The sequence below is a fragment of the Cottoperca gobio genome, chromosome 9 (genome assembly GCF_900634415.1).
Source record: "Cottoperca gobio chromosome 9, fCotGob3.1, whole genome shotgun sequence".
Lineage (NCBI taxonomy): Eukaryota > Metazoa > Chordata > Actinopteri > Perciformes > Bovichtidae > Cottoperca > Cottoperca gobio.
Window position 1 is genome coordinate 17,883,316 of NC_041363.1, and position 121,896 is coordinate 18,005,211.

At 40.2% G+C, this 121,896-nt stretch overlaps 5 protein-coding genes across 10 annotated transcripts in view; 2 read left to right on the top strand and 3 right to left on the bottom strand.

Annotated features, from left to right (window-relative positions):
• arl15a (ADP-ribosylation factor-like 15a) overlaps positions 1-35,777 on the bottom strand; it is a 94,503-nt gene extending 58,726 nt beyond the window's left edge. The window contains exons 1-2 of one of the 3 annotated variants that reach the window (XM_029439453.1): positions 35,411-35,777; positions 1,213-1,357 (exon numbers count right to left, since the gene is read on the bottom strand). In XM_029439453.1, the coding sequence (XP_029295313.1) occupies positions 1,213-1,357; positions 35,411-35,422 (157 nt within the window). In that variant the 5' untranslated portion in view covers positions 35,423-35,777. Of the gene's footprint in view, positions 1-1,212; positions 1,358-30,391; positions 30,477-34,995; positions 35,047-35,410 lie in introns of those variants that run through there. The other 2 variants (XM_029439452.1, XM_029439451.1) reach the window with 2 other exon arrangements.
• A 5,196-nt stretch (positions 35,778-40,973) lies between these two features.
• On the top strand, positions 40,974-53,109 carry snx18a (sorting nexin 18a). The gene is made up of 2 exons (XM_029439450.1): positions 40,974-42,890; positions 50,695-53,109. The coding sequence occupies exons 1-2, from the start codon at positions 41,372-41,374 to the stop codon at positions 50,946-50,948; spliced, it is 1,773 nt and encodes a 590-aa protein (XP_029295310.1). The 5' UTR covers positions 40,974-41,371; the 3' UTR covers positions 50,949-53,109.
• A 9,202-nt stretch (positions 53,110-62,311) lies between these two features.
• On the bottom strand, positions 62,312-87,708 carry cspg4ba (chondroitin sulfate proteoglycan 4ba). Its single transcript, XM_029440308.1, is given in 11 exon segments — positions 62,312-65,955; positions 66,451-66,634; positions 67,137-67,309; positions 69,898-70,029; positions 71,250-71,448; positions 75,202-75,378; positions 76,056-76,529; positions 77,030-79,240; positions 79,242-80,603; positions 83,196-83,359; positions 87,434-87,708. Coding segments are annotated over 11 exon segments (7,248 nt in total). The 5' UTR covers positions 87,561-87,708; the 3' UTR covers positions 62,312-63,910.
• Positions 87,709-89,622: 1,914 nt separating this feature from the next.
• Positions 89,623-113,859, bottom strand: LOC115013973 (probable isoprenylcysteine alpha-carbonyl methylesterase ICME). Of its 3 annotated transcripts, XM_029440565.1 has the most exons (10): positions 113,806-113,859; positions 93,969-94,038; positions 92,295-92,318; positions 92,053-92,202; positions 91,836-91,956; positions 91,449-91,661; positions 91,201-91,284; positions 90,765-90,906; positions 90,491-90,653; positions 89,623-90,395 (listed from the first exon to the last, which is right to left on the bottom strand). In XM_029440565.1, coding segments are annotated over exons 3-10 (1,110 nt in total). In that variant the 5' UTR covers positions 92,297-92,318; positions 93,969-94,038; positions 113,806-113,859; the 3' UTR covers positions 89,623-90,160. The 3 variants fall into 3 exon arrangements, with proteins under 3 accessions (XP_029296425.1, XP_029296424.1, XP_029296427.1); XM_029440564.1 differs by lacking the exons at positions 93,969-94,038; positions 113,806-113,859 and adding an exon at positions 93,329-93,493; XM_029440567.1 differs by lacking the exons at positions 93,969-94,038; positions 113,806-113,859 and adding an exon at positions 93,368-93,472.
• LOC115013972 (zinc finger protein 271-like) lies at positions 97,621-101,836 on the top strand. 2 transcript variants are annotated; one of them, XM_029440562.1, is made up of 3 exons: positions 97,621-97,905; positions 98,123-98,206; positions 100,558-101,836. In XM_029440562.1, the coding sequence occupies exons 1-3, from the start codon at positions 97,734-97,736 to the stop codon at positions 101,523-101,525; spliced, it is 1,224 nt and encodes a 407-aa protein (XP_029296422.1). In that variant the 5' UTR covers positions 97,621-97,733; the 3' UTR covers positions 101,526-101,836. The 2 variants fall into 2 exon arrangements, with proteins under 2 accessions (XP_029296422.1, XP_029296423.1); XM_029440563.1 differs by lacking the exon at positions 98,123-98,206.
• Positions 113,860-121,896: the final 8,037 nt, after the last annotated feature.

Below are 121,896 nucleotides of genomic sequence, written 5' to 3' on the forward strand. Positions count from 1 at the left end.
GAACACACAGACAACTGACAACATATTTGTGTTGCAAAAACAAAAGAAAATAACACTTTGTGTGGTCCGGGTTAGCAAAACAGAAAAACAAAAAAAGCTAAACAGAGAAGTGTTTTGTTCTATATTGGAGTTAGAGGAAGAGCTAATGTCTAAAGTGCTACCACAGTTTGTTTCTGCGGTTGCATACAGTGGGAATTAGTAAAGAAACTCGATGAAGGAAGAGATTTGCTCAACTTATGCTAAATTGTCTTGGTGGGAATTCCTTTCCTGGAAACATTCACAAACAGGAGGAGAGATGGGACAGACAAGCCATTATGACTTTCTAAACATCTGAATTAACTGCTAAATGTGGTTTTTAAGCACATTACGACAGTTCAAAACCATGAAGTAAGAAGTGGGGGGAACCGCAGGAGACTTCCCCCTCATTGTTCATCATAATCTTCCCTCTGAAGATGTTGGCAGATACAGACAGTGCTGACAGCTAAATCTCATTTCAGAGAAGTGCGCTAAAACAATTCTCTGCTAAGGTAAGTAATCGACATATTTGATCTATTAAGGCGTACTCCGCAGCAGACAAGTGTTCCCTCCCTTGGACAACCCCTGCCACAGAGACAAACAGACTAACGGTTACAGGTAGCACATTTGGGAATTACTTTATATTTAGCTTCTACTGGTAAAAGTGCACAATGACTAAATCTAAAATGGAACTTCTGCAACAGCTCAAACCTGACTGCTGACAAAGCCGGGGGAGAAAAAAAGGAATGTCGGTCTCCTTGAGGGATTGCATTGCGTATATGGAACGCAGAGAATTGACTACCAAAAGAATGATGTACTAACCCTAAAGCCTTTTCTTCTGGACATACTTAACACCAGCCTCCCACTTGACTAGAAGAAAGAAGCTGAGTATTGGCAGGTGAGATACAGCAGAGCATTTCTGGCATGAACGCTGGGACTTTGGAAGGCATGATGAAGACATGCTTCCCCCTATTGGAGAGCTGTAATACCTGGATAGTATTATCTATCTGTGATTCTAATCCTGAGGACAACATGTTCTTGAAACGTGAAAGCACTTCAGAAGCTTGGAAAGCTTTAAAGAACACATGTGAGTTAAGGATGGCGGGTATATATGTGGAGAGTGCCTGCTTCTATTTGAGTACACACATTTTGCATTTACTCTCTTTCCCAACTGATCCATATGCTATGTGCACATACCTGTTGTAGGAACGATGCCGTCGCTGCCCTCACTACAGAGGCGTGAGAGCAGGCTGGTCTTTCCAGCACCTGTCAGGCCAATGCACACCACATCATACTCTGGTCTTGGCGGCGGGGGTCCTTTACAGCACAGTGCCCGGAAACACTACAACACAACAAACAAAGCAATGAAATAATTGAAAAAGAGAACAAACACACCTGCCTTCAATGGGGTAGTGATTAAGAGTCTGCATTTGTAACAAGTTCTAGCCTTAAAGTGAATATTAGTGAATAAACTCTTGTGCCTCTCTAGCTTTGCAAGAAGACTGTCATGTGCATTACAGCTGTCTTCATGTGCTGAAGCAGGAAACCCTACTACATGGGAAAAAACAGGTTTGGTCTATGAAACACGTTTAGATCCTTAATAGATATAAGAGGAGCAAAATGGTCATCAATATTTCAGCAGAATGTTTTTAAGGGCCGATAAAGAATACAACCACGTAATATTTTACTTTTATGGTTTAATGTAAGCATGTCACATGTCACAGTAGAGTTGGATGCATGCATCTAAGCACTGGTGCAACATGTTTTTATCTGCAGTGTGGACCACGTCTGACTGGACCCTTGTGGCGGCCAGAGGCAGACCTGTCACTCCATGAATCACGGCCTGGGACTGAGGGCCTGCTGTGAGACATTCAGGGGCAAATGCAGTGTGAACCGTGAATGAGATCTTTAAACTTGTGTGGAGAGATCAGTATCCGAAACTAAAAAGAGATCTCTTTTATTAGCAGGACGGGAACCAGTCAGGACAAGGCAGGGCAGAGACAAACACACACTCTCTCCCATCTACCATATCACATTTCTGGTGGAAGAACATCAACACAAGATTGCTTACTGCACTTGTCAGGGGACGACCCTGATCAACACACTGCTACTCTGCTCAATCAAAGACTGACAGGACGCACAAGTGTACACAAACTGCCGCATATCTGTGCGCACGTTCTCCAGGTGTGCTTGGGCATGCCATTAAAACTTGGAGAGAAGCAGATATAAACAAATGAGAGGATAAACAAATATTCTGTATCAATGTTAAATTATCTTTGTCAAATGTTCAAGATTTAGGTTTACTACAAGGCTACAAACATTTCTATTGGAAATTTGGTTTCAACTGCAGCTCACTTCTTGCCTTGAGATTAAGGAAGCAAAAAGAGTTTTTCCTCGGCCGAGCAGTGATTGGTACGAGATCCAACCAGGGCTTCTCTGAAATTGGAGGGAAACAAGAGAGCAGCAAAGAGTGTTGCAGCCAGAATTCTTCCGCATACCCCCAGACATCAGTGACCACCAGGGTCAGTTTTCAGAGCCGTGCCAAAACAGAGCTGCTGTTTGATGGAGATGTGGGGAATCTGCTTCAACAGAACCAGACGTCGGCTGAGCAACCCGACCCCCCCGACTCCTAGGTGAACCCGCCAGTCTACTCAAACAGGAAACATTCTCCTCTTCCAGAAAAACGGTAAGATCAGAAACATACGTGCGTCAGATGGGGGAACACATGTAAAAACTTGGTCTGATGAGGTCATTATATTCTCCCTTTTGCTCTCTTCCCCCCACCACCCCTAGAGCTACACGTAAAGATTTCTGCAGAGGGCAAACTGACAGTTGATCTTTCAGAGGAAGCAAGGGGTTGAGATGAAGACATGGAATAACTGAAATAACTATAACGTTGCTATGAGTTATATACGAGTTAAAAATGATCAGAAGAAGGTTCATTCAGCCTCATTGGCTGTGTGGGAGCAGACAAACAGGACAACTCACACCACCTCTTCCTTCACATACAGTGTGGATTTCACAACAGCTACCAAAGGGGCATCCGCGGTCTAACCCTGGGGTCCCTATGTACACAGTGGCCCCTGTGAGAGAGGGAAAGAAGGGAGCGCCCACCTCTGGCCCTCCTTGACAGCACAAGATTGACGAGGAGAGCTTGGTCAAAAGGCTCACAGGAGAAAAATAAATATGTCCAAAGGCCTTTCCTTGCCTCGAGACATGTCAACCACACACTCAATGATCTGAGAGTTAGTTTGTTGTGTCACTGAGACAGAGCTGAAATGAGACTGTCCTGTGATGACTACCTCCATAAATCTCTAAGGCATCCAGACAAACAGCTGAGATTAAAACTGGAAGTTGAATTTAACATTCACAGTCAACAGTTCCCTAAATGTGGTTACAGTATGTTCACACAAGCTGGAAGTGACTGAGTTATAAAAATATTTGTACATGTGCTGTTGCCTAGAACAACATGTGCCCATGGAAGCTTATCAGCCTTACTTCCTTGTTTATTAAGGCTACTATTTAATTACTGTGAGACCACCTGTGCCTTAAGAGAGAGAGCGATCTTTAAGAAAAATAAATAAAACCTTACAGCTTCTTGCCAAAACACTTTCCATAAAAAGTCTGCCATTCCTGGACTTTATTGATTGGTTGCCTCTTATAGGATTGTAGATGTTTTAATTGTGCTTTCCTGAAAGACCTGCCGAGACGTTACCTCACTGTTGTTGCGAAAGCTGATTAGCTAGGCTTTATGTAAATGAGAAACACTGCGAATATAAATATCACTGAAGACATAGCCAGACTGCATTTTTTCAGATGAATGTCTCCTTAAAAGATGCATGACAGAAAGAAGGACAAAACAGCCCCCAGGCATCCAGTTTGAAAAAGACATCAAGACATTTAATGGGTGACATAACTGGGCCTCCTGGCAGCTGATCAGAGCTCAAGCACACAAGAACAGAAGCTGCTGGTCTTCCAGTACTTGTGTAAGGATTGGTCAGGGCAGCTACATAACTCTACAGACGCTGGACCTAATAGCATTTAGCGTTGTGTAAGTGATGGTGGAGTTAAAAAGGATATAAGTGGTATGAAAGGAAAATAATTGCTGCAGTTTCTTTTTCTCCAGTGTTTTCCTTTAAACAATGCTCAAAGTCATACCACATGCAGCCTAACAAACACCACCATGGAGCCTGCTGACCTCAAGTGACTGTCTGTTGATTTGCATATGGTTAACCTATGACATGGATATTTTAACAAAACATAAATGGGAAAAAAGAACAAGGTACAGGGTTTAGCCACTACAAACGGAGGGGTTCAGTTGGAGTTGACCATTTTCAAGGAAAATGAGTCAGAACCCATCGTGTTGCAAATTCACCTGACGTAGTTGGACAGAACAGGAGCCAGGCTCTTTTTAGAAAACCACTTTGTATTTTTAGAGGTAATAAATGTGGGTTAGAGGGAAGCCACTACCACCACAGCAAACTAGTTCGTGTTTCACTCTTGTACTCTCTGGCTACTGTTGAGACACCACAGGATAGGAAAATGGGCAGTGGCATGACAGCATGTTCCAAATAGAGGTACCCCAACAAGCTTCTAGTTTCTATGGTGTGGTTTTCTTCCCGCTTCAGTTGTAAAATAACTGCTAATCATTGGGGGCGTCAAAGTATATATAATATAGCATACAAATATTCCTTCTGAGTATTTTGATTTTAACTTGCCTAATCTGCAAGAATGATAAACTGCATGCAGGTACATTTTTATTTTAGGAATTTAAATACATTTCTCTACTATGCTAAAACATCTAAAACAGGCTACAGCATCTAGTGCTAATGCTGTAGCGTGAATACTCAGGACAAACCCATGATTAATCCAATGCCTTGCCCAGAAAAAGTTAGCAGTCTTGTGGGATCATTAGGAACATTACATTGTATTGTGTTTATCCCAATGTTTGGCGAACATTATCCAAATGAAACATATTCCACACATATTATAAACTACTTTTAACTATTAATAATGATGAACAAGACATGCAGCTTTCATTTGAACAAATGATGCAGCCATAAAAAAAACAATATAAATACAGAATACATAGTGTGTATGTGGTAGGTCAAAAAGTATGGGAAAAATGTTGACCTGAAGGAAATATTTTTGATTTATAAAAAATAGAGAATATGGTTTATCAGTGATCATAAATGATTGATCTCTCTCATCAGCATCATTACTGCCAATTCAAACTACATCAGATCATCCTCTTTGTTGAAAACAATCTACTCTGCCAGACTTATTGATAATTATAATGATAGTGCTCTGGTTTACAGGGAGTAAGTGCCACCTGAAATGGGCTTAGGCTACATCTTGCCCACATTTTACAGTTTGGAAAAAAGGAGTATTCATGTGGAAACTATGGCTAAAAGAAATCTGTTGCCAAGATGTAGATGTAGACTCGCAGGCTACCCGAAGCAATCTTAATTCTTAAGTACACTTTTTTTAGCAGAAGCCTCAGATACACAAACATGTGCACAATAAAAACCAACACAGCAGGTCGTGTCCTTGCTCAACAAGCCTGTGGTGCGGCACACTTCCTGTTGAAAGGTAGATTACACATCAACTGATATGCTTGAACTGTTTGCACTCGTCTTAGCGATGGTGTTAATGAGTGAAATAATGCCTGTTAAAACGGAAGTATCACATTTACCTTCTGGCATTTCCAATAGCTGGGCACACCAAAAAGCAAACCATGACTTCCTCCTTGGCTGCCAATATACACAAGCTGGGCATCTTGATTTCCCAACGACAGTGGGTCTAGCATAGGAAAGAAGAGAGGAGGAGGAGAAAGGGGAAAGGACATCCGAGACACTTGCCTCTGGGAGTCACGGCCCCCGAAGACAGACAGACACGGGACACGGACGGGCAAGCAGGCCGTTTTTATTTTTCCAGACCAAGTGTCGGGACAACACTTGTGTGCAGGGCTCACTCCTGACCTTTGAAAATGACAGTCCTTTATATGGGCGTCCCGACGGACTAGCGGCGCTAACAGATATGTGTGTAATACACACCGGCCACAGTCATAACACAGGCCTGCAAAACCAGGGGTAGGGCAGAGGGTGGGAGCCTGAGAAGGGCATGCAGGAAGGCAGTCTGTCAGAGATGGAAGGAAGGGTAGAGGGGAGCAGGGAAGGGGGTGTGCGGGCAAAGGGGGATGGAAGAGGCACATACATTCATCCTCATTCATCTTCTCCCCCCTTCAGTTGTTGTTGTTGTTATTTGCCGCTTTGAAGCTGGATGGGGGGTGCACGGTGGGACACAGTGTGGTTCAGTACAGTGAGGGAAGGGGGTGTGTGGGGCGCACTGCATGCCATTCTCGTTAAGGGGTGAGAGAGACATGCTAGACACACAAGGCTGCTCACTGGACTCTTCCCATGGTTGTTACCGCGCCAACCACAGACGGCTTTAGACCTGGGTCCCTGCCACACCTCACCAAACCACCCACCAGCCTTTATTCTGCTTCATAACCCAACACATACTTCAGACCAAGACGTGTGGTTGCTCAAGTCCTCCTGATGTTTTGATAATACATCCTCCACCAGCCTTCTAACCACCACCGCTGCCACCCCTCCCCTCTCGTGGCAGCACATTTTCCTCCCTAAGGGAAGATGATACAAGAGGAACGATGCTTGTCACTACAGGCATGATTGACTGGTTTCTTAAAACCTTAATTGCAAGATAAAGCCAAGAAATTGCAGATTTGGCAGTGAGCACCATGACACGCTTTCAACTGTGGCCGTGGGTGATGAAATACAAGATTTACTGCACTTAAAAAATGATGGCCAACTAAGGACACTAAACAGGTGCCATTCATTACCTCCGCATCATAAATAGATCAGTCTACACAGACACACACACAAACATTTGGGGGATACGTGTCACACCTATTCCATGCCTCAACAATGCACATCCAGTTGTGCGGAATGTTTTTAATGCAGTGAATGTTGAATATGTCTATTGTTGATTTTACCATCTTACAACACGATATCACACAGACCTACTGGACTAAAATGGCAGACATGCAGCAACAATAAGATGACCCTGTCTGCACCAGCTCAACATCCCGCCTGGTGAAGTAGACCGTGTCTTACTTAAGTCGACAAAACAACCCACAATGCCTGCGTGTCTGTGTGTGTACAGGGAGGCCCTGTTTTAAAGCTGATTTGCTTGTCACCGTTTTGCAGGCATATCATCCCCTTATTCTGAAGCAACATCCTCCCTCTCTCTCCCCTATAACCCCCACTACCCAATTCATTCATCCCACTTCTGTCTGTCTGGCTCGAACACTATTGCCCTGACGCTAAGGTGTCTGGACAAGGACACACACACACACACACACACACACACAGTGAAGTTAGAGCGCCCCCAAGCTTCCTGCTTGAACACACTGCATCCAATGCACTGCAAAGGGAGAAGCAATGCATTGCTGTAACTTAGTTACTGTAACGCAATTTGCATATCCTCATCTTATAGAAATAACTAAAAATATATATATTGTTAACATAAGAAACTAAACTTAATGAACAAAATACAATAAGCTAAATAACAGTAACATATGCATATCACGTCTATTTCTTTCTTGAGTGATCATTAACATATCAAACAGAGGAAGGAGGACATCTAGCCTGTCTGAAACACCAGAACATTTCCACAAGAATCAGCTTTGTCACAGTGAAAAACAAACTGAAAAACAGCCGAGAACCGTCTGTTATTTAGGAACAGAGGTGCAAGGTGGAGTTTCATCTGACTGTGATGTGACCAACTGACCGTCTGGAGCGTAAAGTCCACTTTTTAAGAGACAGGTCTAGACCATGGGGCAAGATTTCTGAACAACAGACAAGAACGACCCCCCCGCTCCCCTTCTCTTTCCATTTTCAGTAAGCAGTTCCACTGTTGGCCTTCTCCTATCTGGCCTGACATGGTAGCTTGTGACCCTGCGTGGTTGAGGAGGAGGCCAGATCAAAGGCAGAGGAGCAGCCTTGGAAAAACATTTGGGCTGAGAATGGACGGGATATCTGTCAGGAAGCCTTTCCCACTGGGCTCACTAGTGCTAGGGCCCAGGGATCGGGTTACCACCCAAAAACCGCCGACATGAAAGAGGGGGCGACGCTAATCCGCATACATGGGGCTCTCTGTCTGTCCTCCACTCGCACTCCACCACCAATAATGCATCCCTTCTTCCTCTCTGCACCTCACCCTCTAAACTCTCAACCACTCAGTATCTCTGTGTCACCCCCCCAAGCTTCTATGCACCACCACCTCACCCTCATCCCCAACCCTTCACCCCAAAAACACTCAAGCTTCATCACAGAGGATTAACAGGAAACCCTGACACAACCCATTGTTAGGGAGGCAGAGGGGGCTTGGGTGGTTTTGCCACCCCGAGTGGGTCTTTCTTTCCCTCTGGGGTTGTGACATTTTCAGAGAAGGAGACTGGGATATGGCCTCAGCCATTCTTACAAACCTCACCTCAACCACTTCTCCTCCCAGTTGCAAAGACAAGGCCTGGTTGCGGGCAAGAGTTGTTCAGTAGCAAAGAGCAGGGGCTAAGAAATAAAGGATGGAGAGAGAAAAGAGGATAGAGCAGGGGAGGTTGCATTTGTAGGAGTCGGTGGGATGAAGGGGTGCTCAGGATGACGATGGTGTATATGTGTGTATTTGTGAGGCAGGGGGTGGGGATGGGTGTCAGTGCTGTAAATCATGATGTCACTGGAAGGAAGACTGTTGCGGACCATTACCATAAATCTGACAAACGCTAATTTGATGGGAGGCTGTATCTGTCTGGTCAGGGAACAGTCTAGACGCTCCTATTGAGGGGTCCTACAGGGTAGCCCTGTTTGTTTCCAGCACCATCTGGATGTGGCAATAAGTGCCCGCTGCTATGGTTCACATGCACGCACACAAAAACACAAAGTACACCATTCCTAAGGCAATAGCAAAGGCTTTGACCGTTATATGCCTGAACAGTAACAAAAATGTATGTTTGTAATGCAATGACAGTATAGTCCTTTATCACTGCAGGCAAATCCTAGAACAACAGGTTACCCATAATGTATTTTGGTGCTATGGTCACCTTTCCTGTACAATGAGAACCTCTATTATTGTGTATGTCAATAATTAAATACAATATACAGAAGATTATATTAGAATAGTAGTACAACAGTGTACAGTAGCATATGTTCTGAAATCAGTAGACCAACGATTGAGGATGATGGAAGGTAAAAAGTACTTAATGACCTACTTAGTCCACTAAACATATGTGCATTGGCACTACAATGTGCACTGTAGTGCAACTGCAATTTAGCAGGCCTGATAAGCATTTTGTTGATATATTTGCTGTGCATATGTAAGTGATTGTGTTCCACTTCCTCTATTAACTTAACTATAAGGTGTGCACACAACATAATATACAAAGAATGTGTACTAAAAAATAAATTTTCCGGAACAAACTGCCTGGTTTTAGGTCTACAGTGCACACTCCATCGTCTAAATATTTGCTTTACTTTATTTTAGGACATTTTGTACAAAGTTGCCATTTGTCAGGTCAAAAGAAACCTACACCCTCCGAACTGTGTCTAGGAGGATATACCGATTCATACCGTCAACCTCACTTAGCTACTTAAGAGGCCACAAAAACACTGCATCTTGTAAGTGAAACAATTCGAACCCCGAAAAGAAGCGCAACACCAAACCTTTTTAATGTTTACAGTAACCATAATACCGCTTGTTGCAGCTTTTATTAAAAATGCTGTTGCACAGATTTAAGTGTGTCAGACCTGAGCTAGTTGAAAAAAAAAAAATACATACACCTCATATTTAGCTGAACAAAGATAGATTTTCTTTTGCCCTTTTATTGAAAAGAAGATGTTCCCCCTCTCAATCTCAACAAGCCGGTCCACTAGACGCGCTGAGGAGACTGAGGGGGCCACAGATTTTTCTCGGACACATTTATCTGTCTGGAGCCTACCTTGGAGCTCCTGTGTGTTTCATGACATTTACTGGAAAAGTACATTAGGTAGATAATGAGGGGGACCGCATTAAGGGGCCCACCCACAGGATTGTTTTCATGTTACCCTCTTTTTGTAGAAGAAAGCAAGAGGCTGAGGTGGTGGCAAGGCAGCTGCATTCACAGACAGAAGACACCTTTGCTCCATGGGACATCCAAGGGTAGATAAGGGGGCCACAGAATTGAGTGGTTGCGGGGGTACCACTGAGCGCCATTATGGTATATAAATCTTGTAACTGGGAAGGGTGATTAGCTCGGCTGCATTAGCATACGGCGGCGGCAAAACTTTGGTTTCCTGGGCACAGTGTAGGGCAAAAAGATGTTTTTCTGCACCCATGTAGAGGATCAAAGCTTGAGGGGCCCCCTTTTGAAGGCCCTGAAACCAGTGTGCAAGAACCAAGGGGGGTGGGGGCGCCCCATCTCATAGACATAAAAAGGGTGGGTGGATAGGGAGGGCACTTGTCCCACTTACATCAGTTATGGCACATTTTCATACAGCATCTATCTATCGACGACTAACTCAATTTTTAATAAAAAACTAATCATAGGGCCCCTATTCTCCCTGAAACAAGTGTGGGAAAGTTTCAAGCTTAAGGACATTGTCATTAAATGTGAAAGACCCCTCCTCATCAACCATTTTTAGGCCCCTTTGAGGCAAAAAAAAAACCTGATGGGGACCAACTGAACAATAAATCTGTTTTTATACATTGTGCGGTAGCCGAGAATTAGGTTGATGATTGGGGGGGACAAACTGGAAAAGCCTTTTCAATGCAAATAGAGTAGAAAGATGCAAATCTTTGATTATTTAATAGAGTGAACTATTCCTCACATCACATCATACAAACAAGGCCAGGCCATGCCACAATGATCATTCATAACATCCCCAATGACCTCGGTGAACACGCCAATGTGTGCGGATTAAGAGGGAGAAGAGTAAATCTTCTTTTTTTATGACAGACTATAGGCATGGAGATATAATCCCTCTGTTCTACAAACCCTGAACAGGGATGTTAGATAGCCCTCTAGAGGCTGTTAAGACCAACAAATTGGAAAAACCATTAATACCACAAACGTCAGAAGAGAAGCGTCATGACCCTTGAATATTGTTAGACATTAATGGGTTTCAGCAGCATAAGAAGAAATTAGTCATAACACATCAAAGACAGCTAGACTCTGGAAAAAAGCTGTGACGTTGGTGACAACAGATGGCTTTCGTCTTCTTATTGCAACCCAAAATATGCTGGTGTCTTAACATCTCCCCTTTAAGTAATTGTGACTAAATGTGTGCTATTCTTTTTTAATTGTGCATATCCGTTCTATAATATTTCACAAGCGCTGCAGAGACCTACAGTCATACAGTGAGGTGAAACTCTACATGTGTGCAACTGCTACACTATGTCCTCTCAGGTCAGGAAGACCTTTTTAGTGTATTGCATCCAGATGGACTGTGTCTGTGTACAATTCACACCTGGCTCTAGAATGCATCTCAAATGCAATCAGAGTGACTATTTGTGAGTAGATTTCCTTTTATCTATGGGAAACCATGACAGTTACTAAATAGCAAAAACACTTTTAATGACAATGCAACAAGTTAGGGGCACTGGAGTGACGTTTGGTACCATGCCTTAGCTTAAGACTATAGTCAGCGCAATTCATTGTTGAACTATACCACAAAACGTTGACTAGGCATTTATCAATGTAGTCAGTGACATGTGCATTATACGTAATTACATGCATCCCTGATCACCTCAGAAAGTCTGTGTCCAAGGTAAGCTTATGTGTGAGCAGGTGTGTGACGTCTGAGACATTAAATTGACATATTTTATCTCATGCGTAGGACCTTGTGTTGTTGAATATTTGTAGTTAAATGTAAACAAACAGATCAGTCTTTGTCTCCTCTGAGTTGAGCTAAAATGAGAAATGGACTACATTATATTGTTATATTTACAGTGATGATTATTACCTGTATAACTGCACTTCATAAAAGCTACTACTTTTATAAAACTTCTTAGACTAAGATTTTCATGAAATAGTTTAATTTAAACTCAAGAACTAATCAGTTTATCATCCTTAAAATTAATGAAATGTAGTTTTACTACTTTAGAAAACTAAAAAGAGAATTACAAAGCAGTGAATGAGCCTATTTACAAGGCTATATAAAAGGATCACAGCCATATGCTAAGTAGTCTGTCAGTGTGCGCACGCACGCACGCACGGTTTTCTGGCATTTTAATGGTCAAAAAGTGGCTGGTGCCACCCTTGTCTAATAATAGACTTATACATGCAACCCAAATACAACAACTCCCCACTATCTATACCATTCAAGCGTAATCGCAGAAGTACTGTTTTTTTAATTACATTAAATATTATTTGCCTATATTAAATCTGAAACATGGTAGATAGTTAAAAAATGCACTTTTGGCAAATATTCTCAATAGTCTGGAATATAACAGGTATTTGTTTTACATGCTTGCTATAAAACATAAGACTAAATGATGTGCTGTTATTCCATGCTGTATGCATTTAGTCTTAAAAAAGGACCTACCAAAAAACAACAAGGAGACATTACAGAAGAGAAACATTTTTTACAGACTGTAGAAATCTCAATTGCCATTAATCTTTTTTGATAACCATGTCTACAAAATTGAAAACAATGTGTGTAATGGAAAAGAGTACAGATCTCAAATTACGCTATCTGATACTATTACACAACTTGAAATTTGCTCGCATATTACAGGAAATTATAATAATGAGGGATGAGAGGGATCCCCCAAGCCAAACATCTGTTGGTATTTCAAGTTTGGGAAATCGCAGGTCATTCTGTGCCATAACCTCTTCCATGGAGCATGAATCTTTGAGGCTTTGGGGCGTTTCGCCGCGTTTGTCGGAAGTTAACCAGACACATTGTTTTAACCTTTGCCGGAGGAGCCTCTGTCTCATTCCCAGGGGCTGGCTGTGTAAAAGGGTCAATGACTTCAATAGGCCTTCATTAAGCACAGTTAGTGTCAACAGTTAATTATGCAAATTAGGAGACCCCTCATGTGGTTTGTGGGTCCCCGGCCTCCGCCTTTCATTACAGCCTCACACACAAAAAAGTACCACCCTGCTAACACACTCACACTCCATATAGCACATACATTCACTTACACACACTGTATGCCTTTCATACATTACTTTTCCTACTCACTCATTTCTTGTCAGGAATCAAAAATGGCGTTATGGTGCCGATACATAAATGGAGGCCAATGAGGCCCCTGAGGTCTCCAGTGGCTTTTCTTGCCATCAAAGAACCTCCGGAAGGTTCTTGCTGGGTGAAGCTGAAAGCCCACCAAGTTCTCCTCATCAAGACTGGGGAGTGGGGGGCATCAGTGCCCCCTCAAAAACAAAATGGAGAAAAAAACCTGCATCAAAACAGTCAATTAGGCAAAAATGCATGACAGCCAAATTCGAGCATTGTTTCTGTGATGGTAATGACAGGCCTTTCGCTCCTCTGCCTCTTCCACACATCTGATGTCTGCGGCCCCCTGATTTTCAAAGGCTGGGAAGCCATCAGTAATTAATAATCACACGCTTTGGGCCCCTCAGTTGTGACTGGCGGATTCTTTGTAGGCCCATCCTCAAAAACCTCAAATCCACTTTCACCTACCTCTTCTCACCCCATCGTCTCGAGTTTGTGTTCATCTCCCTGGCAAATGCCTCAAATCCCTGCCTGCTGTTTGGTTCAGGTACATTGTTTATCCACCATTTGAGTGGGTCCTCTCCATTGTAGGGGGACTGTTATGGGAGGCAATTTTAACCAGTGCCCCCTCAACCCTCCATCTAAACCCGTTCACCTCCCACTAATTGTGGAGAGATAAAGTTGTTTGGGGTTTGAGGGCTGGCTAGATAAAACGGTATCCGTTGCGAGTGAAAACCAATCAAACACCACCCCGAGAACTGTATACACACCATATTTGCTTTTGGAACCTCTCTTTTGTTTGTTATTTTATTTTCCTGACCTTTTTTTCCTACAAAGCAAACTTCTCAAAAACAACAGTCTCAATGCTCTTATGTAATGTTAAATCAGAACCAGATTGTGGCATCCTCTGGTCCAAACCCACCCAAGTGAAGCTCTGGGAACAGGACTCTATTCCTTCACCATGGGATACAGGTGTCATATGTTCTTTTGATACAAACAGGAACATCTTGCAGCGACCCTGTAACCCAGCTGCAGTCTATTCCTGAATCATGGAATGGCAGATACTCTAATGAGTGATGATGCCTGCATTACTGGTTTTCATTGAGATTATCCAGTGACATGCTTACAAAGCCAATTCCACAATAACAACGCAAAAAAAAATCTGATCTGATATACAGGTGTTATGTGGTAAATATATGCAACTACTGGGTTACGGACCGAGCATTGGCCAGGAGACAGCTAACCTAACTGGCCTGTATGTCTGCATGTCTGCAGTGTAGTCAGAAAGTATTAGGACCGTGACATGATTGTCATCATTTTAGCTGATGACTCCAGCACATTGGATTTAAAATAGAACAGCAACTTTGAGACTACGGTGCTGACTTTAGCTTTTAGAATGTGTAGTAAAACTTGTAGCCCTTTAAGTCCACCACATTTATGACATCATACAAGATCCCCATATTATCACCAGGGAAGATGCAAAGTGTCTACAAAAGGATCTGTAACCAAATATGACGACTTTATGATTCTGTTAACTGTTAATTATGTTATTTATACACTGATGTGCCCGTAAACAATCTTGAATCAAAGCTGAAAGCTAACTTGATAGTCATAGTTTCATTTAAAATCCAATGTACTGGGGTACAGAGAGCCAACACCACAAAACATGTGTCACTGTTCTAATACTTTCTGAAAGCAGTGTACATGTGTGTGAAAGATGGGGAAGATAGAAAAGGCTATGGGCTGAACCAGAGACACATGTGTGTGTAGGCTACCACTATACAAACTGTACGACTAAATCCCACACAGGGAGCGTTTGACTAAAGCCAATGGACTCCACATGTCTTTCCTACTTCAAAGAGGACAAAAACTTATCACATCATACAAGCCCATCCTCCGTCTTTACAGTGACAGGCATAAAAGGCAATATATGATGCTATAATAATATAATTCAGCTAACCTTTTAAACTGGCTCACACAACAGCTGAGTCTAAACTACCTAGAAATAAAAAGACAGAGATATTGTGAAAATGACCAGGACTAAAAACAATGTCATTCAGAACTTCTGTATGAAATCACATTTTTACTGAATCCATCTTCCCTGTTTGCTCTATCGTGATACCATCTGAATGTCCAAACACTGTCAATGTCTCACTGAGATCATTATTGAAGCAACAACATGAAACCACATTGTAGTAAAACAAGCATTGTTGATTTAAATTGTATTTCTAGTAACATACAGTAGGCAGAGTGGCAAAAATAAATAGCATGAGAGACCTACCATAGTTGAATCAGATTAATATGAATGTTGCACATTACAACATAATTATGCAAATAATCATTGTGGTAAAAGACTAAATAAATTATTAAGACAGTGAGACTGGATGCTGTGATCCAAAAAGAACATGAGTCAATGAGACATACACACACATACACACACACACACACACACACACACACGATGGATAGCTGTGCATATGGCAGTATTGCAGAAAGGAGCTTTCATAAACGACTGAGCACAGAGGGAAACGTTTATTTAGTCAAAGACAGGAAAGAACAGACGGAGGCCAACTGTGCCATGATCAATCACAGGCCTACCTATGATATTGCACAGTGCAACCTGATTCAGAGGTAGCCTATAAGCCCTTCCTGAGGTCTGCCTCCTTTCGAGAGAAAGAGAGAGCATCCAGCCAAATTGTGAATTTGACAAAATATCTACATGCCATGTCAGACAGTAGAGATAACTAGAGAAACTAACTTGAAACCTGCTGTTAACCTGCTATGAAAAGAGGGAGGAGATTACGGAAATTGGAATTAATTTCAGACTGCAGATTGTGGTGCCTTGAAGATGTCATTTGAAAAAATAAAAAGTTATTATCTAGGTCTGGTCTCTCTCTCTAAGTACTTTGAGAGAAGCCTATTTAAAATTGTTCTGGCAAAATAATTTGATTTTATGAAAAGATAAACAAAAATGAAAGGTAGGGCACAATGAAATACCCAGAAGTTAATAGAGTCAAATACTTCCAGTTTCCAGGGTTTCAAAGTATTTTAGATGCATTTGACTCTTTCATTTTGGTATTACAAGAGTGAAAACGATCGCACACAATAAGCTAGCTTCAACAAAATACATTGATCTTTCATCAGTCAAAGACCAGACCAAATGTTGCACTTCTTTGATGTGGCTTTTGCAAGCTATTACATATTGCCTCAAATGCCACAAAATAATCACCACTTTCAGTTTGGCCTCAACTGCCTAGAGTTTTACATTGATCCTTTTAAGACCATGCTTGTTAATGCCTCTTAAAACAAACCACAGTTGAGCTTGTGATGTAAAATATGCATCAAAAGACAAATGGAATTTCCTTTACTGGGTTAAGTAACCTCAGTTGACGATGGCATATGATTTGCTTTACATGGTCCAACTGCCTATACACGTTCATATAATACCAATATATCTGGCAAAAGTGCAATCTCAAAAGGCTTAACTCATGGCTGTGTGTGTACTGTCAATTATAAAAAGGTAGAATAAAGTGTATTAATATCATGACACACTATTAACAGAAACAGTTTGTTTCAGGGGATATTATTCAGACTAACGTCTGCAGCTGAGCTGATCAGTGACTACATGGCTCCATCCAGAGGACGAATGAGTGAATTTTATGGACTGAATCTTGTGCCGCACGAGAAATTAAACAGAATTTTGTTTACTGAAATCTATATTTCCTTATCTGTATTAGTTCTTAAAACCCTATGTATCAGTGTCCCGTTTTGATATACGTGAAAAAACATAGTTTCAGATTCAGAAGCAATGGTTGCTGATTAAAATAATCCCAGTACGTAGCAACTTTCAGGCAAAAGAAGTACGTTGAAATACTATTTTCAGAGCTGTATTCCTTTGTTGCTAATGTATTCATCTCTTAAGCAAGTGTCAGTGGTAACTACAGGTACAACTTATTATTTGATTAATAGAAAACAATTTGATGACACATTTGATAATTAAATTACTGACATTAAGCCATTTATCTAATAAAAGTATTACATTTGCTGTTCCCAGCCTCTATAATGTAATCATTTACATTTAGTTTGTTGTCATTAGAAACTGGATACCTTAGGGTTTTTCTACTGTTGATCAAAAATGATAGATCAATCAATGATTAAACTAATAATTAGTTGTATGGTGGTAGCAATTGACTTATTGGTAACAGTAGCACAAACTTTAGGAAACTGCCAGCATGCTGGACCATGCTCCAGTCTGTGTTGGAATGCTGTCAGTCATGTGCTCCCTGCGTCTGTTGGGATATTAGACTATTCTTCAAGAAGGAAAATCTTGCTTGAGCTCTTTGACAGATGAGGGGGATTTGGAAACCAAATATACACTCTGTGCTAGACAACATCCCAAGAGTTCTGTGAGCAGTAGATCCAGTCCTTTTGGAAGACATGGGAGACAAACTGTCTCATAAAAACACTCCTGAATTTGTCTAGTCACATTTAAAAAGGAGAGGTATCATTCTGGAAAACAGGAAAATGATGAGAGGTCAAGTATTTGCACAGATGATTCCTCAAAGTTGTCTCATATTTCTTGTCCATTACCCGGAGCAATAATGGAGTCAGATGACGGCAAATTAATGTATAGCAGCCAATACAATTATGGATATTATGGAATTAAGACATCTTTGGCTTTCTCCAAACTTGAACTCCAAGTCAACGGGCCAGTAGTTTTCCAACAGTTTGAGGTGCAAGTTTTGTGTTTCTTACATCAGCTTATGTCCCTGAATGTATTAGTTGAGGAGTTAAATAAACTTGAATGTTTTCTAATCTGTTTTATTAGCTGTACTCTACAGTTATAAAGTCCTTAAGTTACTTTCGGAGTGTAAATCAAATTTTTTAACAACCATCTTTTTCTAAGTCTTCAATTTCAGGGAGGTGAGTTGCAGCCACTCTTACTCTGTGGAGAGTAACATCCCTTTTAATCACTTCAAGATAGACTTTTATAGACTTGTTTTTAAGTTAAATGTTTCTGATGTTTTAATGTTGTTTTGTGTTGGTTAGTTTAGTGCCTTGTTTCAATGTCTCTGTAAAACACTGGGTTGACATTGTAAACCACCATCCAACATGTAATAACTTTGGAGCATCGGTCTCAAAAACTGCAGTGATTCGGGGAAAGACTGTGTTCCATCTTGTAACTCTTAATTGCCCTGTGATCTTTTGAGAATTCACACATAAATGTGAAGACTGCTGGGCCGCCACGGTAGCTCAGCTGGTAGAGCAGTTTAAAGGTACAGGCAGCTGGAAGTAAAGTTGTAGTTGGGTGAACTAAGTGGTATTATGCAGTAACAATGTAGAGGGGTGTCTGGAGTAAAGGATACATGACATAGATGACCTCAATAGGTTGTCAACCACAACAGTGTCTGTTCAAGAACAATAGAGGGCGCCATTACCCTTTCGTTAAATCAGCAGCTCACTCAAACATGCCAAGCATGTCCAGACACTATCATCTCCTCACTTCTATAACACTGGCACTTATCTACAGTATGTTAGGGAATCCGTACTGATCTTAGATGGAAGCAGTTTGGGAAGTTTAGATGCCCATGTGGTGTGAGAACTGGTCTTGCAAGCACAAACCGTAAAAAATTTAAGTGTGATGACCTGAGTCAACATATAACAGACCCACCACTTAATTGGCTGTTGTTCTGAAGTAAACATGTTTAAAAAGTTGATTTAAAAAAGGTGTGAAATAAATGTAGTTTTAAAATGTTTATCTTCAAATTGTACCGTCATATGGGAATATTGGGATTGAAAATTACTATAATGGTCATGTAGGCTATTCTACATGTCACCAGTATGGCTGGATATTTACTGTCACTGGTATTGATAAGACTTACATTTTTTAATACCTTGCTTTGTACTAAAAAGTTGTTTTGTATTATTGTCTAAACATAGGCATCCCTACAAGAACTTTGCTTAAATAAATAATTTAAAGGATCACATTCAATGCCAACTTTCTTTTTCCGAAATCAATGCTACAGACAAAACTGGGCACCATCCTTGTAATCATCCATGTAGGATTGAGCCAGCTGGATGTCCGGGCAGGGTTTATTTTTAACTCCAAGTTACATATCAAGAAGGAAGCAAATTATTAAATGTGGGTGTATGCATCTGGGCATGTCCATACAGGCAACAACAACACGGCTGCCTACATCTCTTTTTGTCACACTTCCTCCATATGAATCAAACATATCTGCACTCATTGAATAAATTGGGAAAGGAAACCCCTTTTTATGGGTATGTGTATGGGTTTGGGTCTCTCTCTGTCTCTTTCTTCACTCCTATCAAAGAAGATTACATCTGGGGGCGGGAAAATGCTTCAGTGGAGACGACATTTGTGTGCTCACAAAATGTTGTATAATATTTTCATAATTGAACAAATATGGTTGCTTACTCAACAGTTCTACAAAAACCTTGTTTAAAAAGTTTGTAAGACCTCATTTTGTTCTAGTGGAATAGCAGTGACTGATTTCCTTTCTTGTCCTTAACAAGGAGGGATGACTATTACATTCTGCTGCAAAATAGAGCTGTCAGAAATAGTAATTGGAGCATGATCTGCACCCATTCCATTGTCATAATTAGTAATCCTTCAGAGATTGCATCAACTGTGGCGCTGACATTCACTGTCAAACATAAGGTGGAGAATTATTCCTTTACGACAGTAGCTGAAATCTCCATAACAATGACTCCTATTACGTTAAAATGTGTGGATGTTTATATGCGTTTCTACAAATTGTAGGAATATTTAGGAAGCTTTATGTAGCTTCATCTTTCTGCAACTCCTGTGTGAGTGTGCGAGTTTCCTGAACTACCTACAACACATGTGCACTCCACGCAAAGATTATTTACTAGGTGCATTAAGCAGGAGCTGTTCTCCCAGACCTCGCTCCATAGGGGTTACGCAGATTCATAAAGATAATTATTTTTTAGTTGATTACAAATTAGCATCAATGTGTTGTTTGGAGCTTTGTCAGATATCAGATTTAGCCCAGCCCATGGATCGGCCCTGCTAAAGGACTTCTTCCAAAAGCATCTTATGTCACGTGAGTGGACATGTGCAGAGGTTTAGAGATATTAGAAGTAATGGGAAAGAACGTTTACTGTACATGGCCATCTTTTATCCTGATTCTGGAGGACTCAGAGGAAATAACTGAATTTATTTATGAATAGAACAATTTGAATCACGTTGTTTGCATGAATTTATTGCATGAACCCTCAATGGACTGAAGGTTAGCCAGATCACAAATCAGTGTGAAACAGGCTTTACAAAACTACTATGATCCCTTTTTCTCTTATTTTCTCTATGAGTTAAAGACAGAACTGAAAGAATAGACACAGTAAATGTCCTTGTGATACTTTGATCTCATGCATACATGGTGACAGGTATTACACAATGCATTGAATGTCTAATCCATAGATTGATATTTGTTACCTAAAAGAAGTGCATCATTCGCTTGAACCAAAACAATTGTGAGCTTCTAACCCTAACCTGTAAACTTTCATCTGAATGGATGGAGTACAGATTCTAAGCATAAAAGATTTTGCATAACAGCTGAAAAACAGACTTTTTCTTTTCAAATAGTTAACCAGAAAGAGTTACTCAAGAAAGTAATGTCAGACAAACTAAGCAACTAAGTAATATTTAAGATCATTAAGAGTTACACAACTGAGCGTTGATTTAAAAAAGAAGTCTGAAAGACAGTTTTAATCCAAGCTCACAAAAAGTTAATGAAAACATAACAAACAAAACTAAATTATGTAAACTGACCCCGAGCTCTGGAAAATAATTGTTTCAGTTTCTGTAGATTGTAGATGTAGATGTAGTTTCCAAGATAAAAAATGTGTGGTTAATCAAAGATGCCAAAAAGCTAAAACAACAGCACATGTGTATCATATGTGACAGCTGCAAATGAATAGAGACAATGACAATCAACCGAAAACATATGAAAAACTTATTTTCAAAAATGTAATCATATTCTACTGAAAGCTGCTGCTACCTTGAAGACTGACATTTATCAACAGGATCAGAGAAAAAGATTATTTCTCTTAAAGACTTGTCGAGGCTACAAGAGTGTTCATGGCTGAGAAATATTCAAATAAATGAGGCTGGTTCACGGCAGGGATAAGCACCCACTGTGTTTTTTCTCAAAAAAGATAATTATTTCAACTGGCAGGTCATGCTGTTTTCAGAGGGATAAGGAAAGGCAACCGAAAAACTGCCACGGAAGTAGAAAAATCTGATGAAACACCAACATCCATTCATCGTCTACCGCTTATCCGGGTCGGGTCGCGGGGGCAGCAGCTCCAGTAAGGAACCCCAAACTTCCCTTCTCCTGGGCCACATCCACCAGCTCCGACTGGAGGATCCTGAGGCGTTCCCAGGCCAGTGAGGAGATATAATCTCTCCATCGAGTCCTGGGTCTTCCCCGGGGTCTCCTCCCAGCTGGACGTGCCTGGAACACCTCCCTAGGGAGGCGCCCAGGTGGCATCCCTACTAGATGCCCGAACCACCTCAATGTGCTCCTTTCAACGCAAAGGAGCAGCGGCTCTACTCCGAGTCTCTCACGGATGGCTGAGCTTCTCACCCTATCTCTAAGGGAGACGCCACCCGTCTGAGAAAACCCATTTCGGCCACGATTATAATTATACAAAATGCATTAACATTAAATTACAGTTGAATCATAAAAAGGGATACAGGTCTTTACAAAATGAAAGAGAAAGAGGTCATTAAGAAAAGTCTGACATAATGTGATGGTGGTGTGATGATTGGAGCCGTCACTCAACAGTATTTAGTTTACGTTTTGTAAACTCACCAAATAAAATATGAAGAGTGAAAAGCAAATATTAAATGTTGCCTGAGCTTCCAAAGTTGCAGCTAATGAATACAGGGGAAGATCAGGTATGTTTTCATTAGATATTGAGATGCAACAATTAGGACTGCAACCTACAATTATTTTTATCATCATGTCATTTTTATTATTTGTGATATGAAATCAACGCAGAGGACTGTTGTAATATTTTATAATATCACTAGTATCAACACAGACTGTAAATAAATCCAAACATAAAACATATTGTTAATAATTGTTTCACAAAATAAAACAAAAGAAACTGGAATTCAATAGAAGAATGATTATGAAAAGAGGAAGGCTTGAAAAAAACTTTTTAGAAGTATTCGCAGTAAGTATTGAGAAAGAATTGAATTCACTTTGTTTGGGGACTAACAATGGCAGATAGCTGATAAAAAGAAAGAGTCCGTCTGGCTTGGACTGCTTAAGGAATTTGTAGCCCACTCATGTATCACAATGTCTTGTGGATAAGCATATATTACAATATGTGCTCCAGGCCCAGAGCTGAGCTCGGTGTAAAATAGGGGTCCTTGTTATGTCATGGGGACAAAGACTATTGTATAACAGAAAGACGCTTTAAAGCGTCTCACAACAAAAGCAGAGGTTTTATTGTAGGGAGGCCTCTGAAAATATGGGCCAAAGAGCAGATCAATGAATACGTGTCATAAAGGTGCAACAAATTCAAGTTTTGCATTAAAACTGTAAATGTTAAAGTCGCAATCAAAGTGTGCCTCCACTCAAGATTTGTGTGCCGTGTTTGACAGTAGACTAGTTAGGAGGCCATTTGTGATCCAATATGCAACTTACACATGTGTGGTATGGAAACTTGAAACCTCCAGTGCACAAAGGCTACACTAAGAATTCACTTTTCAGTGAAGTCGGAGAGGTCTTGTATCCAGTAGTTTTAATATTTGCATATTTTTTTAGATCCTGGATTTTCCAAAGGGGGAGGAAGAGTACATATCTTTTTTAGAACCTTTAAAAATCAAGAAATGTATCTTTTGTTTGTGGAAAAACCATATCAGACACAAAGTATTACTCAAAGCATTGTTAGATGTGGTAAAAGATGTATAAGGGGATCTTTAAGCTACAGTTTATCCACTTCTCTGAAGCAGTGATACGATGTTATATAGGCTAGGTATTTTTCCTGTTATTCTTTCAGTCTGGTAAACTTTGATTGTCTCACTGGCATAAAACATCAATTATTTCTAGATATTTCAAGTTAATGTGATGATTCCAAAGGGTCCCGTCTTTTCAAATCATCAGAGTGTTGTAGTTGCCCCAATGCCCTGCTCCTCCTCGCGCCGGGAGTTCACACAAATGAATGAAAAATGTTCATTTGGACTGTCGAATTACAAACAAATCAGAACACATAAAGTAATTGGAGTTATAATTAGTTCATATATGAGTTTCAGCCAAATTAGATTTTGGCAGCCAGTGAGCCTGGGCGGCATTAAATCAAATCAAAAAATAGTTTTTTTCGACTAAAGGGGTTATGTATACACCCAGGTTTACATGCCACCCTGTACACATGCCCAAACAGACAGAACTGAAAAAGATGCTCCCTAATTGTATACGTGCAATAGAAAGGATGTGGTCATGAAGAAAATCTGCTACAAGTTCCTGGTATACACATGGTACACAAAGGCAAAACGTGGTGTCGCCCTGCTCTGTCAGCCAATACATCTCCAACAGGAAGTTATTCTTTGTTGTTTTCTAAACAACCAGAGCCAAATTCCTTCCCAAAATGTCCTTGAAGCAACAAAACAACCCGGTAAGGACTGGCAGACGGGCTTTAGGAAGCAGTGCTCGATAGTGGATGGATGACCCTTGCTGATCTCTAAATCATCATCCCTCCAGGTCCTGTGGTTATTTTGAAGTGTGGGATATTCACAGCCCAGGATGGGGCACTGGCTGCTCCCATCCTGCCTTTCAAAAGGACGGAAGTAGGTTGGAAATGTATGCTTTTCACACGCTGTAAGAAGTAGGATTTATTTACTGTGCACAAACTTTTCTATTACATAATAGGCATCACAAAAACAAAAACTTGTTAGGAATTTATGAGCCCAGTGGTTTGAGAAATATAAAACCTAAACCTATTATTGCATTGAATCTTGAAGTCTATTCTGAGCTCAAGAAAGCTTTATAAAATTCCCCAAAAACATAAAAGAAACTATTCCATGTCAACATTTCTAGCAGAAGTGTTGCTTGTACTGTACATTGTACGAAGTAAACAATGTACGATTCGAACTCCATAGAGTTCTAGGTTCATGTTATGTTCATTGAGATAAAGTCTTAACAAGATGAATGGATTACACCCAACGCCTGAGGTATCTCAAGATAGCTAAAAATAGCTCTTCCTGAAAACAGGATGACATTTATTGTGCAACAATAATAATAACCCAGTTTCAAAAAGTAGGTTAGGGTTTCCTCTTAACACTGCTACTGGGTTTTCTTCTTAAATGTGAACTGAAAAGTATTTTTTTCAAACCAACATTGAAAATGAAAAATGTGGGTTTAAAAGACACATTTTTATCACTACAAAGCAAGATTTTGCTTATTTTTTATAATAGTATAATGGTTCACACAAGAACTTTTGCTGGTACACACATACAGTGTGTTTTGTTCATTGTCTTATTGACAGGGGCATCAACAGGGGTCCTTCAAGATGAGGTGCCATCTCCATAATTAATATGCCCCCCTACAGTCCCTTCTCTAGGAAATGATAGTGACATGGCTGTCGGACAGTGGAGCAACAACAACGTCCTCTATGTAAATAGGTAGAAAATGTGACAACACCTGTTAATATATAAATGTATAATGAATTCTACACATTACATTGATAACTTACTAGAATTTAAAACTAACTTGCCTGGCTGCTACACATCTTTTTGAAATGAGGTAGCACATCAGTACTCTTTCCCATTTAAATAGAAAGTGAAGTGTGCTCTTGTTTTGAAAATGTTGCATACATATTGCATTGCAAATTAAACTGTTCTCACCAGAAATGTAACATCACAGCTCAAAGAGCATCATGGTCAATCATTTGTGTTTCCCACTTTGTACACTCTCCAAGAAGGTCTTTTTGAACTTTGAAGCCATTTGGCAATGTCTAGCAGTTATCTATTCAAAGTCAAGCAGGCATAACAACAGTGGAAAAGGAGCTGTTCTGTTATTAAGTTGCTAGCTGGGTTGAACTGTTTTAACACAACAACAAAAATTAAAATCCTGAAATCAGGCTCGAGATCAAATAGATCCGTGTGATTTAAAAATAAATGTGCTGTGGATAACATAACATTTGTTAACAATTCAACCTTGTTGTGATGCTTCTGCATGAATCACTAACAACAAAAAAACAAATTGCCGCAAAAAATAAAAGACCATGAACCAAACGGAATAATGTACTGACTGCCAAAAAGCAATATTGATTGACAACACAGTGCTCTAGTCTCAACCCTATAGGGGAACATTAAAGGAAAAAAGAGAAAGGAGACTGGGAATGACAACAATGACAACAAACCAATATCATATGGGTGAAAAGGTAACAGGGGGAGGTAGCTGCTCACAGCTGAAACATTTATCAGGCCCGTGGTAAGGTAAAGGTAAGCCCTATGCACTGACACAGCGTGGAAACCCGGGAGACGAAGGATCCAAAAGAAGAAGAAAAAAACATCCTCACAATCCTCTGCCTATTCAGGTGTCAAATACAGCCTTCAGCGAAAGACTTTAGATAGCATATACATTTATAACGCGTATCGTTGAAAACATTTTAAATTCAGTCATCAATGTTAAGATAGTACCATCATCTGCAATATGCATAACCTAAATACACTGCTCAAAACAATTAAAGGAACACTTTTGAATAAGAGTATAGCATCAAGTCAATTACACTTCTGGGATATTGATCTAGTCAGTTAAGTAGCAGAAGGGGTTGTTAATGAGTTCTAGCTGCTTTGATGTTATTAACATTAGGTTAACAATATTAACAACAGGTGCATTAGAGGGGCAACAATGAGACGACCCCCAAAACAGGAATGGTTTTCCAAGTGGAGGCCACTGACATTTTTTCCCTCCTCATCTTTTCTGTTTTTACTAGTTTTGCTGTTTGGCTAGGGTCACTGTCACTACTGGTAGCATGAGGCGATATCTGGACCCTACAGAGGGTGCACAGAAAGTCCAACTCCTACAGGATGGCACATCAATACGTGCCAAGTTTGCTGTCTCCCATCACAGTCTCAAGAGCATGGAGGAGATTCCTGGAGACAGGCCGTTACTCTAGGAGAGCTGGACAAGGCTGTAGAAGGTCCTTAACCCATCAGCAGGACCAGTATCTGCTCCTTTGTGCAATGAGGAACAGGATGAGCACTGCCAGAGCCCTACAAAATGACCTTCAGCAGGCCACTGGTGTGAATGTCTCTGACCAAACAATCAGAAACAGACTTCATGAGGGTGGCCTGAGGGCCCAACATCCTCTATTAGGCCCTGTGCTCACTGCCCAGCACCGTGGAGCTCGATTGGCATTTGCCATAGAACACAAGAATTAGCAGGTCTGCCACTGGAGCCCTGTGCTTTCCACAGATGAGAGCAGGTTCACCTTGAGCACATGTGACAGAAGTGAAATTGTCTGGAGAAGCCGTGGAGAACGTTATGCTGCCTGTAACATCGTTCAGCATGACCGGTTTGGTGGTGGGTCAGTGATGGTCTGGGGAGGCATATCCATGGAGGGATGCACAGACCTCTACAGGCTAGACAACGGCACCCTGACTGCCATTAGGTATTGGGATGAAATCCTTGGACACATTGTCAGACCCTACGCTGGTGCAGTGGGTCCTGAGTTCCTCCTGGTGCACGACAATGCCCGGCCTCATGTGGCAAGAGTATGCAGGCAGTTCCTGGAGGATTAAGGAAATGATTCCATTGACTGGCCCCCACACTCAGCCTGACCTAAATCCAATTGAACACCTCTGAGACATTATGTTTCGGTCCATCCGACGCCGCCAGGTTGCACCTCAGACTGTACTGGAGCTCAGTGATGCCCTGGTCCAGATCTGTGAGGAGATACCCCAGGACACCATCCATCGTCTCATTAGGAGCATGCCCCAACATTTTCAGGCATGCATACAAGCACGTGGGGCAATACACAGTACTGAGTACCATTTTGAGTACCCTAACACATTACCCAGTCCATATCAGTATAAATATCCAGCATCATTTTTTTCCCATTGAGATATGATGTGGTTTCAAAGTGTTCCTTTAATTTTTTGGAGCAGTGTATGTTTTAATTATAACAAAAATGTAATGTAGGCCACGTTACTGAAATAAAACAGCCTTTAGCTCTCAACATTGTCAAAAAAAGTCAAGACAATCTAGTTCCTCTTTGTTCAACCAGTCCTGCTGCAGCATCCATGAAGTTTTAGGTAGCGTGAAACCGTGTTTCTTTCCAAATTAAGCATGAATAAGTCTTACGACTGTTGGCCTGAATGACGTGGCCTGGGCCTGGAGGTCGGAGCCAGCAAATCAGTGGAGCAGCCATTTTCCACACCATTAATAACATAATGAGGTGACCACGAAGTGTCTAATACGATCACTTAGACCCTTAATGGTTAAGGCACCCTGCGAAGACAGGCTCCAAAGAGCAGTAGCTATGGTAACCACAGCACATGGTCACTTAGAGGAATGTCCTATGGCACCTGCTCTTACCAAGAAGTTAACCAAAACCGAACTGTCTCGCACTGAAAAATGAAAAATCACATGGTCTGATTAATGCTGCATTTTGTGTTAGAAATGTATAGGAACTCATCTAGGGAATGTTTAAACTTAAGTGTGCCATGAAACCTACAGTGGCAGCTCTGTCTCTTACCAATTGAATGTTGTGAATGGGGTTGTGCATGTCCGGTTGGGTATAAAACTTGTAGGCTAATAGGCAGGGTATGGTATGGTATGGCACTGACTAAACTATACAGCAAGTTATGCAGGTAAGCACCACTAATGCTTCCCAGTCCTCTGCTACAGTGTTAAAGGCATTACTGACATTATGATCAAACAGACGGATGAATTGAAGTAGTATATATAAAGTATTGCCAAAAGTTTAACATGCCGTCTCTTTTGCTATGTATAGTGTGCACAGTGTGAGAGGGTGACTTTACAGAAAACAATTAGAGGGAACAGGGTCAAAAACAGAGATTATGTCAAGTCATAACAAGTGTTGTTTGTTATTCAGAGACAGTTCAGAGCTAGAGATAATTAGGTTGAACAGCAAAGCAAACTGTATATCTCGTGTGAAATGACTGACGGAGTAAGTTGTCAGGCCAGTGTAAAGAAACAAGAAAAGTTTTTCTTTGAGTTTACCAGCGGCATAGTTATTTCAGAATCACCACCACTGTCAAGATCTAATATCTAAAATCGCTTAATGTTGCAAGTTTTGGACGCGCTGGGAATGGATCACCCCACTGCTCTCCCACAAAATCACACATGTTGGGTTTTGACTTTGCACATCACTGTACAGGATATTGTGGTGACAAGCAAATACAAATAATTACTCCTTTGAACTTCTCCATGGTAGCCTTATACTTATATTGATCCCCAGCACTCAGTAATCTCACAATATATCTTAATGATAGGCTGAAAACTACAACAACAAAAAAAGGTCCAAGGGGGATTTGACCTTCTTTTTACATGCATGTAATTCACAGATGTCAAAGATTGAGATTAAGAAGTTTTTGTTACAGTTTTATATTAGTAACTGTTGCATTCCACATCATTATATGGCACTTAATGCTGTACCTTAATGTTTTGTTCTTGCTTGTTTACCTTACTTAGACCTGAGTAACATAAACTACAACATACAAGTTTATAAATGATAATTGCTATTAGGCTAATTAGGGCTAAAACATTCCTTTTATATATTGCCAGTAAAATAACTTGTCACGCTAGCAGCATGGCTCTAGCAATAGCAATGTCTGTCAGTATTGTACGGACATACATGGCCCATGTATGTCCGTACAAAGGACGAAGCCTTCGGACTGGTGAACCGGCACGAAATGATAGGGCAGAAGAAAACCTCACTTGAGCCTGAGTGAGACGGCCCAAAGTTTAAATGCAACGCAACCATTTCCAGTGGATATTATGGTTAACCGTTCTATTAGGACAACAGCTCCGCAATAGTTTGTCAAGCTGCCACTGGAAGTAGTTATTATCAGCAATGGTTGTTATTATTCTCAGCCTTCAAAATCTTCAACAGCTTGAGAATTGTCTTTCTACAATGACTTAAACAAACTTGTGCTTTTTCAACATATTCAATACAAGTCACGAAGTACTGCTATAGGCTGTGCTCGGTTATAACTATACTGTTATAGTACGCTGCTATAGTATACTATAGTATACTATAGCAGCGTAATATAGCAGCGTACACACTCATGGAAAGTGTTGAATACATCTGCCTACACGATCCACAAAAAGATCGCAGAAGACTTCAACAGAGGAACAGGTTTCTGTAAAGCATCTCTGTTGATGTTCATTGAGAAAGCTTCACCAGCCGGTCAGGGAATAACAGGGGACCTGACAATACGCAACATGAGTCATCAGCTGCGGTTAATATACAACTATTTAAAAACATGGTATAAATAAATCATAAAGACAACAATTTGCCTTAAAGTGAAATTGTAACTAATATGTAATAAGCACACTGATAAATGTTGAGTGTACATTTAAGACAATAATCACAAATACTGCAATATTATTGAACATTCATTTTTAACCACTCACACAAGTGTCACAGCAATAATAAAACAAAAAATAACTTCGACAGTATTTCCACCAGGGCCTCAGTCATTCATAACTGCTCTGTACTTAAGACCGTCTGAACTACAACCATTGACCAAGCCAGTCGCTAGGAGCTGCAGGAAAAAAGGGATCATAATCTTTCTTTGAGTAAAAGGCTGTTTCTGTGAGAATAGAAACAAAGACAGTTGTTCTTTGTAGGTTTAATTTACATCTGACAGTACTGACATCCACCTGTTCCACCTTAATATTATAATGACACCCATTCGAAGGAAACCGAGCGCACTCTCCATTCAGTGACCAAGCAACAGTGGCTGCTGCTTCACTGTTGCTTGGTCAAAATTTGTTTCAGAACACAACAAGGAAAGATTAAACCATAGGGAAACTAGCAGTATTCAATCAGGCACACACAAAACACAGCACATCCCTGCCGTTCTCTAGCGAACAGATAGCAGCATGTATGCATTTTCTTACCGTGTAAAGCCCAATCCTGCACAAGGCAAGGGAGAGCTGCATGTGCTCCGACATTGTGCTCAGCAACAAGCGTAACCCCCGGCAACAAACAAGCCAAGCCTCTGGAGTAAATGAATGGATGGAGGAGGATCAGGAGTAGCTGAGCACAACATTTTCAGGTCAACAACATGAGTCCAGCCCTTCAATGTCTCACTGTCAGCAGCCCATATCCACAAGCCGTTTCTTTTTAAATCTGAGCTTTACAGAGGGGTTTTGTAAGCGTGTAGATGAGCATGATTGAAGGTTGTCTTGTGTTTACTCCCCGGATTCTTTCATAGAAAGATAAAAACACTATTGCCACAAGGATAAGCAGACAGACACAAGCTTGAGAATAGTTTGCGGAGATCTTTCTCTCCACAGAGATTAAGGGCTCAGTGACAACTAGGGATCCAGAATGAGACTACAAATTGGATTAGTCACCATTACCCACCCACACACTTTGCCCATACAGTAGGCAGAGCTTCATGAAGTATGAAAACCATTGCTTTCCATGCATGGAGGAGGATAAAGGGATCGACCAGTGGAGCTTACAGCGGTCTTGGGGATTTCGATAACTGTTGTGGTACGCTTTGTCGGAAGTCATTCTGTTCTGAGAGAACTGTGAGTCATGGTCAAATAGCTTGTTTTGGTCCTCTCGGTCGTCTAGTTATAGCTGCTGCAACCACCCGCTGGCATAGTGGGCTAACTTTATGTCTCATTTGCAGTATCAGATAGAATTCCCGGGTTAAAATCGTGGTTAAAATCCAGCTTGTCACATATCTTTTTCTCGCTCCCTGCCTCTCAATAAAAAAAACTTAGAAGAATACAAAGCTTTTCCAAATCTCATCCAACACAGTGCATGCCATAGGCAGTCCAGGTTGTACAGTACATATCGTCTTTTGTAATGCAACACGGCATGTAACAAGACAGCATATAATAATAGCCTACAGTAGCTTATTCAGTCTGACTGTAGGTCAGCAGCAATTTATGATTTCCTATGGAAGGCTCACTGATAAAGCTCTGATTACCAAACTGCATTATGGCTTTGATGGGCCCAACCCACAACTCTTCAAATAAAATAAGTGCAGAATAATAAACCAATGACAACAAAGCCCCCCACCTATCCATGTCCTTCATGTTTGTTTTTCTAGAGAGCAAAAGCAATCAGAGCGGTTATGGCTCGAGATAAAGTAAAGGAAATGAAAAATGTGTTAAAAGTTCACTAATGTCTCTTTAGATTTGTGTGGATGCCTACTACATAAGATTTACTCAAACTGCCTGTGCTTGAACAGGATTGTAGCATTATGAAACAACGATAACTACTCCCTTATCTCCAACAGCAACACTGATGGTGCTCCAGCTCAAGATGCTGACTCACTAGCACTCTCCACAGACACAAGGGAATCACTGCACTGAGCTACCCAGCAGACACAAAAACCTGGCTGACATGTTGCTGGCAGGTTGAAATCAAGGACGGGGCTTAAGGAATGCTGCTGAGCTCACAAAGGTATTTCACATTACAGCTGGAGGATATGCACTTTAGATAAAAGGGCCAGTTTAAGGAACTGTAGCCAGCTTGACCAAACTGAAAGGTAAAAATCAATTCAAATTCATTCCAACTGAAACCTGGGTAGACCTGTTCTCATCGATGGATTAAGTAAATCATTAACATCAATCCACATATAAAAAGCACGCACAGTGTTGAATTTTTTTGTGAGACTGTTTGTGCTCTAATCTGCATGGAATAGGTCATTTTTGTTTGCCTCTGAGAACGAGCTTGGCGGAGGCATCACCAGCGAGGTGTGGAACACAGTCAGATAGGGGACAAAACTGAGCGGAAAAGTAACACCAGCCTTGTATCCCATAGGCTAACAAGCTGTATTCATATGCTGCCAAAAACCTCCCATCAGCTCTCTTTCCTCTGTGTTATGTTTGGTGAGCTGTCAGTCTGCTATAGCATGCTGTGTGCCCTTGGACAGGAGATCTGCTCTGAAATACAGTTGGTCAGCCAAAAACACATGCAGGCCTATGCCTAGACAATTTATTTTTATGGAGTTGTGATCTCAGTGCTGACTGCAAAGTGAATACCACATAGCAGCTCTGGGTCGGTTCCGGTCCGAGACCTTTGATGCATGTCATGCCCCTCCCTCCCTCCCTCTCTCTCTCTCTCTCTCTCTCTCTCCCTCTTAATGCCAAAACAATTTATTTAAATATTTATTCCATGTGAGGTGATAATTTTCTGTGGAACAACACAGACATCCTCTCAACTGTAAACTTGTTAGCTCTGATAAGTTAGTAGAATCAATGCTAAAATGCTTTCAGCATAAATGATAGCAATCATCAGAGGAGATCTCACATGTCAAACTATGGTTCTTCAATGAAACGCATCATTTTTTAGGTTATTTACTTATCTATGTGATGTGTTTTCTTCACTGCACAACTCAAAACAAAATGATCAATGCAACTGATTGAAATTAAGACCCAATGATACAATTAGATAAATAAACTGTCTTTCTAACAATACTTTACCCTAGCTCCTTTTCCCTAAATGTCCCTCCTGTTTATGAGCTGGATGAGTAGATGTGAGGGCCAGCCTGTTAGCAGATGAGACTCTGTTCAGTTATCTGTCACACCCATCATTGCCATATGGTTTGAGGTCAATGTCTGGTGGTTGAAGTCACTGATTGTTTTCAGAGTTTGTTTTTGCATATCTGGCTTCCTTAGGGCAGAGCTACAAAAATTACCTGAATGTCATTCCACCAAAGAGTTAAGTCACTCATGTGTTGCGGAAATAAAAAGCCAGTAATCTCTTCAAAAAGGCCTGTGTTGTGTTAGATTAAAGAAATGGCCTACAGGCTGTGAATTTACTTCCAGCAATGGTGAACTCAAATAATGCAATGGAATAGCTGCAGTGTAAATATGACAATGAAAGCATACGAGTGTGTTAAGCAATAATGGGCAAAATAAAGAGAGAATAATGCTGTATGTTTGTGCCCTGTCTTTGATGTCACACACGTTCGATGTGTCCTGTCTGGTGAAGTCTGCAACAAGTTAGGGTCAAAGAGTTGGCTACACAGTGCACTTGTAATTTGGTAAGGCTGTGTCATGGCAACAGCTAGCACCAAATTCCTCTGTCAGTGCTGCCGTTTTGTATGGTCTCTTTTAACACTATGCTGTCTATGCATGCAGGAATACAGTCCTTCAACATGATATAGCTCCCAGTTAAAACTGAATTCATAAGCCAGGTATCTGCTACAGTCATAATTCAAACCACAGTTATTAGCCAGCAATGTGCAATAATTCTGTGCCTCCATTCCTGAATATTTCAGATATCCTTTTAGGACTAATCTGATCTAAAACCTTAGCTAAAAACATGAACAGGATTTAAGACTAGCATCATTTATAAAGGGTTTAGTGACAAGTTTCTATTGATTTATAGGGAAGAGAGAGAGACATAGTTTTAGCCTGGGTGTTGTGCCAGGTCTCCAGTGTTGCACAGCAGGAAAGAAGGCCTTGCGCCTATTGAGTGCCTGACCTTAGAGGACAGCCAAGCACTCGGCTTCAACAGTCCACAGAGTTACAGCTGTGCTTTCCACAGAAAACTGTTTGACACAGAAAATCTTTAATCCTTGAGCCAGTAAGCTGGAAAATGCATTTTTCTACTAGGCAATGTTAGCGGTTCTAGTTTTTAACACTTTGCCAAGAGAAAAGATGAGAGCTGAGGGTGAAATCTATTCCTATTATTTCATGTCACAAGAGTGCTCCCTTTGATAACAATGCCTCCTGTGTTTACCTTTGGTACCATAAACTTTCCATTAACATATAACCGAGATTACAGAATAACTCATGTAAACTATAACTACTATTGGATTGGCTTTGTGCCCGTGTCTGACAGATTGTGTCTCTTCTGGTTTTACCTGTATTCTGTAATGTCATATGATTTTATGTTGCCATGTTTAAACTGTTTGTGCGATATATTGTGTAATGTGATTTTATGTGTGTTTTATGTGTTGTTTTAATGCAAAATGTTAACATTAAGCAAAGGGAGACATGTTGGGCCACTTTTGTTCCCTGCCAGGAGGGTTACTCCAAAGTCAGAAGCTGCAGACAAGCTAGACATTAGTCAGTTTGCAATAACTACAGGATAACGGTTCTGATGCGACTTGTCAGATAGGACTTTGTAATTGACTCAAGAAATGTCTCAATGAAGCAGAAGTTCAAAGTTCCTTTTAGGTCCCACATCTTGGGAGGCCCATTATAAACAAGCTGATAACACTGGGTGGGCAAGTTCCTCTGCATTTCACACTGTCCCTCTGTCCCCCTTGTGAGATGACAGCACAATGTCTTGTGTACTCTTGTTTTCCCTGTGGCTTTATAAACTCCCAGGGAAAGCCTTCAGTTACAGCTTCCTCTCCATTGTTGCATTTTTTCAGCAGCACCCATCCCCATCTACTATGTGAGCAAACTAAGGCCCCTAAACTATAATCTCACAGGCTAAAGCTGGCACAGTGGACTGTACTGTAATAATTCAGGTATTACAAATATGCACTAATGTCTTCAATTAGTGCAGTTATAGACTGTCTCACCTTCGATGGCCTCATGACTCCAAGTATCCTAAACCAAAACACAGTGCAGCGTTGTCCTCAGCAGCAACAGTGAGTTGTGTGGAAAATAACAGCTTTATGCCACATACATAACGTTACAGACATATATAACTGAGCTACCACGACATCAGGGGTGTAGCTAGTTATCGTGTTTCACATGTAAACAGACCGGAGTCTGGGTCAACCAGTTAGACCTCGTTCACACACCACAAGCCACAGGCTAGACCTGACACATTAGCCTAAAACAGCAACCTCTACTACACCCATTAGTTGATGCTCACACACCTGAGTGACATCACTGTGTGATTATTGAGCCCAACTGGCAATAAATCAAACGATAGAGCCTGTCTTTGATGGGGAAAACGCAAAACCACAGCATTGAGATTCATTTACTTACCAGATAATCCATGTACTATCGCTGACCAGTCACAGCAGCACGAACTGGCTTTGTAGTAATCCCGTTTTTGCTTCAATGAGTCCAAAATGTAATGGATTTGACCACACGTCGCTTTGTATTCCCCGCCTTACGACAGTCACAGCAAAATAAAAACCAGCCTTTGGTAGCTTTAAAAGCAAATATTTTCGCCGTCTTCTTCGCTAATAAGAAACGTTTCAGCACAAAAACGACTGGGTTTGTTTACAACGACGAGGGCCGCTTTGTTCGTGTGCTTTTTCTGACTGAATAGCCCCCCGTCCACCGGCTAACTTCCAGTTTTTATCACACAATATCAGTTGAGTGTTTGGTTGAGGAAACTAGCGAAGCCTACAACGCGACGTCAAGCACGTCGCTTTGCGCACGTAGCGTGGTCACATGACCAAACACATGGTGGCTATTTTCATTCTGAGGAGGGACCGCTGCTCAAACGGTCTTTGTTGAAATCGACTTTTCTTTATTTTAAATTCCCAAACAGCGGACTGGTGTATTTTTATTTGGATTACAGAAGTATCTAATGTGTTCACTGTCATTATTATTGTTTATAGTAATAATAATGCATAATCTCTCTCACATTGCCCAGTAGAGGAATTGACTTTGTCACGTCCCCTTATCAATGAGGTAACGCCAATGTACAGATCTACAGGGTTAAATCATGAAACATTGCAGAGGTGGCACAGCAGTCTGATGTTCAGGAGGAACATCGAGGCTTTCTGGTAAACTGGCAGCATCTCCAATATATGCAAATATTTTTCTGAATATATACGTTTAATAATAATACATTTAATTTATATAGCGCTTTTCAAGCTACACAAAGACGCTTTACAATTGAGAAACATTTCATACAAGCATTACTCACATACATAATTTGATCACTTATATATTATTATTATTATGCCATACATCATACATACTGTATGATGTATGGCATAATAATAATAATAATAATAATAATAATAATAATAATAATAATAATAATAATAATAATAATAATACACTTAATTTGTATAGGACCTTTCAAACATACAATACAAAGTGTTTTACATTAAATTGTAAAAGTCAGTAAGCACACACTAAAAGTTAGTTATCCCAAAATGTATTGTACCACTAGGTGGCTCTGTATTGAATCACATTTGCTTCTATTTTCCCATTTGAACAAATAAACAAACACTAAACTAAAGACTACACATTAATGCGGTTGCAATTTTCCACAGTATTATCAAGCTTGAAGCAGAACAAAATGCAACAGCCTGTGAAATAGTACATGACACAATACATAATGAATGAAATGGGGTGACACAGTAAGTACAATCACATTTCAAAGACAAAGATGGTTTCTTCTGAAACACGTAGGCCTGACCACAGATGTTACAGACAGAAGACTGTGGATAAAGGAAAGAATGTGCGTTTCTCAGATGAATACAAAACCTTGTGATGTGTCAATGTGCATCAAGAACAGCATTTGTGACATTCTAGATTGGGTTGCTGTATACTTTACTCTCAGTAAATGTTGTTCTGTTTTTCTCTCAAAAGTGCTATGTGAAAGAAATCTAACTCAGATCTAAAGGTATGACAGTATTACTACTTTACATCAATCCCATTAACAGTCTGCACAGAAAACCCTCTTTGGACTTGGAAAGCCATCACACCAGATATAACCAAATTAACAGGATAAAATGTGATGCGAGCTGCATACTGAAGTAATTCCTTTTCCCTAGAGATTACACTCCTCTTCAATATTTCATGAGCTGCGCTATAAAGGAAGTCTCCCTGAACATAGTGAACTGGATGTCCTCTGCACAGGTATGAAGGATGTTGAGAAGACATTTACTTAAATATACAGAATAATCAAAGATGTGTAAATTGAATGTAGTAGTATGTCTTTTTCAACGTTAATCTGACACAATCAAATGTGAGAGGAGAGACCTCTGGTGGTCTCTATAGTAAATGGCTTTGGTGGTTGAGATGAAAAGGTGGTTTACGTTACATTTATTAGGAAGAGGCTTTTGTCCAAAGCAACTCACATGTTTCCCCATACAAACACATCACAAGCTATTTGGAGTCTTGCTCAAGGACATTTTGACAAATGTACAGAAGGAGGCACGCCCCTAATATTAATGGTCCATCTGCTCGACCAGCTGCGCTACAGGTGCCTGCAAGATTTACATGATTATAAGGCCATACACTGGCATATCATATCATAGTTCACATTTCATATTTAATGCAATATCAGTGTTTACTTCATAGGTAAAAATGTTAGAACAATAAGGTCAGATGCATTCTTGAAATCTTTAAGCACTTTAAGAAACAGCATTTTTAATATTGATTTGAGCCAAACCAACATTTTTATTGTTATCAATAATATTATTTTCACCTAATGGGAAGAATTCATAAACCCCACTCTATGAAAGAATTGTCCAAAAACAGCCACAAGGGGGCAGTATCTGCCAGAGTAAAGGGCACACCATCATTACAGGCCCTTTGTAGTCCAGCATACATCTTTCAACCAGGAAATGGTCTGTTCTTGTAACAGGATGTCAACTAAACACATAATGGGTGGTTTAAGTTGTGCATATATGTCTCTTATTAAATCAAATTAAATACTCATCCATAATATTCAAGTCCAAACTCAGTAAATGTAAGTTTTGGATTTTATTATAGCCTATATTATGAGAAAACAAATGTCAGTTTAGGTTTAGTTTCAGTCGGGTGCAAAAGCTAAAGAAAAGCATATAGTTTATGGGACATTATACTCTTTATTTAAATTGTTATGAGTTGGTTAGTGGCAGGTTTCACTGCAGGATTTTATCAACATCCAACCTTGAAATTGTTGAAGTAAGCTGTGTCCTTACTGCACCAGTATACCATTAAAAGTAATCTCTATTTGATCTAAAGGATAGAATTAAACTTCATTATTATACAAATGTGCTTTTATCACCTCTATCCTTGCCAATGTCAGAGTCACTTTCAATATGGAATCACCAGTTTATGTTCTTTGAAGTCTTTGAGTGGCATAACATATTAGTTGATGGGACACTTCTAATTGTAAGATATTGGCTACAGAACTAATGCAACCTAAACTGCAGGGTTAAGGGAGATTCATTTGAAAAGTGTCTGTTATTTCCTTAGTTAGAGATTTGATTAACAGATACAACATCTGCAACTTCAGTGTATCTCATCAATAAACCATTCCACCGAAAACAAACTCTCCCACTGGAAGTTTTTAAATATTTAGATGACCTTTTCCTGTCTTGTTGTGTTATTATTGTTTTCACATGTTAAATGTATTTCCTCTAGTGGGCAAATACAGATCTCAACTCAACTACATTCTTATAAAGTATACATTATTTGCTTGGTATAACAAACTCACATCCACTACACAAGCAAGGATTATTGATTGTGTGTCCTTTGTAGCTACACATATTTCTTTTGAGGGCTTTGTTGAATCATTTAGGAACACTGGTGGAGAACGAGAGGCTACAGCATGTCTAGGACAGAATAGCTGCCTGCTTAAATGATCAATAGATGTATAGATGTAGATCCATGTTGTCAGTGTTTTAGATGACATTACTTTCAGATGATGGAAGAAGACAAAGGTTGGCAAGAGCCCAGGTTAACCTGTCATCCAACCTAGCATCTACATTATTTGCATTATGATCTTTAATTGCTTGACCTGATGGGGCTTCTGGCTTCATGTTTGTGAAAGCCTTATAATGCTGAATAATTCCACAGTGCTTCATTTAAAGCCCACATGTTTTACATGTTTCTAAAAGGAAATGTTTTCATAAAGTTATGTTTTGCTGCTCAGTTGATGATTAATATAATATGACACCAAGTTAAACCAAAGCATCAAAGCTGACTGATTTGCCATACTTCAGTACACATTTTAGCCATGAAAGTGGGCATGGGTCACTGGTTCCCAACAAGGCAGTAGCTACCAGTGAGGACACTTGGGGTCATGTCCTCTCTATCTTTTCCGGGAAATTGTTTGTTTTTAGCATCCTAATGGGCACTTACATTCCACATTTAAATCTTAAACATTGTGGGGTTTTATAGACTTATTCCATCAATATATATCAAATAAAAGGTTCTTTATTTTCCCAATATGATTTTGTTCCAGAGAAGGCTTTGAAATAGCATTGATACATTTGGTATAATTGACAGGAAATGTAATTACATACAATGTGAAAAATCCATGACTTTACTGGCCCTGTGTTACCACATTAGTTTGTATGAGTTTAATTATAGTTTCTTCAAGGCTGTAGCTGCCATTGAAGACATTCAGAACATGTCTTCAATATTTTGGGATATGTGAAGTTTTTAGCAACCTGTTGGTGTGTGTCTTAAAGTTTTCCTGGAAATCAGGTGTGAAAAATAGTCCTCTGACGTAATTATCACTGACTACATCAACAAATGAATAGTGTGTTATACACTGAAGCATCAACATTGTTTTAAGCTGCTGCTTTTTTTAAAATCCATGCATGTCTTATAACTGTGACACAAAAATGTAAGATATTAAAAGAACTGTGTCTAATAACAATAAAATAAATCTATAATTGTAAGCCTACTAGTTAGTACTCAGACAAAACAATATGTATACTTAACTTAGGTCAAAGGTAGTCCCAATGTAATCACATTCTTAACAAGCCAAAGTATTTCTTTTAGGTATTTTATGATCATAAAATTGTACTTTTTATAAGTAAAATTATGCAGACCTTTCACTGGTACATCACCTATATATTATGTTATTTCACCACTTTTAACCATTTATTAGCGTGTGATGATGTAGCTGGTCGAGGTAGAGCTGACTTCAGCTTCTTTATTTAGGGAACAGCAGTTGCATTTATAACAATACATTGTATTTTCTTATTATAATTGTTTAATGTATAATCTATATTTTGCCTCTGAAATGTAATGACGTATAAATATTTTGTAATAACAAAATTGAAATGAAATTACAATTAATTTTTCTATTTTGTAAATGTAACATATTCCACCTCTGCCAACAACACTGGAATGTAATTTAGTACATTTATTCAAGTAGACTACTGTATAAAACTACGATTTTGGAGGCAAATATTTCTACCTTTTACTCCACTACATTTACATGATGCATTCAGTTGCTAGTTACTTTGCTGATTTACATTAGTAATGCTTTTGTACTTTTACTTTTGAGAATTTTGAATGCATGACTTTATGACATGACAGGGTAGAATAAATAATTGCTGCAGTTTTTTTTATCATAGACTGTATAAAATAGGTTCTTATCCATAAAAGATCCACATGTAAGACGAACTCAGTAGTTTAAAAATCCTGGTTAAAATCTGTTAGCACTAGCAGCGGGTACCTTTTCTACTGTCATGTCCCTGCTCACAAAACAACTCTTCTGAAATGTGACAAACCGTCCTCACAGGATGCTGAGGCTAGTCTGTGGTATGTTTTCAGGGGCATGGAGCACGCAACACGTCTGGAGAAGCTTTATTGTGGCTCTCACTGGTTGATTTGTGTTGTCTGGGTGGATTGCAGCATCTTGTAGCTCCGCCCTCGATTATTCAGCCTGCTCAACGTGCGGTTGCTGCGCAGCGTGAAGGCAGAAGCGTCCGACTCGGATCGGAGGGAGACTGGAGGAGCACATATTAATGTTGTTGTAGCGGAAAGTACCTTCGCTGCAGATTCACACGCTGCGACCTCTGGATTTAAAAACACTGCCTCTCAGGTCTGACCAAGAGGAAGGACCGCGCAGAGAGGGATACAAACAGGTTGTATTCTCACACTGCGAGAAGAAGTTTGTACGCGTAGTTTGAAGAGTAGTTCCGGCTGGGCTGACTGAGCTAGCCTGGCTGCCCGCTGCGCCTCCCTCCTGCCCCGGCCAGCCAGCCATAAGTTAGCCCGCTACCTTGCTCTTCCTCCAGCTGTTGGTGAATCATGGCGCTCAGAGCCAAGGTGCTGTACGACTTCAACTCTGAAAACCCCGGGGAGGTGTCGGTGAGGGAGAGCGAAGTCCTAACTTTGTACAGCGAACAGGACATTGACGGCTGGTTTGAGGGGGTCAACAGCAAAGGGGAGAGGGGTCTGTTCCCCGCGTCCTACGTGGAGATCCTGAGGAACGACGCCGCCTCCACGATCAACAACAACAGCAACAGCACATCTGGGGAAACTAAACCGGACTCCCAATACGCCAACATCCCACCCGGAGGTTTTGACGGCTCTTATAAACCTCCGAGTAAAGTTGAGAACTTTTCTAAACCGTCTGCACCTAGTTTCGCCTCTTTCTCAGCCCCCACACAACAACAGCAGCAGCAGCAGCAGCAGCAGCAGCCCAGCCAAGGCAGCGATGATGACTGGGATGATGACTGGGATGACAGTTCTACTGTTGCAGACGAGCCAGGGACTGTGGGAGGAAGGTATCATGACTTTGAAGGCAATGGGCCATCCACTTACAGAGTGTCAACATCCGCAATGTCAAGAGGTAATGCACAGCAAGCAAAGAGCTCTGCCACGGTTAGTAGAAACCTGAACAGGTTTTCAACCTTTGTGAAGTCAGGAGGAGAGGCGTTTGTGCTCGGGGAGGCCTCGGGCTTCGTGAAGGATGGGGATAAGATCTGCGTGGTGATGGGTCAGTATGGACCTGAGTGGCAGGAGAACCCGTACCCATTTGCTTGTTCCATTGACGACCCCACCAAACAGACTAAGTTCAAGGGCATGAAAAGCTACATGTCCTACAAGCTGACACCCACCCATACACAGAACCAGGTGAACAGGAGGTATAAGCACTTTGACTGGCTGTACGCTCGGCTGGTGGAGAAGTTTCCCGTCATCTCAGTGCCGCACATCCCGGAGAAGCAGGCCACGGGGCGCTTTGAGGAGGACTTCATCTCCAAGAGGAGGAAAGGCCTCATATGGTGGATGAACCACATGACCAGCCACCCTGTCCTGGCCAGGTGTGATGTTTTCCAGCACTTCCTCACCTGCAACAGCACAGACGAGAAGGCCTGGAAGCAAGGTAAGAGGAAGGCGGAGAAGGACGAGATGGTTGGAGCCAACTTTTTCCTCACCATCAGCCCCCCTGCCGCTCCGCTCGACTTCCAGGAGGTCGAGAGCAAAATAGACGGATTCAAGACTTTTACCAAAAGGATGGACGACAGCGCCTTGCAGCTCAACGCCACCGTCAACGAGTTTGCCCGCAAGCAGATCACCGGCTTTAAGAAGGAGTATCAGAAAGTGGGGCTGTCATTCAAGGTCCTGAGCCAAGCCTTTGAAATGGACCAGCAGGCATATTCTGTCGGACTCAACCAGGCTATCTCCTTCACTGGCGATGCATATGAAGCCATTGGAGAGTATTTTGCTGAGCAGCCCAACAAGGATCTCGACCCCATCATGGATTTGTTAGCTCTTTACCAGGGACACCTGGCAAACTACCCAGACATCATCCATGTGCAGAAAGGTAAAAGAACAACAGTCATACACATCTTATACAATTCTCACTCACTGACTTTTGTATTGGTTGCTTTCACAGGAGCCTCTCAGTAGCCACATTATTAATAATAATATTATTATTATTATTATTATGTCTTTTGATTCATGACATCAGGACACTTTAATGTTTAGTTAGCCAACATTTCTTCTAGTCTATTGAAGACTAGTATTATTGAAACATTACACTAAAGACAAGACGATTATAATAGAACTGCAACGATTAGTCGACTGATGGATTAGGCCGATCGATCGGCAGAAAAATAATCACCAACTATTTAGATAATCGAATAATCGAATAATCGATAGTCGTTTTTTTCTCTGTTCTATATCATATTAAACTGAAACAAGACATTTGGAGACATCACCCTGGACTTCCAGTAACTGGAATGAAAATGTTTCAATATTTTCTGGCATTTTATTGACAAAACAATTTAATTGAATTAATCAAGAAAATAATCAGCAGATTAATCGATATCGAAAAGAATCGTTAGTTGCAGCCTTAGAATTAAAGACAAAGTCAGCATAAACCCAAAACTAAATGTCTACTGAAAGGTTTCACAGTCCCAGTGTTCCAGTTACTTAAAATTCACCATGTATACACATAAAATAAAACAACATGTGGGATCATAAATCTGGTTTACAAACCTTACTTTCTACCACAACTTTGGCTGAGTTTCAATCAACATGTTTTAAAGTAAAGAAATAGTTGTTTGCCGTAAACACATCAGGTCACAGGTTATGCCACTTTGCAAAACAAATATGTGGGAATCAGTTTACATGCTGTTGTCCCACCTGCTGAACTAAATGGGCGGCACTTGTTTGTCTGTTTTTGAGTTTCCACTACGGGTGTTTCATGCATAGTGTTGTGTGTAAGTGCTCTGGAGGAGGAGAATGTCCTACCTGGCTTTCCGATCACAACACTGACGCAACAAAAACATTTGCAGCTGAATCCCTATAAATGATTGTCCACGTGTTGTCTTTGCACAGAAAGTCAATGTTAGACTGATCCAGGCCGTCCTCCTACATGACTCTAACCCTATGATTGTTCTCATTGTGTGGCAAAATGTCACTCTCATGAGAGGCAACGCTGTTATGCAAGACACGCAGTATTGTAGCATTTTGTGTTTAGAGGGAAGCTCTTTGCTGCTGTGTACCGTATGTGGCACAATGGCTTCCTTCGAAAAGGACAATCTAAAGGGAATTTGCAGCTCAAACCAAAATTGCTCCTCCTGCACATGTAGGTTACACCTGACTGCCTGCTTTCTGAACTTTCATGTGCTTCCTTTAGTTGATCTCTCTCTAAATCACATGACATGTAAATGTTTACAATCACTGCCAACTGGAAATTGATAACTCCACCTGAAACTGTGCCATGTAGGACACCACATAGCAGAAGATGCAGTAACCCTCCTCACTCCATGAATTATGTTCAGTCCCTGGGCTCTAATGGACTAAAATCACATGGATCAGGGTGATTTAAATAATCTTTTTATCCACCAGTCAGAGTCCCCCGTGGTGTCCAATATTTAATTGACCAGGTACGTGGATCCTTGCCTGTTGACATCTCGGTTTATCATGGATCCCCCTAAAAACACTGGGCCCATTCAGTCCACAGTAGACAACACTGGGGAAACGAGACAGACTGTATTTAGTCTGGATTGGGACACAAACTTCCCAGTCAGCTCAAATCAAGTTTGCCACGTAGGCCGCACACAGCCCAAATAAGGCGACACAGCCATTTAAACAGTCTGATGTGATAAGCCCAGCCTAATACCACGGATAAGGAACTCTCATTTGATACCGCACATGGAAGACCTTGCTGCGGGCACAGTGTTGAGAAAAGAGTGCAGTGAAACCTCACTGGGAGACTGAAAACAAAGCTGACAGGAAAGCCAGGGCATGCAGCAGATGAAAGGAGAGCCGCGTGCATCATATTCAATCCCAAATTACTTTGATGTCCTCTTGTTTTCAGTGGACTGAGGCTGTTTAGATGCTCTATTTATTTTGAGTCTGGCTGAGCTTGGTTTTTGTTTGCTTCATGCGTGCATTCCTTTCCCCCTTAATCATTACGCAAGTGAAGAATGCATTCTTCAGTAGGAAATAGGGGTGTCAAGATACACCGGTGTTGACGATAACCGCGACATATTGACATCATGTGAATAATACACGTATAATAACATTGTGTAAATAATCCAACGCCTCTTAAATTAATTTAGCTTCTTTCCCTTCTCACTTTGTCCCCTTCTCCTAAATGTTATATTGCACCAGCCCAAATAAGGAAATTAAAAGACAAAAAGAAAAGTGCAGCATCTTTGTGTAACCTCTCATACTATCCGGCCTGTTGGTTGCTTCACTGTGCCAGCATCTGCGAGAGGCTATAAACATTTATTATGCCGCATGGTGGTGACGGTGATATATCGCAACAGTTAATGCACCTTCATTACATTAAGTATTTTTAAAAGTTCCCTCGTTCATGACTTGTTACTCAAATTGCCTACATGTTTCCAGGGAGCGTTAAATACAAATATCCTTTGCAGAGGTACTTGACATTCACGCTCTAAAGTCTACTCCACCGTTTAACAACTGTTATCATACTGCAGTGAAATAACTGTAATTAGTAAGAATAGGTGTTTTTTTTTAACAAAGCCATTAACACTGAATTTCATCATTGTGTGAAGACAATGAGCGTTAACATTTACCAGCCGTGGACGTGTTCTGAGTTTTGCATTCTGTCTGTCCATTTGTCTCCCTTTTCCTTTCTCTCAGTCTCTCGTATAAATAATAAAGCACTTCCTTTTCCCATCCATCCCGTCTGTCTTTTGTGTTTAAATACGTCTTTCCTGACAAACGTGTGGAGGAAATGTCCTCAAGTGCTACTCCCCTGTTATGAAGTGAGGTTTACTGCAGTCCTCACCTGAAGAGAGGCTAGCCCACATCCTTTGTTGTAATACACCCGAGTAGACATTTCCGCAACAGAAGTGGTCACACAGAAACTCATCCGGCCAAATAGGTCAGCTGGGACCCAATAGGGCTGATAATTGAGGTCAGTCAGAAAGTCAAATAGTATCTGTGGCAGCTTTAAAAGTGCATGTTGATGCTAATAAGTGTGTTCCTGTCATTGACCCTGTTTAAGAGGCTATCTTCTGCTGTCATGTCACTGTTGCTCTCTTTAGGAGAAACCTGTCAAAGCATTGCTTGTCAGTCTTATCAACAATTCCATTTTTAGCTCCCTTTATCTGTCTCATTAGGATGGCAGACACCAGGCAGGTTTTTATTTGTCCCCTTGGAAGTGACCAGTGAAATGTGAGCTGTCCCACAGAGGGACACTGAACATCACCGTATTGATCGCCAGCTCTTCAGGGATCCCCATTAGCCCTCAGCGCTCGACTGGGCGCCGGGTCAATGTTGGCTCATGATATTGACATCATATCTGGTGTTGCTTTCAGAAACGTATTGAGCTTAACTTGTACCTTTTTTATTTTCGTCCTAATCTAATACTGTTGCCATGACACAATATCAGATTAGGGCAGGGTTTTGTTGTTTCCTCATATTTCAGGCTCTTGAGAAAGAGGAACGGTTTTTCTAAAATCTCACTGTTTTCAACCCAAAGAGAGGGTTGACTTTGGCCGATTACCAAAGAAGCTATTTGTTGTTGCAAGTGAAGAAACTTTTTCATTGGGCTGCCCCCTTTTGCGTTTTGAGCACATCTCTAGTAAACATAATGTTAAAAGTGCTGCTTGTGCATGATTCATTGTGGAGGAACTCAGTTTTACAGAGACGTTGAACAAATCAATTAAGATTGTCTTTATTCGAGCACAGCCCTGTTGAGGTCACATGTCTCTTTTCTTTGTCACAGCTCACGTCGTCTATTTGTCAGGTGAATATTGAAATGCAACCGGTTATTCTGCTGTAAGTTCTTGGTCAAACATTTACTCTGTGTGATAACGTAGATCTTGCCTGCAGTATTTCTTAAAGGAAAAACTTGTAGTTGACTTTATAATGGGGCATTTAATAAATAAACAAATAATGTTTTTAAGTTAAGTTAATAAGTAATTAAGTTTGTGAAAAGCTTTTTGTCCTGGCCTACCAAACCCCCATCTTTACTTTTATTTATGTCTCTTTACCCTTTTTTAAATGTATCTATTGAGCACATCCCGAAGAGTTGTATTTTGTCAGATGTCATCACAGTTTTATCACCACATGAAGGGATAAAACAATCGCCGGCAAGTTGAGGAAAGCACCGATTTACAAAGATGTTTTCCTGCTGAGTCAGCTTTTCAGCTGACACCCGTTCTGTCCGGTATATATTGTCCGAGGCTATTTAAATGCCCTCTGATGCAGGAGTGGATGAGGTGGCGGAGTGATGAGATGGGGATTGCCGCGGGTCGTTCAGGTCACAGGCTCGCGGAGGCTCTGTTGTTGTGTAACCAGGGATTACGTAAGAGCTGGAGCGGCTGCCTCCAGTGAGTCCACGAGGCTCGATGCCACCTCTGTGCGTACAGCCACGCAGGACTTCTTAAGAGGCGCTCATCAGGATTGAATAGTTCAGCAGCATTAAGTCTCTCAATAGCAGTAACCTGGGACAGAAAAGATGGCAGAAGCAGCAGTTGTGCAATTCACATGCAACACAACATGACACCATAACATAAAATCTCCTTTGTTTTGCATCACATTTCACATTCACAGGTGTGTTAGATCATAAACTCTGAGAAGAAAATAAGTCAAACTTGGCCTCCTTTTCTGATATTTCATAGACTAAACAATCAATTAACTGCAAAAAACGTTCATCACATGATTCTCTGATGAAAATGATCGTAAGGCCTACTTCACAGACTCAGTGTCTTATTGCTGGTTCTGCTTTTGCAGCAGGCCTGCAAAGCTTTCTTACAGCAGCTGTGAAAATGATGTGGCTCTCTGTGTGATACAGTTTGCTGACACACCATCGTCTATGACTGAACTCTTGCCTTCCTCATAAAGTCTCCATGGTAACAATTATTCCTCCTTAGTCCATTAGTGGGCTTTTAAAATGCAGGAAGCCAGAGACCTTTAAGGTACAAGTAAACACCTTTGGGATTGACATTTAAATCTTTGGACAGCTGTGTTTGTTCCCGTCTCTCTCTCTTTTCCACCCTTGTGTCTCTGCTCCCCGTGTTGTCGCTGCCTCTCTCTTTCTGTCAAGTTCAATCTGTTGTGCATTAAAGGAATTTCAAAGATTTGGGTTAAACTGCAGCTGAGGGAGCTACAGCCAAAAGGCAAACTAGGCAGACTCTGAGGGGAAGGGCAAAAAAGTCTTTTCCAGGGGATTTTCTCAACATATTTATTTGCTCTGTGGGCTGTAATATATAGCCTTACATGTTTAGGATTGTGAGTTAAAGAGAGAAATAGAGAAAAAGGTAGCTGTAAAGGCATTTCCTTGAACGTTAAGGGGAGACAGAAGCAACAAGAGTGCAGGGTTAGGTCAGAAAGGCTTCTGTGGTCTCACATTTCAGGAAACAAGCAGGCTAAATCACACTTACAACAAAGTGCTGGTGACTAAGCATTACAGCTCACTAAGCTCACATAATGATAAGAAAATCCCATTATGGGCCAATACAGGAGGTTTTCCTGCATGCCTTAAGATGACATCGTCGGTCAGCTTGTTATGCCGTGCATGGAGTTGCAAGAAGGTTTTGAACAATGACAACATGTCAGTGTTAACGCTATAAAGAGTGAGTCAACCATTGTTTCTGCCACATCATCAATCAGATCAAGATTCATGGAAAGTTCTGTGTAAAACTTTAATCTGGTAATTACTTTCTCGACTAATTGTTTGGTGTGTCAAATGTCAGAAAATGTTGAAACTGTGCAGTTTTCTAACGAGGCTTTTGGTTTTAACACCTGCTTCTGTTTAGAATATCACAAGGGCTGCAAAGTTAATAAAGATTTAATAAAAAGCACACAGTGCATTAGCACTCGTGTCACAGCCCGAAGAAACATTTCTTTCTTTCTTTCATCCCAGCTGTGACACGTAAACATTTTAAGTAGTTCGATCAGACAGAAGGCCATGACCCTGTCAGGTTTCTCTTTCCTTTCAATTCGAAACCTATTGCTCGTGACATTTCTTCCTTTGCTCGGTCAGAAAATGTCAGCAGGTTGATAAATCATCTGCCGTCCGCTCCTGGTGTTTTGACCCTTCCTTCTGCTCCCATAGAACCATCTGTCTGAAAAGTTTTCGGCTAATTTCTTGTTTTGACTCCAGTATGGCTGAAGGCTTATTCTGCATCTAGCAAAACTCTTCTTTTTTTTATATAGGGGAGCAGCAGTGACGGTTGATATGTTTGAAAACCATCATGTCTCAATGTCAGCCACAGTGACGACAGCAAGTAGCTCTTACTGGCAGAGGGGAGACTGAGGTGAAACTCTCAGTATGAGTGTGATCTGCTTCTTGTTTGCAGTGTTTCTTAGCAATTGAAACTTATCAATAACCACCAACTCACAGTGATAGCTGAAATTTTAGAATCAAACTTCCCTCGAGTGGAAACCATTTTTTCATCCTGTTAAAATGAAATAATCTCTAGAAATGACAAGTTTCCCTTGCATTATGTCAACCTTACCTAGCCAGCTCAAGCTAATATAACTCAAGCTTCATGAAAACACTGTCTCTGCTCGACTTTTTAATGCTTCCAGCTGACTCGTTTTAATCCTTTAATCCTGTGAAAGAGGTCTTAAATATGCTCTTGATGGCTACATAAATGATATTGTGCCTGTCTTGGGCCACAAGTCAGCATCCCACCCAGTTCCAGATCCATGTAGAAGACATGGGAAGAAAGCGTTGTTCTTGTTTAGCAGTATAAGTATAAGAAATGTCAAATCCGACGCGTATTTCATTCCTAACAATCGGTGAATTGCTTAACCGTGACATCATCATTGACGAATAGCAAAGTCTTACCTGATCAGACTTCACGTTTGGTTGGCAGTTGCTTATGTTCATATTACGTCCTTGAAATTTCCAATAATCATTGATCGACGGTATCAAACTGCCAGCAAACCCCTTACATGGTTGTTTAGAAAAGGCCTTTGAAGTGACATAATGTCATAGATATGTTTTAGAGTCTGGCCCCTCACATTCCCTAACTATAGACGCAGACGTGGCTCCGGTTCTCAGGGAGTTTGGAACAAACTGTTCATCAGACTATTTTTGGCCCGTTCTTGAAGTTATAAATGTACATTCAAGCTGTGCGCTTGAATCTTAATAGCAAATAATATTAAGACTATTAATGAACTTTCCTTTGAAAGAGTTTGAAGGCCAGATGTTTGGTGAGATACATGTTAGGTTTGAGGAAAATGAAACTCGTGTTTTCAGGAAGGAGCATTGTTTAATAAGTAGCCTACTTGTGGGTACTTTCCTCACACGGGTTAAAATAGTATCTGATTGAACATTAATGAATAATTATTGTGGGTGTTTTTCATTTGCAGAACTCTGAGGAGGCACGTTCACTAAGAAAGAAAAGATCTATAGTAAATTGATTGAACCTTTTTAAAACCTCAGCACACAGCTAAATCTATTTATTGAACCTTGACTTAGTCCTCACCCTCATACGTGGCGCTCCTTTCCACGTAGCTTCTATTGTGTATTGTGTTTTTTATGTAAATGTCTTTTAATGTACCCTTTTTAACGGCAGATTTTGAACATCCAAACTAAAGACATATTTCTGCCTTTTGCGAGTATTTTCTACTCTATTCTTTAACACGACAACAGTTATAAATGTGTTTGCTCTCTCGTCCCCCAACAGGAGCCCTGACGAAGGTGAAAGAGAGCCAGAAGCACGTGGAGGAGGGCAAGATGGACCGAGCGCAGGCCGAAGACATCGACGATCGCTGCAACATCATCTCTTGCGCCACGCTGGCCGAGATCCAGCACTTCCACCAGATCCGCGTGCGCGACTTCAAGGCCCAGATGCAGCACTACCTGCAGCAGCAGATCGCCTTCTTCCAAAAAATCACCGGCAAGCTAGAGGAGGCTCTGCAGAAGTATGACGACGCGTAATGGACCGCTCGTCTCAGCCCGTCGGTTTAGACCTCGATGATCAATGACACGTGCATCTCCCTCTGCCAGCCAGTGGAGTTTTGGCAAACAGCAGCCGGTGTCACATACTGGTGAATGCTGTTCCACCAGCAGGGACATTCAAGGAGATGACGCTCCAGTAATAATGACATTTCAACCTAATCCAGGTGTCTGTGTGCGTTGGCCACATTTTTGAGGGGACTGGAAGTTCTTGTATGAAGAGAGGACGTTTAATTGAATGAGGTTAACTTGTAATACAAACCGTTACACATGTAATGAGAATCAATGATAATGATGATGCATCACTTTGGTGAATTAAATATAATTAATGTTGCGACCCGCAGAGAGAGAGAACCTTGTATCTGCTGCTGCGTACACACACATTTCATACACGTGTTTTTAGCCTTACAACACTGCTTCTGAGTGTTTCTGAGCGACGGCCACTGCAGGAGCAGCGATGCTCCGGTGGGCTCACACACTGCCTTCTGGAAACACTCAAGCCCTCCTATCGCTCTTCTTGGACAAACAGGACGAAATGTTTACAGTCTCCTCGCTGAGCCGCCACTGTCACCACTGTCTCGCTGTGCCTTCTGATCACGTCACTCTGGTCATTTTTGTTACTAGTAGTTACTAAAGAAAAGCTTTATATACTGTATATGTAGAAATATATTCTATTTGTTTTTACAAAGCTATACATTTTGCAGTCTTTGAAAGAAAAAAAAGATTACTGTGTTTTGAACGAGGGCGGTGTCTTTCATGGGAGATGATATTGTTAGATTATGCCCCCCCCCCCACTGGCCTCAGCAATGATTTTTAACACTCAGTGTGACAAAATCAGGATCAAGAGAGGATTACCTGCTTTGACAATAGGAACCCTAACCCTTACACAGAGCACAGCCAGCACTGCAGAATTGAAAGGAGGAGTATGATGGACACTTGCTATGAATACCTGAATGTTTGTGTTTACAAAACGTTGGTTTTCAGGCTTACATTTGGGGCAGTGTTCAGGCTGTTAGAGGGTAGAGGGTTCCTCGCCTGTTTTAATAATGCAGTCTTTTTAAAAACACACTTCTAGACAGCTCAACTGTACTGCTGTTTTTAATCTTTATGATGATGGTTGCATCATAAAGAGATTATCATAGAAACAGAGACGTAAATAAATTCCTCCTTCACAGAAAGCTGATGGTTGGTCCTGTGTGTTTTGTCAAGTACTTTAAATATGTAATAACTCATCTTTTGATGTTGTTTGTGGGATTTGGACTGAATATGTCGGACTCCTTCAGTCCAGAGTCTGAATACAGTGAACGATTGGGGGGGGGAAAGACAATAAAGAAACTGTGCATGTGCTGACAGGTTAACTTTCCTTTTAACGGCCCAGTGCCTCAGAAACTATAGGATTTATATGATGTTAGAAAGACAAAGAGAGCAAACTGTGCGGCTCTGCAGGTCTCCTTGACTGCGTCCCTGGAGGACCGGTGTGCCGTGTCAGTGTTTCATGCTAAGTTCACGCTCGCTTCGCAGATCTGCTGACGGTGCAGAACCCGGCCAGCCATCTGGGACATCTGGCCACTGTTGAAAGTGCTGGAGCGTATGACAGTGGACACGTAGTCAACAGGAAAAGGTCAAAAAGTAGTTTTCCTTAGCTGTCATCTCAACCACCTATAACTAAGAGGCAGAGGCTTCTTGGAGATAAGATGTTCAGACAGTCGTCCTCTCTGCACATCAACAGTTGTGTCCGTTGCTGATTTGCTTTGTTTACTCACTTACTGTTCAGCAGAGCAGTGTTTTGTTCTTTGGCCCGATAAGAATCCAGTTTGACAGATGCGATGGTGAGCAGGAGATAACAAATAGCAGCAGCTTATATCACCGCTGGGTCTTAAGAAGCAACCACCCAGTTCTGTAAATATGTTTATATGTTAATATGTTCACACCAACAGATTATCTATGAAGACCTCCCCCCCCCCCCCCTCTCTGCTCTGTCCTCTTCTGCCGCTGCTTGAAACCAGAATACAGAAATACTGAATGAAAAGGTTTCTAACTGCATATTGTCCAGCCAAGGTATCTAATATATGGCACATTTGATCATGTATTAATGAAATGCATTGTGATACTACTCTGTAGTGTGATAAAATGTAACACAGTATTCTCTTCTTCATGTGTAGTTAATGAAGCCATTTCCTCAGGGATGAGCATGAGCCTTTTTATTCCAACAAGAATAAGAGTCTACAGAAACATTCACTTAAAAACTACAAATGTCAACGCCAAAATCATTACGATATATCTTCTGGGCACTCGAATAACTCCCATTCCAATTCATCAGGGAGGTTTTGAGATGTTTCAGCGGATAAGTGAAAACTTTGATCTGTTGTTGGCGCCAGATGAAGCGTCAGGAGGATTACCAAAGTCATTAGGATTCACCCTCTTGTCACCACGGATATCATCAACCAAATTCCATTGCAATGCATCCAGTAGACATTTCACTAAAAAGGTTCAACAGAAATCTCAACATGCGGGAGACGCTAAAGGAAGTGAGTAGTTTCACGCTGCGGGCATCGCGGACGTCTGTTCCACAGTTGGTGGCGATCCCTCTCATAGATGCTGAGATGATTCTGGATTAAAGTGGTGGACCGGCCGACATTGCCATCTGGAGAGCTGCACCGCTAGCTAGGCTAATAATAACATGTCATGTGGGAACTAGGTCCGCTTTGAAACTCTTCCTTTATGTTTCTATTGTAATCTTTGCTTTTCATTCTCTACACAACTCGACTCAACAAGATGCACACGGCCTGCAGTAACCTCCTCCCTCAGGCCTTCTGTCAATACTGCCAACGCCCGGGGAAATGGGTGCTCCTGTTTTTACATTCTTCCCGACCATACGCTTTGGTTGTTCTGAATTAGTAAAACTGATCAATGGTAGGGACATACAGCTCAGAAAAGTACTTAGATTTAGACCCACATACGATAAAAATAATAACCCCATAGTGGTATTTTATGGGTTTGTTTGGTATCGTTTAACGTCAAAAACAAGCAGAGTTCAAATGTTTTGAGTGAGGTCATCTTCTTCATTGCAGCGCAGTTATTCTAGGAACAGCAGGGGCTTCTTACTCACCACAGTCTAGCACTCAGGAAACAACAGCTCTCCATTCAGACTTGGATTTGAAGGTTGAAAAAATGGAGGATACAAGACTTTGAGTGGGATTTGTTCTGGGAAGGCTTGTTATTGAGCTTGTTATCGAGGCAGTCGTAGCATTTCAGCTCTAATAAGAAACATCACATAAAATAAGTGTTCATCACTGCTGCGGTTAGACTTGGCTCTCGTCCTTCTGGACTTGCAACCCAGACACACTCTACCTTTGTCATCAGTGTGGTGACGACCCAAACATGTCACGGCTGAACCCATCCCCAGCTGCTTATTTACTGCTCTCACTTAAGGAAAAAAGTCATAATTTGACAGCATAATTTCGCATCTATCATCGCTGAATAGCAGTTTTCAATTAGTTTTTTACTTCTTGTGTTTTTCATAAGACTTGTTTACACATTCCCCCAATCTAGAACTGGCTTTGTTTCCATCAGTTTCAGTAGTTGGCACTGAGAAGCAGAGCAGCAGTTAAGAGAACAGGGTATCCCCCTCTAATAACTCCACACTGACTCCACATTTAACCACATTGCTTTCATAAGGAGTGAATCAGTGTTTTGAAATCCTTGTGTAGATTACAGCCAATTCCTGTTGCACTCTCCCTGTGCAACACGCAGATCTGATTCCTCACTGAAACCAAGAAACGGGCACAAAACTCTCTAAAAGATTTTATTTTCTAAAAGTGCATCTGCAAGTTTTCCTCCAAATCACTCATGTCTGCTCAGACCCTACCGTGCCACGTGTGCATCGTTTCACACCTGCTAACTAACACACCCTCCGCTCATCACCTCCCCCTTCAGAGCATTTGCACTCACATGACATCATTTCTCACTTACACAGTTTGACCTTGACTTCCTCTCATTGCTTCGCCTGGATAAAGCCTTCCAAATGTCACATTATAATAGCAGGAAATGACAAAGATTTCATCCCTCATATTTCTTCTTTTCTAATATAAATATATATAAATTATCCCCCCCCCCCCCCCCTCTGTGTCTGCACTTGTGAGACAGGAGCAAACTTCAAGTGCTGTTTCTCTTCTGTCTCTTTCTTTTTCTTTTCCTTTTTTTTGCAGAGTTCATGCTTTTTGGAATGTGAGGCGTCCGCCTGTACTCAGCATATTCCTACTGGAGGGGGATTCTGGCTGGATCTGTTTTCAATTACAGCCGGGACTGCACTGGCCTTTGATCAGAGTCTGGGCCGACGGAGGAGACACTGTCCTGACACAGCTGACAGAGCGCTGAGCCTCTGGGCCGAACAGATTCTCAGTCTGGGGAAGAAACACAGAACCACTCCCACCAACGCCAGGATTTATGTTACAGTTCCTTTATGAAAAAGTGTGTGTGTGTGTGTGTGTGTGTGTGTGTGTGTGTGTGTGTGTGTGTGTGTGTGTGTGTGTGTGTGTGTGTGTGTATTAAGTCCTCCTGGCTACATCCTGGGACTTGCTTTAAGTTGGTCTCACTGGAAAGTTTGGTTTGTGTGCTTATCTACAGATGGTTGATGACACTGACAATGTTCTGTCTTCTTCTATTGTCTAGCTTAGCACGCAACATGCCTGAAATGTTTAAAGTGATAGGTACAGTGTGTGCAAGTGTGTGTATTGTGCTGAAATGTGATTAAGTCTAACAAGCACTTGTGTCAGTTCCCAAGGAGGTCATAAGTTTACTGCTCACCCCTTCACACTTCCCGCTCACTGAATATCAGTCAGCGGGTTTAGTGCAAAATGTTTTATTGATTTTGATTTCTGTAATGTTGTTATTGATGACTGATCACATGTTGTTTGTATCATTCTTTTATTTTGTATTTACTGTAACAACAGAAAACCTGTTGACAGCAGAGTCGAGCCCACTGTATAAAGTGTTTCTGTACTTTCTGTCTCCTGTAAGTCTACAAGCAGAACTGAGTGTGTTCTGAGTACAGACTCTTTGTTCTCTTGTTTAGATATGATATGATAGACATGACTTGGCTCTTACTCAGTGGCATTAGAAGCACGTCTTAGTCTCGCAGGAAGCAGGATTAGACAAACATGTGGGCCTCCAGTTTGGAGCACCTTGCTGGACGGATGAATGCTGATCTGTTTGATCTCACTGTCATCTGTCGATCACGGATGTGACACATTGTTACCCGGTGTTTGTCCTGCGTGAGCTCGACCAACCTCATGGATTTGACCTTCAGCACCTGTATGAAGTGAAGGTCACCTCAAAGGCTCAGACTATTGTCTTGGACCCTCAACATTTATGTCCCTGGTCTTCTTTTTCCATGATTCATGTTGACAGTGTCTGAGGTTCGGATCTTGTGCTGTGTTGCGTATGATGTATTGGTCTGATTTCCAAGAATATCTTTGAATCTTGGTCACATGAGATCATCCACTGACCTCAGCACAGCAGCTCCCTGGAAAAGGCTCAGACATGCTTACACCCTGCTTATATAACATTATTTCAGGCTAAAATCACATTTGCTGTGTCTAAAGTATGTACTGGGCTTAATATAACTTGCATAAATGAATGCAGCATGTGACAGTTTTAGGTGGCTATGGTTTGAAATAGCAGAAGACACACAGCAAAAGATGTCTTTGGGTCTTTGCAGGTACGTGCATGATGAAATCAACATCCCGCCAAAGCCACACCCATTGTCAGTGTTACTGGAAACTGCAGAATAATAGTACAAACGTCGGGCAAAAATAGTTTTTATTAAAGACTAGTGGGCGACTCCAGCTTATTTTCTCCGTTGCTAAATTACTTTGTTGTTAAAGAAGCAGCTACTAATAATGTTTTCTTTTCATAAAAGACAATAAACAGATTTCCAATAAATGTGCTGCTGTAGAGCCTTTTTACACCCCCGGCGCTAAACGAGACCTTTACACCCGATATGTTGAACAATATTAGATTTTTGCTTGATTTGTTTGATCCACATTTTCATCCACATAACTGGCAGAACAAACAATAATAATTATTCTTTGTTCTGTGCAACATTTTTTAAATGTTGGGATGTAATGCACATGACAGCTTCTGTGGAGGGCTCTAAACATTTAGTGCAGTCTCATTTTTATGTTTTCTAGTTTTCAATCAATGGCAATGCATTATGGGAATTGTTGTGTATTTTTTTATTTGCTCAAGGAAAGAGAGGAGGACATGCTGTGTGTCCTGTACCTGGCAGAATGTTCAGGAATGTGGGCGCACTCATTCTTTAGCCCCGGTTTTGTTTTTATAGCCCTCACACAGGAAGCTCTCTCCGGTGGGGCCTCATTCACGTAGTCTGAAAAACGCTGACTGCCCTCCCACCCACCCCCACCTCTCTGGCTGCTCTCCAACACACACACATTTTTTGTCTTTGTGGGCCAATGTGCATTCTCCCCTCCCCCTTCCCCCATCAGAGACTTTCATTTATAGCTCTAATTATAATAAACAAGCATGAACAGAGGAACTGAGGAACAGGCCACAGTTATTTTATCACCCAGGAATAAAACCACTCAAATGTCTGTCAATCATATACACTTATACACAAGGCTTTGTATCTTCCTGTTTTCAAAACAAACTGTATGTTAGAATTTCCGCGGTTAAGGGCAGGTTACTTTTCGAGGCCTGAAAGGAGGTGAAGTGTGAGGAAACCTTTCTGTTTTCTATCTGTAGGTGCTGAAATTAAATGATAATTGTGAGGTATTGATTTGTATTGTACTAGTTGAGTCACTTGTACTGGGAAGACCTGCTGAAGGTCATGCAAAGCTTTACAAACAGTTAACATAAAGACCTCCCTCCACTTAAAGTTGTTCTTTTCTGCAAGTTGAATTGAAGTGAAGTTTTAAAAGTAAACATTTCTAAAGATCTTTCCACAGTGTTTTTCCTATTACACAAAAGATAGAGGGACAGCATGTCTGTGTTCTCCTGGAGTTCACGCATTTTAACCTTAAAACTAACCGACATTTCCCTCAGTTTTCTCTCCACGTGACCTACTTGTCCTCATGTGTAGAACACAGACACATATTCTCTCATGCAACATGTAGTCGAGCACACTCTCACTCTGTCTCTCCAACACACACTCACTGTGCTGACCAGCCCTCTTTGTCCACCGCCACCCACAGACCGCAGTCGTCCAGTCATCAAATATACCGGCTGACATGGACGCTGCTGGTGGTCCGACCTCTCTTACCGTTACAACACACACCTCGTACTGTACGGGTTCATTGTTCACAAGCTCCGTGCAGAGCCGAACATCTGATGCATGACGTCAGTTTATGATCCCGCTGTGGATGAATCCATCGACCCGCCTTTGATAGGGAGTTACCAGATCAATAGACAGCTGTGTGTTGGTACTCTGCGTGAATGAAGGCGCCACATGCTGTTAGATATTAGATTACACAGATGTGCCTTTATGTTCCAGGTGTCGTTTAATAGGAAGAGTTACGGGCTTCAATGGTTTTTAAATGTTGCCTTCAGTTTGCAGAAACACACATTTTGGATTATGTTGTCAAATGTACTGCAACAAAACATCTTGATCATCTTCTCAGATGGAGAAAATAAGAAGAAAATTAAAGTATATATCCACAGTGTGTGCTACAAATTGTTATAATATATCATTTACCAACAACTGTCCCAAAAGTAACAGATAAGGGAGGAATCTATCCAGCTGAAATATAAAGATCATTACCACCTGTTTACATTTGCAAAAATCCCAAAACACACTTAAAATAAAAGATCAAATATCATAGTTTTCTTGGCCATAAATTACTTTGCTAATTTGTTTCTCCTTGGTGCCATCTCAGATCAGACATGTGCAGAGCAGCTGCCAAAAACCAGAGAACTGTCTTTGAATCAAGCAGCTTATGCTTTCCCCAGTAGATGCACAAGGACCCAGTTTAGCAGCAGATAAAACGGCGCCCGATAGCGATGCCACTTGGGTAAAGAGCTCTGGGAAGACAAACAATAAAGCTAGATTGCAGAGTGGCTTTTGGTTTTTACTTCATCATTTACACAACAGTGTTTCCCCCTAAAAGTCCACCGCCGTGGCTTTCAACACCAGCACGCTACATTCTGAAACCCTTTGCAGTATTTTACAGGCCTTGATTAGCTTTTATGAATAAAATAAATGACGCTTCAAATGCACAGACGTTGTTATTCTTGCAATAGTTTATAAGATGAGAGAGAAAAGAGTCTTTTCTTTTATAAGTGAAACAGTCTTTGTAAAATGCGACTTGCGGTCGAAGTGATTCAAGTTCGTCTCTGTGGAACGTTATTAAACTAAATGAGCAAAGACTCCTTTGTCTCTCTTTGTCGTGTCTTGCAGGGTGCTATTGTTCTGTAACGCTCTTCCCCACAATTACAAACCTTCAAACTACAGTGATCACTCAGATCTAATATCTGAGGGCAAGAGCTCGTCTAATTATCTCTCTCTCCGACTCTCGCTTCTCAGTTTCTCTCACACACATACTGTAACGAAGGGGAAATTGCATTAGTTGAATTGCAATTCTTTTAAAAGTCCAGGGCTAAAACTGTGAGTGTGTAACATCGCAGACAGCTTGCGTAAAGCTAATTTAAGCTCTGACTGTTCTGAGTGTCCAACATGTGACTACTTCCTGCCAGACGTCCACATTTTGTAACTCTAACAACCATGATGTCAGCATTGTCTCTACATGTCCAGACTACAATTTGACTTTTGTCCATGAAAGTACAAATCACCCAGTGAGTGCCGATGACATGCCAATTTGGATGAGCATTATTAAAGAGTTCTTATTTATCAATGCACACGATGCAAACAATATCTTTTTAAATGAGTTATAAACACTTATTCTGTGAAATATCTCAACAATAACTTGATGGATTGACACAATGTCGTACAGACATTCATGGTTCCCAGAGGATACATCCTAATGACTCTGGTCTCTGATCTAAATGTAGAACCCTGATATCACATCATGTAATATTACAGTGAGAACGTGGCCATTACATGTTGGATCTGTATCTTTTTTCCTCTGTGTCCACCCTTTTTTTTTACAGCCTGTTGTGTTCCCCCAGACAAAAGATTGTAAATCTGACATGGCGTGCAAAACAAGCCATGCGTCTCTGCAAATGATTTCAGACAATAAATAGAGTGTGAGCCGGTTTGTTGTCGTCTCAGGATAATCTCAGTCTTTCAGATCGTCAGCATTCGTAAACACAAACCAGCAATCTCACCGTGTGTGGCAGTTGTGCGGACATGTGTGCATGACTTCACTTCTACGCTTGTGATGATGAAATAACTCAAGCAAAGTGGTTTTTGCCACAAAATAACAATGTTGGTTTGACAGTTTGGGATTGAGGTTGGAACTTGGATTCAGGTTGGGGAAGTACAGGAAAGCACAAATACAAGTCTGCCTGTGTGTGTGTGTGTGTGTGTGTGTGTGTGTGTGTGTGTGAATGGTTGATCTTGTAGATCCTGCCTCACTTTGAGAGAATCCTTCTTCTCCTCCTCTACTCCTTACCACCTCCTTCTATACATGTAGTTTAAGCTTTTTCTTTATCTCAATTGTTCTGAGAAATTGTAATTGGTGCAAAACACCCGCCTGATGATCGTACTGAATTCCCATTTCGTTTCCATCCACCAACAAAGCTCTGATTGGCTTAGTAGTTTTTCTAACCTGACAAACAGATGTCTAAAACCCACTGTGAAGGAACCAGCAGCTTTACCGTAGTAACTGAGCATCAGAGGTGGAAGAAGTACTCATATCGTTTACTTAAGTAAAAATATTATACTACAGTGTAGAAATACTCTATTACAAGTGAAAGTCCTGAAAACACAGATCAAAATATACTTAAAGTACAATACCTTATTATGCACAATGGCACATTTCCCAATAATTAAATGATATCATTGCATTTGAATTGTTCATGCATTAATATGTTCATTGCTTTAGTGTAGCAGCTTTTAAAAGTGGGGCTTATTTTTTTCTTTACTATATATATACTACCAGCTAGCTTGTGATTTACCGGCACGATATTACATTATAATGTTTTTATTAATTATATTTTGTATTATTAATCTGAATCTGCAAAGTAACTAAAGATATAAACGTAATGTAGTGGAGTAAAAATAGTGCAATATGAAGCTAATGGTTCAAGTTTGCTGTTTAACTTTCTTGCCTTTGTTTAGCTGTGCGTCTATATTTGCATCTGTGTCTTCGTTCTTGGCGGCGGCGGACTAACAAAGTTGATTCTGAATTGACAAATTGGGACTAAACACATCTTGTTTGTATCTGGTGGAGATGGGGATGTTTAGCAGCACATTTTCTATTTTGCTGTTCATCTGCGCACACTCCTGAACAATTTGACGATGTTTGTCCAGAGTTGTGCTGGAATTTCCTTTTAAATAATTGACAATGTGTGTTTAACTAAAGTACCCCGGTGGAGTTCCTGTTAGTGGACTCTGTGGCTTGACGTCAGTGTGCTAAGTTTGCTACTCATGTGTGATGCCATTGCTCACCGCTCCCATTAGCTCCTTTGCTCAACACGACCATTAAGCACAGCAGCACCGATTGTGTACGGATCCTGAGCTCGGTGCATTTTTGGTGAAAGTATTTGCACTCTTTGTGAGCTCACTGAAATCTTTAATTAACACCTGTGCACATGTGACAGACCTCCTTAATGTCCCCAGCATTTAGCGTGTTAGGGGTCAGGAAGACAAGCAGTTGCTTTCTTTGCGTGATACCATCAGTCATGTGGATTGACTCATAGCAGCTTCAGCTGCAGAAAGAGAACCTTGTGCTTTTCCAAATCACATTACATGTTTAACTTCTGGGTATTCACTCAAGATTCTGAGCCAACATTTGAAAAACACACAACACCTTAGTGCCGATCATGCGACAAAGTCCTGCTGATTTTACCGTTTTCGGATGTGAGAAAGTAAAGTAATTGCAGGAAACTGGGAGAAGTGATGATGACAATTAATCTGCTTTCTAATTGGTCCTCTGGTGCAGTGTATCCTTTGTTGCAATGAATAAAGTACCATTAGGAGGAGGTGACAGGCTGAAAGTACAGTTTAAATTATATAGAGAAAACTCATCTAATTTGGACACACACACACACACACACACACACACACACACACACACACACACACACACACACACACACACACACACACACACACACACACACACACACACACACACACACACACACACACACACACACACACACACACACACACACACACACACACGCAGTATGAGAACAGGAACTGATTCCTTTTAAAGTGGTTTAATAAAAATATGGTATAAATAAAAATGACCCTTCGGTTACATAGTAGGTTACATCATTCAGATGAGACTGGAATACACTGGATAGACACTTCTCTTCAGTACAAAATTATTTCGTAACATATTACAGTGATTTTCTTTGACAGCAATTTCATCATCTCCCTTAGCCTGCCGGAACATGTCAGTTTCATTTACAGTAGATACATCATTACAGTGTCAAACCACCACGGCCAACAGTAGATTATGTCAAGAAACAGGCTTAACAGAGTTAACATCATTTATATAAATACCAGCAGTTCATTTGTCTACAAAAGAAGCGTCAGTACTTTGACAGAATGCACTCCTTGTGCTGCTGTTTCTCCACCGATCTGATCTGTAAATAGATTACAAAATATACATACTATTCGAATCTTAAACACGGAGGTGTGTGTAGAATAACGTTCAGATTTGTGTAATCTTTAAGATCAGTGCCTTAATTTTTCATACGTGCTTCTTGAAAATATATAAATACTGTGTTCATAGTAAAATAAAATAAAAACTGCTAAAAAAACTGTTACTATTTTTTAACCAGTGTGATTTGATCAGGGCTATTTAAAAACAAGGTTTTAATAGTGGTACAAAAAAATCCATTTCAATGTCACATTTGTGACAATACTGCTAATTTTATAATATTCAATCCTGTAATGTTAAACAAAGACCTCAATTATTACAAACATGCAACCCTCATTAAAGGTAACATGAAGTGAATGACTGTTAACAAAATACCTGAGTAACAAAAAGTTAATATACTATAATATAATATACATAACAACAATATAAAATCTGCACAATCAATTGAAATGCTTAGACTTTACATCTCTGTGCCAGTGTCAGTCTTAGTAATTCACAGTTTCAAGCTGCTCTTAGCACCACCTTCCACTCTGATGATTATAACCCACAATGGAAGAGACTTCAACGTGCATGAGGACCAGATGACAATGCGAGTGATTAAACATAAGTTAGGCACCAAACATAGGTTATAATGTACCACGACGATAATCACCTTGTAAACGCTCAGGTGAAAAAAAGTCTGTCCCTCCAACTCAATAAACAGCAGTGGTTGTAAAACTGTGTGAGACGCAAAGAAACCGTAGGCTGTCCTGGCGGTTATTATTTTACAGCAAACAACTTTGGGCATAGAAGTTTCCTGCTTTATACATCCTTAAAACTGCATTAATACATTTATGGCCACTAGGGGGCAGACAACCTAAAAAAAAAGAAACTAGCACAGCCTTGACATACAGTATTATGGTCTTAATAAATTGTTATTTCGAAAGCCTTTAGCAAAACCTTGCCCAATTATACATCCAGCAAACTAAAAAGCTCCATACAGCTGAAGAGCTGTTATAGTGAGGTTGTCACCATGGGTGAAATGTTATACAAGACACTCATTTGGTTTATTACTAAGAAAACATAAATGGATTAATGCAGCTTTAAGCTAATTAATTGCAGTCCCGTTTAAGGACACAACCCCATTTGTTATTACAACCTGTAACAGGTATTCTCCAACACATATACTGGAGCTACAAGTTGGTTTGTGGAAGATCACACCCAGTACTGATTCATCTGCAGAGTGGGAGTGGCGGTTCTAATAATCTGGGACGATGACGCAGGGGAACCATTACTCCAAGAACTTAAGAGCATGTTTGAATCAATGGTGTTATAAGATGAGCCAGGATTTGATGTGAATAACCGATCAAACACAGGGCTACCTGGGCAGCTGGGATTTAAGGGAGTGACAGTCACTGTGGGAACGGTTGTGCTCCTCTGGGGTTGACCTTGGTAGGACTGACTGCTTGGGAGACCAGTGGACGGTGGCTCGTTTGGTGCAGCAGTGTTTTGCTTCCTTTGCCTGTTGTGTCGGAGAAAGACAACCAGGACTACAAAGATGATGATAAGCAGCAGCAGGGCCAGCAGTGGTAAGATAACCATGAGCGGACTGGAGGTTTTTTGAGGGTATGACTCTACACGGACTGGTGTGTTCCTAAAGGGAAAATCCTCTGTTCCCCGTGTTGGCTTGCCAAGAGTCGTGCTGAAAATGCTCGTTCTATTGGAGTTTCCCCAGCGGTTGCGTGCCTTGAACTTTTGCTGGTTTTTGCTTGTTTGCTGGGTGGAGAAGACTGGAGAAGCAGTTCCATTTCTGGAAGTCTGGAAAGGTGTCTGAGGAACAGATGAAGTGGTTGGGATGGGACTCTTTGTGGTTGGAAAAAGTGCTGGATCATATGGCACAACTGTAAAGTGGAATTCCCCTTTGGCAGGTTGGATGTTATTAGCTTTCAGTACAAACTCCAGTGAGTCATTTAGCTCTTGGACTCCGGTCATGTTGGCATTCAGCTGCAAGGCTACCATCTCCTGCATCACCTCCTGAAAGGTGAAGGACTCGGCTGGTATATCTTTCTTGGACATTTTAAGTTTTGTCCAAACCACCTTCCCATACTTAGGATGGGTGATCATTTCAAATATAGGGTCACTATCACTGATATTAGCCAGTTCAGAGGCATTAAGAAATCTAGTGTTGAGTTTGACAGCAATCCCATTGGGAATCCTCAAACCTTGGCCAACCTGGATCAAAGGTCTGATAGTTATGTTTAACACTTTCCCAGTCACATTTGCCTCTGAGGTGAAGGCAGTGAACTCAAAGCTGTCTTCTGCAGAGGAAAGGGAGATCATGTGGTAGGACAACCTTCCAGCTTGTAGATCCTCCTGTTTGAACTGTGTCACCTCTTGGTTGTCTTTCAAAAGTTTGCCAAAGTTTGGAGGCCTTGTCACCTTGTAGTGAATGGTGATGTTTTTCCCATTGGTCTCAGCAGCAAGGTTGTCTTGGGTCAGTGATACTGAAGTCTTGCCTTGCTCCAGTGTCAATCCAGTGCAGTTGATCATAGACACTGTGATTTCTGTCACTTCCAGGTTAAAGAGTTTATATATTGGTTTATGATGGCCATCCGTGACACTGAAGTAGAACACCCCCGTGACAGAGCTTCCATCATGGATGAAATAGACACTTCCGTTATTGATTTGGGCTTGGGTGAAGGCCTCTATGGACTCATTCAAACTTCCTTCTAGAGCTAGGTAACCATTGTTTGGCTTGCTAATCACAGAGAACTTAATATCACCAGGAGGATTGTCTAAGTCTTCAACTTTGAGGTTCTCAGGCCTGAGGGCTACTGTATCCCCCTGTACTACCCTCAGACATGGAGCTTTAGTTTTTAGCAAAGGTGGCTGATCATTCACAGGTGTGATTGTAATATTAAAACACTCCTCAACAACATCAATGTCATCTTGGGGGCGTTGCGCAGTTTTGCCCTTAGGATTTAGCCACGCACTGAATACGAAGGAATCATGGTTTGTCTCAGAGTTGTCGTGCTTGTAGGTGATACCGTATTTGTTGACGATGAACTGGGAGAAGTTAGGTTTCTCCTTGGTGAGGTTTCTCTCGCCTACCACTATGACACCATGCTGAGGCAGAGATGTCACCTGGAACCAGACCTCATGGGCGCTCCGCTGAGGGGTCGGCAGCTTGGACATCAGATTAGTGGCATCCAGCTTGGATTCATCAATGACGACACTTTCCCCTTCTGTCACCTCAGCACCTAGCACCACGTAAACATTATGTTATCACCAAGGACAACATTGTTCAACATTATTAGCTTAGTAATATGTAAGTAATACAAACATAAATAAGAGCATAGGCAGTGTTTTGTTTGCCGGTTTTGAATGAGACTAATATATGCGTGTTCCAACCAGCCCACTGGCCTTTACAGCACTTTAATTGTATTTTTGCGATTTCATATGGATGTAGATTTAAAACAGTGCAGGTGTGGTCAGCCTGTGTATGTGTGGACTAGACCCAAGTCTGTTGCTCGATTGATCCACCACTTTGTTTCAGACTGAAATGTCTCCACAAATATTGGATGGATTGCCATGAAAATTGGAAGACATCTTTATGTTACCCTCAGCAGGAATTGTAATAGCTTTTATATTACATTAACCTTTCACATATTATAAAGTCAACATTTCTATGTGACGTAGTAGAAATCATACCCGCTTCACTCTTGTTCATACTAGTGCAAGACTATTGTTCATACCTTTGTTTGCCAGTAGGATTGTGTTGTACTCAGGTCCAGGATTCTCATAAGAAATGTCAATTTTGAAGGTCTGGCTGTCCAGAGACGTAGGCGGTGATGCCACAGAGAAGGTCATGGCGTCCATCGCTTCCCAGCCCACTGACTCGATGGGGGTTTGAATGTACACAACCTCTTTCTTGTCCACCTGAGGTAAAAAAAAAAAACACCACAGACCCTCAGGCAAACCGACATCCAAAAATAAATTCCCATCAACAAATGTGCACAACATGAAGATCAGCCATCCGTAAAGTGCACTGATGGCTTAATCAACTGTTAAAACAGTTCAGTGGCCTAAATAATTCTTCACCATTCTGGAAGACACGACTACAGCATGTATACGATTTCATCATCAATTTAAATCTGCTTTGCTCAGCAGTAAATAAAGTGCACACAGCTTTAACTGTGTCAGATCATAATCCATCAGAAATAATTGATTGCATAAAAGCCGTACATGTTCCTTTCAGCTAAAGAAGTGCAAAGTCAATTTCCTGAATAAGGATGCAGAATATCTATTATTCATATCGTGGAAATCTGGAAACTTTCCTCATGAATAGAGGAACCCTAATGTCTAATCTTATTTCATTGTTTTTATATTCTTATGTAAAATGAGAGAAAAGTGTTGATATGGCCTCCAGCTCTTCACTCACCATGTCTTGTGTGAAAGTGGAGATGTCCACTGTTGAATTATCCGGCTGCCTCATCACCAGACGCCCCAGTTTAGGATGCCGGATCACACTGAATGTAACGATGCGGTTTGAGGTGTTGCTGATATCATTGGTCACTGTTTGTAAATGCTCATTTGTGATTAGAGTAGAAGAGCCTGGGGGGGGGGGGAGGGAAAGACGTGAAATTGAATTAAGAGCATTGCTGGTGAATTGGCTTGCATAATTGATCGTGAAACTATATCCGTCAGGAAAATTAGTTTTCTTTGTCTGGTGTTCACTATAGCTGTCAAACTAACTGTTAAAATCTTGTGTGGCTGCATCAAATGTAGCAAGTTTCCCCCTCTGGAAGCGTCTCACATCTTTTTGACACCAAATTATGCAAAACAAGCACTGGAATAGACCGATGAGAGTCCTTTGATGTGTGAAATTAGAGCTGCACTGCAGACATCTGAGGCTTTTTACAGAACTGTCCAACTGCAGTGCGGGGTGTTACATAAAGTAAAATCCAAACAAGGAATTAAAAGTGGATCAGCTCCTTGCAGGCGCAGAAATCTTCCACTTGGGGAAAATGTAAAGAGACACATCTCCTGTGCAGGATGACAGGGGCCGACTACTGAGAGCGTTTATTCCTCTTAAGATGCGTTACACAGATTTCCATAGCTCCGCCGCCACTGTGAAGATCCTAAAAAAAGACTTTTGATAAATGATGAAAGGCACTGATGGAGCGAAGGAGAGGTCGAGGCATAGTGAAATTCATTCATCACATGTCGCGAACACTCCCACATCCATGTCCGTCTCTCATGGGAAAGACGGGCTTTCTTGTCTTCTCACAATGAAAACCTATCTTGCTCTAAATCTGCTCAAGATGGGTTTTCCTATATTTATATTTTGTGACGGTAGTATTTAGACATGTACAACTTGCTCACAGGCATCTAATTTAAATACTTAACGCAATCAAAATACTTTTCCGGAACTCCTGTAGTCTACTGTATGCCTGAGAGATGATAGAAACGTGTGCTACTTTGGGAGTTTGAGACTGGTGTAGGAAAAAACATGGTGCGAGACATGCTATAAACATGCTGCACAAACAACACGCCATGAATATTCACCGCTTGAAGGTCATGTTTTTCAGGCATATGGGATAACATCTATAAAATGATAATGATGACAAGGGATTAGAAGAATACAGCAACATGGGACTAATCCATATTAGAACATCATTAAGGTGCCACTATGCTCCACTATATACGATGAATGTCTTGCAGGAGAGACGGTCTGAACGATAGCATCGTTATCCTCCAGGGCGCAATTTCCACTGGAGATGAAGGCGCTTAGTAAAGGTTGTTGTGGCTGAATGGGGGCTGAAAGGAAGACCTGCAGACACTACTTAAGGCTGAAAAAGGGTACTGCCCACTACATCTTTCATATTAAAAAACTACTCCACCTTCAAACGTGGCCATTTGGAAAAACTATAAACCCTTTTGCTTTGCGACGTAGTCGGACAACACATTGCATGACGCTGCCCTTATACTCCCACTGTGGTCGTGTAGCAGTACAACAAAGCATTGCATGGAATAATGATCTCTGTGTATTCAAAAAGAGCTTGACATAGTAAATTTCCTTGTACCAAGAAGTCTTCTGTGGTATTTGCAGGCAACAACACAATGCCTTCCTGTCAGAATGCTTTCAGGTAAACACTGGTTTCCTAATGAGGCACATGCAACCGTTTAGTGAGGAGTCTTTGTACAATTTTACACAGAGCACCCAGACATTTGCGGATTTTGCAAGGGAGAAGAAAAACATTAATCTCACCTCCACAGTGTGAAAGTGTTTCATGTCACCCCTCACCCCATCAAAACCCTTCATTGTCAGTTAAAGCCCCCAATCCCCCCCCCCCCCCTCTGCCCCGCCTGGCACAAAGCACAAACAGGGCTGCCTCAGACAGACAGTGGCACAGCTTTTCAAGTACCCACTCACCCTGTGGCTGGGAAGCTCAGCAGAGCGTGCCAGTTGGCAGTTTGCTGCCCTCACAATATCCTTTCCTTCTAACTCACAAACCAGACGACTGGAAAGCTCAGAAAATCTAGAAACGTACAGACGCAGACGAAAGCCAGCATGCTAAAAATAGCATAAGGTATATGAAAACATCCGCTGATTCGCCAGTCTGGTATTTGGGTAATGTAAGTAATGACTTGGCTGATGGAAATTTTCTGAATTATTTAGCAAAAGGAATTCTGAGCAGAGACTGAAGTCAGGCTGAACATACAAGCAGGTTCAATATTACAAAATGCAGAACCTGAGCCCTAACAATAGAAGCAAAAAAGAGGAAATTAGTACTGTGCTAATGGGTATTAATAGTACAACTAAACATTGCCTGTGTGAGTGGATGACTGAGAGGCGGACAAAAATAGTTTCAGTTCATTTTCAGGAAGCAGCTGTGTAATTTCGACACAAAAGCATATAAATAAAGAAAAATACTTCTGAAAATCCTGTGATCTCATATTGTGATGATGGACAACGACCCAGATACAAGAGGATGAGCACAGGCCGAAGGTTTGGTTTGAAAACAAGTTTGGTTTGTACTCATAGAAAACCAGTGACCTTTAACATCTTGATGCTGAGTATCACAGAGGAGGGAAGAGAAAAAACACAGACTAGGACATTGGTGGCTTTCTTTGACAATGATAAAACATATAGAATAATTATCCTTTAAGGATAAGCTTCTACTCAGAGAGCGATTTACCTGGAAACACCTTGAGTGGACGGTTTTTCTCTAAACTGAGAACTAAAGCTCTGGCAGTGATGCTGAAGATCTGCCTGGGAGTGAAGTTCACACCATCGTTGACTTGGAAGTTGAATCCTCCAGACATGGCACCTGGAAATACAGTGAATCAAAAGTAAATAAATGAAAAGCTGTCAACAGGACTCTGCTGCAATGAATAAACAAACAGCCTCTTAGTTTTCTTAGTACATGTTTTCACATGTTCCTGGCAAATAAGCTGCGTCTGGTTTCTGCTAAATATTCATAAAAAAGTACCTGGTCAGCAATCCTAATGCTGCTCTCAAGAAAAACTGCAATGCAAGCTAAAAATCCTTATTAATAAATTGTTAATACTTGTGTAGGTGTGTGTATGTCTTTAAAAACAACAACTCAGATAGGCTGGGGAGAGTCTCTTTCACACTATCATTGCAAACCTTCCTGGTGGTACAAGTACAGGCAAAGAAAGAGTAGATATGAATCAGAACAGCCAGCAGAAACCAGATCTGAGACCTGCACATGTTGACAGAGCTCCCGCAGCATTTTACATCCGAGTTCCCAGACTTTGAAGTATTTTCACCCCCCACCAGTCTGTCTGTGTTAGTGTTGTAAGTAATATAAAATAAAGTTTGTTCCTGCAGAAGACTATGATACCAATGTGGCATAACTACTGTATATAACTATAGTGTCAACAGCATCCTCTAGTGGACACAAAAGGAACAACAACAAGTTATCTCGAATCTGAAAAACACACACAAATTACATTTGATATTACTGCTTTAAATCCAAAGCATGCGGGGGAATACAAAGACACCGATCACATTTAGAGAAATTAATTACAGGTTATATTTAGGACCGGGCAATATGATGTAATTCCATGTGACAATATGAAAAGGGATCCTTTTCCAATATCAATATATATATTACAGTTTGGCTGCTGCTTAATGGCAGAATGACAGCATGATATGACAAATCTGCTCAAAGTTAATAAATGATAAAAGTACTGAATTATCACCCAGTCCTTTTTAAAGGGCAACTGTTGTTTTCTTCTTTAATACAAATTACTAAAAATATAAATATTATTGTCATCACATTTCAGCTTTTTTGGGGTCGGTTATTATTTTTATCAATAGTGTTTTTAGTTTGTAATTTTGGATGGGAACTACGGCATACGTCTATGGCGTCGTGATCTCTTCTGTACGACCTGTTTCACCTCTGTTGTCTGTGTTTATGCTGTTTGTAGAATTGCAAGATTTTCTGATTAAAAAAGTCTCTTCAGGCTTCTTCGGGGATATAAAGGTTTAAACTTCAGTAGGTGATAGAAAAACAGATTTTACCTTTGTGAACAAACAGTAGCTGTCCCAGGTCGATGTGTTCCTGGGTGAAGTTGAGCACTGCCTTCATGGGGGCACTCTTCAGGGCCAGGTGTCCGTTGCTGGGTGGGATCACCATGAAGTGCAGCTCGTCTGAGGGGGTGTCCAGGTCCTGCGCTCTCAGTTCCTCAGGCCTGATCTCCGTCACTGAGGACACCCAAACCTGGACACACAATGGACAAGGTGCCATCTGTAAACTCCAGGAATATATAGACCTCCAGGAACATGAGGGCACAGAGACGTTTTGTTTGACATGATGCAGGGGCTAACAGGATTTGTCAGTTTGACATTTATTTTTGATGGATGGTATAAAATACTGTCATACATTTTTTTTTTTTTCCTTGGGACAAAAAAGACCTGCTATATTAAAGCTTGTTTTCTATTTGTGGATGCCCCTAATTTAAAGATATTAAATAAGATTGTCTGTAGGACAGGACAGGATTATGTGTCGTGGATTGCTCATTTGGTAAATGCACTTGTAAAGCAGCTACGTAACTTTCTGCTCAGATATAATATAATTGAAAAGGAAGCGAGACACAAGGGAAACAGCTGATGTGTCCTTGTCATTCATCACCACATACAATGAAGCCAGCATGCTGCGGGTGTGAGTCCAGCTCCAAGGCTATTTCACATGTTTTCACTCTTCCTTTCTTTTCCCTCCTCATGTTCCACTGTGCAGTATATTATCCAACCAAGCAGAACTGCTATAAAAATAACCTCCAAATGAGGCACCTAAAGATGGAAAGACAATAACAAACCACTTTGAGCGTCCCGTTAAACAACATCATTTAAATGAAGGACATCTCAGGACTAAATATAGCAATGCAGACTGTAAAACACAGTTGGGTGTACTGCAGAGTGTTGGTGAGGCACAGCTAAGGACCCGCTTCCATGTAGATTCAAAAGCCTCGAGCGAACACAAACGAACAGAGGAATTCATTGACACACAGAGCACAAAACTACTGAACCACGCAGACACTTGACAACAAAGGATGAGCCTCCACACTCCAGCCTGGAAACTATTACATAACATGCCATTGTCCCTCACACAGGTTATGATTCCACAGTTTAGTAATCTGATAACTTGAATAGGCCTTTTTTCCACAGCAGACATCTTGACATAATAGGAAAAGCACAGGTGTTAACAGTGAGTCTTTAGAGCCTTTCTTGTTGAAAACAGCTGCCTGCTGTGGCTGATAATGACGCTGACGAGAGCTGTGAAAGTGAACCAAGACGGTGAAGATGGAGGCCGGAAAACAAAACAACCAGCTGAGAGATGCTCTATGAAACTGAGGGGAACTGCAGGGAAGTAAATCTGCAGGCTTGTCACTATAAGGGACATCTTTCACAGTACTTGTAGCCAATTGACCCATCTTCAAAATAAAAATATTCATTATATCAGCTTTAAGAAATTATTAGTTTTCGTTAGGTATGGTCACAAATTCCACTCTGGTTGGAGCTCATGGTCTGGAGTATATTCTTATGTGAAGTGCAAAGTACAGACTGTCCTTTTAATACAAATGAGTTCAAGCTGTTTTTTTTAGAAGGCCATGCGGATGTGCAACGCAGCCACAATATATGTAACGTATATATAAAGGGTGATATCACATAAACATCTCAGTGTTAACACGGGAGCTCACTAGCAAGTCATTGGCAAGTTCCCACCGCTGCTCTCTGAAAGTTAGATTATGGAGAAATGTCAGTGATCACAGAAGTGAGAATTACAGGTTACAGACAAGTGAGTGCAATTACAAAACATTTAAAGCCTCTCACAAACATCTTATGATACATGATATGAGTGTGAGAGAATCTGAGGGTGGGTTTTACCTTTTAAAAGCACCAAATATTGTGTGACACAGGAGTGTACATGGCCCTTAAATTACCCTAAAATAACTAAGTTAAAAGCTTGTGTGTAACTGGCAGTGAGCTGGCCTCTCTTGGCTTTAGGTGTTACTGACTGGAACAGAAGCATCGGGCACTTTTTCAATTAGCACCCGTAAACCCCACGCTCACCCACCACATGGGAACACCACACACATCGCATCAGTCACACAGCATAACGTCTTCCCACATGTGAAGACTTGCGAGTGTGTGTTCATCCAGCGGGGAATGACTACACCTCCAATAACCTCCCATTTAACAGGAGGATCAGTCTGGGGAACAACATCAGTGTGACTCACCAAATTCAAAGAAAAGACACATGAGATCAATTTGCACAAACAGCCCCTTGGAGTCGAGATCAATCCCTCACACATGACGGGGTGTCTGCTGCTCATCAGGCTGCTGACAAGTTTAAACAAAACTCACATCTTACATCTTGTAATTGAAGTAAGTCCTGTGAGTATTTAACTGCTAGGTTTTTTTTCTTGAGTTGTTTTAATAGACATGTGATTTTTTGTATCTCACCTGCTCAAAATGTAAAACAAATCTTTGTCTTAAGCTTCCCTCCTGCTGTCACATAAGATAAATACTCATTTTCTGGAGACTGCTCATAGCTCTATGTTGTAGTGGGTTATAGTTTACTGGTTTTACTGCAGATTCTGCAGAACAGAGAGATAACTTGAGTTATTTGTTGGCAGAGTAAAGATATTAACTAATTAATATTAAACTTAGAAATCACTGGATGAGGTTTCTTGTCTGTATTGTTTTGTTTCACAGTTAGGGTTTATTCAGCATTTTCCCATCTTATATAACATGTAAAGACTCTGTGTGGCATCATTTATGAATATACATCCTATAAGAGTCCTTTTTAAATATCAATATCAAAGCTGCTTCAAAACTAACTTTCAAACAAATGATATGAGGGAATAAATAAATAACTAAGTGTTTGGAAGAAAATCTCTGAAAAACTTCCACAGTACCAGTTTCATGAAGCGCAGTGGCAGAGCGCCACCTTGTGGACAGATTTAGTAAAATAATGTCTAACGATCACCTTTGAATGAAACCGATCATCAATATGTGCAGACCAGTAGGTCAGTGACTATAACCAAAGCTCATAAACAGTTCCCTTTCAAAAATAATTTCAAAGTTTTCAAATTAAAATCTACTTTAATTAAACTGAAGATGTTCTTCAGTGCAGTGAACTTTAAAAGGCGCTCTTCTCTCGAGTCTGCAGGATCCCAGAGGAATTTGAGGCATTTGGGGCAACGCTGCACAGACAATAGAGACCTATACTTCAGCCTCTCTTTCCAGCTGGACGTCTCACAACTCTCGAGCCGAGTACAAGTCAGCATCGCTCAGCACATAAACACACACGACAACTTCCATCTAATTTACGAGTTGCATATTTTAAAAGTATTCGAGTAGAAGTTCTTTCCACATACAGCGGCCATGTTTCTTTGGATGAGCAGACAGTGATGAGAGATGTGAAGTACAGGTAACTGGACAGAACGGAGGACATGACATGTTTGCGTTCATCACTAGGATGCCTGTGAAATGGACTAAATTCATGAGACATATTTTCAGCAGCAAAACCTTCTGTCCGTGTAAATGCCTGTGGGTTATTTTCCATTTAATTTAAACTATTTTGTATTCATAAGAAGCTTTTGAAATACTTTCCACTCAACCCAAACTATGCAAAATAGCAGCTCCCTTGTTAATTCACTGAAGCAGCATTGCTGGCAACCGACCCACCAAAAAGTAGTTATATTTTTGATACTAGCAGAATTTGATTGAGAGCTTTACACCTCAGCACCAAGACGGGTTAGGGTATGTCAAAGTCTGTTCTGTGCTGTGCTGCCAGCCCCTCTGGACCCTCCTCCACATAGCAAACATAGCTTCCCTAATCCAGCCAGCCATGGCAACTTGCAACACTGCCCACATGAAAATTGTCTGACAGTAAGTTATGGTGCCAGATCTGCTAGTAAAAAAAAAAAAAAGTCCAGAGTTTAAATTTAGAGCAGCAGGGCCGACTCACCCTGAGGACCCTGTTGGCTGTAATAACAGGAGGCTCATCGTTGACAGCTGAAACCTGGATGTACACCGTCTGGGCTGCACTCTGCTTCCTCAGGCCTGTGTCATTGGCCACCACAGTGAAGTTGTCAGCTAAGGTTTCGCTGCTGTCGTGGACGTAGTAAATGAATTCGTGTTCCACCTAATTAAAGATAATGGAAAATATTAGGGAGCACCTGAGATTAACAATGCAAAGATGTATTCAAAACAGGTACAACACACTGTAATGATTTATGATTCATTATCATCCCTTGGTCCATGTCATAGCAACATCCAAACACATCATTGCTTTGAATAATTGTAGAGATTAATTAGGAGCACAAACACAGCAGAAGAAAATTGCAAGACCCAGAGATTCTGGCTCGGGTGGTAAAAGGGGGTCAACCCAGGGTAATGCTATGTTTTGTTCCTTTCATTTTGTAATTTAATTAACATTGTAAAAATGCCAAATTTGAAAAAAACTAGTGGACATGACAGAAACATACAGAGAACATGAGCTTTGTGGCTTCAGTGTCACAATAATAATCAATCAAATTATTCATGCGTCAATCAAGCAGTTTAATCAAATTATTCTTAATATTGCTTTACATTCATTTAATTAAGAATGCAGTTTAGGTTTTCAAATGCCTGTAAATATGTAAACATGTGTCAAATTAGAGAAAACATCCTCTCCTGTAAAATGGCAACGATCGTGACACACAAAAAAGAAATCTAAAAAACAGACATGACCTTTGTGGGTTTAGTGTTAGATAAGAGTGTAACAAATATTACCACCACACTGAATAATAGACTATAAGAGTGTCTGTCAGATCATCTCACCTGCCTCCTGGTGAAAGTGGTTATGGCCACACCGGGATGTCGAGAGTGCTCAATGTGACCATGCTGCGGGGGCTCAGTCAAACTATACAGGAAGTTGTTTCCAGAAAAGTGTCGATTGGTGACTTTGAGCACATCCTCGGTCAGTGCCTTGGAAGCGCCCTCGTTCAGCGTGAAATTGGAGACCTGAAGTGGGATGAGGCGTGGGATGATGTCAACAGACATCCTAATGTTGTTGACGTCAGTCACTCCGTTGGTGGCATCAAGGATGAAAGTGTCGTTTACTTTGTTGGGCACCACCTGCATGTACTGGATGTTCCCGCTGTTAATGTCCTCTTGGGTAAATGTCTCGACAGGGGACAGCTTGGTTCCGATGTAACGCTCCTCCTCTTCGGCAAAACGCCGGATAAAGCCATGAGACGGGGCTAACTTGACTGTGAATACAATCTCAGATGGCAGGTTGTCCTCGTGAGTGACCTGCAGCAATAAAAAAACATATTCACTGGTTAAAGTTGAAATGTTCACTAAAGTCACTAGTTTAGTTTTCATTTTGCTCTCAGTGTAACATGGTGTCATTGTAAAACAAAGACTGGTCAGTATTCAGTTTCTACCTCTTCAGAGGCCTTAAAAAACAGAGCAGTAAAAACATCATTTCATTGTAACATTAGTGTGATATTGTTATTTTGTTATAGTTTAGATCATCTGACAAACGTTGTTTACTTCATAACTACACCATTATTATTATATATACATTATTATTATTAATAATAATAATAATAATAATAATAATATCATAATCATAAGTCTTCTACTTACTATCGTCTGTAAAGGAGAGGATTGGTGACCGACACATTTGGGAATTTTTATCAAAACATAAATGCAATAAGAATAAATCAAAATGACCATCATATTATTAGAACCAAATTAAAAATTGATAATTAAAAACTCTTTATCTGTCTCTCTTGTGAAACACTAACCTCTAGTTTAGTTTCACTGATCTTTACTGGTTTTTCCTCTTCCACCAGTAGGATGTTGTGATGCAGCACGATGGGTGGCCTCTGATGACTTTCCAGGTAAACCTTCACATTGATCCTCGCTGCAAGTTTAAGACCTTTAGCTTTCACTGTTAAGTTAAAATAGTCTGCAAGATGTTTGCTGTCATTGTGCTGATAGGAGATCAGCCCAACCTTGAAGTCAGACTGTGAGAATGACTCCACCTTTGTTTCATTGCGATAAAGTCCTCCATACTTGGGAGCCTCATCCAACTTGAAGATGACCTCCTGGTCATTTCTGATGTCCAAGTTTGATAGGACACTAAAATTACTGGTGGAAAAGGTTACTGACTGGCCCTTCTGAACCAGTAGGCCAGTGTTGTTGCCAACATTCAAGAAAGGGTCATGTGCACTGATGTCTAGAAGACTTGATACAAAATGTTTTCCATCTGAGACAAAGAGCACAAACCTGCCCGTGCTCACCCCCTTGTGAATGAACAGCACTCGCTTTTCTTCCAAATCCTTCTGTCGAAACTGGAACAGCCGATGAGTAGTGTCATTAACCAGCACGAGGTCTCCCATTGGGATTCCACGTCGAGTGTAAATCAATTCGCCATCATCGAAATCAGAGTCTGTATCATTATAACGCAAATCATCTATAGTTAGTAACTTCTGTCCATCCCTTACTACATGGAAAACTTTATCAATAACGCGTACTGGCTTTTGATCATTGACTAGCTGGATAGATATGTTGAACATTCCTTCTTTGGAGCCAATGTTATCTCCTGTGATTGAGGATTTGAACTCTTGGCTGGTGGAGGCTATGAAAGTGAACTCGTCTTGAGTTGTTTCACTGTCATCATGGATGTACATTATCCGTTCCTCTAATATATCCTGATTACTAAAGGTTAAGATGTTGTCGTAGCTAGCATCGGAGTTTGATTGAGTAATACGGGCCAGCTTCCCATGTGTGGGGCTGCTTATTACTGTGTAGTACATATCCTTTGTACTCAAAGTCTCTGCAAACAGGTGATCTTTTGAGATAAGATTACTTTCTCCCTCCAGAAGTGAAAGTCCATTATTTTTCATAAACACACTGTTGACATCAGCTTTAATGGAAAACCGGAAGTCATAGTTTTGTGACTCAGCATGTTTTGAAACCAGCTGAAACTTGAACCTGTCACTTGTATCTTCATAAGGCCTGTCTACTAGCTCATAATGTACATTTAGATCAGTTACATCTCTCTGACTAAAGGTCGAGTTCTTCCTCAAGACTTTGGTATCGAGCAGGAGTTTCCCTTTCTTTGGTGTGGTGAGAACTCGAAAATAAAGCTCATCCTCTATGAGGGCCACACCTTCAGCTGTGGCAAAAAGATACTCAGAGTCCAGTGTCACCTTTCTAACTTTATCCATGTCCATCATAACATTCCTTACCAAGTGGTACTTTACCCACTTCACAGTGATTGGGAAAAGTATTTCAGTGGTTGCCCTTGCAGCCACATGAACTTTGCTCTTAAAGTAATCAGTAACATTGGATGTCTGGATTTCTTGAAAAGTGCTAACATACCTCAGCCGCTCTTTTTCAAGAAGCCTTTGGGTAAATGAATCAGTAAGCCTCCATTCACCACTTGAGTGAAGTCTCTGAAGTTCTCCATACTGAGGGGGTTCAATGATATCATACCGGATGTCTACAACTTGTTTTACAGCATTGGTTTGCACAGCCAGCTGCTTTGAACCAAGTATAGCTGACTCTCCTTGAATGATCTCAAGGCCTGTGTTGTTACCAATCTTATACTCCAGTGCTACAGCCATGACCCTTAAAACCACAGTATTGCTGACCTTTTCCCCATCGCTAACTCGAAGAACTATCCTTGAGTTTCGAACCCCTGTGTGAACAAAGTACACCCTCAGTTCCTCCAAGTCTAAATATGAGAATGAGGACACCGCCTTGCCAGGGTTGTTTTCAATTTCCAAATATCCTGCATCAGCGTTTAAGTTCCCAAGCACAGAGAAGACAAGGTCGGTGTAGTTGCTGTCAATGTCTGTGGCCTTCAGAACATCAGTGGTGAGGCGTTTCTTTGAGTTCTCCAACAGGACAAGGAGATTTCCTTCAGGGAGACTCAATTCAGGTGCATCGTTGGTGGGTGTCACAATAATATTGTAGCGGTACAATTTGTTGCCCTTCAGATAATCAGGGAACTTGCTTTCTACTGCTAGAATAAATTGAAAACATGAAGAAGTCATCGGGTTCCTCTGAGCCTCCATGGATATACATCACTCGTCCGTGCCAAAGGTCCAACATGCTAAAGGTGTTCTCCTCATAGTCCTGATCGACATCAAGCCTTATCTGACCATGAATTGGTTGCTCTCGAATGTGGAACACAATCTGAGACTGTCGAATGCCAAGTTTCTTGAAGTCCAAGAGTACCTTGATGTGTTTGGCATCGAGAGATGCTCGACTGCCTTCCTGCACCACAAGGTCTTTGAGCTGCACAAAATTTGAGCCATACTTTCTGTCCAAGCCCCTCGCGAGGGTGGATGTGTGAAGTGACGGTGTTGGTGTCACCAAGTGAAAAAGGGATCCCGGAGAACTTGTCGGACTCACAGTGGTCAATGGTTCTGATTCTTTCTCTGGCTCACAACCAACTGAGATATCCTTAGTGACTACAGCATTGGTGAGACCTATTTTCACTCCGTTGACTTCAATGTTCTTCAAACATCCTTTAAAGGAACCTCCTCTGACATGCTTACCAGACACAGAGACAAGCTCCACCTTTCTGACTTCTGATCTAGTGCTGTCATCGATACCTCCAATAAAAAGATAACCTTTACACTGAAGCCCCTTTGAACGAGAATTAATGCTGCTTTTCACCATTTCTCCATCAACAGTAAGTTTAAGGCTTTCGGAACTGAAATGCAACTTGATAGTATGCCATTTCCTGTCATTGATGAATGTCAGGGATCGAAGCTCAGTTTTGGTTCCACCTTTCCCAACAATGGCCACTGGCAAACCTTCCTGAATCTCCACGGCCACAAAGTCCCCCTCTCTGGCTGAATTGTACAGGATAATTCCCTCTTTGGCTGAAGTGTGCACAACACACTCAAATATCGCTTCCTGCTGGGCGTTCCAGGTTGGAAGAGAAATGTAAGCTTTGGAGCTGAAGAAGCTAATAGGGTCCTCTTCTGTGGCAAAGAATTGGGGACTGCAGCCTAAAGACACCTCATGGACATTCTTGAATCCAGTATACGGCCTCAGTGATGACAACAAGTCGTGTTCGTTGAAGACCACGTCGTCCATGCACCCACGGAAGCCAACCGGGTCTCTGGGTAGGTAAATTCTGTCTAGGCCTCCTGAGCCTCCAACATAGAGCCCATCTAAAATGTGGAGATCGTGATGGGAGGTTGGCATTTTTACACCAGTGTGAGAGTTCTTGTCTACAGTCAGAGTGACGTTGTGCTGCACATGGCGGACCTCTACGGAGTGCCAGGCCAGGTCGTTGAGCTGGGTGCCTCTCTCTGATTGTAACTCTAGCTCCCCCGATCCAAGGTCAAGTTTTAACTAAGAGAAGAAGAAAAAACTTGGATTACAAAACATGCTATATTACAGGTATTAAAAGGTAAACGCACATACTTATATAAGCAGTGATTCAATTTAAATTCAGGTTTATAATTTTAAAATAGATATTTTTTGTGATGTCCCACACTCAATATGATTGACTATAGCGACGTGCATCTAGGAATGGCTGTTTTGGTCAGTTGGTCCACACCGAAATACATCAAGAACTATTAGATGGTTGCTATGAAATGGTTCAGACGTTCATGGTCCTCAGAGGATGAAGCCTATTTACTTTGGTTCTATATGCACCGCCATGATGTTGAGGTTTTGAGTAAAGTGTCCTGACAACTTTTGGGTGGACTGAAGTAAACTTTGGTAGACATTCATAACCCCCTCAGGATGAATTGTAATTACATTGGTGATCCTTTATCTTTTCATCTAGCATCATTATCAGGTCAAAATAAACTATGATGGTGAACATTGTAAACATTATACCCACTAAACAGCAGCATGTAAGCATTGTCCCTGTAAACATGTTAGCATGTTGACATTAGCATTTAGCACAGAGTAAAGCCTCAGAATGACTCTAAACATGCATCTACAGGTTGCAACTGTTAGGTATGATCAGAAAGACATTATTGTTAAAAAATAATATTTTAATAACCTAAAAATAATTATACATCATTACAAATGCTAAAATTATATTCTTAAAATCTGTACCAGATGAATTAATTGTTTCTATAACCACAACATTATTATTACTAAACGATTAACTGTAGACACTGTGACATCTGGAAAAGGAAACGCAGGATATAGACTGCTAATACTCCATGATGTCACCGGTTGTTATAACAGTGAGCTTTGTCTGTGATTTAAAGCAGGAAGAGAACTATTATCTCTTTGCCTACAGCTATGTCCGCTGAGCATCATGTCACCATCTCAAACTAATGCTGCATTTAGATGACATGCTTGTCAAGGCTTGCTGGCTGCTGAGTCCCTGCTATTCATGCACAGGTTTCCAGGGAGAAGCGCTCATGCCTGACTCACATGGAATGAGACCCCGAGCCCGAGGATAACTTGTGCGATTGAACGGAAAATGATTTGGTGACCTGTGCCAGTTTCAGGAACAGGGACGAGCAGTTCACTCCTCGTGCTCACTGAAGTATGACAATGCAACACAGTCCTCAGTGTGATTTAATCCCGGTAGCACAAGTCTGACACAAATAGAAGCTAAACCACAAGGATTTCTCGAATTTAATGCACAAAAACTATAATTCATATCTCAGGAATTCCTGTGTTTCTTATGAATGTGTCTGCATAATAAAAAGGCTTTCTATCCTACTTCTGTCCATTCTGTATGCTGATTTAGCTTCGCAGAGCAGCTTAGTGGATGCTTTAGAAGCAGTCTTGAGGTGACAAATGTATTTCACCCTTAAATCCTCCCAGCAAGGCTTGTGTTTTGGGCTAAAAATAGCGCACCCGACTTGCCAGTAGTGTGTATTAAATGTCATGTTTATAAAATAAATATCATTTTGCTTTTCAACTGACTTAACTTTGGAGGCTGGTTTTTAGGGTTACCTCTTGTGATTGAATCGAGCGAAATGCACTGCAGTCACTGAGCAGACACATATGGCTGCATATCAGAAAAGTATTACAGCAGGTGACAGACCTGTGTTAATAACAACAGGACTGGACAAAGTGAAGAATCAACTATACTTAATATGGGGTACACAATTATAGCAACATTACAATTAAAGAGTACTGAACATTAAATTAGAGCTGAAATATATCCATCAATCAATTAGTTGTTCAACAGAAAATGTATATTTCTTTGTGCCGAAATGCCAAATAATGAATTTTAATAAAATACTTGATTTGAGATTTTAGTGCTTTGCTCTGTTTTATATCATTCTAAATTTAATTTAGGATTTTGGACTGTTGGTCAGACAAAACAAGACATTTGAAGACATAACTTTGGGCTCTTGGAATTTATGATCAACATTTCTTCAAGTTTTCTTTTACATTCCATGAACTAATCCATTAATTAATAACAGTTAATCAATATAAGAAATAATCATTGGTTGCGGCCCTCTATAACATTGTATTATAGTGTGATTTATAGTACCAGAGAGCAAGTGCATACAAGCAGCACTGATAAACCAAGAAAGAAATTGTTGGCAGAGGAGGAATGAGGCAGACGTGTCGTGCACTGGCATCAAGTCACAAGTCATCCAGCTGACATATAAAGTACAATCACACAATGATCACTCCATCACTCAGATATAATGAAGACACAGATCTGCTGCTTTCATAATTTCATAGTTTCCACTGAGACAAGTGACTGGTATGGAGTTAACATTCAGCTCACACCACACAGGCTTGTCTGCTTGTGTTACTCTGTCGAGTGACTGACACTGTCAACTGCGATGGAGCCATAGCTTAAGGTGGTCAGTGTGTCTTTCTATACGCGTGCATGTGGTCAAGCACAAAGATCTGTGTGTATTGTATGCCTGTACATATATACGCGTGTGCATGTGTGTGCTCATGTATGCTTGGACACATATGCTCATGTGCTGGGGCCATTGATGTACCCACCTGCAGGCGACCAGCATGGAGCTCTAGTAGGAAGTAGTCGCTCTGGCCGGCAGCGAGAAACAGCAGGCCGTTGGTACTAGAGGTTCGGAAGCGAATGCGGAGCGTGTTATGGTCGGACAACTCCGTTGCCTTGAGCTGTACAAAGCCGTCGCCATAGAAGGATGCTGGAGAAAGAGACATCAGAGAGGGATAGCTTTTTAACAACACAAACAGAGAACAAGAGGAAGAACATACGTGTTCAAATGTGGTGGTCACTGTCTTTTGCAGCATGTTAAATCTTAACAAGGCTTAACACTGCGAGTATGAAGGAGAACTGCAACAGAAAGTACAGTAGCAGCAGCGTATACAACAAACACAGAGCAAGTCAAGCATTCTGATTTTAATATAGCCAACATGTGACATTTAGATATAAAAGTCATGCTAATTATCATCCTGTTTGTTCTTTACAAGTGGAGCAGAGTCTGTGTATGTAACACACACACACACACACGCACGCACGCACCTGATTTAAAAGGATGCTTGTAAGATTCTCTGCTGAGTTTAACCTTCCTGGCCAGCTGTGTTTGTACTATAATGCTTTACATGCATTCAAGTATGACAAGAGTGCAATTATGAAGCACTAAAGCTTTACATATAGAATAATAACCACCTTTAGGGTGGAACAAAACTCCAGCCTGTGTATTGCGACAAAATTGCAGTTTTCTGTCTCTACTCGTTTGTAGTTTTAAGAGAAAGTCGTTCACGGACTATCCGAAATCATATAACTGAATTTTAAAAAAGGTATTTGACTAATACCACAACAGCAGCAAACAAACTGGGGCAGAGGATGTGGAGGTGAGTTTGATGGGAGTCAGACATGTATGGGCCTGCCCTGCCCTGACAGGAACCTTCAACCTGAACATGAAAGGCTCTGACGTCCCAACATTGTCCGAGGTCTCATGTTCCAGAAACAACGTGGCGGTCGGACCCAGCTGTTTCTTCTACCCCGCCTCCCAGCCATCTCACATCACCCTGTAATCTGGCCTAACACACTCTGAAGCTTTCTCATCCAAGCCTTCATGCCCAGGCACCACCAGTTCAGTTTTTAATGAGCTCCAGAGCTCCCACGCATATTCAAAAAGTTAACAAACAATCTTCGCCTCCGTGAAGTAACATGTCTATTCCACTTTTGATTTATTTGTGCTTCATGACCCAGGGCAAGATCTTAGCACTGTTAATGGACCAGAGTGACTCACTGGGGAAGCTAGATAAAGTTAATGTGAGTTAATGCATTGTTGTTATTCCTAAAAAGGGTTAATGCACTAATGGGTACTTTGCTTGATCAAAATCCAATCTGTATGGACTGTGCACTATAAATTAACACAATTTAATCAGTAAAGCATGTAAATTAGCCCTTCAGCCGTATCAATACAGTCAGCAATCAACAGGAGCTGATTGAGTGTATGCAATAACATGCATACTGTGGTAACACATACAAATACAAAATAAATATGTCACTTACAACATTGTACGCACTTACACTTTCAAATAATGCATATTTAAGTTCAAAATAGAATTTTGAAATAACTTTGTATACAGAATAGCAGAAGAAAGAAAAGAAATGCCACAAGCCTGAAGTTTGTTTTGCATAATCTCCCAGGCTTTCTCTAAGTAATAACTCAGTCTTAGTGCATCACCCATATTTACCAAATCTATTTCTATCTTTCAGAAGTCTCTCCGAACAAATCTGTTTTTCTACGGTTGTTCCTTCTAGACTGTAATACCACATCTTAACTGGGCAAATAAAGATCTTTATATGCAACATCATTTTACATACAGAGGTCATGTTTTCTTATTCGAAATGTAAATTATTTCATCTGTTCTCCTTTATTCTAACAAACAAATGTTGATCTTTAACAATTACAACTACAAATAATTAATTAATTAAAAAAATCGCAATTTCTCACAATCTCCCAGATCTCAACATAATGTTTTCAAATGGCTTGTTTTGACCAACTTTTCATATTCAGTTTACTGTCAGAGAAGACAAAGAAAAGCAGTTTCATCAACTAATTATTTTAGTCTTCTAGTCCTCAACCCTCTGATCTTTTTATTATTTAAGAAAAACACACACCACCAAACCCATAGCTGTAAAACAAAGTGTGCACATCTTTTGACCAAGATTCATTAAGTTATTTATCTCAAATAAATATATTTCTAGTCCGCCAGCTTTCTTCCTTATCAAGTAGCTAAACATGTAATCCAGTGAACATCACATTGCTGTCTCCATCTCATATCCTCCACTCCATCTTTGGTGCTTATCTGTGCACCCAAAAAGAAAAAAAGTGAGAAGGTTTCCTCCCAAAGCTCTACGGACCTAGGTATTCATATTTATAGATATTTATTTATAGATAGAAATATAGCAGTTATTCCTGTTTGTTTAAATCAAATGAACTGTAATCAACTGACCAGTCTGGTGTAATGTGCCTTTAGCAACTGTTAAATACAGCTGGGAATATACTAATTGATTGGCCCACAGGCTCACAGCATTACTTAACCTTCCTCTGACCCCGAGTCAGACAAACTGAACTTTACTGTCCTTTCTCATTTAAACGTCATGTTCATTTGTCTGACTGGCTCTGTGGACAGAGCATTTCCAAAAACTGGCCAAGAGGAATGCAATGACATTTTTCCCTTAAATTCACAAGGATGGACATGCATGCTCAATTGTATTTTGGCATCGTCTCGCTGACGTTAAAGTCATATGATTGAACGTCATGTTTGGTTAAAAACAAAAGGGTCTTCCCCACAGTTTCTTGGAAAGCTGTAAAAAGATGGAGGAACAATTTAGTTGTTTCAGCTTTTTTTACTCACATGCTGAAACATGGATGTTTTTGGGGGGTATGTAAATGAAAGAGCACAGTACACTACCAGAGAACAATACCCACACGTAAACATAGCTGTGTACACCTTACTGTGTGCCTTAAGAAGCAGAAACAGGAGGCGTTTGGAGGTTGTTCTGTAATCTACATGTCTGCAGGGGGCAGTTTTTGTGCGCCAGGGACATTTTTTTTGGTGAGATTTCACAAACCTTTTGTTCAACAACAAAGTCAGTGACCTTTTAGCGAACACCCGCTTACAGTTAATTTGAGGGGTGAGACCAGTGCTTGTCACTGCCTGTGCGCTCAGTTTATACATCAGATCAGAGATGCAACTTGACTGAAGTGCCTCTTTGGGTTTTTGTTGACTGTCATGCCACTCTGTCGCTGATGCATTGTCTGACTGTGACGTGGATGGTTTCATAATACTAAGGGAATACACACATTCTGAAATGCATTGAAGTAAAACAAATGTCTATACTGTAGTTATTTATAAATGAAGGATATGGTGAGAGTGAGTCAGAGAGAAATCATTCCTGATTATCCCGTGGGGCAAAGCAATGAACGGATGAACAGTGAATTTAGACGGCACAGTGTGGGGATCAAATCAACCCGAGAGGCTAATGAATGCCAACATGGATGTAAACAATGTACATCTGAAACTGTGACTCATTAAAAACACATTTTCCTCCTTAGATCTCTCAACCCATTTAAAAAATAAATTGATTTGATCGTGCTATGTCACAGTCAGGTTGTTCTTACAGTCCCATTTCTTCTGCCTACTATAATAATGTAAGATACATGCATATCCTGTGTTTGCACACAAGGATTATCCACAGTCATTTATCCGAGGTAAACACTGATGTTAGTAGCCTCATTAATTTAAGAAACTCATGCTGATTAAAGCTACAAATGACTTTTTGTTGTTGCTGTTATGAATCGTTGATGAACACCCGGCAGCCATTCACAATGTATTCACTTCTGTTGAGGTTAACATTTTAAGAGCTGTGAACCACTACAGTAACTCAACATCACGCACAGAAAACATTTAACAATCCTCTGTAAGGTGATACTACTGCCTGCTTTTGGAGGCACGCTCATGATGATACAGAAATAGTACTGTTGCCTATATATGAAGGGAATCACAGCATGCCAAACAAGTTTGGGTTTTTATTACATTTTTAATGGAACCATTGAAGTTGGTAGTTATAACCTAATAAATTATATTTCCTCAGTAAAGCACACACCTGGAGGAAACTCCTCAAAGTTAACTAATATAATTATACGGCTTCGATATTAACACTTCGGTATTGAATGCACCATCAAATGAGTTTATCTCTCATTTGTTTTTATTGAGGAAAAAAGTCGAAAAGTAGTTACCTCCCGACGCCAGCTCGAGCAAGAGCGACCACCAAAGCAGACCACGGAGCCACAACTTCTTCTGGGTGCTTTTCACAACAGAGTCCATCTTTCTTCTCCCGGGGGAAACACGACTGTTACCGGACATGTACGGTTACATATTTACAGACCTGCTTTTTACTTCGTCACGCGTCGGTACCGTCAAACACAACAGTTGTGTGTGTGAAGCTATGCAGCAGCAGACCCTGAGCTGAATTGAGACACCGACGTAGGTCCTCGCCAAACTCCGCCTCGCGTGTGCGCGAGCGCGCGCGCGTGTGTCTGTGTGTGTTCTTTTCAAAGAAGGCATGTTAATCTGAGTTTTCAAAATAAAAGCCAGAAGAAGGGGAACAATGCTACAGGCCAATTTAACCAAACCACTAATAATAATGTGTGAACAGACACTTCAAATCGTTTTTTTTAATTAACCTGATTTATATGACCTTATAATAAATTGTAATGTAAGTACCCACAAAATAAATCCAGGTAAAGTGATTTTTGTTGATCAACAAGTACAAGGTAGCCTTCTTTAAAGATTACCATAATTATTTTTATAATTAAATTCAGGGTGTTGCTCCACATTTGCAGGGGTTCACGCCAGATTCTAGGTTAATTAATTAATTACAATAAGCTATATTAAAGTTTTATTATATTAAAGTTTTAATATATATCTGCATCTTTAAGGCATTTAAAGGGGTAGTAACATTCCCTTAAACGGACTTTTAATTTTTCAATCTGATCCAGGGCTTCACCACAAAGTTGTGTTTATGGATAAATAAATAATATTCTGCTTTTTGTCCAAAATATTTTTGATTAAGTTTAATGTCATCGAGTGTTCCTAAAACCGTCTGACCTCCATCACCAACTGCTGACAGATTATAACTCCTCTGCAGCCCTGATACATGTTGGCTGAGATATATGAGTCACTTCACAAGTTAGGAAAGGCGATGAAGTGCTTTTACTCTTCGTCCTAAAAGAAGAACCAAATATGTCAACCTTTGTCCGGTTCCAACTGCTGTGATCAGCTCTGACTGTCTTTATGTAACAGACGGATCCTGGTCCAGTTTGTAATGCCTTTCCTAATTCAAGACAGGCTTTTGACACCTTTATGAAACAGCTCTCTGAGGGTAGATAGAAGGAAAACTCAAACAAGTCAGATGGAATTTAAACCCACAAGACTGTAAAGCTCTTTCTCTACCAGCTGAGCTTGCAGGAAGAATTAGACTTTGTCAGCGTGAATCTGGTTCAGATGGAAGTCTTTAAACTGTGTTTCTCTGCAGGTTGATTATTAAGTTTCTGCAGCATTAGTCTGAACTTCTTTCTCTCTGGTTCTTTGTGTTGATCATCGCTGAAGATGGTCCTGCGGTGAAGGACAGCGACCGGAGACATGGACAAACCCCGACTCCGTGTGTTTGTGTGTGTGATGAATGTAGGCCTATGTGTGGTTTCATTTGTCTGCTCCAACCAACAAAAACTAAATATTTCAAACCATGTGATCACAAAAGTCGTTCCTCATCACTTTAAATAATCTGCAGTGTTTTAGTCTGAATTTTTACCTTAAACATTATATGCCATTTTTAAGAGGTAAAAATGAATGTAGGCTACAGAAAATCCTTACAGGTCACTGGTGGACTCGCTATAGTTTTGCCATTTTGCTCACTTTAATATGGGCATCACTAACACGTTACAATCTCTGAAGGACAATTATGAATATTGTAATTTACGATTTATGCAGAGTCCCTGCAGCAGACTGTAGCCATAGAATAATCTTTCATTTATGTTGTAAAATGTATAATTTAATGCTCCTATGTTCAGACTGCATGCATTTGAATATGTTCATATTGGGCATGTTCTCTTTCATATAGCCTGAAACACTGTAACTATGTATATTTATGTTTTTCACCAGATTATTACCATAATGACGCTATATGTTTATGCACAACACAATTCAGATACAAAACTTATATCACAAGGATGTGGTAAAAGCACTGTACTTCCATATATAAAGCATCAAAATGTGCAATTTACAATATACATTACTTATAAACATTATAATTGTATATATTGGTATCTGCTGTAAGTGCTGCTCCTTGACAAAAACAAACATGTATAATATTTATATATATATATATATATATTACAGTCAATTAATGAAGACAAAAGGTAAAACATCAGTTCCTTCACGTGGGTTTAATGTATCTGAGATCAATAAATAGTTATTCAAGAGAAGATATAAAAACATGCAAGTTAATGAATCAAAATGTTGTGATGTCAGTAGGACATAGTTGGTCTGAAAGCAGAACTTTACTCCATTTCAATATTATGTGTTAGCGTGCTTTACTTTTTTAATACTGTTATAGCATCATGATTGATATAACTTCACGTTTACATATTTCACTTTACCGCGATCTGGATAACATCTCTCCAAGACAATATTAGAATGACGTAATCCAGATTGCAGTCAACTAAGAAATAATTTTTTCAAGAATGCAGATCAAAAATCAATCAGATGCCACTCCTGGATTTACTCAATTACAATCTGTTCAAAACATAAATCATTATTATGGAATCACAATCAAGTTAAAATCAAGGCTAAACATGTTTCTTTTTGAGGTATTAGAGCAGAGTACTGTAAACAAAGTAAGTGTATGGCACAATCAGTCAAATATTAGTGATGAGTGGATGTTTTTCTGATGATCTGATGGCTCGTCAGCAGATTCCCAAAAGTGTTCTGTACTCATGTTTGATGCAGCTGTAGATGGGATGGTAGAAGCGCCTGTCTGACGCCATGAGGTCGGTGACGATCTCAGTGTGGTCAACTCTGGGCAGCAGGTAGAGCGACACCTTTATGGACAGCGAGGTGAGGAGATCGGAGAACTTTATGGAAGACTCAACAGGAACGATAATGTCATTGGTCCCGTGGAGCAAAGCGAACGGAGGCACTCTGTCAGAAATGAAAACAAGAGAAGATTGTGGGTGAAAAATAAGTTGTATTTAAAATTTCATAAACGTCATTTTATTTGGGGATTTTTGTGTCACCTGTCCAGTTTGTCCTGGCTTAACGCCTTCAGTAACTGTGTTGGCGAGTAGTACGGGAAGTTCTCCACTCCATTCATGGCTTTGTGCATGGTGGAGACATATTCCACTCCTCGATTCTGCTCGTGCTCATAATGATCCATGATGTTGTACACGCCGCTCAGACCTGTCAGGGAAATATGACAGATTAACTAAAAAGATACACAAACATAAAGTTGAGTTTACTTAAGCATAAAACTTGATTGCAACTGTGACCGATGCCCACAAGAATCCTTACAAATAATCCCTCTTATCGCCAGTGTAACGTCCCTCTGCTTGCCGGCCTCTATGAAAAGCTCCTCTCTTGCATCAATGAGGAACAGTGAGGTCAGTGCACACAAATGTGCACCCGCCGAATGGCCAATTAATACTATGTTGTCCTTTAAAAGAGAGAAAAACAAGACAACATGTGTAATGACAAATAATCTACCGTGAACACCGGGTCAATGTGGATCAGTACTGTCCGAAAAAAACATCATTATCTTAAATTGTTAATGAATCAGAAACAGATTTGATATTTTGGTTCAGTGCTGCTCAAACTGAAAACTGAGTTTAAAGTTCCCATGAAATTGCTTTGAGGTTTTTGAGGTTCTCCATGCTTGGATAAAAAGGGATCTTGGGAAATTGGAAAGGATTCAGGAAATTTCCAAAGAACACTTGAAGATATTTCTTACTTTGTCAAAGTTGAACTTGTGTCCACTCTCTTGGGCCCAAACCAAGCAGTCAGCAATATCTTGGATCATCCCTAAAACGTTCCCCTGGCAATCAGATGAAACCAGCAGTCAGTTCAGATACCACAGAAACATGTATAACCGTTTGGGTAACTGCAGTACAATTCTTACCTTCACAGAGTTCATATTCCACACTCTACAGTTGTGCTTTAATCCAGTAAGTCTACCGTGTGTTGTTCTAAAGCTCTTACCTTTGGATAGGTGAAGTAATCAGGACAAATGACAGTTGCACTCAGTTCTTCAGCCATCTTCCTGGCCAGCAAACAGTAAATGGATCTATCTCCGGAGCCCCACCCACCTCCGAAGATGAAAACCACCAGCGGTGCAGGCGCATCTTTGGAGCTGCACGCGTTCGGAGGGTGGTACAAGTCAAGCTTGTTGCTTCGCCGACCAAATGTAATGCCCTTTGTGTCCAGACAGACAAAACTGTGAGCTTTGACACAATTGTTTAGGTATTGTATAACAAATTTCCCAGAGATCCACGTCGAGTCAAGTGGGGAATTTTGAGACAAACATAACAGGATGTTTATTTCATTTCAGATATTTACTAAAATGTCTTTTTTCTAACGTCAACACACCTTCTCATAATGCTTACGGTTTTCGTCATTCTTGTACCATGACTTCCACTGAAAGTAAAGTCTCCCATATTGCAGATATTTGAGTGTTTCCAGGACAGCTCTGGTCAAACAGTATATTCGCCTGATGAAGAGGTCAAACATGAAAACTGGTATTAATGACTGACTCTTCTTAATGCGTAAAAACACAGGAACTGATCTACAGTATTGTACAAGTTACCTTGGTTTTAGAGCTTCGATGTACTTCTTATATCCAGGCTTGTTGGGCCAGCCGTAAATCCACTGAGCAGCTAGAGAGATGGAGTATGGGAGGCCCACCAACAGGACACCCACCGACACAGGCAGTGACATGTGATTTTTTAACCCCGACCTTCACAAGTAAAAACATATATTAAAATGTAACTCTTACAAAGTAATATCACCCAATTTCCTTCAAAAATGTTGTATTAGAGAGGCTCTTACATGTTGTGGTTCAATCTGTCGCACCTACAAAGAAGAAGAGATAAACCGATCATTTAGTATATTTGTTATCAGACACACAACAGTGCAATTTTTGTTAAGTGTAAAATGTTCAGTTTTGAACTACTGGCTTAACTATTTAGTAAATCATTTATTAGTAGTGTTTTAGATCAAGTATAAGCTATTGATATATGCACATTTTGTGTTGGCAGGTTTTGTTCATGCTTTTTTAGTTCATCAGGTAAACGTTTGACCTCTGACCTTTTAGAAAGAAAATGCTGCAGAGCATCTGGACCAAAATCAATTGGATAACATTTATAATTACAGATGAATTACTGTTTTTTTTGCTGTTGGCCAAATAGAAAGTGAGACCTCTGAAAGCCTTATTATTGCTGACTTAATAACATGTATTACTGTTTGAATGATGGTTAATTATTGATTGATCAAAGACACTTGTTACCCTTTATTAATGACCACCTAGAGAAATGTTTTCACAATCTGTCAACCCAAACTGTTTTTAATGAATGGCTTATGAGCATTTTTGAATGGTATATAAATCATTAATAACGCCATCATATACTGTATAAAACCTTATTAACTAAGAAAGTGGTACTCAGTTGTCTTTACATGCGTACCAGGGCGCCCTCTAGAGGGACTTTATACAACAACAGCTGCTTGTTAAAAGCTTCATCAGTGATGCGTCTACTCAAGAATAACACAAGCATCACACAATCCTTTATAAAGTCTACCACATATACATGAAACAGTGATATTAGCTAGCTAGCTATGAATTACAGTGAGGCTACAGTTGTATCAAAGCAAACATATGCTGTGGTCACCCGGTGTACAGCTAAATTAGCTCTTACAGTTTGAACACTGTACAAAACAAACAGAACAATAGTTGAAGTAAAACAAGCTGAACTATCAGTTAAGTTTTCGTAACGTTGACGCCAGATGGTTTTTGTAGCTTAATGTATTATTTGCTTCGTAAAACAAAGGAAAGGTCAGGAAAACACCGGGAGCCAGTGTAAACATACCGAAATCATTTGTAGCGCCTAATCCCGCAGCCCAGGTACCTGGTTAATGTGGTTTGATATTAAATGTGTTGACTCGGATGAACCGATGTGCTGGAAGATAACCTGAACCTGACTGTCCTCCAAAAACCTGTGTCGGCCTCCGCAAAGATTAATACGGTTTAAGAGAGCTTCTCATACTCTCCTTAACTTCCGTTTTGGTATGGAAAATTATAGAGCTTCCGGTGTTGGTCAGGGGGGGGGGTCGCCGTATAGCTGCTAACATAGAGATTATAATTCACAGGTATAGTCACTCTATTTATGTATTGTTTTGAGTACACGCAGAGGTGCCCACATTAATGCAGTTTTAATATAGCGGGGGAGCTGACTGTAACTTGGTGAAAATACAGATTTCTATCTTGTGGTACTTAACATCTCTGCTCTCATACCCCGGAAATACATACTAAAGAATACGCCCCTTTTATGTAAATCGCAGAAATCGGTTGTTTGTCATATTCCCTTTGTTTAACAAAAAATTGAGAACAGTCATTTGACAAAAACAAAACACTTTACTTTCTTTTAATGGAGCTTTTAACTCCATCTCACAGTTTCCCCCTAGCAGATAGACTTTGTTGCGTTGTCATGGATATAGCTCAGTAGTTACCTGTCAGGTCACATTATGACAGCTGAGTAAACTCCACCCGCTGATGAAGACCGTGGGAGATGGCTGAAAGCTAAGAAAAAAAGAAAAACCGTATTGAAAGTCCCTGCTAAATTACATTTATGTTAAATTCCAATGAGTAAGTGGACCTTTTAAACAGTCTTATTGGGATAATGCATAATAGATTGATTAATGTGAAATTGTATTACTCTAAAGGACCACTAATGTGTCTAACATGATATTGATTAATATTGAATTACTATTCGTTGGCATGCAGTAGCAACTTAAAGGTTTCCATCAATTGTATGAACCAGCTGAAGTCTCTGTTTTTTTCCACACACAATCATAGTCAATTATTTACCCCTCCAGCTTCTTGTTTTACCAATGACTAAAACAATAATTATCTATGTAACAAAGCTCTCAGGCCTCAGGTCACAGTTTGTTAGAGGTAAGACCTTCTTTGACTCTGTGGTGGCATCAGCCATTTCTTATGGAGTGGTCTGCTGGGGCAGCAGCATCTCGGCTGCTGACAGGAAGAGACTGAACAGACTGGTGAAGAAGGCCAGCTCTGTCCTGGGGAGCCCTGTGGACACTGTGGAGGTGGTGGGAGACAGGAGAATGACGGCCAAGCTGTCCTCTCTATTGGACAACATGTCCCACCCCCTCACGGAGAGATATTGTAGGTTCTTTCTTCCTACAGCGGTCAGACTGTACAATCACCACGGCCTCTGGTAGACCACCGCACCAAAACAGACTATTCCACCACTGTTGTGCAATCATCACTGCCATGTGCAATATTCACTTTTACAACTTTTATCAACCATTGTGTACTTGTATATTACATTTACTCTCTTTTATTCTATTTAATTATTGTGTACTCGCCACTTTACTTTCTTGTTCTTTTGCTGTAATAAGGTCAATTTCCCCGTTGTGGGACTAATAAAGGATTTCTGATTCTGATAAGTTCCTTATAGGACCATATATGTGTGTGTGTCATGCTAAACCATAACATTATGTTCAGGGTCATGCTCAGCAACAAATTAATGTGTGGGCAGGGATAGAACTACGAAGCCTGAACCACAGCCGGCCCTAAACACTGATAAACTGTACGTTGTAATTAGACCTGAACTTTAAAGAGACGTGAGACTTACACTTATCAAGACTAAAACATTTCAGCTCTGTTGGTGAACTAGCATGTGAGTGTTATCATGTGGCATATAATTATTAAATAGTACAATGTCATGAAAAACAATAAATTACAGTACAGCAATGTAAAATCTAACTAAATAAACACATAACAATTCAAACAAGTCAATATACAGTTCTCACAATAAATACGATAAAGCACAATGAATATACCATGTAAACATAAAGGAGACTTAACAGAAAGTAATTAAACAATGTAATATAAGAAATAGATCAAATTAAATATTGAATAAAATAGCATGCACTACAAATGACACAGTGAAATAAAATATAACAACACGAGTTACATCTGATTAAAGTATATAAAAGGGGACTTGAAAAACAATAAATCAGAGTATAAGAATTTCAAATTAAACAAATTGAACTCAATAAAAAACAAAATTAAAATAAGTCAACAAACTGTTTTCATAATACATCCAATAAAGTACAATGAATATACCATTTAAAAATAAAGGAAACTTAACAGAAAGTAATTAAACAATGTAATATAAGAAATAGATCGAATCAAATATTAATTAGAATTCATTAGAATTGCTTGCAATACAAATGAAACAAAGAAATAAAGCAGAGTATAAATCAGAGTACAAGAATTTCAAATTAAAAACTTTAACTCGAACTCAAAGTTAGGTTTGTCAATATACAGTTTTTACTATAAATGCTCTAAAGTACAATTAATATACCATACAGTACAATATACATGTGCAATATATACCATAAAACAGGGCTCTTCAACATTTCTCAGGTCAAGGACGCCCAAACTGATTTTATAGATATTTTACTTTTCTTTAGTTTTGTCAGATCACCTAAAATGATCTCCCTGTATCCCTCAACACTGCTTCATCCTACATCTAATCTGTACCTTGTTGTCAAGTCTTGTGTTCTTGTACAAGAACATGAGACAAAGTGGTGCACACTGTTACTGCTCACAGTGGCAACCAGCTCAAGTACTCGTGGCTGTGCCTGCCTTAGGTTGTCCCGAGGTTTAGCAGGGGGATCTTACCCGTCATGGGCCAACCAGTCTTCCATACTTGCCTGTTTTTTTAACCCTTTGATACTCAACATGATTCCAAAGAGACCCAAGTGAGTTTTAATTGTAAATATATTTGCAATAAATTACTTTAATCAAGTCAATATACAGTTTTCACAATAAATGCAATAAAGTACAATGAATTTACCATGTAAAAATAAACAGCAGAAAATAAACCATCAAATATAATGTGAATAAATTACATTAAAATGGCAAAAATAGTAATTAAACAATATAATGTAAAACAAATAGATCATAATAACACTTCCCAACTAATTATTTTGGACACTTTAAGTATATTAGCTGGTAATACTTTTACCTAAGTAAAACCTTGAATACAATATTTTTAGGTCTACTTGTAACGGAGAAATTCTAATAGTGTTGTATTCTATCTTTTACATTAATAATTTATCAGTTACTTCCACCCCTGAGCAAGGTTGGGCAGAAATATGTCATGAATGTTAAAGTCTGTTGCTCAACTGCTTCATGTCATCCTGATATCATATCAGGAAGATGGATGCAGAAAGCAGTCACATCAAATACCAAAGCCCAATTCATAAAATCAAAAAGATAGCGTAAAGGAAAATAGCTCTCTCCCTCTCTCTCAATTCAATTCAAAGGGGCTTTATTGGCATGAAGGTTTCAAGAAACAGTGTTGCCAAAGCATTAAAATACAAAAGTACACACTAATAATAATAATAATAAAATCATTATAAAAACGCAAAAACATCCGATGTTGTGCTCGTTAACTGGCTAATAAAATGTCACAAGTCAATTTAAAAAAGGAACATAGTAAGTCCTTACACATTAGGTAAAAAAAAAAGAAATGTTACAAGATTGCAAGTTACAAAATGATCTAAATTGAACCAAAACAGCCCGTAATACAGTTTACTGCAAAGGAAAAAAGTCCCGGTCACACGCAGTAGCTTTGTGGTGGTTCAACAAGTGTGCTTCTTGAAATACCTTCCTGCTCTTTAGTTAGGGCATTTGTAAATTAGTCTGTTTTTTAGTTTTTAGTTTCTGGAGTTTCCTGAGGTGTGAATGAAGAAGCTCCTGAGTTCAACATTCTCCTTAAGTATAAGTATTAGCATCGAAATCTACTTAGTGCTAAAGTAAAAGTACTCCTTATGCAGAATGGCCCATTTCATCAGTGATAAACATTATATTATTGCATTATAATTATTGACACATTAATATGTAAGTCTCACTAATATTGCAGCTGGTAAAGGTGGAGAATCCGGATTGTAAATACACTGTGGTATTTCTATTTAAATAATCTGATTCTAAATACTTCTTCCGCCACTTTATATTATTTTTTTGGTTTGTTTGTTTTTCGTAAAATCATTACTTGCATAGTAGCAAAACAACAGTTGACTGTAAAGCGGAATGGAAAGCTCGCGCGCTTCCACTGTCGGAACTTGACAGTGTGACAAGCCAGCGGAAGTAAACAACACAAACAGTGATCGCTTCAGCTGCATGGACGTGTTGAATTCATTAGCTGCAAGACGAGTAGTCGTAGTGCAGATAAAGCAACAATGTCTTCAGTGGTGTATTTGAGAGAGTTTGTCAACGAGAGACTATCTGCTGCTGCTGAAGAAATATTCGGAGTTTTTGAAAAAACTATCTTCGAGTACGAAGAAGAGATCGATCGACAACGAAGACTGTTGGATGTTGTTTGGAAACCTGAAATACAGTTACTCAGCAGAGGTGTGTACAACCTGAATGGTCTTTAAAAAGTTAACAATGTAATACGACCTGTATATAATACTAATGCTTTAAACACAGGTTGTATGTTTCTGCTCAGAAGTCTGTTTTTCTACCATCACAGTACTAACTTATTATTTTAGATACACAAAGGTGAGAAGCCATTTTCTTGCAAAACGTGGGAAAGATTTCAGACTCAACAATGACAACAATCACACAGGTGAAAACCCGTATATCTGCAAGACCTGCGGGAAAAGCTTCATTGAGATGTCAACATTGAGAAGGCATATGAGAATCCACACGGGTGAGAAACCGTATATTTGTAAAGTATGTGGGAAAGATTTCAGACGTAGCGATGATTTGATGGTCCACATGAGAAGAGCCCACACTGATGAGAAGCCGTAACTTTGAATCGGAAAGTTATAAAGTTGTGCATACAGACAAGTAGTTTTCTATTTGAAACTAAAGTGGGGAGGCACATGAATGCAGCACTTGGGAGAAAAGTAAATCATTGTGTAACATTCAACGTAAAATAGAGGTCACATATGTTATTGTATTGAAGTCATATATGTTAGAAACATATTCTTAATAACGCCACAAAGTCAGGATTCAAATCAAATACAAGTCTTGATCAATATTCTTATAAGAAGAAGCCGAGTTTTATTTCATAATCAGCTCAGGTCCCAGACATGCTAATTCACTCGACTCCGCTATCAGACATGGCTGAGGAACTGTTCTTTAGAAAGAGCAGGTCCTGTCCCCTGCTGTGCTTTAACACTCCTTTGTTAACCATGTCTTTGTCTCCTGTCTCCTGCTGTGCTCTACACTCAGTATTATAATCAGTATTATAATCAGTATAACCTGTGTTTTCCTATTATACATCATCAACAGTGCATTCAAGTTTTCTTAAATTAACCTGTTAACTCCTACATGACTATATTTCTCAGTGAGTGAACTTCCTATAAATGTTTGACTTGTTAAATTAATATTCTTTAAAGATATATTTTTATAAACTACCTCGGTTATATGAGTGGATTGTGAACTCTGATGTTGAAGCTGAGAAACCCTCTCTACTGGTGGGGTCACTTATCTTGTCTTGTTGTTATCCTGCCAACCAGTCTTTTTATCTGCAGTATTAGTCATTTTATATACAATATATTTCTTTATCTATTGTGATTTTTTCCCCCCTGCATATATTGTTCTATTACTGGATATACGGTACTGTATTGTTTTGGGCTTTCCAGACATATTGTAGAGGATGTGCTACTTGGTGCTGTCAATGCATTTTATTAACAATAAAACAATTTTTAAATGCCAGTTATTCAGACTGATTGGATGAGTATCTTAACTACAAGCAATAACAACCCAATTGGTTGTAATACATACCATAATTGGTGCCTAAAGGAACATGGGCAACACAATGGTGTTTCTTGATCTCATGTTATTCTAACATTAAGACTTTGTAATTCAATTAAAGTCAGGTACGAAGGTCAGGGATAGAAAAGAAGTATACAAACAGGACAATACATAATAAAGAAACAGTGACCACAAAGCAGATACAGTCCACAACTGTGAAATGGGGAAAATAGGATGAACATAAATATCAGAAAGACATGGAGCATGGCGTGAAAGGCAGAGGAGAAATAATTCAGGATTATCATCCACACACATGAAACAATCACACACACACACAACTGGAACCAAAATCATTCACGCATTAAAATCACTCACATACACATGTGAAACGCTGAGTTCAGTAGTGTGTTACAGTTAAAAATGAAGGCCTTCTTGTCACATGAATAGTATGAAAGCATTTCACATGTGGATATGACTGCGTTTCATATCTGTGTGTGAGAGTGTTTCATATGTGTGTGTGAGTGTTTCATATGTGTATGTGAATGGTATTTCTGAATATTATCCTCATATAGATGAGTGTTTTACTTTCTGAGAGACACACTGGCCTAATAAAAAGGATCTAGACCGAAAATGTCGCAGTAACGGACTAGTTCCAGAAGGGAACAGCAATGCAACATAGCAGATGCCGTAAAACCCTGAAGAAGAAGAAGAAGAAGAAGAAGAAGAAGAAGAAGAAGAAGAAGAAGAAGAAGAAGAAGAAGAAGAAGAAGAAGAAGAAGAAGAAGAAGAAGAAGAAGAAGAAGAAGAAGAAGAAGAAGAAGAAGAAGAAGAAGAAGAAGAAGAAGAAGAAGAAGAAGAAGAAGAAGAAGAAGAAGAAGAAGAAGAAGAAGAAGAAGAAGAAGAAAATAAAGGCTGGTGTATGGAATAATCTGAAATACGAGTTTGTAGTTGCAGTGCGTATGCTTGTTTAATTTATAATTAGGCAACAATGTCTTCAGTTCAGTATTTGAGAGAGTTTGTCAACGAGAGACTATCTGCTGCTGCTGAAGAAATATTCAGAGTTTTTGAAAAGACTATCGTCGAGTACGAAAAAGAGATCGATCGACAGCGAAGACTGTTGGATGTTGTTTGGAAAACCTGAAATAAAGTTACACAGGATAGGTGTGTTACTCTTAATAACATTTTTTTTAGAGGAATTGAATTTATACATAATTAGAAATTGCTCAATGCTCGCATGTCTGCTTTTTATTCTTTACCATCACAGTAGTAACTTATTCTTTCTGTTCTGTGTCCCTCCAGAGCTCCCACAGCAACATGTCTGTGAGCAGCAGGAGGTGCTCACTGACCAGCAGCTCTGTATTCAGGAGAGGAACTCCAGTCTGGACCAAGAGGACCCAGAGCCTCCACAGATTAAAGAGGAACAGGAGGAACTCTGCACCAGTCAGGAGGGAGAGCAGCTTGTACTAAAGCAGGAGACTGATGACTTTATGGTGACTCCTACTACTGAGCAAAGTGACCACAGTGAAGATCAAACTCTGTACTTCAATCCTGTTGACACTCTAAATGCATCAGAGTCTGTAGGCAACGTACAATTTACAAGCTATATGGTATCAGAACAAAACAGTGACCAGCAGCTCCTCTCTCACAACTCTCATCAGAAAGATCCGAAAGTAGGCAAGCATGTAGACTCAGGCTCAAATAGAAATGCAGAGCCAAACTCACAGAACAGACATCACCAAAGCAACAGTCACATTAACAATGTACATAACCCTACCATGTCAAAGATTCACCATAATACTCAAACAGGTAAAACGTATTTCCAATGTGACACTTGTGGAAAGGCTTTTAAGTATCAGTCAAGCTTGATCCCGCACCTGAGAACTCACTCAGGTGAGAAGCCATACTCTTGCAACACCTGTGGGAAAAGATTCAGTCAGAAATCCTCATTGAACACTCATGTAAGAATTCATACAGGGGAGAAACCATTTACTTGCAATACATGTGGGAAAAAATTCAGTCAGACATCAGCATTGAACGCTCATTTAACAATCCATACAGGGGAGAAATCACATACTTGCAATACATGTGGTAAAGATTTCAGACTGATTCGTGACTTGGCAGTCCACATGAGAATCCACACGGGTGAGAAGCCATTTAATTGCGTAATATGTGGGAAAGCTTTCAGACTCAGTGGTGACCTGACAGTTCATATGACTAATATACACTGGAGAGAGGCTGTAACTTTGCAAGATTTGCGGGACAATTGACTCGTATGTATTGGATTTGGCGAAGCATATAAGATACATGTACTGCATACACACATTTGCGCTTACATCCAGGTTTTTTAAACCAGGAAATCCCGTTAAAAATGGGCGATAGACTCCTTTGTTATTGCCAGTGGATGAGTATGCCTTTGTTATTTTTCTGATGTGTCAAGGTGCACTTGAAGCAGGGTTAGTAAACAGTAGAAGGCAGAGTTGGTGATTATTGGAACAGTTGAATGACTAACAAAAACATGTTTAATGAGTTTTATTTTGTTTCTGTTACGTTTGAATAAAGTGTGTTTTACGACAAACAGGCAAGGTACAATGACTGTTTCTGTTAATGGAGTCTGGTGGCTTTGTGCACAGGAGTGTTTTGTAGGTTAGGGTTAAGAACTCACATCATGGCAACTGAGCTATTGTTCTCGATTTCCCAGGATCCTCTCTGGGTGTGAAAGCCCTATATCACTCGCTGTGTCCTGCATTTGGAAGAGGTCTAAACTTTGTCTGAAGAGTCAATGTACAGTAGCGATTGATTACTGTAGCCCGTGACACGTGACGTCACCAGGTCAACAAAACCTAAACTCAGTGATGTGATGGGACCTCCCCCCTCCGGCCTCTCCCCGTCAGTAGAGTGCGGCAGGAGACGGCTGGAAGCATGCCTCCGCAGCTCGCCACATTGAATGGCTTTCTGATCACTGGACTTTCTTTTTTTATCCGCACAGACGCGAGCACTTGCCCAAAGACTTCCAGTTAGCCAGCACTGCTAATCTTCTGTAACAAAGTTCAGTGCATGCCGTGGCTCTCCACAGCCAGCTAGACTTCATAAGAGGAACAGTTAACAAGAAGCTTAGCATCAAAAAGTATACATTAACTTTATACGGCTAAGCAAGCACAGAACTGTAGTACTGTTGTTTGTACATGTGTTGTGTTTTTATACTCTGAGCTGTATTGTGTGATGAGGTCATTGGTAACGTTAGGTGGCTTCACCAGTTGATGTGTCAAGTATTGTATACACTGACATTGTCAAATAGACATTACAATCTCACAATAATTCATGAATTGGCCTTTAAACATAGCAACACACACAGAGAGTGATTCAAAGCTTCCCCCTCATACATGTTCCTTTGTCTTCCACACGTGTTCGTGCACAGGCACGCAGAATACATAGAGACGCTCACAGGACCGCATACATTATTTTTATGAGACTACATTAACTCTTAACTACCTTGATGTCAATTGATAATTAATTATGTTCAAAAATATTTTTTAATTCCTCCTGATAGCCACGTCATGCACCTACTTCATTGGGGTGCCAGTTATTATTTGTGTAACTACGCGTAGTCAATGCAACAAACAAAAAGGCAAACCTCAGACTCTGTCAGTTAAAAGACAGATTTGATGATATTGCTTAAAGGGCCTACTAAATGATAAACATGCATTTCTACTGATGATAGTAAATGCTCTTTGTGTTGTAAAATAATGTGTTATTTATGACACTATGCCCTCAGTATTTAATAAATCACGATTTAGTATGTCGACCACCGATGTTGACATCGCCGCTACCGGAAACAGCCGACGCCGTGTTCTGACGTCACAAGTAGAACACAGTCCACCAGTTGAATACACAGACAGCACGGCAGACGTGGCGATGTCGGACTCTGGCTTGGATATTTCGACAGAATTGAGTGACAGTGAGTCGTCAATAGACTCGTTGCACTTTGAAGAAGAGGAGTTTATTGAAGAGGATGCCGGTGTCGTGGATTTAGATCATGCGGGCGAGTTTAACGTGGTGGAAACAGAGCATTTTCATAATCTTGGCTCTGTACACCACCACAATGGACTTGAAATTACACACTCATTGTGTGCTTTAAGTGCAGACTTTCAGCTTTAATTTGAGGGTATTTACATCCAAATCAGATGAATGGTGGAGGAATTACAACACATTTTATACGTGGTATCCCCTTTTTAAAAGGGACCAAGTACTCTTAGACAGTGAATACAATTTTCTTCTTAGTGTAGCCCAGTCATTCATTTTTCATTTTGTTAAAGTTAATGATGAGTGTAGAGATGCTGGTCATATTTTAATTCAACTGATCCCTACAAATAAATCCAGTATGTTATCCTTAAATAATCAAATGTAATTGGTGTAAGAGTAATCTAATGGATTACTTTATTGATGACAATAAAAAAAAAAGGATCACTAACAGTATTAGTAATATTTAACAGCCACTGCCGAGCAATAATGCATCACCGGCATATGCCCAGCAGAGGGAGGAAGCATCATGTCACTTTCTTCTTGAATTGTAGTTTTATTTGTTTCTGAATGTCTTGACTGCAATAACTAAGCCATATGGTCTATACTATGCTATTAAAGGACACTAAACACAAGACAAACAGTGTTTTAAAATGTGAATATAAAACAGTTAATGTGTGCTTCTCACTGGACTGCACCTCAATGTGTTAGAAACTGATTTAAGGGCTGTACCAATTGTTCTGTAAGTTTGAGCCCTTTACTGTACATCACAGTTATATTATATTACTATATTATATTACGTCCTCGTATTGTAATAACTTAAACAAAAAACAGTGGCCGTTGTTTTATGCTTTGAAAAATGCACTAAGTATTTGTGATATGTATGTTCCTTTATGTAATGATGGCGAGCTATAAACAATGTAATTCAATAGGATTGGTTTGTTAAATTTTTACTCCTCTGTGTTCTCCTGACACTAAGTAATTCTCTGTAAATTCACAGAGGGTAGTTCAGTACTGCACAGAGGTTTCACAGGCCTTAACCATGAAAAACCTCGGATTTAACATTACAAATTCATTGAAAGCAGAGCAGTATAGGAGCACTGACCAGCCCGAGGGTTATTGTTATATTTGGCCCCACTGAGCGGAGCCTCCAGCCCTGAGTGGGTGTGTGGTTGCTTCTCCATCTGCCACGATGTGGGAAGGCCCAGGTGCTTTTTCAGAAGCCACAGTGGAAACAGAGCCGTTGAGTAAGTGCAAAGTCAGGCATTCAGCCGGCAGTATGAGCGGAGTCAGCCCGTTTTGAACGCTGTGGTAAAAACTCACATCATTTTCGCATGCCTCTTTAAGAATTATATTATGCTTAAGGGAATTATTGTATGCATAGTGGTATTAAGATAATAATGTGTAGGCGTAGAGGAGTCTTAAGGAGCTTTTCATCGTGAAAAACTGTTCTTTGTGGAAAAGGTTTTGTACAAATGCTGAAAGATGTCCCGATCATCATATTATTTTGCTCTCTGAGACTTTCAGATCAAATCAGAGCTCGGTGATTCCTCGGATGCTGCAGGGAAGCACAGTGACCCATCACGCTGCATGTCCTTCAAGAGGATAGCCCAGCCTCAGGGTATCATGGCAGCAAACATATGTCCTTCTGACATGTCCTGGAGCTAGATGCTGAATCACTATCAGCTGCAGAGATGTTGCTCTCATCTCATTCTAGAGGACATTTATATAGTATTTATTGACTCCAATTTAATTACAGTAACTGATAAAGAACAACAACTTTGCATCTAAATATTCCCAGGCGCACAATAGCTCAAAACTGAGCAGGAAACTATCAATATCTTAGATGATAACTATTACATACTGATTGCATTTAAGCTTGTGGTGTGTGTGTGGTGTGTGTGTGTGTGTGTGTGTGTGTGTGTGTGTGTGTGTGTGTGTGTGTGTGTGTGTGTGTGTGTGTGTGTGTGTGTGTGTGTGTGTGTGTGTGAGACGTCTTTGTCCGTGGCTAATCTTGCATACTACTGGACCAAATATTTTTTGTGCCATATGCTAAAGGACCTCTCTTGGTTGCAGTTATATTTTCACATCTAGCTCTGTGCATTCTGGGTTTATTTCGACAAACCACAGTTGGTGATTGTTGAAACAGTGGAAAGATGTAACCAAGACGTGTTTGGTAAGTTTAATTTATGTTTCATTTGTGTTTGTCTGTTTAATAAGGAGAATATGTGTAACAATATTTCCTTTCTCGACATTTTGTGAATTTCTTTTCTTTGTTATACTAAAACAGATATAACAGTTTATGGAACATTGTGGATTTGCTAAAACTATAAGGGGGAGGGGGGCGTAGCCACTGTCGCAGCCCCTTGATTACAAAGTGCGTTACATAAACTACACAGAACGGTAAGAAACAGCCACTAACTCAGATATAATCTGGATTCTTTTAAAAATAAATCCTAGTTTCTCTTTGGCTGGCAAAATAAATATGTCACTTATTTCCTCAACATTTTTTTGTTTTATTTTGACACTATACATAAAGTAAAGTAACATATTTCGATTTTGGGACAGTCACACATTTGTATTTTAGTCTTGTATTTAGTGAGAGTCTAAAGTACATTTTGACTCTATATTTAAATACTTTCCTCAAGAAGACGTCTTTGAAAAGAAAAAGTTGAATATCAAGAAAATAATTGTCCCTGTAAAATTACAAGGTGTGTGCAGTTTAATTATTGTTTTAACTGACAGGTTACTGGCACTCGTTCAGAAGACTTTGTGCACAAATCTAACGGGAAAGGTTGGTGATACTGGTTGCTTTTGTAGTCAGCTGCTATTCAAAACTACGAATTAAAAACCAATGGCCAATCACATATCCCATTTCCTGTAAGTAGCAGGAGTGTAAGTAACAGTGTTAGGTTCTTCACACCAGTGTTTTCAGATTTATATTGGTATATTAAGGACACCTCAGACTGGTGGCTTAATTGGTTGCATTTGAACCATTTTTACATGCGTTTAATCTCTTTTAGGATTTACTTCTCCTCTACTTCCTGTGAGTCATTGTTGGTGTTTCATATTAGAACAGAGTTCTTCACCTGTGAAAAGAAAAGAAAAAGCAGAGGGAGTGCCAATAGGATTGGCAAGAGATGAGTCATATGTAACCTACACTGCAAAAAATATGTAAACTTAATTAAATTAATTACATTTCACTTCATACCAACATGGGGTTTGTTTAACTCTGTGAAAAGTGCTGCTTACTGCTTCATTATAAATGGAAACTCAGGAGGGACATATTGAATGCATGCAAGTGTTTGGGCGTACAGATGTCTACTTGTGTCTGCTTGCATCTTCGCAGTTGAATGTGTGTTTGCCGGTGTAAATTTGTATACACTGGTCTGTTTACTTCCCCCCACTGTGACCCAGTCCCCCTGAGCCCCTAACTGATGCATGGCGCTGAGCCAGGACCCAAACATGCTGCTTCTGTGTTTTCTCTCCACACTTTCCCTTCCATCCGCTGTGCTGCACAACCCCAACTCAGGCCGGAGTCACAGAGGAATTCTGCTCTCGGTGGGTTCGGGACCTCAGGACACAGAGCCATCTTTTCACGGGGACTTCACAAACACACCGGGCCCCGAGAGAACCTCCCTTTGACAGGGGGGAACCATGGAAACTGGCACTGACCACAAGGCCCAGTTTCTAGGTATCCCCGTGCCCGGAATCATACCCGAGTCCCGCAGACGCCGAGAGGAGCAGCGAAGACAGAGGTGTTGGCGCTCAGAGGGCGATGCGTTTTTTTATGGGGCCCTCTGATTGATTGTAGAGAAACAGAGCGGCCATTCTTGTCAGATGCACCGGATGAATGCTAACAAGCCTGTGAGGATGCTCAAGAGTGCATTCTTTAGAAAAATAAGTGGAGAGGTTTGGCAAGATAAGGTAGTTGATGGGGAAACTGACAAAGCAAATAAATGATAAGTAAGTGTGCACCTTTTGTGGGTGTGCATGTAAAGGTTGAGGGGGGTTTAGAGGTACATCGCTGCAACAGTTTCGTCTTTATATAGTCCACGCTCTTTGCAGAGAGCAAGGAGTCAAGTTTCAGTGCGTCATGTCTCTTTCCAGCACTCACTGAGTCAACAGAAGGTAAGAGCTTCCCTTTACTGTGCAGCCCTCAAAAAACTCTTGAATATTCAATACCTGACAAGACTGATCACCTTTATGGAGCAGTGAGAGTAAAAATACATATATGTATGCAGAGACATGTGACTTAACAGCCATGCACCACGCTCTGTCAATATTGCATGAGTGGGCATGTCAACATTTTTGTTTCTAAACATATGTCGAGAGTAAGGACAACCTCTTGTCTCGACTGAGCCTTTGAAGGAAAAACACTCAACCATCAGTTTGTCATTTTCTTTCACTTCAATAGCTGTGATCTCGCAGCCTTCAAACGCTCAAACTGCTTTAAATCAAAAGGTGAACGTACAACCGAACATAAATAGACTGACACTGACAGTTCAGCTGTGTGTGTTACGTGTCCAAGTTCAACGCTGTGCTCCTTTCTCTGACTGCAACATGTCTCGAGGCAGCATGACATTGTGTGCTACCGAGTCCTTTGTACATGGAGAATCTGGCGTTTCTCTTTGTATTCAGGTACTAAGACCAAGCCATGATGTTCACTGCTGATGTTTCAGATCATATTTGCAAATTTGAAGCTTTATTGTAGACGCACTGGAAATATCTTAGTGTGTCATCATGCTCATTACCAGAATTATGTCAAATATATCAACAACGAAGCTTAGTGGTCGTCTCACAGGCAAAGGTGCTACCAGTCAGGCAATCTCGGAACCCATCGGCTATCGGTCTGATGACGATAAGCCTCTGAGGGGCAAGGGGTTATGTTTGGGGGTTTCAGTGCAGCCAGTGAATATCCAGGCCAAGACTTCCTTCTTCCGTGTGCTGCTCATTGTTTGCAATCCGATTCGCAACTTGAGAATGGAGTAGGAGATGAGAGATGTCGTCAACGAGAAGCCAGTTTACAAGCTACTTTTAAGCAATTAAAAAGCGGAATCTTCGTCATACGGTAGCCGATACGATACGAACGTGATTGGTCAATACTTTTCAGACTAAGAAACAAAAAACAAAATGCTTTCCAATACCAAATTCTTGTCCCGTTGCCTGCAGGATCTGTTTAGAGAGGTTACCAGTCAGGTAAATCGCGTAACTCACAGTGGACCCCAAAAGCCCCAAGATCACTGTTCATCAACTGTTTTTTAAATTGAAACTTCTTTCGGGAATATGCAGCACAAACTACTGAATTAGTACGTATTTAGATTATCACACAGCAAATCAGAGGCTAGGTAGTATTAAATCATGCAAACATTGTGCAGAAAGAGGGAGGAACAAGTTCAAGAACGAGGGTTAATAGGGGCCCGGTAGCTCATTTGTCCCACAGGACCTTACCTAGCTGGTTAATCCACTCATACTTATCACAAGTACGCTCTGAGCTGGAGGCTAACAACCTCCTGAGTGCTTTCTCTGTGGAGTTTTCAACAGACTTGCAGGGTTAGGTTAGAGGCTCGGTGTGAATGGGAGTGAGACTGTTTGTCTGTCATGTGCTAGCCACATGAAAGGTTGTTGGCCTGTCCAGTGTGTACCTCGCATATATATATATTTTAGATTGGCTCCAGCCCCTTATGTCCTTGAATTTAAGAACAATTATAATAGTAATATGGTATAGTGGTAGCCTGGTATGTTTTCATTCTGCGCCCTTTTGTTTGCTTTTCAGTTCTTTGTGTGCAGCGTCCACAGCTAGGATTTAAGACATTCTTTCCACGGCCTGCACCTGTATTAGATACTGTGAAACTTGAATACATTAACATTCTTTTTTCAAAATTGAGGTAAGCTAAGGTATTTTATAGATTTTTACACAAAAAAGGTCAGTGTATAATTCCAGCATAAACACTGGACTTTCACCAAACTATTCCGGTTTGGCCTTCAAACTGCCTCATACTCAATTATTTCAAACTGGACATTGCTCTTTGTTTGTCCAGCGACTGGATACCTTACAAAACCCCATGGGAACACAAACCTCAGTCAGGAGTACTAGGGGAGCGAGTTAATGACTCCAGCGCTGCTCTCTTTGATCTGCATTGTCATGGAGCGCTCACTGTAAAGGCTAACAATGAGAGACAACACCGACACTTCAGAGACTGAGCTCAGGCATGCTGACATTTACAGTAGGTGGAATAAATTCCTCAAGAGCCGAGAGAGGAGTTTCACTTTGTTTCAACATTTAGTTAGCAAAAATAATAGTTAATTAAAGACCATTGATCAACCAATAAAACTAAATAAGTGCAACTAAATGACTGGCAAATAACTTTTAATGATGAGTTCAACAGTAGAAGAAAAGTCACGGGATCATCACAGTTATTACAATTCATCCTGAGGGTAACATGAATGTGTGTGCAACGTTTAATAGCAATCCATTCAAGAGCTGTTGACACATCAACATCATGTTGCCACTAGACTAGACTAAAAAGTCAGGGGATCACCAAAGTCAGTATAACTCATCCTGTGTGAAACATGAATGTCTGCACAAGATTTCCATCTAATCCATCTAAAGGTTTACTTGATGAGGTCAGAAAGCTGGTCAGTGATGCCAAAAGTCCTGACGGAGAGCAGGTAAACAGACAACATACAAACACAGGGGAGAGAACAAATAAATAACACGATGTTAGCACAATAAACCAAATCTGGCCATGGATTTATGTTTGTAGGCAGGTTTAATAACCTGAGTGCAGTTAAGGAAAGACAAGTGGGGCTTGATGTGGGAATGAGGAGGAGGTGCGTAAATAGGTGTGGAAATCAGGTGACTCGTAGACGTTTGGAGAATGGGAAGTACAGATTGACAAAAAATGACATTATTCTGCAGGCATGAAATTAATTTAAGCATTAGTTGGTCAGATACTGAGATAAATGAAGCTTTGCAAGGTTTTCCGGCAGGTTAACATGCTGCCTCTAACTAATAATGACACATATGGTCATTATATATATTACAGAACGATTATGTACATGAGTCCCTTTTAATAAATAAAATGTTAAACTGCCAAGATTATGCGTGCAAAGAATGGGCAAGTGCTGATTCAATTTATCAAAGGGGGCAGAAATTATGTCTTTTTAATCACAATCTGTGGAAAACACATGCTGGATTTCTCACTTGTGGATAGAGATTAAAACCCAACCCAATCCCACATAAGAACATTGCAAAACACAGTGGCCTTTTCTTGAGGCTTTAGAATTTCATCCAGGGAAAGAAACACATTTACACAGGCCACACATTGTAAGTATCATTGTGCATTTTCATAATCTCACACCTGACGGCGTACACAGTGTCCTTCCTCAAGTGCAAGTCTTTTGCATGATGATTAAAACTGTTATGAACAACTTTTCAGCGTATTTACTGTGCTGTTCAGGAAGATGTAGGAATGTTATTTGCATGTACTGAGATATCATGTGACAAAAACCTTGTTTTCCCATGGTGTATCCAGGTATAATATCCTTTGTTATCCAATTACACATGAACAACCTCTCCCACTAACTGATTTCTAAATAATTTCGTTTTGTTACCTATCAGGAATGTGGATTTTCAGGATTACCAAGTGAGCAGGTTCTTCATAAAAGGATGTGTGCCGGTGCCACTAGTAATCAGATTATACTCTATAGTGCAAGCAGTAAGAAAGTACCAGAGTTAATCAGGTTTCTAAAACACTCTGTGCTGAAATATTAGAGAGTTATCTTCCAATATGTGCCACCTCGATCTACTTTCCCCCTGATAGTTAGTGAGCAAGTATCAACACTTGAGTGAAATTATACCGAAAGTGACAGAGTCAATTTTTCCTATTACATAAGCAGCTGAGCATGTCAAGGTATTAATATTGAAACTGCCCTTTGTTTCCTCACTATTAAAATAACATTACATGGTTTGTTGTATCGACCAGAGACACAGACATCATTGTGGTGTCTCATCACATGTTGAGTAACGTGCTCACCAAGGAAGATGACCCTATCTGTGTCTTTAAACTTTTCTGTTTTCTCAAGCTTATGATTCGCTATTATATGTTATGTATCTCTGTTTGGTTTGTGTCTGTGGGATGGTTTTGGGGTTTGTCAATATCATTTGGAGGGTGGGTTGTTGTCAACGTTGTTTGTTCTTGTATTTTATTTAATATTTTGTCATGTCACTTGTTGTTGTATGCACTTGAATGTAAAACACATTGTGTATATCTGTCATGTGCCTTTCTCTTGGTGGGGAATCTTTATCTCTCTTGAATCCTCCAACCCTCTCCCCGTGTGTCCTAAAGTTGCCATTGAATCCAAAATTATATGAAAACTTGCTATTAATATGCTTCCTATAGGCTTTCTAATTTTGCTGTTAGCATTCAACCAAAGGCCCCTGGTTGATAAAGTACTGTTACTTTATCTAGTGGTTTCCAAAATGTTGGCGTTGGCTCCGAAACAAAGCAGTGATTCCCTTATCACCGGTTGCACGAGTCTACCGGTCATGACAGTTTAACAATGAGTAGTAAATTCCCTTGGTTAAATTGAATGAAACAAGTCCGAAAGAAGTACAATTAACCAGCAATTAACAAAAGAAGGCAACATTTAGAGAGTAGGCTGAAAATATAAATAGAGAAATAATTTTTTCTGGTTTCGACTGATAAAAGCTGAGTCTAAAATGTCAGAAAATGATTTACCGGTAGGTAGCCTTTACACCAAATGGTATATAATTAGCAATCAGAGCCTCATGGAGCTGTTAGCATGGAGATTATAGCCTTGTTATCTTATCTTTGCACATGCAAGTGCAACGGCATGGCAAAATGCTGCATGCATCCACGTATTACACCACCATTTTAGGTCTGCCCATGAACCGCATATTGCAAAATATACATTAAAAACATATACATTAAAAATCAAATACGGACATCAAATAATATGCATTACGTTTGAACGTTTCTCTGGATGTGTGTCAGCTAAAGGCTTAAAAAGTCAATGTAAAATGAGATCTACTGTATCACTCCAATAATAGCATCACGATGAGGCGATGTCCTCGTTCTTGCTGATGTGTGTGCCAGAATATGACCAGAGCTGTTTCCTAAAATGTGGCATGAGTGTATCAGTACAGATAAATACACCCAGAAATAAACAAGAATGAGTTGCAATTAATTTCTTTAAATCAGTCAAGCCTTCCCAAAGTTATAAGTGAAAGACTAAACTTCCCATTTTCATAGAAGTAGAAGTAATCCCCAGCAAATGCATATTTTAGGACCAAAACCTGTGTCAGATGAGGGATGGAAACTGAGAGCGGACACATAGCGAAAGACAAAAAAGCATATCACATACCAATAGAGCACTACCAGGGAAGCAAAGGGTTGGACAGACAAGAGAGCTCATGGCTGAAAGAATTGAAACAAAGAAAGTTTCCATTTCATTTTAAAAGCTCAAAAGAGGAAGAAAGTATTCAGTGTGATTTCACATCCCTTTAGTAAAATGCCACAGGTTTAAACATGACAGTGGAAGTGATACAGAGAGACAAACATAAGCTGTTATCATGTACACAACATTACCGAACAAAAGCTTGTTTCCTTTTATGAGGACACCTTTTACATTTCTCTTTCCAGACTATGGCTGCGTCACAAATCCAACTGTTGTCACACGATACAATACACAGTAGGGAAGCTGAGCAAAGAAATGAAAGGTCCTGAACACTCATGTGAAAACTACACATGGTCATCTTAATGGGGACATATTATGCTTATTTTCAGGTTCATATTTGTATTTTGGGTTTGTACTAGATCATGCTTTCTGAATATAAGCGTATTCACCCTCTGAACGCTCAGTTTCCAAAAACTGAGTTTGTGGGTTGAGAGGCACCCAAATGTACGTCCATAAGAACTGCAAAAAATGTGTCTTTCATAATATGTCTCCTGTCTATTTAGTGTCTTCTCACAATTGTGTGGCCATGCCTCCAAGAAATTCTATTTATATATTTTTAAATTGTTAGCCCAATTATGTTGGAAAACATATTCACAGCTTTGGACTTGCAAAGAGGATGATGGGCGTACAAAGCACTGAACCTGTAGACATTTTCTATATTAAACCAAGACCATTATCTTTCCCTCTCCATAAGTGCTGCCAGTGCCTTAACATAACTATGACTATATAACTATGGTGTAGCCACTAGAAGATATTGCAGCCTATTGCAAGATTGGATATTTTGACGGAAAACAAATTAAACACTTTGTTAGTGGACATTTAAGGGATAGGCTACTGATGTGTTTAGACTGTGCTCGGTTTACATCCTCCTAACTCGATTAACACCTTTTTCACAAGCAGGCTGCATGTCTGCAAAGATCGAATCAGCCAGAATTAAATAATACCTGTGTAGGTGTACACAATGTGACTGATGGCCAACAGCCCATGCATGTATTGTGTCATCTTTTGTTAGTACAAACAGTAAAGCACACGTCATCAGTGCCTCACCTGATCCTGCTCCTCCGTGAACACCTGTCACTCGTTCCAGCATCAAGCCACACCTGTTGCTCGTTCCCTCATTAAGCTCTTGTGTATATACATCAAGACACCTCCTATTTGCTAAATTGCTTAGCTGCCATTGTGGTTTAGTTATACAAATAAAACCCTTTGACAGTTTCTCATTTGTGTAATGTTTATTAATTGTAGACTTTTTTGTGTGTCTAATACATTCACACTTGAATAAAATAAAATAGGCTATGCGTTAGGATAGCTTAATTGTAGAGACACATAAAATATATAATAAAATAATACATACATTTATATTATAAAACATATAATAAAAGGCTCACTAATGTTCTCAGTATCATTACCTATTTAAAAAACATCACATTCTTATTAGCTGCTAACATAACCTATTGTACATATAAGTACATAATGTTTACTTTTAGCAAACAAAAGTTTTAAAAGGGACATAATAGTTGAACTAAAATAGTTTGTAATTACATAGAAGCTCCATGTGACTTTCACTGTGTTGAACAATTAACATTCCTAAACCAAAGGTCTGTCAAAATTAAGTGATTTTACAGGATACGGAATAAAAAGACAATGAATCGATGATTCTAATAAAATATTGAATCCTCAGTGTACGACAATTCAAGAACTCTCCCACACACACACACTGTAATATACACAAGGTAAGAAAAAAAAGAGCGGTAGATGTTATTTGGCACTGGAAAACTACTAGCCAAGAAGGTGCTTAAACATTAAAAAAACAAGGAAAGATTCAACAAAATAACTTTAATCTAATCTGAAATGAAAAGCTTCAGGGCCGGCTTAAAAAAGCCCGGAAACCACCTTTAAAATGTTTGCAATGCACACACAAACACAAAACACCTGTTACTGGAGACTCCCTGACAGCCAATTGGTAAGAGGTGGTGTGATGTGGATGAGGTGAATGGGGTGTGTGTGTGTGTGTGTGTGTGTGTGTGTGTGTGTGTGTGTGTGTGTGTGTGTGTGTGTGTGTGTGTGTGTGTGCATGTGTGTGTGTGTGTGTGTGTGTGTTAGCAGTTGCGTGTTAGTGGGTGGTGTAAGAGGGGCTTTGCGTGGCAAATTACATGGCAGACAGACGGAGTGGTGTGATATCAAGTCTATCTTTCAGATGGCTGAACACACACAAACACACTCGTTGTGATAACCCCGGTGCTGGGAACCCTCGTCTGCAGCCAAAGTTTTTGTCACAGAGAACAAAGGTGTTAAGTTTCTCTGAACAATCTGATCTGATGAGCACATTCCTTCATATCGCCTTCATTATATAATCGAGGGTAAAATGCCACATGTGTTTTTTGGCAATTCACAGTGGAAAGTTAATTTAGGATGAATTAGGGGAGAGAGATGGAAAACAACATGGGACAGAGGTCCCCAGCCGGAATCAAATCAAGCACCACAGTCAGTCATGGTCACATACCAAACTCAAAAGCTGTTTTTAAGTCATCCCTGTAGTTAAAATATTAACTTTTTATTAATTTTATTTTACCTGTGTTGAAGCCGTCCAGGGTGCTTGCTATCAGGCAAATGTTATTACACAAGCTTTAAACTTCGCATGTGGTCATGGTTAGATCTATAATGACAAATAACTGGTAATGTGCCACAAAGCACCAAAAAGTGCTGTTACCATGGTTACTTACAGTTAAGTATAAGGTAAGTTTACCTTACCGATTCACGAATGTGGTTGAAAGGAAAACTGTTTGGTTTGGACAGTACGGCCACTTCTTCACCACTGCACCTGGGGGATCTGCCGTTGACTTGCTGACACTTGATTGAAGAATTTCCTGTATATAATGTTGGCACATATAGGAATATTTCAAAAAGGTATCACCCTGCGCCATGAGTCTGATCCCATGTGAAAAAAGAGCAAAAATAAAATAAATGAAGTATTAAGTCTAGAAAAAATGAAAACCAGCCAGCCATTACTTATTCTTCAGCATACATTTAGTCCCTGATAACCCCTTTAAATACATTTACATTTTGTAGTCAAAATATGGTGTTACTGGAGTGTCTTATTGGCTGTGGGGTGACAGTGCATGCCATACAACTGTAATGTGCTAGGTTTGAATGCAGCCTCGGGGCTGTTGTTGCGTGTTTCTTTCTGCACTGTCCTCCGTCAAATAAAGGTAAAAATGCCACTTTCTTTTTTTAAGTGCTTAAGTGCTCTTGCAGTAGAGCCTGCAGGACGTTGAGTTGGTAGTCTGGCTTTCACATCACCTTTGTTTTTGTCATGTGTTGTTTATATTATGTCTGACCAGGAAGGGAAATGTTGAGGGAAATGGACATCTGAGCCGCTCTGCTGTGCTTCTGCCACCACCGACCTGATGGATACATGGACCTAAAGACAAAAGGACAGCTCCTTTGGTCTTTTTGTCTGATCCAACAACATTCAAAATGTCAACTCATTCGTTCAGGCAGATACCAGACACAGAAAGTGTGTTAAGCATGTAATTATTGTGAAATGCCCTCCTGCTCATTATTACACTGAGGCAGTTTCTCAAAGTGCAAGCATTAGTCTGAATTAGGTCTGTTCTTACTGTTGACCTGGTTGCACATTATTGTGCATGAAGCAACAAGCAGGAATTATACACTTGATATAATACCGCTCTACCTTCTAATTTCATTTAAATGAGCTCGGGGAAGTTAATATAGTTGCACTCAAATTTCTATGTGACTTGTTGTATCTTGGTGAGAGCAGGTCTGAATGTTTTGAAAGATTTGAAAGTTGTCCTTGTTGTTCATTAAAATAAACATGGGTCAGAATTATTAGATAAGAGAAGAATATTTTAACTTACTTTGAGGAGAGTTGGATGTCTGGCAAACAAGGCTCCTCTACAGCATATACAGTCCACATTCTATATACAGAGACTCTGCAGGTCATCGCCATGCCCCATAAGACTCATGGAAAGACAGTTTAATGACAGTTCATTCTTTGTTATATTTGTTTTAGTCCATTTGTTTATATCCGTTGGGTGAGGTGTGCCTTAGTATGAAGTGTGTAGTGTTTATGTGTGTGAGCAGCATTCCTATCCAGAGGTGGACAGCTGCAGGCTCATGTGCTCTCCAGGTGCCCTGTAACAGCCCTGCAGCTCAGTCAGCGCTTCCGTTAACTGGCATCAAACGTTCTTCACCCTCCTCTCATCTTCAAATCTTTGCACATGGGTGTGTTTGATCAGTGAGTTACTAGGTATGCATACAGTACGTGTTACTCTGCTGGGCCGTGCTCTATGCAAAGGTATATCTCTTAAAAGTGATTCTGGCTCGTCCTTTTCATCGCTCTGTGACCTCGACTGGGCCTCTTGTTTATTCTGGCAAATACCCCAGAATAATTTTTGACTAAATAAGACGTCATTTCCAAATGTATAAAATAATAACTGACAAATATTTTGAAACACAGCACAGACTTAACATAAATGAAGCCACCAGATACAAAAAAGGCCACATCACTGCGTTGCTTTGACTTCACATAAAACAACACAACATTATGGATTAAACCTCTTCTGATGTAGTTATGAGGCAACAGAAAAAACACTCTTTTCAGGTTGAACAACCCATCCGGGATGCTCAGTTCTGATATTTTCCAGCAATGGATGAGATAAGATCATGACTTCGGGCAAGTAAATCAATCTTTTCTCTGTGAGTGTTGGCAACATCCAAACTACTCTGAGAACTCTAAGCCAAAGTTTATAAGAATCCTGCCTTGCGGCAGTGATGATACGGGGGAATTTGAAGGCCTCTTGTGTTTTAAAGACACAGTTCCCTTCAAAGTTATTGCATATATAATGTGGATGAGACAAGGTTTTGAAGAAGCAATATTTGCTTTAGGGTTTCCAGAATTCCAAACTAATATGCCACTTATTATCAAGGTTTATGTTTTCACAATATATATCATCTTTAAAGCCAAGTGTCTTACCCAAATATAATAATTTAATTGTACTAGGATTTTAAGTGTAACAATTTTTTCTTCATGGGACTATTTATTGTTAATATTCAGGACAGTCATTGTTACTACTATTATCTCGATTCTCTAACTCTATTTCTGGAAAGACACGTTGCTGTTGACTTTTTGTAAATGCCTTTTGCAAATGTTGTGTGCACCACACCCATTCACCTACATTGTATTAGAGTGGACACAGAAATATTAGAAATGTATATCTCAAAAGATGGTCAAAGAAAACCAATAGCTGCGTGGTAAAGGTTGTTAGTAAGAAGATTTGTATTTTGTAATTTGAGTGAAGCAACCCTTAAAGTTAACAATTTAAAGCTGCATTAACCAATTATTTCTATATAAATAGATCAAATGATCATAACACTGACTGAAAAACTATTTCGTTCAACTCTTGGGTTCCACGACTGATGATTTGAATCATCATATTTTAGGGGGCAAACAAAAAATTTAAATTTGTCTAGAAACACAACGTCACATGAATGCTAATGTTGCTCTGTCTAGATGTATCTGGCAATTGTTCACTAACACGTTTTCCTTTCGCTCAGCCAGAAATGGAAACCAGTGGCAATCAAGGGACTAAAACATAAAAATATAATCACATTGTGAATTTTTCTCAGAAAAATACCAAGTATGTCCGTACATTTGGGATCATACGTGGGTCTGGTGGGGAAATAACTCATCACAGCCACTTTCCCACCAAGCGCTCGATTTGGATTTTACACAAAGTCCCTTTGTTTGGCCAAGTGCCACACATTCAATGGCTAACATTCAAAGCGAGCTCAGGGTCATGGTCCGGGGATTAGGGTCAGTTTAAAGGCTTGGGGGTAGGGAGAGCGATGAAGGGGTCAGGGTTATGGTCAGAATTGGCATGGGGGGGCATTGGCTCGACCACACAGAGTAGGAATGTGTACATGCCTACAAATGGATTTAGTGTGAATGGCTGATTTTATGGTCACTAGAATCTTTTCCAAGAGATCATTTTCTTTGCCATTGCTGATTACGCTGACACACTGCCTGTCACATTTGAATGTCTGAATTGTGCGACTGAGAGGGAATTTATTTGCATCAATTTGCTTTAAAAAATGTTATCAGGTCTTTTATGTGCGGGTTAATATGGTTTCATCTTTCAAATATCATCATTTACTGTTTGAGCAAAACCTTTCAGGGATTTTCTAACAAATAATGGAACACATATGTGCTTGTTTTTGATTTACAGTGAAAAAGCAATAAAGCTTGTCAGGAATGTACAACGTTGTAATGTCTGCTGCATGGTTTGAAAGGCATGTTCTTGTAGTGAATGTTTTCAGCCACACCAACACACGCAACACAAAATCTCAATGTCATTGAACTGAAGTAACCCTCTTTTAAGGTGAGGCCATACCTCTCAGCCAATCACAATGGACCTAGAATCAGGCACCATGCCCTGAACCAATCAACACGTTTGAGCTTTTTTTTCTCCCCCGCTCTCTCTTTCACTTTCCCCGGCTCCTTTTCATCCTTTCTGTAATACCATTTCATGAGTAACAACCAGCCCCCCAGAGGCGGAAGTGCTTAGCATTTGTTGGTGTGTGCCAGTCTGCCCGTTTTTTTTCTACTAAAGCTCTCGTCCTTGTATCTCTTGAGCTTGTCTGCTACGCCATTGTGTGCCATTCATTCATTCACAAAATACACAATACACTGGGGAAATCCCTCAACCTCCGAGGCTATTTTGTTCTGTGTTTGCATTGAACAGGACTGTATCCCGTTTAGGTCACCTTTGAACCTTTCCTCTTTGGAAGGGTTGTAGTTCGGGTTTGGGGCCGCGTGTGAACGAGTGTGTATTTAGGTATGTGCACAGATGTCCCACTGTGAGTGTAACTTGAGGTAGGAATACTGTCATCCGCCTTCAGGGGTTGCATAATCTATGGCAAGACGAGACACGGTTGTTTCTGTTTCTTACTCAACACGGATTCCCACAGAAAACCATAACATACAATAAAACTCAGGTGGTCCGTTCCCATACATCAGGAGGATGGGAAGGTTGAGAGGTGAGCTCTTCTTGATAACAACTCATTGTTTTATCTGGAGGGAGGAGAGTAACACAAACCTGCTTTTGAAGGATAAGTTTTAATCTGATACGTAAGGCAAAACAAATTGCTATGGGAAAGAAAAATTGAGAAAATGTCAGATGACATCATTACAAGTCAAGTCAAGTTCAGTTTACCAGCAGACAGTCTGTATGACATACAACATCCTCCACCATTAGACCTACAATTAAGATAAGGAAAAAACTTGACAGACATGTTGTAATTATAGAGTAGACAGAGAACTAGCCCACCGTATGCGTGATAAAATTATATAGGGTCAAACGTTCACTTATTAGCTCATTCTGAACTTAATTTCTACTACTTCTGTTAAATTAACTGTTAAAATGAATCTCCACCAATTTGTAAAACTAGTGCAGCGCCCGTGCCTGTTCGGAGCGGGTCGATTAATTGTCCTCCAGTATTGCTGCTTGCAGCTTTCTCGAGAACTGCTCATTGAAACAACTTCACACTCTGCACTTCCTTGAGTCCTTGAGAAAACTGTCCCGTAGATCTCTGGTCAATCTTTCTTTATCTGTTCGTGACATTGTAAAGAGTTTGGGAATAGCGGAAAAAAACTGCAAACACACATTATGGCCTTATGATATTATATGATGATTGAGATATTGATATGGTTCACGCAAGTCCCCAGGAGCAGTGCTGGGCTGTGGTCTGGTCTGTTACACCATTTAGAGTAGTGACCACACTGTGTAATGCAACTTCCTGCAGCGCCACGTCTCAAACCTCCCAGAAATCTCTACATTTGTATATCATTTATTTGGAATCATTTGACAATTTTGAGAATCTGTAGAGCAGTATTATTAAATAAATTTCAGCCGTTAATTTGTGTGGCTTGGCTCGGCCAGAGGAAGTCTTCAACTGGCGGTAGTGAACATGCTGTACGGACCCAAAAAACGTGAAAACATGAAGAAGCTGTTGGAGACTTTTTCTCTTGTATCCATTTCTTCTTAATAAATCCATGAGCTATGGTGTTAGCAAAACAGTTAACACATGCATTTTAACACATGCAGGAAACATGTAGCAACAAGAGCATTAGCTTTATTTTGGTCTCCACAAATTCCTGAGGAAAATATGTGTCTCTTTAGGTGCTAAATGCTCCGCTGTTTTCACCAGCTGGATGCTAACTTTGTCTATGAGAATAGCTGTAGGCTGTGAAACTAAAACAATGAGCTGAAAGACCTTAAAATACTTTGTGAATAAACACCTTTCACATACACATAATAATCCCATCATTATTAAAACAATATTGATTAGTTAACACCATAATATTTCACGGCTTAGTTAAAGGGCCTACGACAGTGTTTCTCAAACTTGTTCAGACCAACGACCTCTTAACCAATAAAAAAAACACTCACGGACCACCTGACTCCCCAAATATCCAAAAACAATAGGCCTGCTTACCACTCCAACAATATATTACAAATGACAGCCTAATAATGAGCTTTATGTGACCTTCTCTATATCGCTCCTTCACACATTAAATCAACAATACAAATACAGCTACGGATTCTACAAGCATTTCGTTCATATGCGATTTAACTCCAGATAAGACCATATGTCTCTCCTGCAAACCACCATGTTGTGTAAACAAAAGAGGGACTGACCTGAACTACCTCCTGACTTTTGAATTTAGTATAAATACCGCAGCAGAGGATTCACTCCTCTGAGCATCACACGGCAGTCTTACAAGCTTACGTGTGAGAGTTTGTACATCTTTTGTATGTATAACTCTGCTCTTTCTTACAAAAATATTGATTAAAACTCTTATTTTGATCCTGACTTTGTGGGTTTATTTAAGTATATTTTTCCAACAACGGTAAATGCTGATAGATTGTACACATCAAATGAAACGTAGACTACATTTATTACTGAGTTTATCACTGAGTGTCAGAGTGAACTTACCCTCAGCAAGATACACAAAATGCACCACATTTAGTATGACACAAACTTCCGCTGTGGATTTTCAAAAATAAAATACAGTAACACTGGTTGCAGGTCCAAGTTTAACAGGGATTTAACAAT

Coding starts and splice junctions, on each gene's coding strand:
- snx18a (XM_029439450.1), top strand. CDS start 41,372: ATGGCGCTCAGAGCCAAGGTGCTGTACGACTTCAACTCTGAAAACCCC. Junction 42,891..50,694: donor CATCATCCATGTGCAGAAAG/GTAAAAGAACAA, acceptor GTCCCCCAACAG/GAGCCCTGACGAAGGTGAAA.
- LOC115013973 (XM_029440565.1), bottom strand. Junction 91,285..91,448: donor ATTACTTCACCTATCCAAAG/GTAAGAGCTTTA, acceptor TCTGATTGCCAG/GGGAACGTTTTAGGGATGAT. Junction 90,907..91,200: donor ACAAGTTCAACTTTGACAAA/GTAAGAAATATC, acceptor TCTCTTTTAAAG/GACAACATAGTATTAATTGG.
- LOC115013972 (XM_029440562.1), top strand. CDS start 97,734: ATGTCTTCAGTGGTGTATTTGAGAGAGTTTGTCAACGAGAGACTATCT. Junction 97,906..98,122: donor AATACAGTTACTCAGCAGAG/GTGTGTACAACC, acceptor ACAATCACACAG/GTGAAAACCCGTATATCTGC. Junction 98,207..100,557: donor GCATATGAGAATCCACACGG/GTGAGAAACCGT, acceptor GTGTCCCTCCAG/AGCTCCCACAGCAACATGTC.